The sequence below is a fragment of the Anastrepha obliqua genome, chromosome 1 (genome assembly GCF_027943255.1).
Source record: "Anastrepha obliqua isolate idAnaObli1 chromosome 1, idAnaObli1_1.0, whole genome shotgun sequence".
NCBI lineage: Eukaryota > Metazoa > Arthropoda > Insecta > Diptera > Tephritidae > Anastrepha > Anastrepha obliqua.
The window spans coordinates 124,860,989-124,982,884 of NC_072892.1; the positions used below are offsets into that span (position 1 = coordinate 124,860,989).

Here is a 121,896-nt window from a genome sequence, read left to right on the forward strand (position 1 = left end):
TAAAAAATTAGACTCTCGCAAAAAAATTAAGAGTAAAATCGTAAACAATTAACCCTCCGATGTTCGGTGCCTTATGATGCGGTAAGTGCATCATAAGGGTCTGGCCAGACCCATACAAATAATGTAAGCAATACGATTTTAAAAATAATTTTATTTATTTATTTGAATGGATTAGTGTTAATTACGAAGGGCAATTGGGTTTACAACTATATAGTTGCACTAGCAAACCCGGCCCCCTTCGCTGGGCACACTAAAATAGAATAGATATGGTTTAGAACAGAAAATATATGATTTTCATATTATTTATTTCTTTATTCTTTATTCAAGTGCTTTGGCATAAACAATATTTTTGTTTTTCTATTTGTTTTTGAGTAAATATAAAATATAAATTGAAAATCAGGAAAAAAGAAGATTGTTTTTAAATTTCAAATCAACGCATATGAATAACTAAGAAACAATCGTCTTTTTTCCTGATCATCCATGAATTTTGTCGTTTCAATTTATATGTTTTATTAAGCATTCAAGCTTTTTTAACCATTATCCATTTATATTTTTCAAAAAAAAAACGAAAAAAAAATGTTTTTCCACGAACACATAATTTTATTCGGATTTCACATTAAATTCTCAAATTTCGTAAAAAAATTATTCACTGTTCCAAAATCCACTCCAAAAAAATTCACAAACAATTTTTACATGTTGCACTTACGTTTTTTCCTTATGGCATCCAAATCAGAAAGAAATATTGACACATTGTAACTCACACTGTCAATTTGACAGTTCAGTTCCGCCCCAAGCGTTAAAAAAGTAAGCGACATTATGGCTGGTTAAAAAGAACGCTGTACCCGTTGCCAGTGCTCCGAATTACAACCAAACTTTACGAAACCCATTTTCAATACTTACTTAACAATGTGCGTAAGTTTGGTTTAATTCGGTGCAAAGACACGGCGGGCCCACGTTTTGGCATATATTTCGAGACCCTAGTCATCAATAGGTATGAAAATTACCCCGTATTAAAGCACTTATCAACAGCTTTCATTTGATATCCATATTGTACAAACACATTCTAGGGTCCACGTTTTGGTCTCTATCTCGAGACCCTAGTCACGGAGCGGATGGAAATACTCTGAACTAAAGCATTCACCAACAGCTTCCATTTGATACCCATATTGTACATACACATCCGAAGGTTACCCGGGTCCACGTTTTGACCTATATCTCGAGACCCTATCTACCAATAGGTATCCAAACTATACGGAAACCATCTTCAATACCTACTTAACAATGTGTGTAAGTTTGGTTTAATTCGGTGCAAAGACACGGCGGGTCCACGTTTTGGCATATATTTCCAGACCCTAGTCATCAATAGGTATGAAAATTACCCCGTATTAAAGCACTTATCAACAGCTTTCATTTGATACCCATACTGTACATACACAACCAAAGGTTACCCGGGTCTACGTTTTGACCTATATCTCGAGACCCCAGTCACGGAGCGGCATGAAAAATACTATGTACTAAAGCATTCACCAACAGCTTCAATTTGATATCCATATTGTACAAACACTTTCTAGGGTCCACGTTTTGGTCTCTATCTCGAGACCCTAGTCACGGAGCGGCATGAAAAATACTCTGGACTAAAGCATTCACCAACAGCTTCCGTTTGATACCCATATTACACATACACATCCGAAGGTTACCCGGGTCCACGTTTTGACCTATATCTCGAGCCCCATTTCCAAAATAAAATATAATCCATGTTACTCGTGGATGATGTAGCTTTCGAATGGTGAAAGAATTTTTAAAATCGGTCCAGTATTTTTTGAGCCTATTCATTACAACCAAACAAACAAAGTTTTCCTCTTTATAATATTAGTGTAGATGGAATGTTCATTAAGACATATGGGACGATTACATTTGCTGCAGTTATAACGAGTTTTACGTCGCTTTTTAGAAGAAGAAGCAGCACGATGGTAGCACGATGACCGTGTTGAAGCAACTTGAGCATATGATTGTTGCTGTGCCGCATCTGATGTAATAATTTATTTTAAATTAGTAAATATGAATACATGCATACACATATCTTTATACGCGGAGATATATGTAGGTGTGTATATAATTCATACTCACCTTGATATTGAAAAGATTCATTGCTTGTCTTATATGAGCAAACCTCCTACTAATGGGTTAGTCGCCCGTTTCGTCAAATGTGGGATAACTAGCTGCCGTGCCAATTCAATGATAAATGAGCGCCTCTTATCACTCTGCTTTGCCGGACTCAGCTCGTCATATATGATGAATGAAGCCAAACAGGCAATATCAAGCATATTATAAAACATTCCCAGTGGCCAACGGTTTGTCGAGCGTTTGCATGAATAGCCAGTCAACATTTGATCCATTGTATCTACCCCCGCTTTAAATTTATTGTAGTCCAAAATTTGATCTGGCTTGAATCCTTTCAATGGATCGGTGCTTTGACGATAATGGGCAGTGGATAACATAATTACTGGCTTTTTCGGCTTCGCCATATACGAGCACAGAGCGATATTATTATTGTGATAACAAAATAAAGTGCTTTTAACATCACGCTTCGGGTTAAGCAATTCATGCGGAATGAAGGTCTTATTTTTTCTTACGGTACCGACGAAAGCCACTCTACGATCCATCAACATTTCTGCCAAGTTGTATGTTGAAAAAAAATTGTCAGCATAAACAGTCCTACCGCTGTTCATATAATTTTCCATCAATTTCATGACGACCCGTTCACCTTGATTCGTTTCTCGCTGGCCACCTGGTGGTTTTCCGGTATAAATTATACCTTTCAAAGGGTAGTTTGAAACCGAGTCACAAATCCACCACACTTTCATGCCATATTTTGCCGGCTTACTCGGAATATATTGGGTGAATCGAGTGCGCCCACGATATGGAAATAACTGTTCATCGACGGTTACATGACAATCCGGAGTGTATGCTTTCTCTAAATTGGCCATCAGCATGAGCCATACATCGTCCAGGGCAGCAGATTTGCTTTGCTTCAACCTCTCAGCACGAGTACCACTGTAATCGAAACGGATGAAAGTAGTTAAGCTCTTGAACCGATTCAATGACATAGTGGCCTTATAAATTGGCATATTGTAACTGGCCCACAATTCTTTCGCTGGCTGAGAATTCGAGTGGAATACACCAGCAATAAGTAGCATCCCAAAAAAAGCATACATTTCGTCTTCGTTAGCCATTACCCAAGAACGCTGGTTATTACTGGGATGATTCTCATTCCATAGACGAAACGCTTCAACGGCTTTTCTGTTGGTTTCCCGCACAATGATACTTACGATTTCAGGAGACAGCAATAGTTTGAAAAGAGCTTTATGACTCGGTGACGCTCCTCGTAGTGGCCCTTTACGTGTAAAAGTTGTAACATTGTGACAACGAGGCCTCCCAGGTGGTGGAGGATTTAAATTCCACATCTTACCATCTTTCGACCTGCATATAAGGCCCTGGGTAATAGATGTGCTGCATGATTCCATTGTGGTTGAAGCCTGAAGGGCGATAGCTTCTCCATACAAATCCTAAATATCATTATGGTTTTCATCCAGAACAGCCTCTAACTCGATTTCCTGTTCTATATCTAATGCTTCACCGAAGTCATCTTCATCTGGAAAATATTCGTCATCTTCTACGTCGCCACTTGTTTCAAATGGATCGGACTCCTGTCCCATAATTTCTTCAATTTGTGCCTGAAGTCGCTGACGTTCTTCCGGACTCATATTTGCTGCACTTAGCTTACGAAGCAAACGCGTCATCACATCAAATTCATCCATATCTACTTGTTCCATTTTATTTAAAAAAAAACACTTCCCACTAATTAAAAAACACGTGTTCACTTTAATTTTCAAATGTCAACTAAAAAATTATCTCTGCCGCTGCCTCCGCTAACAGTTTAGTTGTTTACACCTAACGGTTAACCAATTTACATGAGAAGCTTATATGGGTCTGCACAGACCCATGTGAGCTTTATTAACGAAATTAGTTTAAAGTTATTATTTTTACAACAAATATAGCAAAAATTTTAATTTTGCTACTTCATTGTGTTTAGCACACTACATTTTAGGAAGTCAAGGACTAAGAAGCCTCAGATATTAAAAATAAAAGATCTACATACATTTAAAGATCGAATGGGTCTGGCCAGACCCATATGAACATCGGAGGGTTAAAAAAAACAGATCGAAAAAACAGATAGAAAATCAGTTACGTTTATAATGAAACAAGAGCTGCGCGTCCATTTATGAGAAAATTTGTACTTTGCAGAGTATTTTCTATGAAAAAAAAACCAAAATAATTTATATTGTATCCGTTTATTAAAGCGTTCGTCTATGGGAGCTTTCACTGTATAAATATCTACTACATGTATGTATGTATTTTCAAAACGAACTCCTATTATCATCAATGCAGATTTGAGCAGAGCAGAGCACTGGTATGCACACGCCCATGTACACGCCCATCCGCATCCGCACCCGCATTCGCACCACCATCACCACCACCATCATCATCATCAGCAATTGAGCGAAGATTTGGTAGTGTATACACCGCCAGTTATCTCGGCCACCACATCCGTTTCGGCGACGGCGTTAGCGTCGGCAAGTGCGACACCAATCGAGAAACTTGGAATCGATAGCTCCACCGATGGATACCTTAGTGCCCGCATACATGCAACAACAACAACAACATCGTCAGGCAAGTGCACTTGCAAACGTTAAAATATAGATAGAAATACACATATACATATGCATAGGTTATAGTATTTGTGTGCATATGAATGTGTACGATTGCTTATTTTTCGATAAAATTTAATAACGGATTAGTTTCAAATGTCCGTGTGTATGCACATTTAGTACATACTTATTTACTTATAAATCTTCACAATTCTAATATTATTATTAACTCGTCTTTTTATTAGCAAACATTTTGCCTAACACATACATATGAGCACTATGAGCACGAGTATCCTCTGTTTCTCTTTAATTTAGCTGTTTTGACTTTATGTGAGTGTGTGCGTAGCTTTTATTGATATTTACTGGTTCGCTTGTTTGCTACTCGTACATAAATATTTTTCCACCCTAAATAATTCTCTCGGTGCTTTACCAACACTGCTCCAAGCTATTTGATGGTTATGACTTTAAAATTAAATGAATTTTAAGGCAAACATAGATTTTGATGTGTGCGTGGGAAGGTAAAGAAGGACTGCTACGATAGATTTATTAAATGTTGCAAAATTGGCAAACAAAGAGGAATTATCAATTGAATGTATCTATGATATATCATGTATTATTAAGTATGGTAGGTAGGTAGGTAAGATGGCAAGAGTACCCCAGGTACGCTACAAGTAGCACTTACGTGCCGTTTTGATACCATAAAGTGGACCACTACCTGTGAAAGGATTAAGGGAGGAGATAAGCCCGTCTACAGCCATCCCGTGCTGTTGATGTAGCGGAGGAGAGAAAAGGGATCTAGGCTGGAGAATTTCATCAAGTCATCCCCAAAGGGGACGCTGAGGAATCTCAAGCGCCTAGCCGCCAAAGCCGGACATCTGCAGAGAAAGTGTTCCACAGTCTCTTTCTCTGTAGGATCCCCACAGCTTCTGCAATGGGGGTTGTACGGAATTCCAAGCTTCTCCGCGTGAGTGCCGATCACCCAGTGGCCAGTGATCACCGCGATGAGTTTGGAAATTGAATGGCGGGGGGTTCCCATCACCTTAAGCGTTCTGTTTATATCGTATTGAGGCCATAGTGCTTTTGAAATGGCACACGATGAGACAGACCTCCATCTGTCTTGCACTTTTCTTAGAAAGAAGTTGTGTAGTTTCCCTTTAACGACGGCCAAGGGGATACCGATGTCTGAGAAGAGGGCAGCTGGACTCGGTTCTGCCGCCCCCTTCCTGGCAAGCTCATCGGCAATTTCATTTCCCTCTATATTCCTGTGCCCAGGAACCCAGATGAGGGAGATGTTTCCTGCCCGTTCGAGGCGTTTAAGTTCCTCATTACAGGAGTTCACGAGAAGAGAGCTGCAATGCGGCGACGACAGTGCCTTGATTGCAGCTTGACTATCGGAAAAAATATTTATGTCTCTCTCCCAACAGCGATCCCGAAACATTTTGCAGGATCGCGAAGACCTCTGCTTGAAAGACGCTGCTTGTCTCCGGCAGTTTATAGGAGACCGAAATGTTGGCTGATTTGGAGTAGACCCGCTCCCACTCCAGACTCCATTTTGGATCCGTCAGTGAAAACAGAGGCCTTTATATCCGCAACAACTCTCCCCTCTTTCCAATCTTGCCTGCTCGGAAAGATAGCCCTAGCACAACCCTCAAAGCACAGTTTGCGGATGGAGAGGTCGGTGCGAATATCAGAGAAGGAAGGGGAGATCTGCTTTAAGATGCTGCTATGCCCAACAGGGAGTTGTCTCCAAAGGCCAAACTCCTTCAGTCTGATAGCACTCTGAGCAGCAATGGATTTAACCTGCAGATCCACAGGAATTAAGTGGAGTATAACGTTGAGCGCAGCGGTGGAACATGTTCTGCAGACACCAGTGATGCCCATACATGCAGTTCTCTGCACTCTCTCTAATTTAGTGAAGTTGTAGCCCTTCTGAAGAGCTAACCACCAAACTAGGCAACCGTATGTCAAAATTGGCAGAACCACTAAGTTGTACATCCAGAGTACGACACGTGGCTTGAGGCCCCATTTTTTGCCGAACATAGATTTACAGGCGTAGAAGGCTATATTAGCCTTCTTAACTCGATTTTCTATGTGCAGCTTCCAATGGAGCTTGGGGTCAAGTATTACACCAAGATATAATACTTGACTTCCGATGAAAGTGTAAGACACTGGTTGTTAAGTCTAGGAAGCTTAAACGGTATGTATGTTATTATATAATTTTTTACGGAAAAAAGGTAAAAGTAACTATAATTAACAATTTCGCAAGATATCGGAATGAAAAAAATGTAAAAAAAAAAAATTGCTTATAGCTTGTATTCGTTCAAGGAACTTACACGCCTATGCTAAACTATACTAAACTAAGCAGTTATACTACCAATTAACATATCGTCATTCTTCTTCTTAGCATCGCAGTCCTCTGTGAACCATTACTTCATTCACAACCTTTCGCCAGCCGTCTCTATCTAAGGCTACTTCCTTCCACGGCATCACTTCCTGGGGCGTCCACTTCCTCGTTCCTCTTCTCTTCTTGGGCATTCTAAACACGTACCCAAGTCATCTTATCCTCTGAGATTTTATAAATCTTATCACAGTTTCGTGTTTTGCTAAAAATTCCATGTATGCTCCTGATTATATCTTACTCCTGGAGTCTCATTGGTCTATACATTTTTCGTAAAATTTTTCTTTCGTCTAATGTCAATGGTTCTTAGCGTCCATCCTTCGCAACCATAGATAAACACAGGGCGGATCAAGGCTTTGTATATCCTAAATTTTGGTTGCGACATAATAACTTTGACTTAACCAGTTTCAAATTAGAGTAATAAGATTTATTTACTGCTAAAACTCTGTCATTTATTGTCAATGACATATTCTTATTGGCTGATATTTTGCTACCCAAATAGGTAAATTCTTGCACAATCTCGAATGCATAGTCTCCGATCAGCAGGTCATCATGCCTTAAACCGGAGCTGGACCGGACCATAAACTTCGTTTTTTTGTGTATTAATTCTTAACCTGCTTTTCGCCATGATAAGTATATTATCTGCGTATGCACAAAGCTGGAACGGCTTGTTGTATAAAGTCTCATTTGGATTTAGTTCGGTAATTGCTGCGTGCAGGACTATTGAATATAAATGTTAATAACCTGTTTAATTCCCAATATAATGGGAAATGATTCAGAACACACTCCTTGCTCAATGACCTTCGCCGTGGTATTTGAAAGCGTCATAATACAGGGTGGGCCAAATAAGACCTACTAATGTTAAGCACAAATAACTTTTTTATTTTTTGACATATTAATTTTTCTCTTTTTGTAGGTTATAATTGAATTGTTGGAAATTTATTATGGAACCCTACAGTACAACACAACGTGTTAAAATTATCGAGATTTTCTATTCTTGTCAACGATCAATTGTTTCAACGCAGCGTTAATATCAGCATATGTCGAATGAAGCGCATTTCCATTTAAATGGTTATGTCAACAAACAAAACTGTAGATTGTGGGGCTCTGAAAATCCAAGGGTAACACACCAACATCAGTTGCACCCATATAAATGTACTGTTTGGTGCGGCGTTACGGCCACTAGAGTTACCGGTCCATATTTCTTCGAAAATGAGGATGAAACGCCGGAATCAATTTCAGGAGCTTCTTACAGAACGTTGATTGAAAACTTTTTGCGACCAATGGCGGAGTAGTATCCTAATTTGTGGTTTCAACAAGATGGACTAACTGCGCATACTGCTAGGCAAACTAGGGACCTGTTGCGTAATAGTAGTAGGTCTTATTTGGCCCACCCTATAGAAAGCTCAATTAGTTTGCCTATTGACTGCAGCAAATATTTAAATAAGCAGTAGCCGTCAATGTCATATTTGAATTACTTCTCGAAACTTTTTGTCCCTATGAAACCTTGATCTATTGTAGACCTCTGAAACCTGCCTGGTACTCATCCAGAATTTGTTCGGAGTATTCGCGTACTTTTTCATGTAGCATGTGTGTAAATGTTTTATATGCAGCGTTTAATATCGAGATACCCCGATAAGTATAGCAGTTTACTTTATCCCCTTTTTGTGTATAGGAGTTATCAGGCTTGATAACCATTCAATAGGCATGCTATTATTTTGTAGTGTAGTTGTGTATGGAATTCTTCTCCGCCGTCTTTCAATAGTTCAGCAGCTATACAATCGGCCCCATTGCATTTATAATTTTTTAGTTGAGCAATTGCAGTTTTTGTTTCCGCAAAACTAGGGTAACTTATCTGTATTTCAACAGTTTGTAGTTCTTTATTCACGTTTTCTTCATTTTCCATGTTTATAAAATAAAATAAATAATTGGCGCGTACACTGCTGTTAGGTGTTTGGCCGAGCTCCTCCTCCTATTTGTGGTGTGCGTCTTGATGTTGATCCACAAATGGAGGGACCTACAGTTTCAAGCCGACTCCGAACGGCAGATATTTTTATGAGGAGCTTTTTCATGGCAGAAATACACTCGGAGGTTTGCCATTGCCTGCCGAGGGACGACCGCTATTAGAAAAATGTTTTTATTAATTTTGCTTTCACCGAGATTCGAACCAACGACCTCTCTGTGAATTCCGAATGGTAATCACGCACCAACCCATTCGGTTACGGCGGCCGCCATGTTTGCCATGTTTATAGTTTTTTCCAACGTTCAAAATGCCTTCTTTGTCGCTTATCATCTCTCCACTTTTGTCTTTGCTGTTATTAGTTCTTAAGGGGGTGGTTGGGTTTAGCGCTACAAAAAAAAAAAACATTTTTTTTTTGAATTTTTTACAGAAATATGGCTTAAGATACTTTAATAAAATCAGTTGCATGTTATTGTACATCTTTTCAATAAGTTTTTAAAAAATATTAATAATAAAATATTGACAAATAAGCCCATGACAGAGTTTTTTTGGAGATATGTTTTTCGAGAGGTGCTCTGCGGTGCCAATCGGCATTCGTCGTAGAATCATCTGAAACTAAAAAAGTCGAATTTTTCAGTTAAAGTATGACGTAAAAACAACCTTAAAAAAAAATAAAAAAAAACAGTGGGGGGGGAGGTATTTTTGATTTAGAAAACGTGTGCCAAATTTGAAAAGAATCGGTTGAATAGTTTCGGAGTTGTGATTGGCACCGACTTTTAAGAAGTCGTTTCGGGAAAAACGCGTTTGAAAAAATGACTGAAAAATTATCGATGCTCCGCATTCGAGGTAGAGTGCCTACAAAGGCTATAACTTTGAGAGTTCTGCTCCGATCCACTTAAAATTTTGACACAACATTCTTGAAATGATTTACTATAAGATGAGTGAAGAAAAAAAATTTCGATTTTGTGACCCTACCCCCCGCCCCCCCTTAAATAGAAAGTTTTCGTTTGTTGTTTGATGGCTTGGTACATTTTTCGCACATTTTTATTCTATAGTCTGTTTCTTGTTTGTTCAGGTGCTCTTTTTCATCTTTTTAATAATCATTTTTGCACTTTTTCTCGATACTCGAGTAAATTTTGACCAGTGCAGTAAGTTTTGAAATTTTCCTTTCAATCTTATGTAGAATCTGCTATTCATTTATTGGCGAGAACTCCATTGTGCTTTTTCTTGTTTTGTGGTCTACGCCAGTTCCCATAAAGTCCTGTTTTTAAGTGCCACTATAATATACAGAGTAAATTCTTTTTCTTATCTCGCCATAGTCATTTCATGGTATTTCCTGCAGGGCACATATGTATATTCAGTTTATACCGTGTAAGCTCATCTGCATTTCTGCCATTTTGCCGGATTATAACATTGTTCAAAAATTGCATTTACCTATTTTCATATCGTTGTCCTTTAAGCGTTGCGAGGGTCGGTGTCGTTGTTGGTCATTCCTTATCCGAGGGTGTGTTTGATTCGTGACAGATTTTTTATTGATATGACTGATATTAGGGTATCAACCTAAAGACCAGTCCCTTTTCGGAGGTTTTCTCCTTGTTGTTCTTTTGTTCCTAGTGCTTCCACCGAGGTTTACAACTTCTGGAAAGAGTTGCCTACTCGGTTTCCACATTTGGTTAACAGGATCTCCACGGTAAAGCGAACACAAGGAAGAGGTGGACGGTATCATTTCTTGAGATCCACCATTAGATTGCACTTTGAAGCCCTTTATGATGCCAAACATGTTGTCATCTTTGTCATAATTTTTCGTGTCCTTTGCAGGAATTCAGGCCAATTAGCCTATCCTCCTTTCTGCTAAAAACATTAGAAAGAATTTTAGAAGAGCATATTAAGGCTAACATCAGCCCTAATAAGCTCAGCATCTCACAACATGCGTACTGTAAAGGGAAATCAACTGAAACAGCACTTAACTCACTTGTTACAGAAATCGAGAAGTCAATGGATAATAAAGAATTCACACTGGAGGCCTTTCTAGATATCGAGGGCGCATTCAACAACATCCTACCGGATACCATAATAAAGGCACTGACGGATTTCGGGATCTCTAGCGCTCTGGTTGAGTTAATCAAAAACATGCTCTTGAGCAGATTTGTGATCGCAACCCTAGGGGCCTCAGAGATCAAGAAAAAAAGTTAGCAGAGGAACACCTCAAGGCGGTGTGCTGTCCCCTCTCCTATGGGTGCTGGCACTAAACTCATTGCTAAAGAGCCTAGATTAGAGAGGACAACACGTCGTAGCATATGCGGACGATGTTGCAATGGTAGTAAGAGGGAAATTCCCCAATACACTTAGAGAAGTCATGCAAGATTTACTAAACATGGTTGAAAATTGGTCAAAAGCAAATGGGCTAAGAGTCAATCCCAATAAAACTGAACTCATCCTATTTACCAGGAAGCATAAAATTCCAAATATAGCTCCTCCGACCCTAGGTGGAACGGCACTGTCATTTAGCGATGAGGCCCGCTACTTAGGTCTAATACTACACCGAAAGCTAACTTGGAAGGCAAATGTCGAAGATAGAGTAAAAAGGGCGACAATAGCACTATACTCTTGTAAACAGCTAATAGGACTAAGTTGGGGTCTCTCTCCATCTATCGTATACTGGCTTTACACGGCAATTGTCAGACCAATCCTAACATACGGCATACTAGTATGGTGGCCAGCTTTAGATAAATTGTACATCAAAAGAACCATGGCACACGTACAAAGAATGGCCAGTCTTTGCATCTGCGGGGCCCTCAGAACCACACCCACAGATGCACTAAATATTATGCTTAACATTTTACCAATAGAGCAGTACGGTAAGCAAACAGCTGCCAAAGCAACTCTCAGACTAAGAGAAATCGGCCTACTCAGAACGTACCAAAGAGGGCACTCCTCAATTTTAGAACAATTCCCCTGCATTCCCAGCACAACGGATTTCTGTAGGACCAAGGACATCAATTTCGATAAATCCTTTGTCACAGTATTTCCTTCCAAAGAGGAATGGGATAACGGGCTCATTGTTAAGATAAATGACTTAAACATCTACACAGATGGCTCAAAACTGGACAACCAAGTAGGTGGAGGAGTCTACTCCGACAAACTCGGAGTATGCCAATCATTTCGCTTACCTGATCATTGCAGTGTATTTCAGGCGGAAGTCACTGCCATAAAAGAGGGACTTAAAGAAATAAAAACGAGAGTATTATCCACAAATGAAGTCTTCATTTACTCGGACAGTCAAGCAGCAATAAAAGCGCTGGAATCAAAAACACACTCGTCAAAAACAGTTCTAGAATGTTTTAAACTACTAGATGACGTATCTAAGTGCTACAAGGTGCACCTTATCTGGGTACCAGGCCACAGGAACATTGCAGGAAATTGTAAGGCGGATGAACTTGCAAGAACCGGTACAACGCTCGATCTCGAACCGGATAAGGCGCTGATACCCATGCCCATAGCCACTTGTAAATTACTTATAGACAGGGAAACCATCAAAAAGGTAAATACAATCACAACATACGAACTAAGCAGACAGACATGGCCGAACTGGAACAGCGGTCGATCGAAGATTTTGCTAAGATTCAACAGAGAATCTATAAGAAAAATGATAGGTGTTTTAACTGGTCATTGTTTAATAGGCAGCCACGCTAGAAGGTTAGGACTCCCTTACTTCGATTTCTGTAGAAGCTGTCTTAATACAGAAGAAGAGGAAACAGTCAGACACCTTTTATGTGAGTGTGAAAGCCTCGCTATGAGAAGGCTGCGCACTCTCGATACAGCATTTCTAACCGATGTAGCGGACATAACCCATCTAAAACTAACGAAGCTCTGCTCGTTTATTAACCCTGCTACTATGTTAGAAAAAAAATACACATGTTATGTTCGGGTCTTATTTTGACCCCACTTTTTTTTTATTGAGAAAATTCAAATTTGTACAGTTCAAAAATATTTTTAAGGCTTGTGATCAATGCAGTATGTCGTCGTTAGAGTGGTTGTGTGTCGGTGTGACGGACAAACAGGTTTTTTGCAAGTTATGCACTCAGTAAAGGTCTTTTTTTTCCTTTTTCGACGGCCAAAATTTGCACCTTTTCCGTTCACTAGCAAATTTTCGTTTTGGAGAAGGCGAATTCATAGATGGTGATGCACTGTCTTCTTCTCGAATTCTTCGTACCAATGATGCAGAGGCTTCTGCGCGAGGAAGCCGACTACGCCTCTTGATATGTTCTTGAGCTAAAACTTCACCGAGTTGCTCTAAAAATAGGCGCCTTTTGTGCAATTTATTTTTTTTGCCATTCAGGATATATTTCGGTCCATATTATAAAAGCGGTTAGAGCAGAAATATCTAATAAATTAGAAAACAGGGCAACTGGCCGCCGATTGAATTTACTTTTGCACGAATATGTACGAACCATTTGGTCCAATGTGTCGACTCCACCTTTTGTCGAGTTGTAGTATTCAATTATTTCCGGAATTTTTTTTGGATGATCTTCCAAAATGTTGCTATTATGGTGAAGGGTGCTAAGCAAATAAATCATTCTATATTTTTTAGGCACATACAAAACTACAATTTCTTTTTCATGAAAAAAAAATTTACTTGAGTGTATTGGAAGCTTACACAATTCTTGTGATGTTGCATGAACCGGCAGAAAACGTTTGTTGTTCCTTACTGTGCCAACAATAGTAATTTTCTGCTTTAGCAGTTCTAATGCAAGGTTATGACTCGTAAAAAAAATATCGGTAGTCACATTTCGTCCACGGTATGAAGACACTAAGTCTAGAACAACCCGTTCGCCTTGATTCCTTTCAGCATTGTCACCTACTTTGCCCAAGTATATTTGGAACTGTAAACAAAATGCGGTGTCAGAATCCGCTGCTATCCACGCTTTCATGCCATATTTCCCAGGTTTACTTGGAATGTATACTTTGAAAGGACATCTACCTCGGAACGGAATAAGCTGTTCGTCAATCTTTATGTTAGCACTTGGAACGTAAAGCAGCTGCAAGTTTTGAGTCCATTGCTCATAAAATGTGCGAATAGGAGCAAGTTTATTTCCTCTTTGTTCTGATCTTCTTCTTTGCCTATCGTCAAATGCTAGTACACGAGAAATATTGCTAAATCGCTCCAAAGACATGATTGCTCTCAAAAACGGACGTCCATGAAACTCGTCCCACAGGGAGTTAAGACTTTCACCGTATGACCGGTAGACTCCTAAAATAATAATATGTCCGTTATACAATTATAATAGGAAAAATATATTGTAAATATCAATAAGTATAAGAAGTCCCAGGTAAGCATCGAAAACAGCACTTCCTTGCAAATTGCTGTAGTGAATTATATCCCTTTCCATAGCTTCTGTAAGGCATACATCAAAAGTATCACGAATTTTTGAAATACGATGAATAACATAAGAAGTCACTCCAGGTTTTCCGTGAAGAATATTTTCACTTGCTGCACGACTTAGACATTGCAAAGAAGGTATTGTTGTCCACTTTATTATCCGATCTTTATCAAAAACTTCTGTGCTATTAGTTACGGTCAATGCCACTGGAAATGGATTGTTCTGAAGATAAACATTCGTCTTCCTCAAGCACAAAATTAGCATCACAATCATCACTTGCATCGTCTTCAAGGTCACTCAAGAATGCACCAATGTTATGCTCAGTCATTTGTCCACGCTGACATTATGGCCAAGTAAATACAACAACGAATTTAACCGTATAAATACTAGTATGAATGTAGAAAAAAAATTTAGATTATATATACTTAAAGTACGTCTAGATTCCATGTTTTATCAAAATCTATCGTCTATAAACTTAGATTTACAATAGCAACTGATCACTACAATATTTAGCACAGAACTGAAAGTATTTGGTTTCGTTGTTATTGAATACAAAAATTATAACTGTAAATGCATTCAAGCATTCACAACAGAGAGGTTTTCCAGACGATGACTCTGCAACAGGCGATATTACATTATATATTTACTATTCGTTTTACATATATGATAGGGGTCATAAAATGACCCGAACATGATATGCGTAGGCACTTGCCATAAAAAATTTTCTAAGCCTAAAATGGTGATAAAACTAATTGAGTTCAATATATTTCAACAATTGATGCACTGAGTAGTAAGAACTTTCAAATATATTCCACCAGTTAGAAATACGGTGATGTTATATGCAATTTGGGTCATCAAAAGACCCTAACGTAGTAGCAGGGTTAAAGCAACCGGATGGTTTGAAAAGGAACACGTAGAGTAAGGATAAGCTCCAGTGGTATCACAATGGACCTGCCGAAGGTCTAAGTGTGTCTTACGACAACCACCCTACCTACCTACCTACCTTGCAGGAATTTGCCTGAGTAGTAGGTTTTACTTTCAAAAAGTCATAAAACTCTACACATGAATATGTCAAATTGCATTTAACCATAAGAATTGTTTTCAGCGTATCGACTTTTAATGGTTACTTTTATATTCTGTCCACAATTTGTTGACGCTTGAAAACACCGATTTCACTGAAGCGCTAATCCCCGGCAGACACAAAATATATTCGACTAAAATGGATATCTCAGTGCAGTAGGTTTCAGAGTTTGATACCAATTAAAGATGCCACTTTTCATCATATATAGCACGACAAAAAAATTAAAATATGCAATCAATGGTCAATAAATGCCATAGGACTAATTAAAATAGGGCAATCACTTGTCAAAAAGAAATGTCCGAAAAATAAATATAGTGCCGTCCAAAATATGCAAATTATGCAGTTCGCCTTCGTGTTTTTATACCAACGATAATGAAGCGTAAGCACGATGTAATTATTTCCCCTTTCCCCCTATTTCACACGAATAATCGAAGTTGAAATTAAAAAAGTATTCAATAATGTTGGAAAGCAACAGCAATTAATTTATTTAATAGGACTATGAATAAGTTCGTGCGGTTTTACAACAGATGGCGTAACTTGATTATTATTCCATCGATCCACATTTCCAAACATTCATTGGAGAGCTACTGTCGTAAGGCACAAACGTCAGTATAAGTTTTTTATTTGAAGCGTAAACAACAATATTTTTACCACACTTGAAAATGTCGAATTTCGTGCCAAATAATGTGTTTTTGCGGGGAATTCTTCTTCATTATTTTAATATGAAGAAAAAAGCAGCCGAAAGTCATCGTATCTTGGTGGAAGTTTATGGTGAGCATGCTCTAGCTGAGCGAACGTGCCAGAAGTGGTTTGCACGCTTTAAAAGTGGTGATTTTGGCTTGGAAGACGAAGAACGCGAGGGTGCGCCGCCAAAGTTCATGGATACCGAATTGGAGGAATTGCTCGATCAAGATCCGGCTCAAACGCAAGAAGAGGTTGCAAAAACTTTGGGAGTTGATCAATCAACCATTTCCAAACGTTTAAAAGCCATGGGAATGATCCGAAAGGTAGGCCATTGGGTGCCGTATGAATTGAAGCCAAGAGACGTTGAACGCCGTTTTATGGCATGCGAACAACTGCTTCAACGGCACAAAAGAAAGGGTTTTTTGCATCGAATTGTGACTGGCGATGAAAAGTGGGTCCATTACGACAATCCAAAACGTCGGGCAACGTATGGATACCCTGGCCATGCTTCAACATCGACGTCGGCGCAGAATATTCATGGCCTGAAGGTTATGCTGTGTATCTGGTGGGACCAGCTGGGTGTTGTGTATTATGAGCTACTGAAACCGAATGAAACGATTACGGGGGATGTCTACCGACGACAATTGATGCGTTTGAGCCGAGCACTGCGAGAAAAACGGCCGCAATACGCCGATAGACACGACAAAGTTATTTTGCAACATGACAATGCTCGGCCACATGTTGCACAAGTGGTCAAAACATACTTAGAAACGCTCAAATGGGATGTCCTACCCCACCCGCCGTATAGTCCAGACCTTGCGCCATCCGATTACTATCTCTTCCGATCGATGCAACATGGCCTGGCTGACCAGCACTTCCGTAATTATGATGAAGTCAAAAAATGGATCGATTCGTGGATTGCGGCAAAACCGACCGAATTTTTCACAAAGGGAATCCGTGAATTGCCAGAAAGATGGGAAAAAGTAGTAGTAAGCGATGGACAATACTTTGAATATTAAATTTGTAACCATTTTACGTTAATAAAGTTTCAAATTTCGAAAAAAAACCGCACGAACTTATTCATAGTCCATAGTCCAAAAAACACAAACTAGTTTTATTGCATTCACCTTTTTTCAGTTAATACTAACCTTAAAAAGACAGCTGTTAAAATTTCAAGATATTCTATTCATTTGTTCGTGAATTATTCTACTAAGAGTGATGCTACTTTTGTTGTTTTCACAAACTGGAATAGAAAGAATTTCGGGTTTTAATTTTACACTGCTTTTTGATGGGCAAAAATACCGTTCAAGCGAAGCAGTGGCTTAAAAAGTGTTATAGGGACACCGCTCCATCAGAAACAACAATAAAACGATGGTTTCAAACGTGGTCGTAGAGACACCGATGATGCACAACGCAGTGGACGCCCCTTTGAGGTGGTAACACCAGAGAAAAATTCACAAAATCGTTTTGAATGATCGAAAAGTGAAGTTGCGTGAGTTAGCTGACATCGTAGAGATATCAAAAAAAATGTTGGTTTTATATTGCATGAGCATTTGATTATAGAAAGCTCTGTTAAAAGTGGGTGCCGCGTTTGCTCACTGTTTTGTTTCATCAAGACAACGCACCGTCACACAAGTCAATCAAAACAATAGCAAAACTTCATATATTGCTTCCTGAGCCACCGTATTTATCAGATTTGGCTTCCAGCGATTACTACAGACCTAAAAAAATGCTAGCCGGTAAGAAATTTCGCTCAAGTGGTTATCACTAAAACTGAGACCTATTTTGAGGCAAAAGATAAATCATTCTACAAAAGTGGTATTGACATGTTAGAGCGGCGTTGGAGTGATTGCTTTGCTCTTGATGGAAATTACGTTAATGAATAAAGCTTATTTTGAATAAAAAAAAAGTATTTTCTTTGTTAGGCCCGGGACTTTTCAGCCCATGTCTTATACGCGTGTCCGATTGAAAGCAAAATCGGCAAAGTATTATATTATAATTTCTTTAAAGTCTTAAGAAACATACAAACAAAAACTATCAGATTTGATAAATTGGACTTCTCTAAATATTTCGACCGCAGCAAAATATTTTTTTCTTACTTGACTAATTTGTATATATTCTGCATTTGAACCAAATCGGACCATGAATACGATTTCTATAAAAATATCGACCCGGGTGCCACCTATCGGACCAATTTTTTTGCAAAGGGATTGAGTTTCATGTATACGAGTATACATATATTCTAGTTGCGAACCATATGGGTTCATAAATATTGTACTTTCGCGATCGGGTAAATGGCACAGGAGCACAAAACTGCAAAACTGCAAGCAAAAGCACTTTCAAATTTAAATATAAAAAATATATCTACAAGCAGTTACTTAAGTTTACAATTTGGGCTGAGATCTTCGAGCTCTATGAGCGCAGGGCATGTCAGAAATTTCATGCTCTCCTGAAATATGTTTTTTTTTGCTTTGTTTTTTTTGTTTTTTTTTTTTTTGTTTTGTCGGGGCAGACTAGCAAGTACAGCACGCAGACACAATTAAGTTCATTGTACTGCGCTCGGATTCCCTTGCTAATTTTCTTTAAACCTACTCGACCTCCGAAGAAATCTGAGTAGATCTTGTGGCGCCAAGGAGTTAAGGTGGCACATCAGTGCTAAAGGCCTCTAGCCTGATTCGAACAAATGCTGTTTTATTTCTTTGGATAGCTGGATTGTGACTCCTTTTAGCTTAGGCAGAACGAATCCATTAAGCTTCCTCCTTCTAGTGAAGAGGACAATGCACAGCACCAAGTGTCAATCATATCCAAAGTTTTCTGCACTTTCCTACAGATGTCCATAAGCGAAGAGCCTGTTACCAAACAGGCAGCGTCGACCGCATATGCTTGTGCGTATACTCCCCAGTCCTTCAAGGTGGTGAACAGAGGATCGATCCCCATACAGCATCGAACGAGTCCAAATCACTAGCACCCGGTCTACTCCGAGTCTACTAGATATTGTACCTGTCAGATTAAATTATACAGCTCTAGCTCTGTTCCGACACAATTTTCACATAATAGTATTGTTCACACACTTTATATCACGAATGGACATTTGAAAATATGTGGGCGGCAAATATTTTTATGACTTCATAGGCATGTGGCACAGCACCTCCATACATGACGTGTGTATGTGAAATTTTTGCAAATGCATAGCAATATCCCCCGTTGTGCATTAATTTTACTAAATTTTCTTTTACAAAGCCATGAATGACTGAATGCGTATTTGTTATCATTGAAGAGTTTTATTTTCATTCGTATACATTCATAGATATTTATATATATATATATATATATATATATATGTATACATATATACATACATAAGTGTATCTATAAAAGAATACGCAAAGAATTTCTCCAGCTACATATAGCTGTACCTGTTCACACAAGTACAGTGGGGTAATATAACTCTGTTCACACCACAATTTCTTGAAACCACACACACACACCAATTCCCATTTATTTATGTTATTTAAAGTTGCATTTCAAAAATCTAAAACTGCTACTAAAGAATTACTCACATTTAGTAGGAAGAATGATATCAAAGAAAAAGACTTATAAATAAATGACTAAATCTTTAAAACCACCTTAAATATACTTGCATATATTTGCACACATACTACACTTACTATATGTAACTACTATTGACATATGTAACAAATATTAATGAAATAGAACAAAAACCACGCCAACTCAAATGCAAAACAAGTAAGGAAGGTTAAACTGAGCCCAGACCGATTTTTACTGGCCAGTGGCAGAATTTTGAATTAAAAGCTAAAAGCTAGTGATATACGTTTTTTTTCAGTAACTATTACAAAGAAATCAAGGGCGGATTTTATTTTCAAAATTATTTCCTCTCAATGTTGACCATTGCGTCGGATACACTCTTGGAATCTGGCCTTAAATTTGTACAAGGAATATTATTATAATATTTACAATTTTGCACAGATTTAGATGAATGTACACAGAAATTCAAAATATTCTTTCATGTTCAGCAAAAATGATTTCAAATGCAATAAAACTTCCGAACGAAACACTTCCTTGCAAGACGAAATTGTAAGGCACTCTAAAGAGCCACACAATTTAAAAAAGAGGTCAACTTAAATGTTTTTGACATGACTGTACGTAGAAGAGTGCGCAAAGATGGATTAGCAACTCGCAGCCCTCGAAGAAAGCCACTCCAAGCACCAGAACATAAGGCAAAACGTTTGAGATTTGCAAGCAAACATGCTAGCTGCTCAGCTGAGATGTGGCGCAATATTTTATGGTATAAAATAGTTTTGTACGGCGATAATATGTCAGATGTCCACCTGGCACCGAAAATCAGCCACAACACACTCTAAAAACCATTAAACATAGGGGCTCAAAAATAATAGCATGGGGATATTTATCATACCACGGTGCGAGCCCTATACACAAAATTGATGGCAAAATGGGCACTAATATTTATGTGAAAATAACACAGAATGTTATGTTGCCGTATTACAAAGAGGAAAAGTCAATAAAAATAATTAATGCAATAAGCGGATAATTAAAATACTGAAAAACTAAGGACTTCGTGATAGTGTTAGTGCAAAATGCCAAACCTAAGTCTACTAGCAGGATAATGGTTCGTAACACACGAGTCGGAAGGACAAAGTTTGGTTTTGCAATAGAATAGAATTGAGGTTATGGAATGGCCAACTCAGACTCCCGACCACAATCTTGTAAAAAATCTAAGTCTACTAGCAGGATAATGGTTCGTAACACACGAGTCGGAAGGACAAAGTTTGGTTTTGCAATAGAATAGAATTGAGGTTATGGAATGGCCAACTCAGACTCCCGACCACAATCTTGTAAAAAATCTTTGGGGGAACTTAAAAGAGCTGTACACAATGCCAAACCGAGTAGCAATCAGCAACTTTAGGAAAATGTTAAAGATACGTGACTGGAGATTCCGAAGCAGCGATGGGAGCGATTGGTGTACTCAATACCCCGACCTTGTGCTGCCGCAATAAAAAATTTAGGAAATTCAATTGAATATTAGTTACAACTTTGTATTTGCAAACTTTTTCTATGCAGTTTTTCTTTAAAATTTTTTATGAACTTGGTCAGAATGCTTTACCTATACAGTCACTGCTATTTTAATGTTAACCCTGAATTTCTATTTTTTGTTACACAAATTTTTGTTTTTCTATATAGCTTTGACTTAAATATGTGTTCAACTAAGGAATAGAAAAATATTTCAATATAATATTTAATAAAAATATTGAAATATCCCCTCGGCAGGCAATGGCAAACCTCCGAGTGTATTTCTACCATTAAAAAAGCTCCTCATAAACATATCTGCCGTTCGGAGTCGGCTTAAAACTGTAGGTCCCTCCATTTGTGAAACAACATCAAGACGCACACCACAAATAGGAGGAGGAGCTCGGTCAAACGCACAAAAAGGGTGTACGCGCCAATTATATATCTAATTTTTTTTGTTCCTGCTATTTTCGTTTTCGCAACTGTACGTATGTCGCCTACCTCCGACCATTCATTCGTCCACACATGCAATCATCGAAGTAATAATTGATAATAATTCTTATGTGACAATTTTACTATGAATGTGACTTTGAATATGACATTTCACTAAAAACACGCACCAGGTATATAAAGATCGGTTTTGTCCGAAAACACTTCTTTATTTGTTTCATGTATGTACATATGTAGATGCGTTCTCTCTTTATCCCTGCAGTCAAACGTATTAGTTCTGAATTAGCTTACAACCAGTTTGTTCTGCATCTCAACTGTTCTTCTTCTGTTTTTTTAAAATGATAGCAGCTGGTATTTTTAATATAATGATGCCCTTGAAATATCATTTGCCAGCCAATGCAAAACCAATGCATGCATCAGAGTTATATAGAGAAGCTTTGAACTAATCATGGGAGACAAAACAAATTCTAGTTCAATACAAAATCTACTACGAAAATCACGAGCTTTGTTAAAAAAATAAATTAATATTGCTAAACTAATATCTCAAAAATATTTTTTTTCATAATAAGGAGAATCAGGTTAATTTGTTAAACAACTATTTTTAAACATATATAGTAGGGGATATATAGTACCAACTTATACGAGCATATATATATATATGTATAATTGGCGCGGACACCCTTTTTGGCTGAGCTCCTCCTCCTATTTGTGGTGTGCGTCTTGATGTTGTTCAACAAATGGAGGGACCTACAGTTTCAAGCCGACTCCGAACGCCAGATATTTTTATGAGGAGCTTTTTCATGGCTGCATACGAGCATAGAGAGATGAAATATGATTTAATAAAGAAGTAAAGTTTTTTAAATAAATGTTTACCCTATTCTCTGACCTTACATACTTTGTGCAATTCTACATATGGACAGCTGAGCTCCTCAGTTTTAAGCCGGCTTGGAATGGCAAATGGGTTTAATAAGGAGCTTTTTATATGTAGATTTGTTCATTGTGGACATTTAAATAATATTATTTCTTCACAAATAATTGTTAAGAGTCGTATTTTGAATAAAAATAGTGAAACCTGAAAGAGTCTAAATTTTTACAAGTTTTTTTTTTTTTTTGTTAAACAACAACTAGGCTCTCCCTTTACTTTTCAATAGCTTGCACCCGTTCAGTAAGAGTGAAACAATGCCTTATATATTAGATTATTTTGACGATTAACGACTTAATTCGGAATTATCTCAGGTATTAAGTGCAACTAATGCAAATTGACAACTAGACTTAATTATCATAATTTAAATGGGTTAAGGGGTTATATACCTTGTGTTTTTCAAAAAAACCAAAATAAATTTTATTTCTTTATCGTAAAGTACAATCCCTTGAGAACATTTTCCAAAAATTTCATAGAGATCTGAGCAATAGATCGAAAGTTACAGCGTTTTAAATTGTGCGTCGTCACGTCCTGAGCGTACGGCCTCATGCGGCGCTTGAAACTTTAAACGCGATTATCTCAAAAACGTGTTTTTCCAAAAATGCTTTTGCGGTGGACGCGATTGCAAAAAAAGTATTCAACCGATTTTTATCATTTTTTTTTTAAATTGTTCGTAATTGATGTCGCTTCTTAGTGAACGATCAACTTTTTATGTATAAATTTTTATTTTGCAGATATGAATTTTTTAATGCCAATTTTAGGACTGTAGAAGTGAGTTTTTTAAAAACATGTTCCTATTTTCACAAAAATCAAAATATTTAGTATATTGATCGTTCACTAAGAAGATATAACCCTATACTAATGAAATCTTTTCGATTTTTTGATTTCAGTTGACTTGGTGGACTTGAATCGCGTCCACCGCAAGCCTCTTCCAAAAAAAGGGTCTTGGGGGAAAACGCCATAACTCCGCCATTTTTAAATATTTTTACACAAACAAAGCCTTTTTTTTCTTTAAACATTGTAATATCCAATAATAAAAACTTTTATACAATAAAATTATTGCTACATATCTTTAAAAAAAACCCAACTTTCGCTAATTTCACCGGACCACAAGGTATATAACCCCTTAAGGGAATTTGTTAGGGCAACATTGCGGAAAAATTACAGTTAATATCTATTGTGAATGAAAAATAATGAAATTTTTTAAGAGCAGATCGAGAAATACTGGACGCAATTCTAGTTTGGACTATTTGTAAAATTTAACATTTTTTCAAAGTAAGTAATTCTTTATTAGTATCAAGGCAGCTAATATCCGTGTTTGTCACCTTAGATCCATTATTAGTGACAAAACTATTCAATAAACAAATCAGCTGTTCCCTAATCTGGAATCAAAAACACACTCGTCAAAAACAGTTCTAGAATGTTTTAAACTACTAGATGACGTATCTAAGTGCTACAAGGTGCACCTTATCTGGGTACCAGGCCACAGGAACATTGCAGGAAATTGTAAGGCGGATGAACTTGCAAGAACCGGTACAACGCTCGATCTCGAACCGGATAAGGCGCTGATACCCATGCCCATAGCCACTTGTAAATTACTTATAGACAGGGAAACCATCAAAAAGGTAAATACAATCACAACATACGAACTAAGCAGACAGACATGGCCGAACTGGAACAGCGGTCGATCGAAGATTTTGCTAAGATTCAACAGAGAATCTATAAGAAAAATGATAGGTGTTTTAACTGGTCATTGTTTAATAGGCAGCCACGCTAGAAGGTTAGGACTCCCTTACTTCGATTTCTGTAGAAGCTGTCTTAATACAGAAGAAGAGGAAACAGTCAGACACCTTTTATGTGAGTGTGAAAGCCTCGCTATGAGAAGGCTGCGCACTCTCGATACAGCATTTCTAACCGATGTAGCGGACATAACCCATCTAAAACTAACGAAGCTCTGCTCGTTTATTAACCCTGCTACTATGTTAGAAAAAAAATACACATGTTATGTTCGGGTCTTATTTTGACCCCACTTTTTTTTTATTGAGAAAATTCAAATTTGTACAGTTCAAAAATATTTTTAAGGCTTGTGATCAATGCAGTATGTCGTCGTTAGAGTGGTTGTGTGTCGGTGTGACGGACAAACAGGTTTTTTGCAAGTTATGCACTCAGTAAAGGTCTTTTTTTTCCTTTTTCGACGGCCAAAATTTGCACCTTTTCCGTTCACTAGCAAATTTTCGTTTTGGAGAAGGCGAATTCATAGATGGTGATGCACTGTCTTCTTCTCGAATTCTTCGTACCAATGATGCAGAGGCTTCTGCGCGAGGAAGCCGACTACGCCTCTTGATATGTTCTTGAGCTAAAACTTCACCGAGTTGCTCTAAAAATAGGCGCCTTTTGTGCAATTTATTTTTTTTGCCATTCAGGATATATTTCGGTCCATATTATAAAAGCGGTTAGAGCAGAAATATCTAATAAATTAGAAAACAGGGCAACTGGCCGCCGATTGAATTTACTTTTGCACGAATATGTACGAACCATTTGGTCCAATGTGTCGACTCCACCTTTTGTCGAGTTGTAGTATTCAATTATTTCCGGAATTTTTTTTGGATGATCTTCCAAAATGTTGCTATTATGGTGAAGGGTGCTAAGCAAATAAATCATTCTATATTTTTTAGGCACATACAAAACTACAATTTCTTTTTCATGAAAAAAAAATTTACTTGAGTGTATTGGAAGCTTACACAATTCTTGTGATGTTGCATGAACCGGCAGAAAACGTTTGTTGTTCCTTACTGTGCCAACAATAGTAATTTTCTGCTTTAGCAGTTCTAATGCAAGGTTATGACTCGTAAAAAAAATATCGGTAGTCACATTTCGTCCACGGTATGAAGACACTAAGTCTAGAACAACCCGTTCGCCTTGATTCCTTTCAGCATTGTCACCTACTTTGCCCAAGTATATTTGGAACTGTAAACAAAATGCGGTGTCAGAATCCGCTGCTATCCACGCTTTCATGCCATATTTCCCAGGTTTACTTGGAATGTATACTTTGAAAGGACATCTACCTCGGAACGGAATAAGCTGTTCGTCAATCTTTATGTTAGCACTTGGAACGTAAAGCAGCTGCAAGTTTTGAGTCCATTGCTCATAAAATGTGCGAATAGGAGCAAGTTTATTTCCTCTTTGTTCTGATCTTCTTCTTTGCCTATCGTCAAATGCTAGTACACGAGAAATATTGCTAAATCGCTCCAAAGACATGATTGCTCTCAAAAACGGACGTCCATGAAACTCGTCCCACAGGGAGTTAAGACTTTCACCGTATGACCGGTAGACTCCTAAAATAATAATATGTCCGTTATACAATTATAATAGGAAAAATATATTGTAAATAAATATCAATAAGTATAAGAAGTCCCAGGTAAGCATCGAAAACAGCACTTCCTTGCAAATTGCTGTAGTGAATTATATCCCTTTCCATAGCTTCTGTAAGGCATACATCAAAAGTATCACGAATTTTTGAAATACGATGAATAACATAAGAAGTCACTCCAGGTTTTCCGTGAAGAATATTTTCACTTGCTGCACGACTTAGACATTGCAAAGAAGGTATTGTTGTCCACTTTATTATCCGATCTTTATCAAAAACTTCTGTGCTATTAGTTACGGTCAATGCCACTGGAAATGGATTGTTCTGAAGATAAACATTCGTCTTCCTCAAGCACAAAATTAGCATCACAATCATCACTTGCATCGTCTTCAAGGTCACTCAAGAATGCACCAATGTTATGCTCAGTCATTTGTCCACGCTGACATTATGGCCAAGTAAATACAACAACGAATTTAACCGTATAAATACTAGTATGAATGTAGAAAAAAAATTTAGATTATATATACTTAAAGTACGTCTAGATTCCATGTTTTATCAAAATCTATCGTCTATAAACTTAGATTTACAATAGCAACTGATCACTACAATATTTAGCACAGAACTGAAAGTATTTGGTTTCGTTGTTATTGAATACAAAAATTATAACTGTAAATGCATTCAAGCATTCACAACAGAGAGGTTTTCCAGACGATGACTCTGCAACAGGCGATATTACATTATATATTTACTATTCGTTTTACATATATGATAGGGGTCATAAAATGACCCGAACATGATATGCGTAGGCACTTGCCATAAAAAATTTTCTAAGCCTAAAATGGTGATAAAACTAATTGAGTTCAATATATTTCAACAATTGATGCACTGAGTAGTAAGAACTTTCAAATATATTCCACCAGTTAGAAATACGGTGATGTTATATGCAATTTGGGTCATCAAAAGACCCTAACGTAGTAGCAGGGTTAAAGCAACCGGATGGTTTGAAAAGGAACACGTAGAGTAAGGATAAGCTCCAGTGGTATCACAATGGACCTGCCGAAGGTCTAAGTGTGTCTTACGACAACCACCCTACCTACCTACCTACCTTGCAGGAATTTGCCTGAGTAGTAGGTTTTACTTTCAAAAAGTCATAAAACTCTACACATGAATATGTCAAATTGCATTTAACCATAAGAATTGTTTTCAGCGTATCGACTTTTAATGGTTACTTTTATATTCTGTCCACAATTTGTTGACGCTTGAAAACACCGATTTCACTGAAGCGCTAATCCCCGGCAGACACAAAATATATTCGACTAAAATGGATATCTCAGTGCAGTAGGTTTCAGAGTTTGATACCAATTAAAGATGCCACTTTTCATCATATATAGCACGACAAAAAAATTAAAATATGCAATCAATGGTCAATAAATGCCATAGGACTAATTAAAATAGGGCAATCACTTGTCAAAAAGAAATGTCCGAAAAATAAATATAGTGCCGTCCAAAATATGCAAATTATGCAGTTCGCCTTCGTGTTTTTATACCAACGATAATGAAGCGTAAGCACGATGTAATTATTTCCCCTTTCCCCCTATTTCACACGAATAATCGAAGTTGAAATTAAAAAAGTATTCAATAATGTTGGAAAGCAACAGCAATTAATTTATTTAATAGGACTATGAATAAGTTCGTGCGGTTTTACAACAGATGGCGTAACTTGATTATTATTCCATCGATCCACATTTCCAAACATTCATTGGAGAGCTACTGTCGTAAGGCACAAACGTCAGTATAAGTTTTTTATTTGAAGCGTAAACAACAATATTTTTACCACACTTGAAAATGTCGAATTTCGTGCCAAATAATGTGTTTTTGCGGGGAATTCTTCTTCATTATTTTAATATGAAGAAAAAAGCAGCCGAAAGTCATCGTATCTTGGTGGAAGTTTATGGTGAGCATGCTCTAGCTGAGCGAACGTGCCAGAAGTGGTTTGCACGCTTTAAAAGTGGTGATTTTGGCTTGGAAGACGAAGAACGCGAGGGTGCGCCGCCAAAGTTCATGGATACCGAATTGGAGGAATTGCTCGATCAAGATCCGGCTCAAACGCAAGAAGAGGTTGCAAAAACTTTGGGAGTTGATCAATCAACCATTTCCAAACGTTTAAAAGCCATGGGAATGATCCGAAAGGTAGGCCATTGGGTGCCGTATGAATTGAAGCCAAGAGACGTTGAACGCCGTTTTATGGCATGCGAACAACTGCTTCAACGGCACAAAAGAAAGGGTTTTTTGCATCGAATTGTGACTGGCGATGAAAAGTGGGTCCATTACGACAATCCAAAACGTCGGGCAACGTATGGATACCCTGGCCATGCTTCAACATCGACGTCGGCGCAGAATATTCATGGCCTGAAGGTTATGCTGTGTATCTGGTGGGACCAGCTGGGTGTTGTGTATTATGAGCTACTGAAACCGAATGAAACGATTACGGGGGATGTCTACCGACGACAATTGATGCGTTTGAGCCGAGCACTGCGAGAAAAACGGCCGCAATACGCCGATAGACACGACAAAGTTATTTTGCAACATGACAATGCTCGGCCACATGTTGCACAAGTGGTCAAAACATACTTAGAAACGCTCAAATGGGATGTCCTACCCCACCCGCCGTATAGTCCAGACCTTGCGCCATCCGATTACTATCTCTTCCGATCGATGCAACATGGCCTGGCTGACCAGCACTTCCGTAATTATGATGAAGTCAAAAAATGGATCGATTCGTGGATTGCGGCAAAACCGACCGAATTTTTCACAAAGGGAATCCGTGAATTGCCAGAAAGATGGGAAAAAGTAGTAGTAAGCGATGGACAATACTTTGAATATTAAATTTGTAACCATTTTACGTTAATAAAGTTTCAAATTTCGAAAAAAAACCGCACGAACTTATTCATAGTCCATAGTCCAAAAAACACAAACTAGTTTTATTGCATTCACCTTTTTTCAGTTAATACTAACCTTAAAAAGACAGCTGTTAAAATTTCAAGATATTCTATTCATTTGTTCGTGAATTATTCTACTAAGAGTGATGCTACTTTTGTTGTTTTCACAAACTGGAATAGAAAGAATTTCGGGTTTTAATTTTACACTGCTTTTTGATGGGCAAAAATACCGTTCAAGCGAAGCAGTGGCTTAAAAAGTGTTATAGGGACACCGCTCCATCAGAAACAACAATAAAACGATGGTTTCAAACGTGGTCGTAGAGACACCGATGATGCACAACGCAGTGGACGCCCCTTTGAGGTGGTAACACCAGAGAAAAATTCACAAAATCGTTTTGAATGATCGAAAAGTGAAGTTGCGTGAGTTAGCTGACATCGTAGAGATATCAAAAAAAATGTTGGTTTTATATTGCATGAGCATTTGATTATAGAAAGCTCTGTTAAAAGTGGGTGCCGCGTTTGCTCACTGTTTTGTTTCATCAAGACAACGCACCGTCACACAAGTCAATCAAAACAATAGCAAAACTTCATATATTGCTTCCTGAGCCACCGTATTTATCAGATTTGGCTTCCAGCGATTACTACAGACCTAAAAAAATGCTAGCCGGTAAGAAATTTCGCTCAAGTGGTTATCACTAAAACTGAGACCTATTTTGAGGCAAAAGATAAATCATTCTACAAAAGTGGTATTGACATGTTAGAGCGGCGTTGGAGTGATTGCTTTGCTCTTGATGGAAATTACGTTAATGAATAAAGCTTATTTTGAATAAAAAAAAAGTATTTTCTTTGTTAGGCCCGGGACTTTTCAGCCCATGTCTTATACGCGTGTCCGATTGAAAGCAAAATCGGCAAAGTATTATATTATAATTTCTTTAAAGTCTTAAGAAACATACAAACAAAAACTATCAGATTTGATAAATTGGACTTCTCTAAATATTTCGACCGCAGCAAAATATTTTTTTCTTACTTGACTAATTTGTATATATTCTGCATTTGAACCAAATCGGACCATGAATACGATTTCTATAAAAATATCGACCCGGGTGCCACCTATCGGACCAATTTTTTTGCAAAGGGATTGAGTTTCATGTATACGAGTATACATATATTCTAGTTGCGAACCATATGGGTTCATAAATATTGTACTTTCGCGATCGGGTAAATGGCACAGGAGCACAAAACTGCAAAACTGCAAGCAAAAGCACTTTCAAATTTAAATATAAAAAATATATCTACAAGCAGTTACTTAAGTTTACAATTTGGGCTGAGATCTTCGAGCTCTATGAGCGCAGGGCATGTCAGAAATTTCATGCTCTCCTGAAATATGTTTTTTTTTGCTTTGTTTTTTTTGTTTTTTTTTTTTTTGTTTTGTCGGGGCAGACTAGCAAGTACAGCACGCAGACACAATTAAGTTCATTGTACTGCGCTCGGATTCCCTTGCTAATTTTCTTTAAACCTACTCGACCTCCGAAGAAATCTGAGTAGATCTTGTGGCGCCAAGGAGTTAAGGTGGCACATCAGTGCTAAAGGCCTCTAGCCTGATTCGAACAAATGCTGTTTTATTTCTTTGGATAGCTGGATTGTGACTCCTTTTAGCTTAGGCAGAACGAATCCATTAAGCTTCCTCCTTCTAGTGAAGAGGACAATGCACAGCACCAAGTGTCAATCATATCCAAAGTTTTCTGCACTTTCCTACAGATGTCCATAAGCGAAGAGCCTGTTACCAAACAGGCAGCGTCGACCGCATATGCTTGTGCGTATACTCCCCAGTCCTTCAAGGTGGTGAACAGAGGATCGATCCCCATACAGCATCGAACGAGTCCAAATCACTAGCACCCGGTCTACTCCGAGTCTACTAGATATTGTACCTGTCAGATTAAATTATACAGCTCTAGCTCTGTTCCGACACAATTTTCACATAATAGTATTGTTCACACACTTTATATCACGAATGGACATTTGAAAATATGTGGGCGGCAAATATTTTTATGACTTCATAGGCATGTGGCACAGCACCTCCATACATGACGTGTGTATGTGAAATTTTTGCAAATGCATAGCAATATCCCCCGTTGTGCATTAATTTTACTAAATTTTCTTTTACAAAGCCATGAATGACTGAATGCGTATTTGTTATCATTGAAGAGTTTTATTTTCATTCGTATACATTCATAGATATTTATATATATATATATATATATATATATATGTATACATATATACATACATAAGTGTATCTATAAAAGAATACGCAAAGAATTTCTCCAGCTACATATAGCTGTACCTGTTCACACAAGTACAGTGGGGTAATATAACTCTGTTCACACCACAATTTCTTGAAACCACACACACACACCAATTCCCATTTATTTATGTTATTTAAAGTTGCATTTCAAAAATCTAAAACTGCTACTAAAGAATTACTCACATTTAGTAGGAAGAATGATATCAAAGAAAAAGACTTATAAATAAATGACTAAATCTTTAAAACCACCTTAAATATACTTGCATATATTTGCACACATACTACACTTACTATATGTAACTACTATTGACATATGTAACAAATATTAATGAAATAGAACAAAAACCACGCCAACTCAAATGCAAAACAAGTAAGGAAGGTTAAACTGAGCCCAGACCGATTTTTACTGGCCAGTGGCAGAATTTTGAATTAAAAGCTAAAAGCTAGTGATATACGTTTTTTTTCAGTAACTATTACAAAGAAATCAAGGGCGGATTTTATTTTCAAAATTATTTCCTCTCAATGTTGACCATTGCGTCGGATACACTCTTGGAATCTGGCCTTAAATTTGTACAAGGAATATTATTATAATATTTACAATTTTGCACAGATTTAGATGAATGTACACAGAAATTCAAAATATTCTTTCATGTTCAGCAAAAATGATTTCAAATGCAATAAAACTTCCGAACGAAACACTTCCTTGCAAGACGAAATTGTAAGGCACTCTAAAGAGCCACACAATTTAAAAAAGAGGTCAACTTAAATGTTTTTGACATGACTGTACGTAGAAGAGTGCGCAAAGATGGATTAGCAACTCGCAGCCCTCGAAGAAAGCCACTCCAAGCACCAGAACATAAGGCAAAACGTTTGAGATTTGCAAGCAAACATGCTAGCTGCTCAGCTGAGATGTGGCGCAATATTTTATGGTATAAAATAGTTTTGTACGGCGATAATATGTCAGATGTCCACCTGGCACCGAAAATCAGCCACAACACACTCTAAAAACCATTAAACATAGGGGCTCAAAAATAATAGCATGGGGATATTTATCATACCACGGTGCGAGCCCTATACACAAAATTGATGGCAAAATGGGCACTAATATTTATGTGAAAATAACACAGAATGTTATGTTGCCGTATTACAAAGAGGAAAAGTCAATAAAAATAATTAATGCAATAAGCGGATAATTAAAATACTGAAAAACTAAGGACTTCGTGATAGTGTTAGTGCAAAATGCCAAACCTAAGTCTACTAGCAGGATAATGGTTCGTAACACACGAGTCGGAAGGACAAAGTTTGGTTTTGCAATAGAATAGAATTGAGGTTATGGAATGGCCAACTCAGACTCCCGACCACAATCTTGTAAAAAATCTAAGTCTACTAGCAGGATAATGGTTCGTAACACACGAGTCGGAAGGACAAAGTTTGGTTTTGCAATAGAATAGAATTGAGGTTATGGAATGGCCAACTCAGACTCCCGACCACAATCTTGTAAAAAATCTTTGGGGGAACTTAAAAGAGCTGTACACAATGCCAAACCGAGTAGCAATCAGCAACTTTAGGAAAATGTTAAAGATACGTGACTGGAGATTCCGAAGCAGCGATGGGAGCGATTGGTGTACTCAATACCCCGACCTTGTGCTGCCGCAATAAAAAATTTAGGAAATTCAATTGAATATTAGTTACAACTTTGTATTTGCAAACTTTTTCTATGCAGTTTTTCTTTAAAATTTTTTATGAACTTGGTCAGAATGCTTTACCTATACAGTCACTGCTATTTTAATGTTAACCCTGAATTTCTATTTTTTGTTACACAAATTTTTGTTTTTCTATATAGCTTTGACTTAAATATGTGTTCAACTAAGGAATAGAAAAATATTTCAATATAATATTTAATAAAAATATTGAAATATCCCCTCGGCAGGCAATGGCAAACCTCCGAGTGTATTTCTACCATTAAAAAAGCTCCTCATAAACATATCTGCCGTTCGGAGTCGGCTTAAAACTGTAGGTCCCTCCATTTGTGAAACAACATCAAGACGCACACCACAAATAGGAGGAGGAGCTCGGTCAAACGCACAAAAAGGGTGTACGCGCCAATTATATATCTAATTTTTTTTGTTCCTGCTATTTTCGTTTTCGCAACTGTACGTATGTCGCCTACCTCCGACCATTCATTCGTCCACACATGCAATCATCGAAGTAATAATTGATAATAATTCTTATGTGACAATTTTACTATGAATGTGACTTTGAATATGACATTTCACTAAAAACACGCACCAGGTATATAAAGATCGGTTTTGTCCGAAAACACTTCTTTATTTGTTTCATGTATGTACATATGTAGATGCGTTCTCTCTTTATCCCTGCAGTCAAACGTATTAGTTCTGAATTAGCTTACAACCAGTTTGTTCTGCATCTCAACTGTTCTTCTTCTGTTTTTTTAAAATGATAGCAGCTGGTATTTTTAATATAATGATGCCCTTGAAATATCATTTGCCAGCCAATGCAAAACCAATGCATGCATCAGAGTTATATAGAGAAGCTTTGAACTAATCATGGGAGACAAAACAAATTCTAGTTCAATACAAAATCTACTACGAAAATCACGAGCTTTGTTAAAAAAATAAATTAATATTGCTAAACTAATATCTCAAAAATATTTTTTTTCATAATAAGGAGAATCAGGTTAATTTGTTAAACAACTATTTTTAAACATATATAGTAGGGGATATATAGTACCAACTTATACGAGCATATATATATATATGTATAATTGGCGCGGACACCCTTTTTGGCTGAGCTCCTCCTCCTATTTGTGGTGTGCGTCTTGATGTTGTTCAACAAATGGAGGGACCTACAGTTTCAAGCCGACTCCGAACGCCAGATATTTTTATGAGGAGCTTTTTCATGGCTGCATACGAGCATAGAGAGATGAAATATGATTTAATAAAGAAGTAAAGTTTTTTAAATAAATGTTTACCCTATTCTCTGACCTTACATACTTTGTGCAATTCTACATATGGACAGCTGAGCTCCTCAGTTTTAAGCCGGCTTGGAATGGCAAATGGGTTTAATAAGGAGCTTTTTATATGTAGATTTGTTCATTGTGGACATTTAAATAATATTATTTCTTCACAAATAATTGTTAAGAGTCGTATTTTGAATAAAAATAGTGAAACCTGAAAGAGTCTAAATTTTTACAAGTTTTTTTTTTTTTTTGTTAAACAACAACTAGGCTCTCCCTTTACTTTTCAATAGCTTGCACCCGTTCAGTAAGAGTGAAACAATGCCTTATATATTAGATTATTTTGACGATTAACGACTTAATTCGGAATTATCTCAGGTATTAAGTGCAACTAATGCAAATTGACAACTAGACTTAATTATCATAATTTAAATGGGTTAAGGGGTTATATACCTTGTGTTTTTCAAAAAAACCAAAATAAATTTTATTTCTTTATCGTAAAGTACAATCCCTTGAGAACATTTTCCAAAAATTTCATAGAGATCTGAGCAATAGATCGAAAGTTACAGCGTTTTAAATTGTGCGTCGTCACGTCCTGAGCGTACGGCCTCATGCGGCGCTTGAAACTTTAAACGCGATTATCTCAAAAACGTGTTTTTCCAAAAATGCTTTTGCGGTGGACGCGATTGCAAAAAAAGTATTCAACCGATTTTTATCATTTTTTTTTTAAATTGTTCGTAATTGATGTCGCTTCTTAGTGAACGATCAACTTTTTATGTATAAATTTTTATTTTGCAGATATGAATTTTTTAATGCCAATTTTAGGACTGTAGAAGTGAGTTTTTTAAAAACATGTTCCTATTTTCACAAAAATCAAAATATTTAGTATATTGATCGTTCACTAAGAAGATATAACCCTATACTAATGAAATCTTTTCGATTTTTTGATTTCAGTTGACTTGGTGGACTTGAATCGCGTCCACCGCAAGCCTCTTCCAAAAAAAGGGTCTTGGGGGAAAACGCCATAACTCCGCCATTTTTAAATATTTTTACACAAACAAAGCCTTTTTTTTCTTTAAACATTGTAATATCCAATAATAAAAACTTTTATACAATAAAATTATTGCTACATATCTTTAAAAAAAACCCAACTTTCGCTAATTTCACCGGACCACAAGGTATATAACCCCTTAAGGGAATTTGTTAGGGCAACATTGCGGAAAAATTACAGTTAATATCTATTGTGAATGAAAAATAATGAAATTTTTTAAGAGCAGATCGAGAAATACTGGACGCAATTCTAGTTTGGACTATTTGTAAAATTTAACATTTTTTCAAAGTAAGTAATTCTTTATTAGTATCAAGGCAGCTAATATCCGTGTTTGTCACCTTAGATCCATTATTAGTGACAAAACTATTCAATAAACAAATCAGCTGTTCCCTAATCTGCGTAACAGTCGTCTGTCACACTACAATTTTAATCAGAATTAACTGCGCCGGTACTCCCGGCTATAACCCTATAGTTTCTCTTTTGCTTGATTGCTCGCACCGACTTAGAAGTTGTGATAAGTTAAAATTGCAAGATTCACTTCCCAGGTGAATTGACTCCATTCACATTTAACCTTCATTTATGACTGAAGTATTCCTATTCAATATAAAAATATATACTTCTTTTACAACTTACCAACAACTTTAACTGCCCAATTTGCAACTGGGATAATTTGAGTGACTATCGAACTAGTATGACTTCCCTCTGCAGAGTTTTTGTATAATCTACGTATGTGCAAACAGGCGTACTCAATGAAATGCCTACATAGGTTTATGCACATACATATACACATATTGCATAATCTTTCTTTCATTTCTTAATCTTTAATGTCTATTGCAGCAATCGCCAAAGGAGTGCGTCACGAAAGAACTTCCTCAACAGCTTTTTTCGACATTCCCGCTGTGACACATCCTTATTGCTACAGGTAAGCAAAGCCAGCAATGGAGTGAGTGTACATACAATTCATGAAAGCCTCACAAATAAAGCAGAAGTCAAATTAGAAAAAATACTTAGCTAAGTGTATATGTATGTTGTTATGTACATATGTACATACATGCAGTTTTAAGTAAGAACATACACAGATTGGTGAAAGTCGCTTAATTTCGAGTTTATCGAAAAAGATACCATCGATAGAAGATCAAAGAAACTTAGCACAGCAAGTAGTTCAATAAAATTAAGATCTTTTAAGCATCATTTAAAGCTGCCGCGAAAAATTGCAACAAACAGCATTTTTCTTACGCTTGAACGTCTTTCATGCATTTTTGTTGTGGTTTAAAATTTCACAATATTTTTAAATAATATAAATGTATATGTATTGTATCGTATTTTATTGAAAACGCTGCCACCCTTCAAGATTCCCATCAACACCGCCCGCAGGGATTCTTAAAAAGAACGACCAAGGTAAGAGACCAGCAAATAAATCGAATTTACATATACATCCTTAACATAACTACACCACATAAATATTATATAATAAACCAGAAAAGCGAAAAAGAGTGAGCAAATGCGTTTATAAAAGTAAACCGTCAGTAGACAGCTACACAGGTGGCATCTAACGAAGAGCTTCATTTATTTAAATTACACATTGTGGAGGCATCCAGCATCGGGATGCACCGCGGCTATCAGCTGCCTGTCAACAGGCTCATGCTTGCAACTTGTGCCGCAGATATTGTGGCGTGTGCGATTATAATTCAATTTGTTTTTATTTAATTTGCCTCTAATAAAAAATACGCGGCACGATTTACAAATTCAACAACAAACACAGCGCCTATTAAGGAGTTTGTGTGTTTGTATGTATGCGTGTGTAATATATTTATGCTGTAACAACAGCCGCATAATCGCTAATCCAATTGACAATCAATATTGTCGGCATATCAGAATATCAAAACGTAGGAGTGCTAGATATGGAGTCATAAAGTTAAGGATTTTAACTGAACTATTGTACATTTGTATAGTTTTTCAATACTGAGAGTCTTTTATGAAGTAGCACTGCAAAGTAGCCGATAAAGAGATGCTAAATAATTCTACAAGAAAAAGTTAGTTATTTTGTAACACATTTTTGTATAAATCATGAATTGAAGAAAAGTTATCTATACTAATATTATAAAGAGGAAAACTTTGTTTGTTTGTTTGTTTGTTTGTAACGAATAGGCTCAAAAACTACTGGACCAATTTTAAAAATTCTTTCACCATTCGAAAACTACATTATCCACGAGTAACATGGATTACATTTTATTTTGGAAAAAAATAGGGTTCCGTAAGATATTTGGATTTTTCGGACACAAACTGAAAAAAATCTTATATATAAAATAAAGTCAACTTTTTGTGTGTGTTCGCTAACCGGCCGTGTCTGCACCGAATTAAACCAAACTTACACACATTGTTAAGAAGGTATTGAAGATGGTTTCCGTATAGTTTGGATACCTATTGGTGGATAGGGCTCGAGATATAGGTCAAAACGTGGACCCGGATAACCTTCGGATGTGTATGTACAATATGGGTATCAAATGAAAGCTGTTGATAAGTGCTTTAATACGGGGTAATTTTCATACCTATTGATGACTAGGGTCTCGAAATATATGCCAAAACGTGGGCCCGCTGTGTTTTTGCACCGAATTAAACCAAACTTATGCACATTGTTAAGTAAGTATTGAAAATGGGTTTCGTAAAGTTTGGTTGTAATTCGGAGCAGTGGCAACGGGTACAGCGCTCTTTTGAGCCAGCCATAATGTCGCTTACTTTTTTAACGCTTGGGGCGGAACTGAACTGTCAAATTGACAGTGTGAGTTACAATGTGTCAATATTTCTTTCTGATTTGGATGCCATAAGGAAAAAACGTAAGTGCAACATGTAAAAATTGTTTGTGAATTTTTTTGGAGTGGATTTTGGAACAGTGAATAATTTCTTACGAAATTTGAGAATTTAATGTGAAATCCGAATGAAATTATGTGTTCGTGGAAAAAACAATTTTTTTCGTTTTTTTTTTTTTGAAAAATATAAATGGATAATGGTTAAAAAAGCTCCAATGCTTAATAAAACATATAAATTGAAACGAAAAATTCATGGATGATCAGGAAAAAAGACGATTGTTTCTTAGTTATTCATTTGCGTTGATTTGAAATTTAAAAACAATCTTCTTTTTTCCTGATTTTCAATTTATATTTTATATTTACTCAAAAACAAATAGAAAAACAAAAAATATTGTTTATGCCAAAGCGCTTGAATAAAGAAATAAATAATATGAAAACCATATATTTTCTGTTCTAAACCATATCTATTCTATTTTAGTGTGCCCAGCGAAGGGGGCCGGGTTTGCTAGTTTTAAATAAATACAGTAAAACCTGAACTAACAAGAATTAGGTGAGCAAGAAAACAGTTCAAATCAATACAATTTTTCGTTTTTTATGAAGCTAAACTTGCACGAACAAAAATTTGATACTCAAGAAAGCTCAAATATAATATAGGAAACATTATACAAGGTGAAGTCACCTTGTAATAACTAACTTAAAAGACAAAAACAATAAATAAAGCAAGCCCGCCCACAGCCGGATTGGAATCCGGCAGCCTAAGTTTAAGACAAACCTCCATAGAATATCCTTTACGGTCTTCATTAACGAGGACCCCGCTTGCCTGGAGAGAAAACTGAACACTTGGAATGATTAAAAATATAGACAAACAACTCAAACATGTGAAGAAAACCAAATACCTGCACCTACTGTTTGGCAAAGTAGAAACAGACCAACGACAATGTGACACACACAGTTATTGCGGCGTGGTTAAAGTGGCGAAGCCTGACAGGCGTCTTATGTGAGAGAAAAATGTTATTAAGGATTAAGGGAAAGATATACAAAACCTATGTGACACCAGTTATGCTGTACGGGTCGTAATGTTGAGCAACGCAAGCTAAGCACAACCAGAAGATGAACTACTAAGCTCAAAGTTAAGACGAAGCTCAAACACTAAAAATGGACCTCACGAGAGCTCAAGGAAAAATAATTGACGCTGAACTATTTGCAACAAAATCAAGAGGCACACCAAGATCAAATGGATTGACGAACTAGAAGGCGACATGAGGAAACTCAAGGTGAACAAGTGGAAGGAATCAGCCAAGGCCGAATGAGAATGATGACTTTTTACCAGTATTTATAAATATCCCGAAATCAGTTTAATGTTCAGTCGGACAAATTGGGTTTTTTAATAGTTTTGCTTTCCCTCTAATGGCACGAGGTGGCTTTTCAAGTCTCGCGGATAACATGCATTCGATTTTCGTTTTTTTAACATATTTTTAAAGTTTCCACTATATGACATATTTAGATTATTTTTGACAGATACAAAGATTATACGTGTTTTCAAGTGCTAGGTGATTTTTCGATATCAAAAAAAAGAACTGGTTCAAAACAAAAATACCTATGATAAGACGTAGATTTGCCACAATTGTCGAGATAAAGTCCACATCGCTGGAAGAGCTCAGGCTATATGAAAGAACTCTTCCAACAGAGGTGTTTCGAGGATCGGAAGGCGATTGCTTTGACGGGGCAAAATAGAGATTGTTTAATAAATAAACGTTTTTTATGAAAAAAAGTCATCTTCGTTCTTGAATGCACGTCACATACCTCTAACCTATTCACTGCTGCGAATTTTGCCATTCTTCTTGAAATGAAAGGATTTAAGGGGTAACACCACTGTAGAAATTTCAAAAAATTTATTTTTTTTTATAAGCTTAAACAATTCTTTGAACCTTTTAAAATACAGAACAAAAAGTTTTATACGTTACCGAAGTCTATTTCATAAATATTTTAAGCTTTTAACCAAGCGTTAGTGACTGCTACCTAACGACTTCTCCAAATTTCCAAACTTTAAACGCGTTTTTCTCAAAACACGTTTTCTGAAATTGGCACGCAGCATAACTCAAACAATTTTAAATATTTTTAATCAGGTTTTTCACTACGTCTGTATAATAACCTTCTTAAGAGAAGAGCGTAGGGGATTTTCGATAGATTAATTTAAACGATTGTTATAATTATTTAAGTGCCGTTTTTTTAGTCCAAACTAGAGTTTTTTCCTTCAAATGCTTGCTAATTCCACAAAAATAAATATTTTTTAAATCCCCTACATGTTTCTCTAGCTATTCTTATCTAGATTAAGAAAAAAATGTTTCTTTGTTCCAGATTAAAATTTGCACCCTCTGTGCTGCGTGACGCGGAGCTCCTTCAAGAGAAACCACATTACAAAAATGTCTCCAATCCCGCCATTTTGTAAAATTTTTCGATAAAACTTTGTAGTTTTGTATTTTAGTATATAAGTAATAACTTCCCAAATCAGAGTGATTGTTTCCCCTTTCCTTCTATACAAAAAAATTCTTTAAAAATCGTGTTTATTTTACGCGTGTACAATGGTGTTACCCCTTAAGTGATTAAAGTGATATCAGAAATGGATTCATATCCCTTCATGCCCCTCCATGTCCCTCCATATTCCTCTTCTGGCTAAAATGTGTCACCCTTCATTTACGTACTGAGTACTATGGATCCTCTTCTAATAAGGATTGTTGGGGCAGATAAGTCTCTGTGTAAAAAACCGCGTTAAAAATTAGATCAACTGTTACATTAAGTTCCGATGCTCAAATTAAGGAGATTTGCACAGACACGTGCATGCGAATTTTAAGGTTACCGCGAAGTCATCTAGTGCTAAAGTTGAGGTCTTGAGAGTGGTATGTAGATGTGCCTGCATTCTCCTTCAAAATTCCATTACGTATACTGAAGTTTGCATCATGACGAGTCTTAGAACCATATATCATACAATATGTACCTCCGTGAGAGAGTCCTTATTATAAATCCACGTTTCACTGTAAATGCACGCACATCGGCACATACATATGAAGTATGTATTTAAGCGTGCATAAATTTGAATATTGTTCCTTGCTTCACCATCCCATCATAACAAACCTCATCACCTTTAACATCAACATTAGCACCCGTTTTTTTTTTCCTTTTTCAATAAAAGCCCTCTTCAACCCCCTTACGGTGCAAACATAGTGAGGTGCATACTTCTCTACCTCAAGGGACTTGATGATGCTGCTCTTCCATTCCGAGAGTCTTAATGCTTTATATTGGCTTTTTGGTTTTGTTTACATGCACACTCCTGTCTCTTATTGTAAAAATGATTTTGCTTTTGCTGTACAAAATTACGTAGCTGATAGATTATGCACGGCGAGCCAAGGTATCCTTTGAATATTTAATAGACATCCGCAAGCCATTTCAAACGCATAAACTGTTGTTGCGATTAGCTGTTGTTTTGTTGGCCAATGCACATGAAGTTCGGTGTAAATTTGTAACATATTGAGCTTTTAAGTGAACATTCAATGAGAAATTAAATGAGTGAAGATACTCGTACTCGCAGTGGTGCTTAAAGGGTGGGAGACAATTAAGGTAAAAACTAGTCTACAAACTCACTTGAAGTGAAGGATATAATTACCACTGACGGTCATTGAACGTGAAACCTTTTTAAAACACTAATTTACTAGAGACTTATTAAAAAAAAAAACTAAAATTTAACATAATTATAAATGTACTAAACTGATATATTCAAAATTAAAAACAAAGAAACCTAAATTCATAAAATTTAGTTTTCTATAGCAAAATATCAATTTGTTATAGCTTTTCCAATTTCTTCGTACATACATATGTACCATACAAGTATACTTATCCTTGCTAACAAATCTGAAGAATCAGGCTGTGGAGAAGTTTAGGACTAAATTTTTAGAGATAATTATGGCTCTTTTTATAATAACACTTACTAAAACTTATTTTATGGAATGCTGTTGGAAGACAGTCCTTGAACGAATATAAATCCAGGTCTCTCCGATAGCGTAGATTCGGCTCTTGAGTGAGCCGTTTCTTATTGATAGCCAGGGAGAGTCGTAAGCCGACAATCGACAAGTTTACGCAAATTCTTCCAGAAAATGTCTCAAAATATAAGAATCCACCTCATTTCAATCCTTTATGTCAACTGCATAAAAATGAAGAAAAAGCGCATAAGCTGATTAGAAAGAATATCTTCCTCACTCATTTTTAAGAGAGGAGCGATTGGTTTTTTGCTGAAATGATAGTTACCATCTTGTCACAAGGATCAAAGTAATTCATTGAGGTTGAATTTGTTTTATATAGTAAAAAAAAGAGGTATAAAATACCATAATACTCGAAAGTGGATTTTAAGCTTAGGCTAGGTTACGGTAGTTACCACTTTCCACTCAGGTCTGGAGGACCACCAACTTAAGTTTATCCTGTAATTCCTAATGTGTTGATACCACTTCGTCTCTTTAATAAACGATGAAATATTGTGGATGGCTGGGGATTTATAGTCTACCAGACATCCAAAGTAAGTGGCAAGAACAAGAGAAGGGTTGAGGAACTGTACAACTCTATTCACCTCCTCCTTCTACTTGAAACTGAGACAGCAGACAGTAGAGGAAAACAACATACGTTTCCCATGCGTTCCTATTAAGCAGTGCATGGTGATGATAACGAGTACGGCACCAATGGAAGGCCGGTCTAGTTCTGCCTTCCTTCCTTCTATGACAGACCTATCTAGTTGCCTCACAAGTATGCTCAGTGGTCCATCTAATGTTTGATTGTGTGATGTAGACCGAATGGATTAAGAGCTTACTGGAGGATAAAGAGATGCTCACATACTGGGTAGAATTTACTGAATCAAGACCCAGGCAACGTTTATGATGTCCCTCTTAGCCAACTCATTTAGAGCAGCTCTACATTCGGTTGCTACTTTGGATGATGTATTTTAACCCTGTAGAGGTTTTATACCAGCTTGACTGTCGGAGCAGGTTGTGATCGGTTATGCTGCAACAGACCAGTCCCTGACCCACAATGCAAGCTCTTTTATATATATTAACTTAACTTGACAGACGTTGCAATAGTCAGTTAGCCATTGACTTAGGTTCAGCTACTGCACTTTTGAATGGATACCGCCGCCGCCCCTAATATTTATTCTTGTGCCGTCTCCTTTCCATATTCTCAAAATTGGAATCTTTCCAGGATAGGCTTGTATTCAGTCTGATAGTGTTACAATTATCCTGAAATTTGTCACAGATATCCATGAGGAGAAGGTCAAATATAGTCCCAAGAGCCAAGGTTGCCGTAGAGGGCAGCACTTCCGGATAAGCATGGATGCTGAACTTTGTACCCTTTTCATTTTGCTCTTGAATACCATCTTTTCTAGAAATACCGGGGCAGTGGTGAGAGCATTTGTGTGGCATAAAAATTGACTCCTGCCACGTGTTTCGTTTCTCCAACGGTATTAGCTGTAGGTTTGCTAACTCCTTCTTCCATTCTCTCTTTCTTTGATGCCCACACCTTTTTCATCTCAAAGACTAGTAAATCTATTAGCATTGAACCCTTATCACTTGTGCAGCTGGCCCTAATACTGTGCGGTACCGATGCTAGGAGCTTCTACAGATAATTTTAATTTAGCGCATTTGCCCGTATAAGAGAATGGAGAGCGTGGTAGCCATTATTATTTATCGTTTCCATTAAGCTGGTCCCCCCTGTGTTTGCCATCAATTTACTGAGTAGGGATGCTATCTTAGCGGCTTTCTCTGCCGCGTGGTTTATTCATATCTAGACAATATACAATGCAATAGAATTGGACAGAATCGGTGAAAAACTTATAAACTGTATCTTTTATTCATTGAGAGCGGCTGACGTCATTATATGTAGGTGTTAATAATTGTGCTATAATAGACAAAACATTTGCTACGAACTGTTTATTTAATGATTCGACTTGCTTCTTTCCCAAATTGGAGTGGGCTGGTAAAATCGCGCTCTTATTTCGTCAACTCCAGAAACGCACTCTGCCACAAAACTCACACAAAATATTAGAATCTTATCTTACAAATCGGGTATTTATATACATATAATTGGCGCATATACCCATTTTGGGTGTTTAGCCGAGCTCCTCCTCCTATTTGTAGTGTGCGTCTTGATGTTGTTCCACAAATGGGGCGACCTACAGCTTCAAGCCGACTCCGAACGGCAGATATTTTTTATGAGGAATTTTTTTATGGCAGAAATACACTCGGAGATTTGCCATTGCCTGCCGAGAGGCGACCACTATTAGAAAAAACTTTTTCTTTATTTTGATCTTCCACCGAGATTCGAACCTGTTCTTTCTGAATTCCGAATGGTAGTCACGCACCAACCCATTCCGCTACGACGGCAGCAGTCAGGTGTTTATGGTAAGATATAAAAACTACCTAACTGATGAAATCAAGAAGAAGAAGAAGAACTGATGAAGTCGATATTGAAGCCGGCGTACCACAATGCAGTGTACTCGGTCCGCTTTCATATGTAATATACACGGCTGACCTTCCAACAAGCCCGCAAATATTTATATCCACGTTTGCTGACGACACAGCAATCCTTTGCCGCTTCGAGTGCCCAATAAGATCGTCGGATGAACACAACAGTCATCTGAAACACATAGTAAAGTAGTTGACAGACTGGCGCATCAAAGTGAATGAGCAAAAGTGTAAGCATGTGACTTTCCCGCTAAATAGAAGCGACACTCATACTTCATTCTAAAGAAGTTACATACCTTGGTATTCGTATGGCCAGGCGCCTGACATGGAAAAGCCACGTTGAGGCCAAAAGTGGACAGATGAAGCAAAAACGAAAGATCTTCATTGGCTAATCAATTCCCGTTCCGGGCTTAGCCTTGATCACAGAATCCTTCTCTACAATACAATCATCAAGCCAATCTGGACGTATGCGTCACAACTGTGGAGTAATGCAAGTGCCAGCAATATTGCAATTACACAACGAAGACAATCTAAAATATCAGGTCCATAAGTTCGTGCGTATTTTACCCATAATCTCACTTTTGTATGATTTTTGCATACAAAAATTATTCGCGGAATATACGGAACTACATATTTATATTTTCTTTGATATATGTGCATTCAATAAGTGATTTTAATCGCGGATAGAAGCACGTGTTGTTAAAAAATAAAATGGAATCTTCGAACGCGTATAAGAGGCATATTTTGTATTTTTTTTTTTATAAAAGTGGTAAAAATGCAACAACTGCTGCTGCAGAAATAAACACTGTTCACGGAGAGGATACCGTGAGTGTAAGAACTGCGCAAAAGTGGTTTTCAAAATTCCGAAGTGGTAGCTGCGACGTGGACGATGCCCCACGCGCTGGTCGTCCTAAAGTCTTTAACTCCGACCCCTTGCTGAGCCAAATTCGACAGTCGATATGATAGGTCAGAGGTTAAATTCATCGCATGGAACAGTTCACAGGCACCTGGTTCAGTTGGGAAAGGTTTCAAAGCTGGGGAAATGGGTTCCGCAAAGACTTCCCGTCGCCAACCTGGTGATGAAAAATGGGTCCTTTACAATAATCCAGTTCGCAAACGCAAATGGTTAGATAAAGATGAAACACCAGAACCGACCCCTAGAGATGGCCTTCACCCCAAGAAGATTCGCCTGTCTATTTGGTGGGATATGGCCGGTATTGTTTATTATGAACTTCTGGAACCAAACCAGACCATAACTGCTGATTATTATCCCCATCAGCTATCAAACCTGGCGCACTTAACAAAAATCGACCGTCTTTAGTGAATAGCCGCAAAGTTTTGTTTCACCACGTCAATGCAAGACCTCACACCGCAAGGCAAACATTAGGTAAGCTGAACGAGCTCGGATGGGAGCTAATGTCGCATCCATCATACTCTCCGGATATTGCACCTTGTGATTATCACCTTTTCCGTGGACTTCAATCCCATATGAGTAACAAGAACTACTCCTCAAAAGAAGCTATAAAAAGAGATAACGAGCGTATTTTGGCTCCAAGGACAAACAATTTTTTGAGCAGGGAATTAAAAGAAGACATTGTATATATATATATATAATTGGCGCGTACGCTCTTATTGAGTTTTTGGCCGAGCTCCTCCTCCTATTTGTGGTGTGCGTGTTGATGTTGTTACACAAATGGAGGGACCTACAGTTACAAGCCGACTCCCAACGGCAGATATTTTTATAAGGAGCTTTTTCATGGCAGAAATACACTCGGAGGTTTGCCATTGCCTGCCTATTAGAAAAATGTTCTTAATTTTTGTGTTTCACCGAGATTCGAACCAAAATTCTCTTTGTGAATTCCGAATGGTAATCACGCACCAACCAATTCGGTTGCGGCGGCGACCATAAATACTTTAAACATTTTTTTTATTAATTTTTAAACCATGAACGCACGAACTTATGGGCTGACCTGATATTAAGAATGGTTACTGGAGCGCCGTGATACATAACCATTGAAAATATCCACCGAGACCTAAATGTTCCATTAGTGGCAACAGAAACAGCAGGAATCCAACAAAACTATGATACTACCAAAGGCTGTACCTCTCAAAAGAATTGACCTTCTAACCCTGTGACGCATATTTGAAGCCCTTATAACAACCTTGACCTTCTTCAAAAAGCTGTAGGTACTATAATTTAGGTTAAGAGTCGAAACCTTATTAAGATTAATTAATAGATTCAATAAATAATAATAACAGTAAAAAACTCCAAGAAAAAAAATTAAAATAGACAGAAATAGATTTACCGGGCTGAACAATTCAATTACTTAAAAGGTAAGTAGTTGGCACAGATAACAGAATGTTTCTGGAATGGTCACCTAACTTCCAGTCAGTAGGCATGCGTTTATCCGACCATCCTCTTCATACAAAAAAACAGGCCTGCAAAATGAATTAAGATTTATTAATGCATTTTTTTAAATTAGGGAATTAGAAAGAAGAGTGTTAGGAAGGGCTCTTTAAGAAACTGCTACACAGTAATCAAATAAATGAACAAATAGTATAGATCATGTTAATGCTATAAAAAATAAACATTTAAAATATAGTATGAAATATTTCTACATTTACACAGAATCAGCTCTAACGTTTTGCAGCAATCCGACATCAGCTGCGACAACAAATATGATTCCAATTGGTCACCACTACCACAGTACTAAGGTCGAGCATCCCGATTCGACTACGACACATTTGAATGGACATTCTCATCAGCCACTAACACATCATCCCACTCATATGCATTTACAGTCACATACACATACGCATCCCGCCACTCAACAGTCACTACCAACGCACACACATGCTCATACACCGAGCCACCCTCACATGTTGCATCAGCCGCATCCCAGTAGTCACTTATCCGCCCATACAACAGCCTACAAGTTCGGTCATGGAGCCATCATAACCACCGGCGCTACAAGCATGTATCATCAGCACCCTTACTGTACAACAAATAGCAACTCGTATAGCCTGCGTACCAACGGTTCATTATCACCCACCGCATCGTTATCCCTGCCATCGACAAGCTCAACAGAAGTTGATCTCAAATATGACAGTCCCTACAATTCAACCATATCATCAACTTACGCACTGCGGCCAGTCACTGTGGACTCGACTACTGTGTCATCAACCGATGGAGACATCAAATACGATGGTCTTTACAACAATGCGATTTCGACAAGCCAAACAGTAACGCAGCGGCGTGGATCGTTACAATTGTGGCAGTTTCTTGTGGCTCTACTGGACGAACCCACAACGAGGTAAGAAATATGCATTGGAGCCCAAATAAAATATTATATAAAATGTATGAACATAATTTTGAATAGCTCAAGTTGTATTGCCTGGACGGGTCGGGGCATGGAGTTTAAGCTCATCGAGCCAGAGGAGGTAGCGCGTCGTTGGGGTTTGCAGAAGAATCGACCAGCCATGAATTATGATAAATTATCGCGCAGTTTACGTTACTACTATGAAAAGGGCATCATGCAAAAGGTCAATGGAGAACGGTATGTGTATCGCTTTGTATGCGATCCAGAGGCGTTATTTAATATGGCTTACGGCCATCTGGCGAATGCGACAAACGCCGCCTCGACTGCAACGAAAAATGACCACCACACCCACATCTTGTCCACAGCAGCAGCAGCGGCGGCGGCGGCTGCAGCCGTAACACTGTCGTCGTCAAAAAATTTGTCTGAGTCGAACGGTAACGGTAACCTATTGAGCAGGAGTGAGTTAGCCATTAACGGGGATCACACGATGGAGCACAGCGTTGACGAAAGGGAAAGGAGCCTTGTGACACAGTTGAACGGTGCTAGCGCGAGATCGAGTAGTGATAGTATTTTCTACAGCAGTCCACTCCACAAATATTAAAATAAAATACAAATATCAAAATACTTATGCTGCAGCTATAATCTGTGTGTATAGATGTAATTTAGAAAAGTATATATTATAATAAAATTATGTGAAGCAGATCAAAATAAAATAAATAAAAGCAAATCTTTGCGGGAATGTCCCGAGTAGGATAATTTGATAGATTTTATTGACGTTTCTGAAATTTTTTACACTCAATTGTCATTTTTGTCGTTGATATGTTGCACATATACATACATTTATGTATACATGTACGGATATAAATATTTTTACAATTGCAAAAAAATCTGCACATACATTCATACTTTTCATCATGGCCGCTTACATCTCTATGTAAGTACAGAAATTTATTTTATGTACATTTTTATGTATGTATTTAATAAATATTGACAGACACTCATACATACATATTTATGTATATAAATATGGTATGCATATTTGAATTTTAACAAAATTACATAATCTCCTGCACGCACTATTCCATCTTCTTCTTCTTTTCTGGTGTCTCTCCATCATCACGATCATCATCGTCATCATCACTGTCATCTTCGTCAGAGCTGGAGTCTTCTTTTTGTGCAATCTTACGTTTCTCCGCCTTTTTCTTTGCATTCTTCTCCAAATATGCTTTCACTTTATCTGGCTGTGGACTGTAAGCCCAGTGTATAAGTTCCAGATGGATCTCTGTCGGTGCACCAGTCTCGGCATCAAACAATTTCGCTTCCTCAGCCTTTAGTTTTTCCAAAATTTTTGTAATATTTCGATTGCGTATAATATCCCATGACGTAGAGTCATCCTCTTCTGGATACATGGTGCGTAAATGCTTATAGTTGCCTTTGGCCTTGGCCCCACCATAGGCTTTAACAAATTCAGCTGCCAGCTCATCGTTCGCCTCGGGCAATTGTTCGATAATCGAGTATGCGAGGTATGCACGATTATTTTTTATTAAATTTTCTGTTTCAAACTTCTCCAAGAATTGCTCTAGTATCTTGACACCCTCCTGAATTGATTTTATTTTATCTTCATTCTTCGTGCCGGAGAGTACACGCTTCGAACTACCTATCAAGCCTTTGATGGCCAATTTTTGGTAGTCTGGATCACGATCTTTGAGAATCCTGAAAAAAAAAAAAATATAATATTTATATGCTTGTCAAACTGTTATAACGATTTTATTTATATTTATCTGTAATAATTTACATATTCATAAGATGAATAATATTTATGGCCATACAGTTGTCCACAAAATAATAGCATGGCATGAAAAATGTGTAAGAATGCATAACTTTTTTGTACCATATGCAAGTGACGTAGCACAAAATATCCACCAAAGTTAATCTGAATATAGAAAGTTACTGAGTCATCAACCAGGGTCATCCGCGTCGATCTTAGTTTGCCAGTTAGGGTCGAAACGCAGACGTTTGAGGCAACACAAATTATTCGCAAGAAGTTCACGAAAAGTACCGCTACTGACAAAGAAACAGATGAAAGCCCATATAAAGTTTGCGGTGCATGTGTCCTGGCTCCAGAAAGTATGTTCAGCGCCCACACAACACGGAATATAATCCCCATCCCCCGATTCACCACAAATACGGTCAAACATGGCGGCGCTAAAGTTATGGTATGGGGTAGATTTTCGTATAGCGGAGTAGGGCCAATTTATTTGATTCAAGGCATCATGGATCAAACCGCATATATGAAAATATTAGACGATTTAATGGTACCAGTTGTCAAATCGAAAGTGCCACTGAAATGGGATGGGCATATTAGCAGGATAATGATCCCAAACAGGCCGCAAAAGAATAGTTTAGGGTCAACGGGATTGAAGTTATGCGTTGGCCTGCTCAGTCTCCCGACTTCAACCCCATAGAAAACCTGTGAGCAACATAAAAAAGTGTTTAGATGATTAAATGAATGATTCCAATTCGACTTCCAGATTAATGGAAGGTAGTATAAGAGACATGGAAAGGAGTTCCATTAACATCTTGTCAGGATCGCATAGACTCTATGCAACGAAGATGTGATACAGTGCTGAAAACCGAGGATGTTTAACGAAATATTCGAGTTTTTTCGTTTTATAAAGCTTTTGAAGAATTTTATGCTAACTGTTAGAAATAATCTTGTATGATATTATGAAAATTACTTATATTTTTATTTGGAACTAATTTGTTTGCATACAACGAAATGGACGCCTACATGAAAAAGCGAGTGGAAACTAGGTGGACTAATCTTACCACATGCAAAACAGCAAAAGGCATGTGTAGAACAAAATACAAAAAACTGACCCGATTCGGGCTTACGCTCGCAGGAAAGGACTGCAGAGCTATTATAGGTATGCTGACAGAACATATTGTAATATATTTGCCGCACATGCTCCCAAAATAGGGATTGCTAAGACGGATAAATGCAAGAAATGCAGAGAAGAGGTTGAGGAAACTTTAGAACACCTTCTGTGCATTTGTCCGGCATTATTAAGAACGCGTTTAAAATGCCTGGGAGCCTCACTGTTTGAGGGTCTGGAAGACGTCTCAAAAGCGGATCTCCCAGCTCTGCTTAGATTCGCCAAAAGCGTTGACATTCTACATGATGTGTCTACTTTCAGTATTTATAGAGGTCGGTCTCCATCTGATATCGCTAGGGACCAAAAGGTCTATGCGTGGCTTAATGCCAACCAAGCTAACCTAACCTCATTTGTTTTACTTAAATTGAAATTTTAAATATAACCGTTCTTCCATTGAAAATTTAGCATTACATTCTTTCCGGCACTCCTATGTGTACATATGTACATACATGAATTTGTAATCCCTTATGAAGAAATCTTGTCGAAGATATTTTCATACATATAAATAAACATAAAAAGTATCGCAAAAATTGTAATTATTTTATGAATGTCGGTTATTTCTGTAAATAAAAAAATTATTTTGAGTGATGGAAATCTTTGTTTTGTCCTTTACGCTCTCCATGTTTGTATACTGCAGCTGTCTACAAGTGTCAAATATAATGCCATTTACAAAAATTAAAACTCTTCTGATAGAGTGATTAATTTTGTGCCACCTTATACAAGTAGGTGATTCTTCTTATTTTAGCAATGCATGACCATAGTTCCCCCAAAGCTTCGCTTCGATTGTATTTACTCATAAACCTAATTCTTAATCGGACATATTTTGCCGAACTCGAACAAGACTTTGCTGAACTTTGTATTCAAAATCGGCATTTAGGCATTGAAAGAAACGTGGTTTAGGGCGCTTATGACATATCGTGACGATTGCTAAATATTTATATGGCATGACATCATGCATTTTAGCCGCACTCGGCCTTCGTTATAAAGCGAAAACGATTTAGAAAACACATAAAACAATAATAAACAAATTAAAAAATCAAGAAATAAAAAATTAACCGTTAAAAGTAACGAGAATCTACATATGTATGTACATATGTACAGACGCATGCTTGTGCATGTGCTTCGGCAAATTTGCGTTCGCATATGAGTGTATGTGGATGTGTGCACTGTATTAAATGGTGACTGTGAGAACAAATGGTACAGTCGGTCTCTGCTTTTGGTCAAGTAATGCTGAGGTGAAATACACACATATGTATGTATGTATATATTTATGTACATACATATGTATGTATGTTATGACAAATAAGCAAATGTGTCAGATAGCATAATTTAAAACTATTATGACAAGTATAAAAATTTGGCAAAATGGTCGTAGTGGCAATCGCAGTCCAATTGTTTATAGGGCTTCTTCTACAAAATATCAGAAGGAAAAAATCGGAAAATGAAATGTCTATTCCGCTTGCAAGAGATGCTAGCCCATGACTATATCGTTAAAATGATCTAATTTAAAACTAATATAAGAGTGATGCATACAAACATACATATATGTAAGTATATCAGTAACGATGAGACATCCACTTCAATTTTAATATTTACGCTACTACATACATATGTACATATGTATGTGCATATGTAGATATGTTTGTACATACATACATGTTAATGTGTATTTATACACGGCATAGTGTAAGCATACATATTTTTTTAAATATCCAACAGCATAATCGTGACTTTATTTTTACGACTCACAAGAGTACAAGGTGGCGCAAATTTAATCACCCATAAAGAGACACACCATAATTAGGAGGAATAGCTCCATTATATTGAATGCGGCAAAAGGCGTGGAGTGGTTGTTTTTTGACTCGTCAGTGAATATACATTTCTATGTAGGGAAATTAGCCGTGGTAGTGATCAAAGTAGCAGCTTGTATTAGCATACATGCATATGTATATGCACATTCTAAGAAACACTTTTGTAGAATGCTAATGTAGTGGGCCCAATTTATCGAATATACTTCAGAGAGAGGTCATGCTCCCACAGCGTGAACCCCATTACCATTGGGATGTATATGTAATTACGAGTATTTTAGTAATATGTAATTACATTTAATACTAATTTACAAAATATATGTACAATTCTAAAATTGTATTTGGTAATGTGATTACACCACGGTTGTGATTAACGATTTCTATAGCATCTTATAGAGGTTTCCGGAAATGTGGATGTACGCCATTTTTTTAGAATTAGAATTCGATATTCAGTCATAAGAGACATACATTCATACATTTCGAATACGCAAGGTAAACTGCGAAACGCGTACATCAAAAAATTCCTAAGCTCGGATCCATACTAAGTACATGTTCGGGAGCCTTTTTTATGGAAGAAAACTCTCACGCAAAAAAATTGTCAAAAAATCAATGTAATTGTTAAGCGACTTTAAACTTGCATTTTATTATACGAAATTTAATGCGCTATAAAACTACACACCCAGAAATTTTCTTCTGATTGAAAAGATGAAAATTTTGATGACAATTTTTTAAATTTGTTAAATTTTTGTGAATTTTATACAAAGTTTGGAATTTTGATTTATAAGAATTTCTTACGCAATGAACTATATTTTTATAAAATTTTAACGAAAAAATGTAGCATGAAAAATATTCCGAATATTATAAGAAGATGAGTTGACTTGATTATGTGAGCACGAGTGTATGTATGTACGTTTGTAAATAATTTTCTCTAAGTTGCCTCAATATGTATGTATGTATGTATGTATTTGTTTTCACTTTTGTGTTTATAAATATGAAAGAGAAGGAAGAGAATTCTTCAACTACTCCACAAGAATGAGAAAATAGTTTTTCTACTAAACTTGGTTCTCCACTATCTATCCACGCTTCATTAAGTTATTTTTGCCGATATACACACGTGCACACATTAGTAGTAAATATGTGTGTATGAACATATGTTTTTGTTTCTGGTGCAAATGTCGAATACAAAGCTTAAAATACTCGCTGCCTCTCGGAAACACGTACACATTGTACATACTTATGTATGTGCTTGTATATGTAAGTGTGTTTGTGTTTTGGTTTAATGCAATAAGAAACCCTGCAGAGGATTCGTAACTCTAAACTAGTGAGAAACTTGCTAGATTGTAACTAGTATCGTGTAATTTAAAAATTTTAAAATTATATATGCTTATATCTACATAAATTGAATACATCCTTTGTTAGATGGTTGCGGTCGCCCATCGACAGGTAATGGCAAATCTCCGAGTTTATATCTGCCATGAAAAAGGTTCTCATAAAAAACCATCTGCAGCTTAAAACTGTAGATCCTTCATTTGTTGAAAAGCATAAAGATGTCGCCGCAAATAGGAGGAGGAGTTCGGCCAAACACCCAATAAAGGGTGTATATATTATGTATTATTCTTATGCAAATGATTCCAAACAGTTTTCTGACTAATCGTTATTTCCTGTGTAATGGATTAAGCGCTCACATAGCGGTCCGACTAGACAATTTTCATGATTTCACCGACATTTTCCACAACTGGAATCGTCGTTGGAATTACCTTTTTTCTAGTGCAATTGATACTGTATTAGGTTAATAAAAAGGACAATTTTTTTGATTGCCTGCCCTGACTTTTCAACCTTTCCTTTTCAATTTTGTTTTGGAACTTTGTAACACACATCTTCCTTCATTAAACACAATACCGTCAGCTTACTTTTTTTGAATTGCCTTTTAATATAACTCGATGCGATGTATATCGTGAGATTGGCGCACTAAACACATCTATCGGAAAGCATTCAGAACTTTTTACTTCACCTAATTTTATTATAATTTTTCTAGCAATCACACATTTTTGCTGCTTTCAATTTAAGTATGAATTGAAGATGTATTTAATGAATGTAAATACATACACATATATGAAAAAGATTACAAATATTTTTAGTTAAGAAAATTAATTAAAAATAACAGGTTAAACTGCAAGCCACAATGATCTTCAAGCTAATACATATTTACTATATAAAAGTATGATATTTAAAACAGTTGGGGGTTCTTGAGATATCATAGTACAAAATGTATAAATTGCTTGTATGTAAAAACAAGATTGGATATATTTTCCTGCTGGGTTTGTTCATATTTGTATTTTTTGTGATGATCTCAGTAAAAGTGACAGAACAGCAGGCCATCATCGTGTATTTGTAAATTTGTATGCATACACTTAATTGTTTTAATATACTCGTACACAAACAATTTACGCGCGTAGGTATGGTCCTACGTCGTTTTTGTACTACGTATGCATGAATGATGGATGTATTTTCCTCATCCGTGATACGTACATATGTATATACATATGTATGTATGAATGTATTTAGAAAGACATCATTTGATAAAAATGAACGCTTTGAACAAATTTGGGTCAATCATATGCGGGTAGGGATGAATTAATTTTCGTATGCTTCAAACCCTTGTTTTAGTTCATTCCTAACTGCCCCATGGCGTGCTTTTACATACACATGCAGGTACATACCTGTGCATGTACCATACTCTTATTGTAAAGACATTGATAATAGTCTCTTAGCAAAAAAAGAGCAAAGCGCTCTCAATTACCTCAGCGTTGCTTCCGCTGCTTCTTTGTCCTTAAATCCTAAGCCAGGTACTGTTTCCACTTTGTCTTCTTTGTCGGTTTTGGAATTTTTATTAGCAGCACCACCCCCATTCTCCTCTAGCCATTTCTCGAAAACTTCAATTGCTTCACCGATGTTTTTAACTTTTTCCTCAGCCTTCGTCACTGTGGTGAAAATGAGTGTAGATGTGACAAAAAACAAATACGAAATTAATTAATTAGATGACATTAACCGAATATTTTGTATATATTTTGCTTCTATACATACACACATAAATGTACATATGTATGCAATATGGACGTAAGGATATACTTACATACATACATATACACATACATACATACTTTGCGTAAAAGGTACTCACTGGTAAGGACACGCTTTGCCCGCCCGAGCAATCCCCGCACTGTCAACTTTCTGTATTGCATATCATGACTTTCGAGCAACTGTAATGTCTCCTCCGCCTTCTCTTTGTCCTTGAAGCCGTATTTCGACTCACCATTCGCTGCGTCCGACATTTTTATGCGATATGTGTTTTAAATATTCCCACAGATATGAAGGTAGGTAAATATTTTTGTAAGTATGCTCTATATGCAAAATACTAAATGACAAATAGGTATTCTATCTTTTGCATATAAATTTTAAACTTAAAAAATTTCAGCCCGTCTATTTTCAGACCGTTCCACACGATACGCAACACACAACTAATAACGAGCTAATGTCTAACGCATAAGTAGAACCTGAAAAGATTTGAAATTATCGAATTTTTTGTTTGTGCAAGCTTTTGTACAAATACATACATACATATATATGAGCGGTGGAAACGGGGTTGGTAAAGTAGCTCTTCCGAAGTGTGTGCATATGTACATAAGTATGTCGAGCACCTCGTCCAGTATGGGCTACAAAACAGCCCACAAGCATGCATATCTACAAACATACGAACGAACACATCGAAATTGTATGTTTTGTTTCTTATGTACATAGAAAATAAAAGAGAGTCAAATAATATTAGCTTCAGAAGCCGGTTCTTTCACAAAATTGTTGTTGGGGAGGCAGCGCATGTGAATGCATGTGTATTTCCATGAGTAGTCTGTAGCCATTGAGTGGACCGAAGGTAACAAAACTATTAGATAAGCATAGCAATATAGGCCATGATGTCATAGGAACGCGATATACAAACCTTGGCAAAGAAACTGAAGAATCAAAACAGAAAACCAAAGAACGCTTGAAGCAAAGAAGGCGTACACAAAGAATGTCTGGCCTCCGGCCCCATTCTCGTGTCTTACGCCCACAAATTTCATCGAACTTATTTCACCACGCAACAAACCAATTCGTTACAATTTGATTCCTTTATTTTCATATTTGAAACAGTTATGTAGTTATTCGTGTGGTCAAGTAAGATAGAATTTTGGTGAGCGACGGGAATGTTCCATGATGAGTTGACTTGAGTGAATTAACGCTTTTGCCTCATTCGACAGACTAATCCGCGAACAAAAGTTCTCTCTTATCTCCAAGAACGACATAATCCGGAATAAATTATTTTTGTATCAAAGTTTAAGGAAAATAAATTATTTTGGTAGTCGCTATAACATTATTTTTCATTAAAACAAACAGTAAGTCTTGCCAATACAAGGTATTTTGAGTACATCACGCATTTCGAACGATGGTGCAAAAGGGTTAATAAATAAGTTCGTTGAATCGCGATTGATTGCGTAGGCGTTCGGAACCCCGCTATTATTATTGTTGTAGCAGTTTACAAAATACTGCCCTGTGTGGTGAAGTCATCAGTCATTTATCTGTAACGGTAGACACACGAAATAGGCCCTTTCGACATGATGAGCCCAAAGGGAGAGAAGTGTTATTATGATGCTGGGTACCTTCAAATACCGAACATATATCGAGTATGTCTGGCTGCTATTGTGGCTCCTCCTCTTATTTTTGGACTGTCGTTCCACAAATGGAGAGACCTACAGATTTAAGCCGACTCCGAAGGCCAGATGGCAGAAATACACTTGGAGATTTGTCATTGGAAAAGAGTTTAACCTACTAAAACATCCAGAACGTAATTCGGTCAGAGTGACGTGGATCTTACAAAACAGCTAAAGATTTTCAGGGGACGAGAGTTCAGAAGGTGGTGAGGAACTCACGGTGAATGTCGTTTATGGCTTGCCTAAACACTGTAGGGACGTGTGGTTATTGTTCATATACCGAGATTTCGTCAGTCAATGAAACGAGATGTCTTTTGACCTACCTGTGAAATGATTCACCTTCCATCAATAAACTGTTAGATTGATTCATGCTGCTGAGAGATCTCCCGTCGCTATTCTGAGAGCAGTATTTTGGCAAGTTGTAGCTTCATCCATTAATTTATCCCTAACCGACCGTTATTTCACTTGCGATCACATTGCACGTTGTAGCCATCGCTGCTGGGCGACGATGAATTATAGACCTTGTTCGAGGCACGTAATAAAAGCGGAAGTATTGCAGGACTTATCAACGTTTGCAACCCTGTTGCTAATGCTAAGCTGGAACTTTTCGGATGTTCGGCACTTATTTTGCATAGATAAGTGAAGGTAAATAATAAAATAAATAATTGACGCGTACACTTCTGTTAGGTGTTTGGCCGAGCTCCTCCTCCTATTTGTGGTGTGCGTCTTGATGTTGTTCCACAAATGGAGGGACCTACAGTTTCAAGCCGACTCCGAGCGGCAGATATTTTTATGAGGAGCTTTTTCATGGCAGAAATACACTCGGAGGTTTTCCATTGCCTGCCGAGGGGCGACCGCTATTAGAAAAATGTTTAATTAATTAATTAATTAATTAATTTTGCTTTCACCGAGATTCGAACCAACGACCTCTCTGTGAATTTCGATTTCTTTGATAATTTCGATCATCATCATCATTGTTGGCTGGACAACCCTGGTTGGGTCTTCGCCTGCTGTAGCATATGCCTCCAATTGTTTCGGTTTCGTGCCTTCGGGTATGGAGGCCCGAAATCCCAATAAGCCTGCATCTTCTTCTACACTGTCAATCCATCTAAGCGGCGGGCGGCGCCTTCTTCTCTGTCTGTGGCATTTACCGAAGAGTATTTGCTGAGGTGGGTAATCCGTATTAAGCCGCAATATGTGACCTGCCCATGATCTTGATTGTGGTTATCACAGATGGGTGCGCATATAGTTTTCCGAGTTCATGATTGTAGCGTTTCCGTCACTCGCCTTTATCACATATCGCGCCAAAATTTTTTCGTAAAACTCTCCTCTCGAAAATCAGCAGCTTCTGTTTACCCGCATCTCTGATTGTCCACGTTTCTATACCGTATAGCAAGATGGAAATAATAATTGAGCTATACAGTGAAGTCTTTGTTTTTCTATTTAGGAGGCGACTCTTTAGGTGTTGACACAGCGAAGAATAGCAGCGTTTGGCCAAAGGATTCTGTGGCCGATTTCAGCGGGCATTAAAATTCCCTCACTACTTCAAAACCATAGTCAGTGATTTTTAGTATTTGACCCACATTGTGTCTGACAGATTTCCATGTAGTTGAAACTAGCGCTTTAGTTTCGACTTCGTTTATTCCTAAACCCATACATTTTGCTGCTCTTTCAATATCTGCGAAGGCTCAAACTCGGCAGCGAGGAAGCGATTATGTCTATGTCATCCGCGTAAGCCAGCAATTGAACCAATTTAAACAAAATAGTTCCCCTTGTGTTTACAGCGGAGTCCCTAATAACCTAATTTCGATACATATATATACAATACATACATATATAATATATAATTGGCGCTTACACCCTTTTTGGGTGTTTAGCCGAGCTCCTCCTTCTATTTGTGGCGTGTGTCTTGATGTTGCTCCACAAATGGAGCCGACTCCGAACGGCAAATATTTTTTATGAGGAGCTTTTTCATAGAAGAAATACAATATACTCGGAGGTTTGCCATTGCCTGCCGAGTGGCGACCGCGACTTTATTTTGGTGTTTCACCGAGATTCGAACCTACGTTATCCGAATGGTAGTCACGCACCAACCCATTCGGCTACGGCGGATAATTTTGATATTACGGTAATTTACTATTGAAAATGGCAAAGAAAGGAAATTTTGGATACGTATCCAGCCGAGACCGATAAGTATCAATATTCCATGCCGACTCATGTAACCGGCTATCTTACTCCAAAATCCGCTACAGTTAAACTAAAGAAGCTTAATACTTGAGATGATTATTCGTTCCATTCGTTCAGGTACAGGATTGGAATCAATGGAGTCCTAATCAGAAATGTTTGGAACAACCCAGCTGCATTTAGTTGATCCAACGACAAAGGATGAAATTCATCTTACTAAACAGGGCTAGTTTCCTGAGGGAGCAGCCCTTGTTTAGGAAAAACTCGTAACTCCGGTACGTAGAACCGACTGCTTGCGTCAAGGTGTTTCTGGCACGTCTAAGAAACGGATCAACTTAAATGACGGAGACGGTGTGTATCACAGTGACTGCGGCCGAGAATTTCTATTTTTTGTTCTTTATTTTTTAAAATAATAAGCGATTGAAAATTCGGACGTTTAGCATTCAATGTCTCTACCACCACATTATTACAGAAAAGAGAGGAATGGCCCCCCTTCTTTCTGCATGGCACATTTATTATATTAAATTGAGACACATAAAAGTATTACCAAAATAAAGATCTATAAAACCATATACACACGTACTTGTAGAATACTAATCGCATATTGTTATTTATTAGCGTCATATCGAAATACATTCATACAAACAATACATCAAAGTTGAATTAATGAAAATTGAAGGTCAGCTTTACTCTATACCGCCTATATACGTACATATTTATATATATGTACATGTACTCCAATATAAATATGGATTATATATATACGCGATAAAGAAAAAAACAATTTTAATATTATAGGTCCATATTACCTTATTCCTCATATATCGAATAGCTTTTGGTAAATGTGAAAAATTGTCAAAGTTCAATTTAGTATTCGAAAAAGAATACTGTAATTCCATTTGATGTCTACACTTTGTAGTATTTTTAAGTTACAAACTACATACATATAGAACGTATGCACATTTAACTGGTTAATGTTCAGATTAATTTCCATCCTCAAGAAACAGCGCAAAGCAAAAAAAAAAATGAGTAACGCAAACCAAAGGAGAGGTATCGAAATACAATGCCGAAAATAAGCGAATATAAGTTTGCACATTTAGAGACACTTAATAGGAGCTGCGATAAATTTGAAGTGCATCATTCATCATAAAATTGCGTAAATGGCAAAGGGCTGACACTACATCTTCGGCATTACTCTCAGCAAATTTGCCCAACCAATTAGTTGGTAAACCGGACTTGACAGCAACATTTGCTGGTGTAACCGTCTTCAGTGAATTTTTCCAGTTAGGCTTTTGCTGAGACTTTGAATTATTTTGTAAACTCTCAATATACTTAATATATGCTTCAGAATGCAGTACACGCTGAGGCCTTGGTGGTACTGTAACAAACATTGGCTCCGGTGGTGGTCCCAGTACTTGCATAGGGTATTGCGACACAGCACCATTCTCTGCATTACTAACGCTGCCACCTCGAGGCGACATAGTTGATTGAGCCCCTTGCGATTGTACATTTTGCTGCATAATTTGTGCATTTTTTTGGTTCTTCCGTGGCACAAAGTTTTTACTGCGTTCACTTGGGGGAATAACTTTTCCGCCCTTGCTTAAATGCACCTCCCGTACATGCTTGATGAGGCGCAACAGCGATGGAAACGCTTGCATATTCTTTTTAATGCGAATGCAGCCACGCCACAAGCATGTGAACTCGGTGTCGGTACCTTGCCAAACGGTACGTTGAATATGGCCTGTGCCATCTTGAATACAATGTTCCATACAATCAACGGCGTCTTCGAATTGATAATCACAATTGTCCCATAGACACTCAAATGTGTGACCATTCTGTTGGTCATTGGGACCCGGACTACCACTAGCGGTACCACCAGCGCAATTCAAGCTTTCATCTATTTCTCGGCGTGCGGCTGACTCCTCATTTAGTCGTGAAGCGCGATCTTCCCAACTCTGTTTGACACTAGCCGGCAAATTCTTCCATTCGGTGCCCACCATACGTGATATATCGCCAAATGAAGCATCTGGATTGCTCTGACTGATACCTATAATAGAGGAAAAATTTTAAATTTCAACCCAGTTTAATTGTGCTAATTGACATTCGGTACACTCACCTTTGCGCACTTCGCTCGAATAAAGGATATAACCCGTAAGACTCTTTTTAGTGCTTTTATTCTTTACTTTCGATGACATTGGTGTAGAAGACACCGAAGGTGCTGGAGATGATATTGCAGCTACATCCGAATTTACAGAAGGCGGATTTCCGTCCAATGAATCTTCGAGCATACCCAAATTCTCACTAGCTTCAGAGTTTCTAACTTCCTTGCTTGGTTTAATAGGGGTTTTAAAATGAAATATTTCATCCTGTGTCACTTCAGCACTGTGCTGAAATTTGCGCAAACCTCCTGGCGTGTTTAATTTCCGCAATGATTTTCTCAATTCATCGTAAACAGACTCGCAGATATAAACATCGCTCTCTGGGATCTCTGTCGGGCGACTATTTATATATTCAGCATATTCCAATACAGCACAACGTCCAACAATAGCTATTAGTGGACTAATGTCCTCAACGGTTGACAGCAATAGTTCCTGCCGATAAAACTGTTTGTTCAATGGAGACACTATTTCATTGGGTGTCAAAAGCCAAGGTCCTTTGAAATAAGATTTGTTTGCATTCTCCCATATTTGATGTATCTGCGCAATTGACTGTTTTCCACTTTGCGTAGCTACGTAAACAAAGTCACCGATTTTAACAGCACCACTACAAATAGTATTAAATTGCTGGTAGTAAACACTGTTCGACTCTCCATTTAAGGGTGGTGCATCGCATACCACATTGGGCTTCTCCTTTTCCACCAGTGCCTCCTGCAACTTAAGCTCTTCCAACTCACCCTTGTGCTTTTCAATGCGTTCTTTAAAAACCGACATTACTCTTTTCAGCTCTACTGGCTGATCTCGGGCTATAAAGCGAACAGGATCATTTTCACGAACAAAGGGCCAAATTTTAAATTTCTTAAAGCATCGCGCTCGCATATGATATCTCGATTCGCACACAAATACGTCTTTCTCAGCGAAACCTTCTGGCTTCATTTTGATATAATCTTTTATATGCATTATATAGCATTTACCAAGTACCTTATCCATTGGAATCGTCTGAGAAACACTGCTCTTGAATACTTCCATTTCGAGAAATTTTCGAGTTGTCACATGGTACGTTTCATGTGGACGTAAGAAAACTGCGCCGTGCATCCATTTCACATTATCTGAAGTGGTCCAAAGACGCTCAATATATGCAATACTAGGTATTTTGTTTTCCGGTAGTTGAAAGTATACAAAGTCTCCAGGCGAAAATACCTTTTGGTTAATAGTCATACTTTCGCCTTGCATTGCCGCGGTATCCAATTCGTCCTTGTCCTCCTGATCTTGATCTTCCTGTGCAAGCTTCTGTTGACGCATCACCTCTACCTCGGCATGTAAATTTCCAACTGTGTACATTAGTGCTGGTGAACTGAATGTATCTTTGCACAACTCATCACGTTTTTTAATGAAAAACATCTGTAGTTCAATAGAATCCTGGAACACGTCGGAATCAGTTCGCGATAAACGTCGAGCCCGTTCGAGGCATGAAAAAATATCTTCTTGGAAAACATCTAAACGCTTGTAGACAAGCTTGTCCAAACGCCGTTTGATTAAATCTAATGAGATTCCTCGTATTTTATTCACTTTGCCGTTTGTATCGGTTATTTCATCATACTCAGGAACTTCAGCTAAGGAGTCGGAATAACATCTTCCAGCTTCATCCTGATGGTTATAGAGCTGGGTAAATAAACCAAGAAACAATTCCTGTACAGCTAAAGCAACATCTGGAGTGGATGATTGTTCACTGCGCAAACTTTGTTTCAATTGTAAAGTCAATTGCTGTAGTACCAGTGCATCCTTGTATATCTGTGAGTCCGGTTCATTGTATTTGCAAGCATTTTCAAGCATCAACAAGAAATCAGCTCCCAATTCATCGACTGTCTCGTAGCTTCCTTGTTTTAATTTTTGCGCTATACGCTCCATATCAATTGGTTCCTTTATAATGTCATAGTAATCTGGGTACTCATTTTTCGAGGGAAGTTTGGTAAATATTAATGACAGTTGTCGTTTTCCTTTTGGTTCTTGGTATTCCCTTATTGTCTCGTAAAATTGCCATAGTTTATCAACCACTGCTGTCTTTTTACGGCCGCTAGGTTTCGCCAATTTCTGTAACGGTTTCTTTATATCCGCCAAACCAGGAAATTCTTTTAACTTTTCATTCAATGCCCTTTCTAAATTATTAGCATCTTCATATATGTTGGATCCTTCTTCATTATATTGTCTACAATTAGAAAACATAAGTCGATAGTCCGCCACGACATCTTCTACTGTAGCATATTTATCGCAACGTATATTATGATCAATCGTATTCATGTCAATCGGATTTTGAATAATGTCATAGTAGTCGGGATAAATTTTTCTTGGAGGTTTCTCCATGAACAACTCAATTGGCCTTCGATTACTTATTGTAAAGTCAACCAAGTACTTTTGTATACTTAAAATTTTCTTTTTTATTGCAGCGTTTATTGGAATCCGACTAGACTTCGGTGAATTACTATTGGGTGTATTTGGAGCGCTTGTGCTGTTAGAATTAATACGTGGGCGCCCTTTTTTCTTTTCACGTGGTGCATTGTTACTTATCAAAGTATCTTCCCCATCCCCGTCAACATCGCCATCGTCTTCCATATCGCTGGTTTCCGGTTCCAAAGATTCTTCGACTAATTTTGTATTCATAATTTTTAACATTTTTACAGCATCCTTATGAGTGCGATGTGTTGGAGGAAATGCTTTTTTTGCATTATCTAGCATAAGACACAGGTCAGCCGTAAGATCGCTTATATTTGCATAATCTCCTTTTTTAAGTTTAGTATGTATTTGGCACATAGAAATTGGGCGCTTAATAAGTTCAAAATACTCGGGATGAAAACGACGAACTGGCAATTTCCACAGTGAAGTACCCAGGGGAGGTCCTGTTGCGCCTGGGTGCTCGGAAGAACCGGGAGCAGTATATAAATGATCAAAGAGTGTCCACATGGGGCCTTCCCCTTTTTTACTCGTTTCTTCATCGTCAGAGCTGTCCACATCTTCTTTCATGGCTAAAAAAAAACAAGTATACTAAGTATTTACATAAAAATCTTTAAATACACATTCTAAACTCACCAGAAATTGCAGCACTTGAAAGAGTTTTTATGCGTCTTGAGGGCTTTACTTTACCATTCTCAATATCTACTCGTCGCTGTGTAAACAGTCGTTTAAGAGTTTTAGCATCTTTATATATTTGTGAACCAGGCTCATTGAATTGACAAGCATTTTTCGTCATTTGTAGGAGGTCTCTCTCCATTTCCACTAGGCTGGAATATGCATTCATCTGAATTTTAGTCGCAATTAATCTTAAATCTATGGGATGCTCAATAACGTCGTAGTAATCTGGATACATCTTCTTAGAAGGTAGTAGAAGGAACATACGATGAAGGGGTCGATCGTTCATGGTTGGGTCTACTGCTGTCATTACAGCAGCAAAAAGTTCTTCATATGGATTTAAATCATCGTCGGGGCGTGTAGATTCATTATCCACGTCGGCTCCACCATTGTTACCAGTTGACCCAGTCAAACGCCTTGGATTTCGAGAAAGACGTTTTGCCTTAGGCTCTTCCTCAACAATACCATTCGACTCTAATAATCTATGCTTATTAACAAGTATATGTTGCCAAAGCGCTTGAGCGTCCTGATGTTCAACAGTATCTGGCTTGTAAAACGCTTTAGCATTTTTTACCAACAGCTCGAAATCTTGCATCAATTCATCTACATCATCATATGAATCCGTTTTTAATTTTTGTTGAATTTTCAATAAATCTATAGGGTTTGCAACAACATCATAATATGAAGGCTCCTGACGCCGTTTTGGTGCACGTATAAAAGTATCGCATAGTGGAGCGCCATCTTCTTTTTTAATGCTTCGTATTGAATCGTACAGCTGCTGACACAATTCAGACGGGTCTGGCCGGCGTTTTTTTCGTGCTGAAGTTTGTAGTACTGGTGATTGCTCTGGAGTGGAATCATCCATTTGTAGAGGATCTTCATCCTGCTTACTTGAAATGGAACTTGCACGTCTTTTGCGACTCATCATTTTTATAAAAATTAGATAAAACACGAAAACACACCAAACAACATGAAATGAACAAGTAATTTATAAATGGCTTATGTGCTTTGCATTGTGTTGCCAGATCAAGGCGAATTTATTTTAAAGATTCGCCTTGCCATGATATATTTTGCATACCGCGTATTCGCCTTGCGCAAAAAGTGGCCTCTTTTGCTGCTAAGGCGAATTAAATCAGAAGTTGACGTTTTCCAAAAACAGTAACTTTATTTTTCGTGATTTTGATAAGACTGACGTCAGTTCCCTTTCCAATGCCAAACAAACAAAAGGAGGCGAAATTACCTGTTTATGAAAATTCAGTGAATGGCTTGGTAATATTGTGATTTATGAGACTTCAACTAAACAAACTAATCAAAACGAAGTACCGAGTGTGAAATTGTGAAAGCACAAATCAATGTAAAGCCTCCAAACACAGCCTTTTTGCATTTTCATACGGATTACGCCGTGGCAAAATTTGGGTAGTCACTGTCGATGTTCTCCATAACCAGCAAACATAACCCCCTTCCTCTAACCTTTCTTTCCAGCCCTTCTCTCTTTTATCTCAAGAGGCGAGATTTATGTTTTCCGTCAAAGTGGGCTTGAGCAATCATATAACCAGCCCAAACTATCTGCAAAGAATATTGGAATAAATAGAATAGTCTAAAGACTGGATGCTCGCGGTTCTTAATTAGTGTCCCAAAGAAAACAGGTTTGTAGACATAATTCTAATAAAATTTTTGTTAAATATTATTAATTATGCATTCATATTGCAGAAAAAATGTGTGTCCATAAACTATTTATCTTCTAATTACTTATTATAAAATGTAATATCGTATTTCGCATGTGTGTTGCTGCCATAATTTTTTGAAACCTCAGTAAACATCGTTTACCGGTTTCCTTCGACTGTTTATTACTAGCAGCCAGTTGCGCACTTAAATTAGTTATTCCTTCTCCTTCTCTTTTCTTCATATCGTGAATAATAATTATTCACTAAATATTCCACTAAAATAATTTCTATGAAGAAAAACCTTTCACAACAGTATTAACAGCTGATTGTCAATTTTTCAGGTAATCTGCCATATGTGATTTTGTTGATTTATTGCTAATTAATGCATATGTGAACGTACTTTTAGTGACAAAATTAAGCTGATGTAGAATTAAATAAATGTTGCCGGATTTCGGTAAGGTGACAGGTTGGAAAAGCTGTTCCTCGAAAGTTATGTTAAATATTTGCGTTTTTATATCGGTATCTTGCGATTTATTAATAAATTTGCGAGTATAAATTAATTAGTATTAATTAAGAAAATGGTTTATTGGGATGTTTTTTTGACTTTTCTATTACTTCTGCTTTGACATTTCTGTATTTTTATCTTCCGCTCATTACTTTTCATTTCTGTGTGTTTATATTAGTTCATAGCTCTATGCTTCTTTCTGCGGCATTTTTATAACTTAAAGTCTACTAATAAATAAATAAACAATTTTCAGGTCCAAACATATTTCCTTATTATCGAACATAATAATTATGTATGTGAGTTCGGTTGGATCTAAAAGAAACAAGCATGTGAAGATAACGGGGTAGTAATTGTTAGGCGTGGGGCTGAACTAATTTGATTTGGTTTGGTAGAGGACGGTCAAAAATACATTTATAAAGTGGTTGCAAACCACAAAGTTGTTAGTTGCGATTCATCTTAATTTAACATGTTTAATGATGTGCATCTTGCACGCGTTAGTAAAATTCAACGCAGTGCAGACGTGGCCAAAGGAAACACCGAGACAAATGCTGCCAGTCGACGTGCTATAACGCGTAACCCTAAGGAGGTGCATTTAGGAAATAACGCCTCTGAGGTAGCATCTTTTGTTTGCAGTCATGTCCCCAGAGCGGGAGATTTGGTCGTTGCCAGTGAAATCGACTCGCCTGACCACACTCAACGCGATAACAATGAAAGTGATAACAACATTAGCTCCTGTTCTACACTGGATATTGGAAAGGTAAATATGCACCATGCAATCATTATTTGCTGATAATTACAAGGAATGGGGGCTATGGTGGGTCAATAGGATGCCTGTTTTTGTTTTCTATTATTGACATATTACTGCGCAAGTGCGCTTATGAAAGGCCGCCTATTTGAACAAACTGCAAGGTCAGTGCGATAGGCAGAGTGTTTAGAAAAATAATTGAATGACGTACGTGTTACGGTATTTTTATTAATAAAAAAATTGAGATACCAACAACTTAAAAAATATTGGTTTCTTGTAAATATTAAACCGTAACATACTAATATGATCATGGAATATTGGCCACCACTTGCCAGAAGTTTCAGCTGTATGTGCTGCAGTGAAATGCAGCAACGTCGACAACAACAACAACAGCAAAATGGAAATATTCTACCAACAGAATGGGAGTATGCGATGATTTCACAGCCGCTACCAATGCGTAGCCTTAAAGTAGGAAGCCAAAACGCAATAATTAATGTTTAATTTTTTGCAGTTATTTTACACGCTTAATGTCACTTCGTGTATAAATAAAGTGTTTATCTCTTAGGTGGAAAACCTATCCCTTCAACAATTGGAAGTTCAGGTGCGAGACTTAATGCACCGCCTTCAGGACTCTGAGCAGCAACGTATGGACTTGCAGCGAAAACTGGAGGATTGCAATGGTGAAAAAGAATTGTGCCTACGACGTTTGGAAGTTGTCAGTACTGCACACGAATGTCGCATAACAGAAATGCACTGCGTTATAGCGGAATTAAGTAAGAAACTGCGAGCTAAACAGGAAACTGTTATTCTAGAAGAGCACGAACCGGAAGAGAGTGGTGAGTCGATTTTTTCGAATAAATACTGTTTTAAATTTAAGTTTAAGTCAAACCACTAAGTGAAATAATTTTTGATCATTTAATTCTTTCAGAGATAAGTTTTCAAGAAGACGTATCTGTATATAATTCCGAACTAAATTTGACAAACCCTGATGCGGAGTGTCAAACTGAATTTGTTGAGAGTGGAGCCGAACATTCGATCTATGAAGGCAACAGCACTGGGGATAATGTCCACTGTGTAGATTCAATAGACCAGCCAAGAATTATCGATGTCGTATGTAAAGGACAAGTGGAGGTACGAATTGAATTCAATTATATTTGGTTGTCGTTGTTTTTGTTGTTGTAACAACATAAACATAGTCCACAAATGTTTGGAAAAAGCTGCTGGATCGACATTCCTTGGCCGCATATACTATATGGTAAATCCGGATCGTTCCGGTAGCTTGAATCAGACTTTCGTGGGAACGAGTATATTAGGTATTTTAGGTTACTTATTCTAATTTTAATATTCCAACACAAGGCACTCCAAGAAGAGGTGCTTCGTTTAAAAGCGCAAATCGCTCTTCTGCAGTCAGAAATTGCCAATAACGAGACCACTCCTCGGGAGCAAAAACAATCTACAGAAATACTGAACCCAACGAATCCTAGTGAGGCAAAGAATAGTGAAATTGATCCCGAAAGAATGTCACATTTAGGTAAATTAGGTAAATTAGTAAATTTGAAACTTATTTGGCTGTAATATTATTATGTAATCGTTGTATAGATTTTGTGACGCCACTAAAGCAATACGAGCTACTTTCTACACCCCAAATAACACCACCTGTGGCGAAAATTGCGGAACGTATTAAATTGAAATGTAGAAGTCAGTCAATCAATAGCACACAGGAGTCGAAAACTGCGACAGGCATACTAAATACCGAGGTAAATAACAAATAACCGACAATGTTTTTAATGATAGTAAAATCTAAATCTTTACAACTTTCCATGAATAATGTTAGAATGACGGCATGGTTGAGCATCTGGTAATAGATTCTAAACAGAATGACAAAAGTTTGACGAGTAGCTTTTCTGAAGTATCCCAAATAAGTACGGAACTACAGCGTTTGCAACGTAAAATCGAAAAGTTAAAAATGCGAAATACAATTCTCTCCCTTACATTAGAGGAATGTAAAGAACATTGTGAGCATTTGTATTTACTTTGCGGTAAATATGAATCAAACGCAATTGCTTTGCAAACTGCGGTAAATTGTAGCGATCGGGCCATTGAAGCTTATGATGTTATGCTGGCACTTCTAGAGAGCAAGTATGAACTTTATTATATTATATTATATATGCAAGTCATCTATAATGGTAGTAAAAATTTAGATTAGCCTTGATGACGGAAAAATCCCTTGGCGCGGAAGAGAGTAGAAGAGCTGTGGAGACAGTTGCACAACACCTCCTAGATCGTCTGGAAAGTGAGAAAAATATTTGTGAAAATAGCTTGGGACCTTGGCAATCAACGTAAATTATTAAACCATTTAACTGACGACCTCAATTAATTCATTCAATATAAAATTACAGCTTCAGTATTCCCGACAAGGTTTACACACCATGGACTACCGATGATGACAACCTTTTGCGTTACCATGTTTCAAAATTGAAAGGTCGTCGCTCCACCGTACAAAATACAATTGTCAATCTGGAGTCGCCTTTTAGCGATTTGTACGAAAAATCCCGCAAAGCTATTGAGAGTGGTAACGGAATGGCTGAAAAAGAGAATAACGCACAATTTGATATCGAAATGGCAGTAATGATGCAAGAGTTATTAAACTTGCGCGAAGAAAATATCACTTTAAAATCAAAGGTTGAATCAGCTGAAGCAGAAAAACGTCTCGCTACTGAGCGCAATAGTTCTCTTGAAGAAGCATTGCAACAATTGCAGTTGCAGCTACAATTGCAACTACAAATTAGCATCGATGCCAGCAGTGCACTTTTCCATCGCGAGCAGATCGCAGAAAACCGGATTTCCTACTCCGAGTCCGAACATGTCGCACTCACAGAACAGCAATTAGTAGAAGCGCTAACACGAGAATCCGAACTCAAAAGCCGTATTCAAACATTAATAGCATCAGTGAGCGCTTCCCAACTTAACGCCGATGAACGACACGTCCAGCTACAGAATAATATTCAGGAATTGCAAAAATCAAATTTGTGAGTATTTTCATTTCGATAATTAATTAAAGCTCAAGTACATGGAACTTTTTTGTATGAAATTTATAGAAATTTAACACAACTTTTGGATCAAAACAAGCGCAGATATCAAGCACGAGTGCGCAGATTGGAACAGAAAATTGTAGAAATGTCATTTGGACTTGATCAGAAAGTTATTGGAGAAAAATGTAATGCCAATGATAACTGCTGTATTACTCGTACTAAAGACTGTGACCGCGTAGAGCAGCAGCCACAACGTATAAAATCAAAAAACTCAGAAGAACTATCACAGTCATATGAGTCGCAACTACAAATACATGAGATCGTGCCTGAGACTACTCTTTAGAATAGTACATAGCAGAACAATGTTTGCAACAAATAGATTACAATTAAGTTCAATTTCCTATTATTCTAGCCTATCATACGACAAATTGAATCTTAAATTTTATATTAATCTAATCCATTCAAGTGTGCCATTTATCGCATTAATTTATCGCTTGGCTTAGCTAATCGGGCATATTGTGCTAGAAAGCAATACATAACATAATACATAAAATGCATATAAATTTTCCCGCATCAATTTATAAAGTTTAGGTATCATATATAATTACGTGGATTCACAACATACCATATGCTTATACATACATATGTTTTTTGTAATTACACATTGCTTGTTAAACTATTATTAATGTACAAATCGCGCTGGAATAAATTACTCGAATTGAGAATAAACTTTTTTTCTCTTCAGTAAGTATGCACGCTTATTCAGTAATTTTGAAACAACGTGAAGATTTTTTATTATTTTTCTTAAAAAAATACCCATATCAGTAGAGCAGCAATTTTATTTTTGCTTTTTCTTAATTGGCCTCTAAACTGTCAATCTTTGGGGACCATTGTTATGTTTGCTGTACTGCTACCTGTTCCATGTACATTAGTTTTAACAGACCATGAACATTCGTTTAAAGCAGCGAAGTGATAGTTCTAGCTGCTTATAAATGAAAATCGTTATCGCATCGTATACTAGGATTTTTTCTATTTTTGCTGTTGCTTTAGATTACGAAAATTAGCTGTCACGACAAGTTTGAACAAAAGCAACATTATCCCGACAGTTGTACAGGTGGCGCAAAAGTAACCTTGCGATATTTTTTGGCTGTAATTTAAAAAAAAAATGAAAAACTTTGATTCTTCTTGTGGATTATTTTTATTTGGTCTTTTAATTTTTTTTACATCAAGTCGAGAATATGATGTCATGTACATACATAAATGGCCACCGCCACAGTTGATTGCCATTTGAGCCCTTTTTATGGCATTTTCCATTACTTTGGCCAAAACTTCCGGCGATAGGCTCTCACATTCTTGACGGATATTGTCTTTAAGAGCTGCAAGAAACTGAGGCTTGTTGACATAAGCCCGCGACTTCAAAAAGCCCCACAAAAAGAAGTCTGGAGCGGTCAAATCAGGCGATCTTGCTGGCCAGTGCAAATCGCCAAAACGGGAGATTAGGCGCCCGGTAAATGCATCCTTCAGCATATCGGTTGTGGCACGTGCAGTGTGTGCCGTTGCACCGTCCTGTTGGAATCACATGTTTTCCAATCCCAATTCATCAAGTTGCGACAAAAAGAACTCGTTGATCATTGCTCTGTAGCGCTCACCATTCACAGTAACCGTTTGGCCCGCGACTTCTTCGAAGAAAAAAGGTCCGATGACTCCTCCAGCGAAAACAGCACACCATACAATGACTTTGAGCGGATGTAATGGCTCTTCGTGGGTTATACGCGGATTTTCAGTGCCCCAGAAGCGTAAATTTTGCTTATTTACGTACCCGCTAAGATGGAAATGGGCCTCACCACTCATGATTATTTCTGATGAAGAATCATCTTTCTCTTGGTGGTGATTAAGGATGGCTTGAGCGTTTGTTAGACGCGATTGGCGGTCAGCAGCTAACAGCTGATGCATCGTCTGGACTTTGTACGGAAACATCTTCAAATCTTGTACCAAAATTCGCTGTAAAGACCGTCGACTGATACCCATTTGCGTGGCACGTCGTCTGGTTGTTGTTGTTGTTGTAGCAGTATCTTCGCCCTGTCAGTGTAGTGTAATTACCGGTCGTCTTCGTCTAGCTCATCTAACGGTAGGACCAGGAAACTGGCTGTTTCGACGGGTTGGGTCCAGAGGGAGAGGGGTGTTAGATGAGTGGGTTTGTTGGGGCATGTGAAAGGTGGTTAGTGTCGTGCGGGGTGCCTTCACATGCCGGACATATGTTTAGTATGTCGGGGTCGATTCTGGATAGGTAGGAGTTTAACCTGCTACAATATCCAGAACGTAATGGGGTCAAGATTACGTGGGACTCTCGGGGAAGCTGGAGCTCTTCATCTGCGATGGGTGGTGGTTGGACTCCGATAACGGCATTCGGGGGTCGGGAGCTTAAGAAGGTGGTAACGGTCTCCCGATGGATGTCGTTAATGGCCTGTCTGTATACTGTCTGATCCTGGAGTGGTCTGTCTGTTTTGTCCAGGATCTCGTCCACGTAGTTGAGGAAGTGTCTCCTGATATGCCTGGGAGGTGGCTCGGGCTCGAGCAGGTGTCTGCATGGGTGAGGCCTGCGGTGACACCCTAGCAGAAACTGTTTGCCGAGCATTTTGTTGTGCTCCTTAACAGGGAGCATGTTAGCCTCATCGTGTAAGTGTTGAATTGGGGACATCAGGAGATATCCTGTCGCGGTCCTTATGGCAGTATTCTGGCAGGTCTGTAGCTTCGTCCACTGCGTATCACTGGTTCCAGGCGACCAGACAGGCGCGGCATAGTTCAGATCCGGTGGTCCTATTGCCTTGAAAGTCGACAGCAACATTTCTTTGTCTTTGCCCCAAGTGCTGCCGGCGAGCGACTTGAGGACCTTGTTGCGATTCTGTACTCTCGTTGCAATAGCGGTTGTGTGCGCTGAGAAGGAGAGCAAGCTGTCAAAGGTGACTCCCAAAATTCTGGGGTTATTAACTGTCGGTATTGGGGTATCATCGACGTGCACCTGAAGTTGCAGCTTGACCTCCTTTGTCCAGGTAGTAAAAAGGGTCGCCGTGGATTTAGTGGGAGAAAGTTTTAAGTTTCTCGCAGTGAAGAAGCGAGAAAGGCGGGCGAGGTAGTCGTTTACCTTAGAGCATAGGCCATCAATGTCATTGCCCGACGCCATTATCGTGCAGTCGTCGGCGGATTAGACCAGTGAGACTCCCTCTGGTGGCTGGGGCAGTTTCGAAATACATATAGAAATTAAAGAGCAAGGGTGAAAGGACACTACCCTGCGGTACTCCTTGCTTTATTTTTCTCTGTTTGGAGGTTTGGTCTCGAAATATCACCGACGAGTGACGACCACTCAGGTAGTTCGCGCTCCACCTCTTCGACTGTAAAATGTCATCTAGTAGCGTGGCGTGGCTGACTGTATCGAAAGCCTTTTGTAAGTCCAACGCTACTAGGACAGTCCTCTCGCAGGGGTGGTTTTGGTTTAGTCCGCGATTTACCTGGGTGTTTATGACGGTGAGTGCCGTGGTGGTGCTGTGCACTCTACGGAAACCATGCTGGTGTGGGGCTGGAGTCAGGTGTTCAGTGAGGAGTGGGAGTAGAAGGGCTTCAAGTGTCTTCACTACTGGGGAAAAGAGAGTTATCGGACGATAAGACTCCCCTTGGTTGGCGGGTTTCCCAGGCTTCAGTAGTGGGACCACTCTTCCTAATTTCCACTTATCAGGAATGATGAGAGTGGCCATGGACAGATTGAAGACCTTAGTGAGATATTCTACTCCCAATGGACCCAGTTTTTTCAACATCAGCATGTTTAGTCCGTCGGGGCCGATGGCTTTTGATGGTTTCATTAGTTTGATGGCCCCCTGAACCTCGTCGCTGGTGAAAGTAAGCGGTGCACTGTTGTAGGGCAGTTTGTGCAACTGTCTGGTGGCACAACGTTTGGATCTGTCGACCGGAGGATGCAATATAAATTGCGGGCTAAAATAGCTCGCGCATCTCTTCGGGTCCCACGAAGTACGACCGTTGAAGGTGATATCCACCTTGTCGTTGTGCTTCGTCGGGTTCGACAGGGACCTTACGGTGGACCAGAGCTTGCTCACACCAGAGGTGAAGTTACAGGACTTCAGATGCTCTACCCATTTGGTCCGCTTATGTTGGGTGACCAGTTGCCGGATCTCCGAATTGAGATCCTTTATTCGAGGATCCCCGGGATCGGCCTGGCGTAGACGGTCACGCTCGTTTGCCATAACGGCTGCTTCGGCTGGGAAATTGGGACGTAATTCCCGGATCCGTCCAGCGGGTATGAAGCGAGCCGCGGCGGCTGTGATCGCCTTGCGGAATGCGCGTTCGCCTGCGCGCACATCGGTGGGAGTGGGTAGGCGGCTGGTCTCTCAATCAAGACGATAATGGGCAAGTGGTCTGATGCAAGCGATAGCATAGGTCGCCAGGTTATGCTATTTATCAGACCTGTGCTAGCAATTGTTATGTCAGACGAGCTGCTGCAATTGCCCACTACCCTGGTGGGGGCGTCGTCGTTTTTTTACGTCGTCTGGTCGATGTCGACGGCACTTCCATGACATCCTCGGCTACAGCAGCAATATTCTCTTCAGAACGGCTACTCCGGGGTCTGCCACGCCTGCCAGCATCTCGTGTTGTGCCAGTCTCTTCGAGGCGAGCGGCTAAACGTCGCAGTGTTTCACCAGTAGGCGTTAGACGGCGAGGAAATCTGCGACGAAATTCACGTTGTGCCAAAGTCACCGACCGATTATTGGTCAAATAAATAGTCAGCAATATTCCGCGTTCTGGAGCAGTGTAGCGTAACATTGTTTATTTGTTGTATTTCGTATGTGTTCCCTACACAAATGTCAAAACAGAACTGACATTAGGGGCCAATTGCAAAATGTATAGCATTTTCTGATAGGAGGATTACTTTAGCGCCACCTGTTATTAACAAACGATTCTATATTTAAATAAAATTATGGCTGTGTTCACGGCAATCAATAGTTACATAAATATTGCGACCCTGCTCGTTGCTGATATTCAGCTGATTAGCTGTTGCAATATTGAAGAAGCTATTTTGCGCCGAATGTGTTGTTTGTTTGAAAATATGGAAATAGGGACCAATGAGTTCGTTTTATTTGAACTTAATTTTCAAAACAATAAATAAGCAATATTAAACTTCAAAGTAATATTTATTAAATAAAAACTTACTTTTCCCCTTCCATTTCTACTCCACAGTGAAAATTTTTATGCATCAGATAGTCAACATTTTATTGAGAGAACGTTGGTATTGTTGCAGAAATCATGTGGTAGTACCAGTCCTATCTCATAAAAGGTGACGCTGCCGCAATTATTACAGCGCAAAACACCTTATATTTATCACTGTTGAGCTCTCGGCAGAATAGTTCTTGTTTTCAAGCAAAGAAGCTGTGCTCACTATTGTTTGTCGGTCCTAATTCCGTTGGATATAGAGATTATTCGAAATACTAATAATACATTACTACAAAAGTCAAACACAGGGTTTGCAGATTTGTGTTTGAGGGAATCGTCAACAATTTGATGGAAGTTGTGTTTAAACTGTAATACTTTTTATTTATTATCGTGTATGTGTAGGTATGTATATCTAAATTTTAGTATTTTTCAATTTGGCAAGAAAGGATACAGTTATTTTTATTTTAAATGCTTGTGTGTGAAAAAATATGATTAATAAATTTTAATTGTTTTTGTATAAAACTTGCAATTACTTGCTAATACTTTTTTAATTGTTGGACTCTACAAGAAAAGTGTTCGACTGTGCTCATAGCTTACTAAAAATCTATAATAAAAACATTTTGTATTTAAGAGAGCAATTCATTTTAAAAAATGCGCCAATTGTTTTTCGACGTTTACAATAGAGTGTGTTTTAATTACGCACCGCACAATTATTTAAATTTTTTACATTTCGATCCGATTTTTAATAAAATTGAAGTAACAAATTAACTAACTTCACATCTAGATGGCACTAAGTGTCGTAAACTTTATTGAAACTGTGTAAGTGTTTTATATGCAGTAGAGCCATCTATAAGTTCGAATGAGCACAATTTCTCCGCCATCTTGCGCTTCCGTTCAAATGCTGTCTTTTTCTTTCCCCTTTTGGTTGGTGGAAGACGTTTTCTGCTTTTGAGGCAGTATTTTATGCGATATTCCAAATAATTGAAGTGGAAAATGGTGAGTTCATGTTCATAAATGATTAGTGCATCAATCTGAACATAAAAGTGATAATAGTTTCGACAGAAATCGTTACCAATAGTAAATAACGTGGTACACGTGTTAAGATTTGTCAATTTTGCGACGCAGCACGTTTGTCATTTGAGTACTTAGTAATTATAAATTTGTATGTTTCTTATTTTTTACGTGTAGAGTTTGGCCAACGCAAGACCTTTGGTCTCTGTCTATTCGGACAAAAATGAGCAAGTCGAGGATAAAAATATCGCCTTGCCCACAGTTTTCAAAGCCCCCATTCGCCCGGATATTGTGAATGAAGTGCACCAACTTATCCGCCGTAACAACCGTCAGCCGTACGCCGTTAGTGAACAAGCAGGTGTGTGGATAAATAATATATTATTGTGAAATTCCTACAATAGTTTTTTTAATTAATTATAATAGGTCATCAGACGTCTGCTGAATCATGGGGTACTGGTCGTGCCGTTGCCCGTATTCCTCGTGTTCGTGGTGGTGGTACTCATCGTTCTGGCCAGGGTGCTTTCGGTAATATGTGTCGTGGTGGACGCATGTTTGCCCCTACCAAGACCTTCCGTCGCTGGCACCGCAAGGTTAATGTCAACCAACGCCGTTACGCCCTTGTATCGGCTATTGCTGCGTCCGGAGTTCCAGCCCTTGTACAATCTAAAGGTCACATCATTGATGGTGTTTCGGAATTCCCTTTGGTGGTGTCTGATGAAGTTCAGAAATTACAAAAAACCAAGCAGGCTGTAGTGTTTCTGAGACGCATGAAAATCTGGGCTGACATCCAAAAGGTAATTTGAAATATATTGGAACTTAATATTGCAGTATTCCGTGCAAATGCGAATGAAGCTACATGTTTTGTGTTCGCTGGACTTTATAAGAAGAAAAATACTGCTAGAATAAATACTTTTCATAGGCGTTCCGCTGCTAAGCAGTTAATGCTTTTTAGTTGGGGTATTTGAAAAGTACATTTATGAACAAAATCAAGAAATCAATTTTCCTTTTGCACCGCGAAGTAGATAATTGCGGCAAATAAATTTTATTTTTTCACCAATGACTGACAAAAGTGATGTATTCTTTTTATCATAGGTATACAAGTCGCAGCGTTTCCGTGCTGGCCGTGGTACAATGCGTGATCGCCGACGTATAGCTCGTCGTGGTCCCTTGATTGTTTTCTACAAGGATGAGGGTTTGCGTCGTGCTTTCCGTAACATCCCCGGCATTGAGACAATGAATGTGGATAAGATGAATTTGTTGAAATTGGCTCCAGGTGGTCATGTTGGCCGTTTCGTTATTTGGACTGAATCGGCATTCGCACGTCTAAACGAATTGTTTGGTTCATGGACGAAGCCATCAACCTTGAAGAAAGGTTACAATTTGCCACAACCCAAGATGGCCAATACTGATTTGTCCCGTCTGTTGAAATCGGAAGAAATCCGCAAAGTATTGCGTGATCCACGTAAGAAGGTGTTCCGTCGTGTGCGTCGTCTGAATCCATTGTCCAATGTTCGCCAGTTGATCAAATTGAACCCATATGCCGAGATTTTGAGACGCCGCGCTGCGCTAGCAGCCGAAAAGCGCACTATTGCCAAAAAATTGGCCGTTGCTAAGAAGAAGAATGTGGAACTGGCGAAATCACACTTTGCTGCTGTCGCTTCTAAGGCACAAGCCAACCGCACTAAAATGTTGCAAAAGGTTTTGGCTGAACGTAAGAAGAAGGCAAGTGCCAAGAAAGTCGCTAAAAAGGCAGCCCCCGCTAAGAAGTAAAATGGATGGAATACAGTCGTTATGCTTTTCTTTATTTGTAATGGAAGAGTAATTACAAAAGTTCTATTCATAATATAAAATACTTTATAAAAAAATGCGACTAAATTTATTATTTAAGATATTTTATAAAAAAAATCACACTTTTTTAGTGACGAAACTAATATTGCTTTCGTATTCATGTAAAGAAGTTAGTTTTTTACATAGTATAAATATATGGGCCATTACAACATAATTGTACTATGAGTCAGTGATTTCCTCTCCGTTGTTCAATGATAAGATTTCAAGTTTGCAAGGACATAATTGCTAATTTGCTTGCGCATAAAGTGAATATTACATAGAATACACACGGTGACCCAATATCCGCAACAGGCGCAAATGTATCTATCAAGATATGCAACACAAATTTGAAATATTCTTTGTAGAATATTAGTTCCAATATGCAAATTGATTCGGCTATTCGGCCTGTTGTTGTTGTAGCAGCATAAACATTCCCCGTGCACATCAAGGAATGCTGCTGAACTGACGGTCCTTGGCCGGATATAAATCCGGGTCGTTCCGGTTACGTAGAACGGACTGTCGTGACTTCGGCCTATTTCGATCTTTTATAGAAATTTTCAAACTGCCTGAGAGTAAAGCATACATTTAGGCAAAAAATATGTTTTGACATGGCTTTCTTATGCATGTTATGTAAACCCCACAATAAATGGAATTTATTTAATATTCAACATATGTATATTCGTAAACGACCTAAGGTTTGTGTGGTAGCCACAGTAGCTGTTCATACTTTTGCATGAAATGTGGATATGCGGCATCTTAAATACAGTGTTTCTTCTTTGCTGGCACCAAAAAGCACGCAAAAACCATTTGTTCGGAATATGTAAAAAGTTACAGAGTTCCGCACAGATTAGATTTATTGGAGGTTCGCACTTCGTCGTCATGGTATTTTGTGCCATCTACTCATCACAGTACCTCATCCAGACCCAGTTCTCTTATTAAACATCACAGATTGGAGGAGAAACTGACTATTCCATGCAAAGTCCTATGCACTACTTTATTATTACCACACGGCATGCAGCAATTCTGCAAATCGTGTTTATGCGGAAAGCCTACTACTATTTCGGTCCTGCAATAAAAAACTGTATTATTGTTGTATCACTTTTAAAAGCTTCCCAAAATAATTGGGAATGCTCTCGGTGTAGTAGATATTCCGGTTATGTTGAACAATTCAGCTTTCAAGTGAACCAAAACTAAGTGTGTCTTAAAAATAATTGCAAGACGCTAAATTCCTGTTGAATGTTCGGCTTGTTATAGCATAAATATGGCATATACGGCGAATGCTGCTGAGGTAACAGTCCTTGGATGGATATAAATCCGGGTCGTTCCAGTTACGTAGAACCGACCGTCTTGGGAACATGCGCCTTGCTAAGCTCTAACAGAAAGCAGACAACGGAGTTGGTCGAGAGGGAGAGAAGTGTTGATGAGCATTTCTCCTTGTTCTGAAGATATTGCGTAAAATAGCTTCCCAAAGCAAAATCGTTTTGAAATCCCATATATTAAAATGCCCATATATATTAAATCAGAAACCAAACAGATTAACGAAACCAACGCAAGAAAAGTCCTGTCGAGGCTCTATGCTCCCAAGAGGAGTGAACAAGGAAAGAAAACAATAAATAAGTAAAAATTAACAGCGATCTTGAGCATTCTTCAAAAAGATCTATATATTTACATATTTAAATTTCCATACGTACAAACTAAACCGCCCTAATTTGCTTACACAAATTTTGCATAAATTAATTTAAATTATTCGGACCTAGGGCATAGGCCCATTGTTTGTTATCAGAGTGCGATTCTCTTCGCAGCTCTCCCGTTTTTTCAGCTACCATTTAGCACTGAGTGCAGAGTTTGTTTGCTCTCACCACCGACCGAGGAAAGGTCGGCGCTTCGCCAATTGAGATTTAATTAAAATACTGAAAATCGAGCGACAGTTTCACCACCATAACAGTCGTCAACACTTCTCCGTTGTGAATAGTTGCAGAATTAATAGCCTTTTTGTGCGTAGCATTCTACAGTTTGTATTTAGTTGTTGCTTATAATGCATAGTTAATTTTATCACTTCGTATTGTTAGTATGGCGGCATCATTAAGTGGAATATCAACATAATCGAAAAAGATACATGAATTTTAATAGAGAAGAATAAATGCACAAGCGATTGCCTGGCTAACTGATGAATTGCCAGTTAATATAATTTACACGTGTGTGTGTATGCGAATACTTAGCACTAGTGAATCCTCTACTAACTCAGTTGTGGCAATCGAATTTGTCTCGTATGATATTTTTCCAGCTGTAACGTCACAGATCATACGTCGCCCGCCTCAGCATCAGCCGTTCTGCTTATCATTGAAATAGACTATAGCGGCGCAATTACTAAAAAAACATTCAATTGTTGAATATGAACGATTTTTGCATATACATAAGTAAGTAAACATGCATGTCGGCAATTAGAGCGATCGTGTGATTCTACTATTTAAAAAGTGCAATACTAAGAAGAATCAAAAGAAAAACAAGCACATACAAACATATGTATGCACTGAAGAAATATATAAAAACATAAAAAACTAAAAACTTAAACCTACAGTTAAGGCACTAAAATGCTGGCTTCAGTGCTTAACTTTGTGCAAGGTGCTGTGGAAATGTCCACCATCGGTTGTGTCGAGGTAGCTTCTGTGGTTCTCGTCGTCTACTATATCTACGCCAAAACAAGGTAATTCAGTCAACTTGAGCGCTGTGTCACGCCAAGTTCAATATCGTATTTTGTTTATAATCAACCGTTGCAGTCGTCAGTAGTTTGGGCAGTTGATGAATTCGTAAATTTGTATGAGTATTGAATATATATTTATAGCTAAGTATGCAAATAGACTGAATTTAATTTGGTTAAGTATTTTTTTTTTAACTTGCCATTGTCTTTTATCTTTTTTATGTATTTCCTTCGGACTTAAGTATCTTATGTTTATTCAAGTAAAATAGAATATCTATACATACGTATACATATACATATGTATATACGTATGTACTAAAGTAAAAGGTTCGGGACGAAATATGCGATCGCATTTTATCGTTTTGAAGTAGCTTCGCGTGTCTCGTCCACGTCACATACTCCAAAGTTTTCTTAAAAAAATGTAAGGATCAACTCTCATAATCCATGATTTAAACTTGGATTCGTTTGGCATTTACATATATTTTATATGCATTGCTGTCACCCCACACTACCCGACCAATTTATAACTTTCTCGTAAAAAAGTGCATCCAATTATATAGCAACATTGCGAAAATATTGTCATACGCCTTGCTTATAAAACTGAACGATTTACTTCAATTATATTATAACAATTAAAGTTAATATCAAATGAACAATGGTCACTCTCACTTGTTGTAGAGGGTAGATAATGACACATATCTGCCTAGCCAGAGTTCAATAGTTCGAAAAAAAAGAACACGCAAGAAAAGATGAAATTAAAAAAGATTTTAATTTTGAAAAAAAAATTTCTCTTTTAAAGTTGTAATTCATTTTGTTAGTTTGAGAAAGAACACTCATTATTACTGGAAAATGAAGCAATTGTAAAAAATTTAAATTTTAGAAAAAAAATTTCTGTTTTTAAAGTTTTAATTAATTTTGATCGTTTGCAAAAAAACAATCATTATTACTGTGAAAGGAAGCAAGTGGAAAAAATTTAAATATGACAAAAAAAATTCTGTTTTTTAAATTTGACAAAAAATTTTTGATAGTTTGACAAAAAAAAAACACTCATTATTACCGGAAAATGAAGCAATTTGGAAAAATTTTAATTGAAATTAAATTGAAAAAAATTTCTGATTTTATAGTTTTAATTAATTTTGATAGAATTAGATAGATTTTGAGGAAAAAACACGCATTATTACTGGAAAAGGAAGCAATTGGGAAATATTTGTGATTTTAAAGTTTTAATTACTTTTGATAGTTTGGGAAAAACCATGCATTATTACTGCAAAAGAAAACAATTGGAAACAATTGACATTTTACAAAATTTAAATTTTCTGTTTATAAATTTTTAGTTTCATTCATTTGCGAGTATTTCCTCATACAATCACTGTTCCCATTGAAATAGCAGGCATTTTTTGGGCAGTACTGTTAGATTGACAATTCTTCACCGGATGTACATATTTGAAACAGAGGTTTACTGGTAGCATATCCGTTACTATAGTGGAAATAAACGTTATTGTCCAAATAAATGATGCCTCTGAACATAAAACAAATAAAAAAAAACAAATTTCTGAAGAGTACGGTTTTACTCTCATTATCCCTGTGGCTGTTTCGGCACAATTTTCCAACATTTCTATACCTGTTGCTAGCTCATATGACAAGAGTCATATTTATCTCAAGACCTCACATACAAACAACGGCCAACGTGCTAAAACGCGGGTCTCAGTCGGCCAACGTTAGAATACTTTAAACATTTCTTTGAGATACGCTACTGAGATGTCAGCTGTTGACATCTTTAAATAGTCATTGTTATTATGTGTAAAGGGGTTTCCAATAAGAGGTGTTATTTTGATATTCAAAGAAAAATGCTATTTTTTTTAATATAAATGATCGGATGTTTATTTCATTATAAAGAGGAAGGTATGCCGGTAATAGTGGAAATAACATCAGGCAAATGACCACCACGACCACGCTTACAGGACAATATCCATTTCAGGAAATTTCCCATAACCGAATTGCAAAGTGACTGCCCTATGTCCTCGATAGCCTCACATATTCCAGCTTTGAGGTCTTGAATCGGCCCTGGGCTGTTGGCGTAGACTTTGTCTTTCACGTGGCCCTAAAGAAAAAAGTCACAAGGTGTTAAATCACAAGATCTCGGTGGCCAATTGTGATCACCTCTTTGAGAGATAACACGGTGCGGAAACTTTCCCCGTAAAAGATCAATGATTTCGTTGCTTCTGTGGCACGTAGCGCCATCTTGTTAAAAATAAACGTTGTCCAGATCAATACCATCTGATTCCGGCCATAAAAAATCGTTAATCATGTCTCGATAACAATAGATAACACCTGTTATAGGAAAGCGCCTTATATAATTCGCCTTTATATTGTGCATATCGACTACGTTATTGTAAAAGTTTTTTTATTAGCGATCGCCCCTCGCCAGGCAATGACTTACCTCTAGGTATTTTTCTCATCAAGATGCATACCAAAAATTAGAGGAGGAGCTCCGCCTACAAGGGTATATTGATATTGCTTTATTAAGTCGGTTGCTTACCCAATTTTTGCCAACACCAATTTATACCGCTCGTTAGCTTAACTTTATGATATTTTTCGCGAACAAATTTCCAATGATCTTTCGATATTTACACGATAGGTGAACTTAATAGGTTAAAACGAGTTTTTTTTCAATAAATTATTTTTGCTTATTTTTTATTCGTTGCCCAAACGAATATTTATTCACTTTTTATTCTAAATTTACGTGAGACAAAGATTAAGTACGAAGAATGCTAATGCTTCTATATTGCAGCGTCCTACCCTTTCGAAATGATATTTTATTATAAATCGAATCTATTAACCTCTGCCACTTTAATTGGAGCAACTCAGAGGCAACTAATATATTATATCACACATCTGTATATATACTACATGAATACAAACAATACGTATTTAAAGCCCACTATTTCCGAATTATTAAGTTCAGTATCAGCATATCCTTTATCGACAGGACTAGAAAAATAAGCAAAATTGTGGTATAGCTTGCATTGACGTAGCATTTAGCAGCAAAAAAAGTTTTAAATCTCTAAATTTATTATATTTCTCAGACGCGAATATAAATATTTAAACTGCGCAAAAAGGTTATATAAATATTTTTTTATTAATAGTTCGGTCATAGTCTAGAAAAACTTAAAATAGAACTAATTAAAGCATATCAAGTAAAAGTGGCAAATACTCTTGAAAAATGGAAATTATATGCAAAAATAAGAAATATAAAATGGAAATAAATAACACAAACAACAAACATATAAAAAATAGTATAATAAATACATAGGGAATAAAAATACAAATAAATTTAATTACTATTTTATACAAACCATAGAAGACCTTAATACGTCAAATTGTAAATTACATTAAAGATATCAAAAGCGTATTTAAATATCGAGAGATTACATTAGTAGAACTTTATAATATATGTAAAACCCTGAAAACTAAACCAGATTTCTTAGGAATAAGCAAGGGAATGACTACAGATTACTGGAGCAAAATAGTGGTTTGCAAAAAATTTATTTCGAAATTCACTGAAAAAGTCAATAACACGGTGCAACACTGAAAATACACCTGATAAATTACACACTGTAGGTTGTTTATATGGTCGAATAATGCATAAAAATATTTTTGTTATATATTTTGTACCCTCCAATTTTTATTTATTTATAAAAAACCGTTTTTTTCAGACTTTGCTCGGTAATATACGGATATCTCAGTCATTTTTTCACCGATTTTCAATATTTTATATGTTTTGAAAATGATATTGTCAGACCTTTCAAATGATGTACAACAAGTAATTATTCAAACTAGTTAGTTGTGATTTTTATTTAACCTGGAAAAAGTGTTTTTTTTTTAATTTTTTTAACTTTAACAATTTTTTATTGCATAATTTTACAACAAAATTAAAGATGTTTGTTAATATTCTTTGAGTGCATTTATTAGCGAAGAAATTAATGTATTACTTTCAATAATCGGATAAAAATTGCGTAAACTACGCTAGTTTTTCGTTAATAGAAAATATGGGCCATCATGTGTATTGCAGTGTGTACAATGTATTGGTCATACATTTTTTGTCAACTTTGAAAATTGGGATGAAGTTGTTCTGACTTGGAGTAAAAAGAACAATCATACTGTTTTTTATATAAATTTTTTTGTTGATTTTACATACCTAACTTTTTCTAAAAATGTTTACCCGACCTTCGTCGTTTTAAAGAAGAATCGCTCGTCTCGCGGTTGAGCGACCAACAGTAATCCGCCAACATATGTATTTTGCTTTTTCCGAGGAAACGTTTTTCAATTGACGCAATTTCTTGATGACACCTTTCCCCTTGTTCATCGCTGAATTATCACCCTAAGGATATTTGCCAAAGTTTCGTATGTCTCTTTCATATCAGTAGCATATGCCAAAGGCACGGATGGCAACTCGTTGTCGTTGTGTAATAACACAGCTTTTAAACCTGACAAAAAGCATACATCAAATTTCAGGACTTATGTTTACAGAGAAATCTTTCTTTTTTAAAGCGTAAAATCGATGAAATACTCACTTTTGCACGATCCATCGATGAATAATCGCCAATTTTTCGATTGATGTTCCGTGTTAAAGCATTGAAACAATTTTACAACATCTTTACAATAAGCAAGGTTTTGGTCATCGCCATCAATTTCAAAATTGTTATTGAAAATAGTCCGCTCAGAGTTTTTCCTTGTTAATGTTATTTTGAAATCATTTTCTACAAGATTCCATTGTTTTAATCGTGATGCCAAAACCTCAGCATGTCTGTATGAGAGTTCTAGATCACGTACTAAATCGTTCATATCTGAATTCGAAACCAAATGCCGCTCTTTTGATACTAACGCAGCTGTGATAAAAGGTCCATCACTATGTGAACTAGATGAACTGTTATCACCGCTTCGTGAATCATCTACTTTTTTTACTTCAGTTAGCTTGTTTTCATTTTCTCTTAAATATGGTTTCGTAGCAGTTAGCACTTCGGGATACTTTATACTGTTACGTGTTTTGAAACGCTGACCTTGGAGGTTGGTTTGGCGAAAGTAGCAGTCTTCTGGTCTGTGAATGACTTGATTGTGCCAAGTGAAGATTGTATGCTTCAACTACGATAGTATTTGTTCTTAATTCACGGCGATGTTGTTTATCAACAAATAAACCGCAAACGTAGCAGAAATTATTGCGTTTGTCACACATCTTTAACTAACTTATAAACAATTTTAACAAAAAAACACACTTGAGAAAAACGCGATTTTGGAAGAAGGAGATAAAAAGGCACTGCCAACCAAAGACTGGTCTAATAGCTGTTTGAGACTAAGGTGCGTTTCATAACTATAGGACACATAACATGAATATTTAATCTTTACTCCAAAAATATGTAGGTACTCTGTAAAAATAAATGAATATATGGAAAAATACCGTTATTCTTCTTAGTATCAATAAACAAAAACTTTTCATCGTGGTGTTTTTGTGTTTGTTTGTACCGTTACTTTGAGCACGAGTCAGAGCAATTCGTTACTACTTTTGCCGTTTCATAACTATAGAACGCATTAGGAATTGAAGCTTTAAAGTGCATTTATGTGTTCGCTGAGTACAACTTTTAATTTAAATCGTTTTTTAAGTAAATAAATATCAATATGCCACGCGGTTCAAAACTTACTGAATTAGAGAGAGGTAAAATTACTGCGTGGGAGGAGGAGGGTCTCTGCGCCTCAGAAATCGCGGGAAAATTATGTCGCAAAATTATGTAGAAATACGTAAACCTTTCATTTGTAATTTATGATAAATTGTCATTGTCAAACATTTATTGTCAATACATAAAGAATGCAGTGATTTTTCCAAGTAAATAATCATTAAAGACAAAAACTATGGTTCTACAAATGGATAGATATTCAAGGCATTTTTTTCTATTCACGGAAAACTAGCGTAGTTTACGCAATTTTTATCCGATTATTGAAAGTAATACATTAATTTCTTCGCTAATAAATGCACTCAAAGAATATTAACAAACATCTTTAATTTTGTTGTAAAATTATGCAATAAAAAATTGTTAAAGTTAAAAAAATTATAAAAAAAAACACTTTCTCCAAGTTTAATCAAATAAAAATCACCACTAACTAGTTTGAATAACTACTTGTTGTACATCATTTGAAAGGTCTGAAAACTTCAAAATTTTCAAAACATATAAAATATTGAAAATCGGTGAAAAAATGACTGAGATATCCGTAGATTACCGAGCAAAGTCTGAAAAAACGGTTATTTATAAATAAATAAAAATTGGAGGGTACAAAAAATATAACAAAAATATTTTTATGCATCATTCGACCATATAAACAACCTACAGTAGTCAGGTGTATTTCGTTTTTTTTTTTTTTTGTAGCACAGTGTAATAACTCCGGTGCAGAAAGTAAAAAAAGCAAACAGAGGTAAAGAAATCAGGTCTATTGATACATTAAAAACTATTGATATGGTTTTTTTCTGGAAATTCCCATGGGTATTTCGTAAATGTGGTTTCGAAACATGGAACTAGAATATTTTAAGTTATACTTAGAAGATAGACACCAAATAACGCAAATATCTTCTACTCAAATATGAACGAGACGGTATCAATAAAACAGTCCGTGGATGACATATGGCAAAAATAAGTTTTTTGTTTTTTGGTAGGACTGTTATAAGGTTACATGGCAAATTTCAGCGTGATATGTCACATAGTTTGTTTTCTGTGCTACTGTAAACAAGTCAAGCTCGAGTGTGTTCTTCGAATTTAACGATGGAAATTCAAGTTGAACAAAGAATTTGTTTGAAACGCTGTTCAACAAATCCACGATGACAGTTTGCCACAACTCGCGCGCGATCTGTAAAAAAATCGCAAATGAAAAAAACTCCTCTTAATTGATCACCCGTTATTTCTTTGACTGGCGAATCCCCGTAGTTAAGCGCCATAGGATCACATAGGGTTTATAATTTGTTTATATATAGATCTTTTGTTATATATAGATAGTTTTTATCTTCGTCCAATTAGCCATTTCATTTTTATTATCTTCAAATGGATTTCATGCCGTTTAAGTTTTATATGCTGCTTCCATCGAAGCTTAGAAATGTAAAGGAAATGTAAAATAGTTGTTGTTGTTTTTGTCATACATATACGGGGAATGCTACTGAAATGGCAGTCCTTGGTCGGATATAAATCCGCGTCGTTCCGGTTACGTAGAACCGACTGTCGTGGGAACGAATGTAAAATAGTAAATGTTAAAATGTTTAGTTTTACTCCAGAAAATCATATGCACCCAGGAACCCAGATACTTTAAAGATGGACTTATGTTTTCAAAGTCTTGACGTTCGTTAAACTTAGCCCCGATGAAATACAGTTGTTTGGTGACTGAACGTCAATACTTTATGTTCTCGGTCCGTCTTTGGAATACCTTACCTTGTAAATTAAACGTATAAAAGAAAGCTCGTGCTTCAAACATATGTAAATTGCTTCGCTACCTTGCCGAAAAATGCTGAATGTACTCAAATGATTTCTCATTATTTCAATATATTCCAATTAATCCCTACTACTATTTTTACCTTATTTTCATTTTTTAATACCTTCACCAACTTTAACGTCTTTGCCATTATCCTGGGTTGGGTTGCTTGGTTAAAGTGGTGATTCTTCCAGAATCTAACTAGCGCTTCCTCACCATTTTGTTGCCACATCTTCGTTACCAATTTGTTTAACGGTTATTTACAGCATTACTATATCCAGTCTGTGGGGCTTAAGAACCTTATTAGGTTGTTGACGTCACAGCAAAACAGTTGTTGGAGCCTCTCGAACAGTGGTTTGCCCAGGATTGAAATTCTCTCTTTCCATAAGACACCATAACACAGGGCATTCACAGAGGAAATGGAAAATCGTTTGCCTTTTCTCTGGTTTTTTACAACTGTGACAGTGTGTGTTGTGAGGAGTTCCCATTTTGACTGCTTGGTCTCCGATAAACCAAAAGCCAGTTATGACTGCCGTTAGTCTCCAGGCGTTCCGTCGTTTCATGTTTATCAATGTTGAGGTTGTAGGTGGTCCATAACGTTCTGGAAATTTTGCATTTCGTCTGGTATTTCCATCTACAATCCGCGATTCGGAGGTATTTTAGGGAAATTATATTATTGACTGCAACTAATGGTGTAAATACCGATTTAAGGATCCTATTCAATAAATATGCAATAATATTAACAAAAAAAAACAATATATACTGCCATGATAACATACACATACATACATGCATGCTGCAATCAAACACAAGTGGAAAGATTGTTAAAATTGCGAAATAAGGGCATGCGACATACATACATACATACATATGTATATTGAAAGGTATAAGATCTACTACTTAGTACAGTACATACATCAATTAAGTCAATGTCTGAGTCTTTAAAGTGGTTTAATATAAAAGAAAGATTTGAACTAAGCACCCTTATGGCAGTCCACAAAATAAAGAATAAAAATGCACCAGTGTATTTAGCAAATAGGATTGAATGCGTAAAAGTACAAAGACATGAGTTACGAAAAAATGATGATTTTAGAATTGGGTATAGACAAAACCATAAAGCACAAAATTCAGTGTTTTATATTGGTATGAAATTGTATAATACATTACCAATGGACACAAAAAACAAGACAAGATATATAGCATTTAAACAAAAATGTGTAGAAATCATTAGAAATAATAGAAATAACGCAATATATACAACGTAGAGTATTGTTAGTACTAATAAAATAAATAATAACAATTAAATATAAAATGATCTTTGGAAAACACTGCTTTTGACATGTCATTGACAAAGTCATTTACATTCAGTAACTTATTTCTGGTACGGTAGTATGCAGAGTTAAGGGGGTGGTAGGGTTTAGCGCTAAAAAAAAACACTTTTTTTTGAATTTTTTACAGAAATATGGCTTAAGATACTTTAATAAAATCAGCTGCATGTTATTGTACATCTTTTCAATAAGTTTTTAAAAAATATTAATAATAAAATATTGACAAATAAGCCCATGACAGAGTTTTTTTGGAGATATGTTTTTCGAGAGGTGCTCTGCGGTGCCAATCGGCATTCGTCGTAGAATCATCTGAAACCAAAAAAGTCGAATTTTTCAGTTAAAGTATGACGTATGACGCGTTTGAAAAAATGACTCTGAAAAATTATCTATGCTCCGCATTCGAGGTAGAGTGCCTACAAAGGCTATAACTTTGAGAGTTCTGCTCCGATCCACTTAAAATTTTGACACAACATTCTTGAAATGATTTACTATAAGATGAGTGAAGAAAAAAAATTTCGATTTTGTGACCCTACCCCCCCCTTAACGGCAGTACTGTAATGAGAAAGGGGAATTTATAACCTTACATTCTGGTTAAAAAGTAGTCAACAGCGAAATTATACTCAAATACGTATAAGGAATGTTACAACAAACACAACAACAATTGGGGTAATACCATCGCTACTGCTGAACCATAATTTTGTTATAAGATCGATTTTTCTTTGTAGACTTTATTTAAAACATACTTGGATTTTTACAACATGTATATGAGTTTAAATTTTTGCTTTTATAAATCTTCTATACTATAAAAGTGAATGTCTGTACGTTGTCCGCGCATCACTACGAAACGACAACAACAAATGACGTAAAAATGTTTATACATTCATATTTTCACCCAATGAACGTTATAGGCATGTTTTTATGATGGAACTCCCTTCCCACAGCCCCCAGGCCGCGCCACCTCTCTCATTCGTCACTAATAATCGAATATTTGCTTAAATTTAATCTAAAAAATCTTAGTTTTTCCTATTTTCCACTATTTATAGCACACTCTAGACTTCATAATCCGCATAAGCTGTTCAACTATGACCCAAATGCAAAGTTCAAAAACGGTTTGAGATAGAAAATGAATAAATATAATTTTGCTTGATATTTTTCTGATTGGTTGTTTTGATTTTATTCAACGAGGCATAGCAGCGGATGCCGGGTATTGTAATATTATGGTTATTAATAAAAAATTATTTTCTATGAAATTATTGTTTGTAATTCTTTTATATATCTACATACATATCCTAAATCCCTCAAAACTACTCCTACGCGAGCGGGGCCGCGGGTTAAAGCTAGTATAATATAATAAAGACATGAAGTGTATCTAAAATAATATTTATATTCACAGTTAAACAGTTATTTGTTATTTATAATGAATGATACATATATACATATGTATATTGATAGTGAATGCATTAGAAAATTTTGCCTACTTACAATTTCAATACAAAATAAATAAAAAAATCAAATAAACCTACAATTTCACGCCACCCCCGAACGAAACACATGCATACATACGTACATATATGCAAACGCACATATTTTCCATTCATATACTCGTATACTCGTATGTGTATGCATAACTTAGGAACGACAACTAGCATCACTTCGCCATGCGCAGAAATCATTGATAGCGAAACCGTGGCGTGCGGACTTTGAATTAATAACAAGCTTATCCTGGTTTCTCCACTTACATATGTATGTATGTATTTGAACTCTCCCATAGTGTACTCTGAGTTCTAATTATTAAACACTCAACAGGGGCAATTAAAGTCTCATATACAGCTTTAAACTAATATAAGCTAAACATAATCTACACACCTACCTAATTTAAAGATAATCAAGTTATAACTCGATTATGATTATGCGGTAGTAAATATCTTTTTCATCTTTAACAATAACTTAAACAGCTAACCACTTTTTTGTAAGTCTGAATGAATATATGGTACATACATAAGTGCATTTGTATTTTTCCGATTTCGAATTTGAACCTAGTACTGCTGTCCCCGTTTGTACGGTTTCACAAATTTATTGATAACTTCAAGAGTTGTTAGTTTTATTGTAATAGTTGATACAATGTAATACTACTTGTATGTATATAATATGGTATATGTCAACATACGCACATTATGTTTTATATATATATGTACCTACTTATGCTATTTTACTGCGTATGCACACATGCATATGTAAACATGTACTTTGAACCCGCAATTTAGAACCAGCAGACGTAATCAACTCGCGAGGCTGTTGCCGTCCTGTGTAAGTGAAGTGATTTTTGGCTTTACCTTTCGGCTTCCACACATCACCATTGACAGTGGCGGCAACCAAGATTTATATGTGCATAAGTATGTATAATATGTATATGAAGGCCCTAAGTATTCTTTGAGAAGATTCAACCATTTTTATGCTGTAGGGTATAGTTTGAAATATGCAAGTATATTTAGGCTTCTTTACGCTTCCACACGTTTTTATTAACTCTTTGTTTATTATTAATTATCATACATATCGCTTGTTTGCTGAAAGCGATAACTCAAAAATAAAAACGTCTTCAAAATTACCAATATACTATGCCTGCCTAAGTAAAAGTAAATACACATTTTCATCTACATATGTAATGATATGATACTAATAGATATCGGCAAGAATTTTTCACAGCACAAAATAAGAGGTGGTGGTAATTTCTGCATACCTAAACAAAATTTGTTTTTGGATTATGCTACTCTTGCAGGAAGTGAGTGATATGCACCTGTGGTATATTTTACAATATAAGTGAATAAACCTTTGTTTCATTCATAGCGTTGATATATTGTTGTTTGTTTTTGTTTTTGTTTTTCAGAGCTCTTGATATCTTAGCCAATCTGTTTCCTTTTTTGAAATTGAATATTGATTATCGGCCATCGATGGTAAAGTTGAATTCTATGGGTAATGAACTCCTAACAACGCTGCGTAGCAATGTCAAAGAGGTAAGTGATGTATATTAAATGATTACAAACGGATTAAAACGATTTCTTATCATTTCTGCCTGTATGTACATACATATATACACACATCTGTACATACATATGTTCATATGCATGTGTGTGTACATATGTGTATATTTATTTTAATTACAAATTTCTTTTGTTTCTTACTAAATATCACTTCCTGCTATTATGGAATTCTTTATTGCAATATTCCGCTTGTTTTTTGTTTTGCTAGTAAATTAGTTGTTTTTCTTACTAATATTGCACCTTTTCTTTAACATTTTTCTATTCAAACGTATACTTACTTTAAAGTACAAGATAAACAATCAAGCCAAATCATTATCATATCGAAATATATTAAAAAGGTATTTCAGATCGGGATCATTTTTATCATGATTCGTTGTAATTAATAATGTAATGCACATAACGGCAATGCGGCATTCACTAAGCCATCTTTGATTGTGCGAAATTCAATAATTTTTCTTATTTAGCAGCAGATGCTGTTCGACAACACTGATTTACAAATAATTAATCATTTTTTTATCCAAGAAACAGATTACCTAATTCCCCTGTAAAATCAGTCGTTGAGTCCGTAAATCCACATAATTTCTTTTCTGTCATGTAGTTTTCACGATATCGCCAACTAACTAACACAAAAATTTCTCATATCTGAAGAATCCGTTAACTAATCAAAACTTAAATTTGCTATATTTTTGTAGCATTTTTCATTAAAATTAAACGTCTCTAGATATTTACAAATTAATAAAAAAAGTTTTTTGTATTGCAAAAATTTAAAATTTTCTATTCATATTAGTTTGGGGAACAAACCCCATTATTTTCTCGGTAGATGGTTGTAGTGATCGATATCTCGTAAAGTATCGATCATACAATTTAAAGTGTATGCACCTTGTCAAGGTGATATTCTACACTAAAAGAAATCTTTTGCTGTTTTTTGTTTGTTCCATTCAGTTGTGAGTTATAGATTACAGTTAAGAATAGAAGTCAACAAAGAGAAAGCTCGGTATGGTGCCGATACAGTAACTGCTAATTACGTGCAATTTTGGTTTCGTCAATGCCATTCAGGCATTTTTGATGTTAAAGAAAATGTCGATAAAATCACAGAAATAATCAAAGTTGACCGGCATATTGGTAGTCGTAGCATCGCCCAGGAGTTAAAGATCGACCTTAAAACAGTTTTAAATCATTTGCTCAAGAATTGTACGCAAAAATAATGTATTTCTTTTTCCCCAAACTAATATTGTAAGAAGTATATAAGAAAACGATTTTCGAAAAAATTTTTACTCATCCCTTAAACCTAACATATCTAGGAATACTTTCAGATATAAATGAAAACAAAAAATTCTTAAATAAAAGATATAAATATTGTTCGCATGAAAATAAAAATACTAATTTTGCATTGACTACACGTAAGTAAAGTTTAACAAGTGGTCAAGACAGAATCAATTTTTGTGAAGTCATTTGTTGATTTTTCTAGAAGTAGTATTATTTTAGGCTATAAATTTGAGCTATGAAACTAAATATTAATAGCATATTTACAATATCTTTTTAAAGAACATGAATGCAGATATCAAACTTGAAATTTAAAACAGTAATTTAAAGAACTAATTTAGCAAATTCCAAATTTCAAATTTACAGTCAGATTAAAATTGACAAATAAAATTCATTATTATTGAAAGTATGTACGTATGCAAATATTTTTGCTTAATAGAATAAGCGAATCATTGCGGAGGGCTGAGAGGAATGATGTGCACGCAATTAAATTGACACAAACATATATTTTTCAATGCTTCATGTTTTTAATATTTGTACGACCAGATGAATTGATAGTGGAGACATAAAATCTGTTAGCCATAGACAGAGCGTGTGCCATTATAATCACTTGCATGACTTCTACAAAATAGAGGTCGTTTTTATTTTTACTCAGCAAAAATGGAAACATTTCAAATGGTGATGCGATCGAATGCCCCTTGTTAAAAAAGTAATTTTATTCATAAATTCGGTAAAGCATTTTATTTCCAATATTTAATTGATTCAAATGTTAACCTTTTGATATTTCAAAGGAAGCGAATAATCTCGTGTTCAATAACACAAAAATGTGTAATATTTATTTCTCATTTTTGCAACTAGGCCTTCGTTAACGCCAAAAAAACATCCATCTCTCTAAATTTGAAAGAAAAAAGAGGATGTCTGTAAAGTCGGTTTACTGACGATAGTTTAACGTGATAACGTCATAAGAAAATACTGATTGAATGGTTGCACTTTTCAAAAGAAAATTTTAATTTTATTTGTTTGATAGATATTTTGTATGGATATAGAGAATGAGTTAACATTAACATAACATAATATACTTTAACATAACATAACATAACAAAACATAACATAACAAAACATAACATAACATAACATAACATAACATAACATAACATAACATAACATAACATAACATAACATAGCATAACATAACATATCATAACATAACATAACATGCTGTTCAAGCAAGGTAACGACGCATGAGCAAGATAACGACGCATTTTTTAAACAACATTAAAACAACAGGTATTATTAACAAACTTGGTTTTATTTTAAATTCTTCAAGTAAATCAAATTAATAATAATCAATAAGAAGGCATATGCAAATACAAATACGTGAATTTATATATGTACATATGCACATATACATCACATATACGCTCACTTAAGTAGGAGAGAGCAAGATGTCGAACGTTGCCGTTCGTTTGCTTTGTTTGCTTTGTCGTTCGTTCCGTTCATTCAAGGTAACGGCAATGAGCAAGGTAACGACACATGAGCAAGGTAACGGCAATGAGCAAGGTAACACTAATGAGCAAGGTAACGACACATTTTTTCGTGCGTGCAGCCTGTTAAATCGAATTATAAGACGTTATCACGTCAAAAAGTGACACTTCCATGCTAGAGAGACACACATTTTGTGCACTTACATATTTGCAAAAATTAGGGAAAGTGCGCCACCTACTTGAGTGGTCTTAACATTGTTAGGGAACTAAACATCTAGAGCCCAATAGTTTTAGACTATTTGACGAATGCTGGATAAAGAAAAAACTTATTGCTATAAAATTTTGAAACCGAACGGTTACTGATAATGAAGAATGGATCACGCACACATGCCCGAAACGTTCTCAAACTCTGTCACATGCGCACATCAGGTAATGCTGCATGTTTTGTGGAAATAACCAAGTGTTTGATTCTGATACGTATTGTCATCAAATGAAGTAAGCCGCCCAATTGAAGCGGTTAGAATTGAAAGTATGGCGTGTCCATTGCAATGTCAGTTCACACACATATGTATGTATGTACTCGTGTATGAATGTACAGGAATGGCAACGCACTATTTGCAGTAACGATGTCGAAAAAATTGCCTTGTTTATGGCACTTTGATGGTTTCCGTCAAAATTGTACCGGCCTTTCTGCGGTCTGCTCATTGTTACAGTCCAGTACAAGTAGAAGACTCGGCCTGATGTAAAGCCCACAGAAAGAAAGCGGATACGGATGCCTTTGAACATCTCAGCCATTATAACCACCTGGGGCACATTGAGATCCCACGGGACTGCCGCTGCAGGAATACCCTGTTGTTAGGTATCGCTGTAAGAGTCAATGAATTTGCCCGTAACCTCTAGGAGCTGGGTTTGCTTTCGATTGTGCCTGTTTCCATTTTAGTGCCGATCAGCAGCGGGTGCAGTAACAGGTTAAATGTCCCTCTGCTCTCGCTCTTTGTCCCTCTGCTCTCGCTTAGGTTGTGCGCTGGTTGCCCAATTGAAAAGCTGCTTCTGAAGTTTTACTCTCCTCCATATAACGCAGGTACCATTTTACGCTCGCCACTCAACCCAGCCCTTCTGATATCGTCCAGCCCACCAGGACATCCGAGTGGCGTCAAAGTTGGGGGTTTGTCCCATTTTCTGCTCTTCTCCCTGCCGTTGACGGGCGACCCCTCGGACTCAGTGTGCCGGAGGGTATGCGGTTACTGCCAGCTGTAGTTAGCGGAAGCTCTTTCTAACGAGTGTTGAATGTGTTCGACCAGTATCAACCGCTAAGGTCCTTAGTGCTGTATGGCCTCTACCTAGTTGTAATAGCGATCGCGATTCAGAGCTGCTGGGTCGGTGACTAGCCCGACGAATAGCAGCAGCTATTCCTCTTTGGAGGTTTTCTCATTCTTTCTTAATCAATTTTCACTCCGTGCCAAGGCGAATTTATTACAGGTGACAGCAAACACATATAAGTAAAACCCTACATGTATTTGTTGTTGCGTTTGGTCCAACCATCACGTCAAAATCAGCAAGCAAATCTAAACATACGAATGTAAACATACCAATACATACAAACAAAGCATATCATTTTGACGTAAGCCATACCTACGGTGAAAAATTCAGCTGGGTGAATGCTGTCATCTTAATAAATCCACCTTGCTCCGTGCTGATCTCAAAATAGTCTAAATAACCAGTATAGTAAAGGAAATAAACAAGCTAAAGAAAGAGGAAGAACAAGCAAAAGTAAGCGGAAAGTCAAGAATATAAAGGATTTTCCAATAACAGGAGTTATTTTGAATAGCCCGCTATTTCGGTAGATGTCACTTTTAAAGCTGTCATTTTTTGATATTTGACAAGTAGAAACTACGCCATTAATAAAAATGGAACGATACACGCTTAAGCAACGCGTTGAAATTATTAAAATTCACTATAAAAATGATGAAAATGTGGCAGAGACGGTTCGTAAAACTCGAACATTTTTGGGTCATCGTGAAGAACCTTGTCGGACCGCAATACAGAAATTGGTGAAAAAATTCGAGCTGTTGGGACAAGTTAGTGATGTGAAGAACAAAACCCGTGCACGTCGCTCAAGAACAGCCGAAAATATCTTCCATTTCCATTTCCACCCCGGTGGCTTCGTTAACAAGCAAAATTGTCGGATCTGGGTCGGATTTTTTATGGCCGGAATTGGATGGTATCGATCTGAACAACGTTTATTTTCAACAAGATGGCGCTACGCGCCACACAAGTAACGAAACCATTGATCCTTTAAAAAACAGCATAAAAACAAAAAATATGTCAAAAGTTAGTTTTCTTACGAATATTTCATGCCTATATTTTTTTTATTTTATATTTTGGCTTCTTAAAAACTACTACATACAAATAAAAAACTCAAAATTTAGTTTACAAGTGTTAAGTCTGGCAACTACAATTGTTTGACAATTGTTTTTGCATTGCATATTTGTGTCTGGTGCTCCATGCAGCGGGCTCAGTGTATTATTACAGTTGTATCGCGTATAAATTTTTGTGTGTAGTGCATTTTTTTTGCCAGATTGGTGAAGGGTCTACTAACAATATTTTATTAGAACTCTGTAATTGGTGCAACATTCCAATTGTTGTGAACATATTGGATTTAGGTGTACGATGTCGGACGATGAATTCCGCGCGCGTGGTTGGTTTGAGGTCAGTCATTATGGCCGGCATTAGCTATACATAATTAGTCAAATAAGATTGCAATTGTCATTTGTTACGTCACAAATAGGTATAAAGTCACTTTGTGTATTTACAGGAAACAAAGCAACCAAATGCGTTAACACACGCTCAGGGTACAAACAACTTGCTGGAGTTGACTCCACATGCCGGCCGGAAACCGTACCATTCAATGTTTGACTGGGGTGTTTACTTTCCGTTTGTTGCACAATGCTTGCGCATAAAACGTTTTGAATATCCACAGGTGGGTGCATATGAACATATTATCTATATGTAAAATAAAAATATAAAATCATGTTTTGGTTCAGGTTTCCGGTGCTGTTCAAGATGATGCAATGCTACAGCGTGCGATTAAGCAAGCTGCTGAACAAATTGTGCGTGAACAGAGGATTGAGTCTCATAAAACCTTTAATTTAAATGGTGAAACAACAAGCGATGTAGAGGAAGAGGCTAAGAATTACCAAGAAATCCTGCTAAGCCAGGAGCACCGTGCCAAAAAAATATTAACGAACATGCGATCTACGCTTAACCACTACCTTATAATGCTAACTTCATGGCTGCTCTACAAACTACTTCCATGCTTTCTATCTGGCGTCGTTACACACACAAGGCAAATAGAAACATTGAAAAAGGCATCAGAACGCGCACCCGGCATCCCATTGATATTTCTACCATTGCATCGTAGTCATCTTGATTACATAATGGTTACATTTATTCTAACAAATAATGATATACGTAGCCCTTTAGTAGCCGCCGGAGACAACTTGCAAATTCCCGTATTTGGCGGGCTTTTACGTGGGCTTGGAGCTTTCTTCATCAAACGAAAAATTGATCCTGTTGTCGGGAAAAAAGACATTCTCTATCGCGCAATTTTACAACAGTATCTGCAACATGCACTAAAAATGTCCCACAATGTGGAGTTCTTTATCGAGGGTGGACGCACACGAACTGGCAAACCTTGTATGCCTAAAGGAGGTATATTATCGGTGATTGTGAACGCCTTTATGGACCGGAGTATTCCAGATGCACTGTTGGTACCTGTGTCCGTTAACTATGAACGTCTTGTAGATGGAAATTTTGTGCGGGAGCAAAAAGGAGAAAAAAAAGTACCCGAGTCTTTCTGGAAAGCAATGGCAGGAATTTGGAAGGTTTGTTTGCATCCTAGTAGTACCAAAGTTCATTGTTAATTTAAACCACTTTCAGACTCTACACTCGAAATACGGTCTTATGCGCATCGATTTCAACGAACCCTACTCTATTAAGGAACTCGTTCAATCTTATAACAAAATTGCCACAGACAATAACCATTTCAAAGTGTACAACCCCTCTGAACGGTACATTTCAAATTCTTTCCACTTAAACATGCAAATATACTAACAATAGTGAATATGATTTTCTCCCACAGGACTTTACAGCATAATCAGTCAACATCATCATTGTATGGAACTGATGTGGTTTGCGAAGAACACCGTACACTAATCGAGAGCATTTCACGAGAAGTTGTGTTCGATTGCGCTGCGGCTACATCGGTCATGTCAACGAATGCACTGGCATTTTTAATGCTAACTCGTTTTCGTACCGGCGCACAAGTAACCGATATTGCGCAAGCCTTAGATTCACTCCGTGATCGTTTAAAAGGCCGTAAAGACATGGCTTTCGCTGGAGATTCCCTGCATATAGTCAAGTATTCATGTGATTTATTGGGTGAAGGTATGAGCATCTAAAATTTCAAAATTTGTATTTAGCTATCAAATAATGGTGTTGATTATTTAGCGTTAATAACGCGTACGCAGGATGAACGCGGACAAATTTACTTTCAACCTGTACAAAGTATCGAGAGTCTAATTGAGTTGTCTTACTATTCAAATATGCTGACACCATATTTTGCCCTGCAATCTGTACTAATGATAACCTTTCATGAATTATTGCCGAAGCCAGTGGACGGAAAGTCAAATGGAAATGTAATGTTCTAGGTGTTGGTATATTTAAATATATCTTAATTTACTTTTTTCATATAATAGGACCACGACCAAGCTAATATGCCGGGAGTTTCAAGGAAAAATGTCATAGATGCTGCTTTAGCAAACTGTGATGTACTGCGTTACGAATTCATTTTGCATAAACCAACTCAAGTGTTAAGCAACCTTTTAGAGGTCTCATTAGATGAACTGATTGTGAATGGGTTGATAAAATTGCCTGATGTTAGTATTGCCACATTGATTGTTTAAATTATACTTAACGAACTGTACCCTTAGATAAAAGAAGAACCTGATAGTAATGTCGAAAGTCGTAAAATAGCTCGCAATATTGCTGCTTACTTAGACGACACAGATGACTCAGAATATGGGACGGACGAGGTTTACAATGAAAGTGAACAGCCTGATATATTTTTGACGCACGATACACTGACTGAACAGAAAGCGCTTTGTGAAGTTTTGGCGCCGTTTAGTCACACATACCTCTCGACGGCTCAATCACTTAGTATTCTGTACAAAAATCCTATGCTCGAATCTGAATTTATCAAATTTGTTATTAATGACATTTCGAATAAAGTAAAAAGTGGCGCTTGTCCTTATGGTAAGTGTAGTTATTCAGTAATCGAAATTTTTACAATATGTATGAAAAATATATTTCTTACAGCTGAAAGCGTTTCAACCGACTCGGTGCGAAATTGTTTAAAATTGCTGGAGAAGTGGTCGGTTTTGGAGATTTGTAATGACCACGGTTTGCGACTTTTGACACTCGGGACGTTGTATGATACATCGAAGGAATCCATTAAGACAATCGTTGGAAGAATAGCTAAAATTGTTCCATCGAAAACAGGATACTTGCCGTTTTAAATAACAAACCAAGAAATTGCCAAAGAAAATGTGGCCCACTTTTAGAATTGTAGTTGCCCTTTTCTTCTGCTTAACAACAACGAATCTCCATATACTCATACATAGTTGTTGGCAGTTTAAATGAAATAATTCAACGCAACGTAATCCAAAAACTAACAACAAAATAAATGAATTTATTGACTGAATAGCTTAGCTTAGAAGAAAACAATGTAATAAAGTGACTATTCGAAATAGTTTGAAATATAACAAAAAAAAAAAAAAACCATGTCACATGGATCATTAAACGGTAATTTTAGATACTTTAAACTAAAAAATGTACAAATTGAGATTAGTTAAGCCGTGGTTCTTAACATTTCTAGTGACATTATTCATAAAAATGGCCTTGTGGCAAACTAAATTTTTTTAATAAAACAACTTTAGATGCGTAAGGTTCTGTAAAAAATAAGAGTGAAAATAAAACAATTTTTTACGAAAGCATTTCTACAGAACTTAATATATTGTATTATTTACCCATATATAGTATAACTACTGTGGCATATCGTGTGAGCTTGGATCGGATTTGAAGTGATTTTCGGTAATTTTTATTTTACATTCTGAAAGTTATTCACATCATCTTTGAATATTTTCAATTAAAATTCCCCTTAATTGCTTGTAAAATGTATAAAACTCGAATCCTTTTAGGCATTATTTTCTCACAACAACAACGAAAAAAGTAAGGAAAATGAAATAAGCAGATTTTTAAGTTGTATTCGAAAAACGACTTATAGGAGAAAACTATTGTTTTGAAACTTTTCGAAATGACTTATCGAAGAAAATGATTAAGGGGGAACACCACTGTGATTTTTCAAAAAACTCAATTTTTTTTATTGCATTTTCTTGAAGTAATATACAGAAATATGTAAAACAAATTTAACTTAAAATCTTGAAAATTGACGAAGTTATACCCAATACAATAAGTGCAGATAGTTAGTACCAATGAAAACTTTAAACGCGTTTTTCTCACAAGGACTTTTCTGAACACGGTGGCCTCGATTTCTCGAAGACTTATGAACCGATTCTATTTTTTTTTTTTTTTAATTTTTGTACATGTATTGGCTACAGTCGTACATAGCCGTTTTTAAAAATTCCAAAAATTAATATTTTTTCAAGCCTTTCGAAAACAAACAAAAGAGTAAAAACACAAACTCATTTTTCAAACCTACACCATTTTCTCAAAAAAAAAAAAAAAAAAAAAAACAAAAATAAAAAAAAAAATCGCCACGTACGACGATATCTATTGATGTATAGATTACGAATTTTTTCGGTTTTTTGCTTTCAGATGATTTTTCACCGCCGTATCGTAGCCACCAGGGTGCATCAGTTTTTTATGACGTCATTGCATTAATATCAATTACAATTGTAATCTTTAATATTTTTTAATAAAAATTTGTGTCAGTATAGTTGAATATATGTTAAATAAATTATAATTTGTCCGATCCATAAATAATCATCCCTACTTATAAAAAAAAATTCATGAAAATTACTTAATTTTCCCGCGTGCACAGTGGTATTCCCGCTTAAACCTGAAACTATTATTTTGAAATTTTTTGAAAACCACATCACATCGAAGGACTAAGAACTATTTTTGTTTTATTTTATAGTGTATATCACTTAACTTTCACTAAAAACATTTACTTTTTCTTATTTTCATTCATAATACAAAATTTTGCGATTTTTAACATTATTTTGTAGTTCAATTCAACATTTCTAAATGAAATTGAATCGATTGTCTTTACATGTTCTTTGCTACTTAGCGCTGCCGAATTTTAAAAACGCCTAATGGGAGATTACAAAAATTTGCAAAATTAGAAGAGGTCAAACGAGCGGAATCGAACTTATAAATATCTTATACATTAACAATATTCAACAAGATTCAGAATAAATAAAGAAGAAACACAGCTAATAACAATTTAAATCAGCTAGATTTCTTTAAAGGTGGAGGGTAAAAATTGTTCTTTCTTTGCTTGCAAAATTGTATACAATATTTACAGTTTTTAAAAATAGAATTTTTACTCACGTTATAAACAGAATTTTGTTATATTATCTCTATACATGAAACGATTTGCGAATGGAAAATATTTATATCAAGATATATTTGTACGATTGTCATTTTCTTCGTCATGGGCAGTGATATCGTTGGCGTTAATACCTTGCGGCGATGAAGAACTTACAACTTCGATTTTTTGCTTATCTGCCAATTCATTGCCTGTATGAGGTTCAATCTTCACAGTAACATTCGTTCGCTTTTTGCTTGCTTTTTCCCCATTACCTCCCCGAGCACGATTCTGCAACTTTTTCAATGGCTTTCTCTTGCGTGTAGTACCAGACTTGGTCTTATTGACCTCCATTGCAGGACTCTGCTGCTAAAAAGGGAGAAATATTATGTTTACAACTGTAATATAATCTCATTAAAGGAAAATAAGGAATTACTTTGAGGAATTTTTCTTCTTTGTTTTTGCCGCCAATTACTCCTACACATTTGGCTGCGCCACACAAGCAAATTTTTTTCTCATTTCCTAACAAATCATCCCAGTGATAGTTGAAAGTAAGCTCTGTGTTCTAAGCAATGAAGATTGAATTTACATATGCGCCAATTCCTTTGAGTAAATTATTGTAAAAAAAAAACTTCTTACCGCTGGTATATCTTTGATAGCAAAAAGTGCTATGCGATTCAAACCGTTCACTGACCATTTCTGTGTCTCACAATTCGGATCGCATGAATGATTCATGAAACGAGCCAAATTTCCCTTTGGCCCCGCGTCGATAATATAATCCTTCTCCACAGATAGAAAATAAAAGTTCTCATCACGATCCAAAGACTTCTGTGACATTCTTTGCCGAAACTCATTGTCATCGATAATTTCACCAACATATTCGATGATAAAATCCCCTGCACTTATTGGTTGCCGACACACCAAACCGAAACCACGTTCTTTCAGATAAACAACGTCAAGACGTGGTGACAATCTAGATTCGAGCATTTGATTTTGGCAACGCTCGCCCGCAGGACACACCTTTGGATTGCACTCATGATAGAGAACGCGGTTCAAGCAGTTTGAATTTGGTCCACAGGGATCTTCGTCGTCCATTTTGCATTCGCATTTGCTCACCTTTTCCAAGTCAATATGCAGCTTAACGGGATAGACGGCGCGATTGACCTTTATTCGCACATACGGCTGTGGGTGTAACTTTTCTTTGCTCTCATTGGTTAAACGTTGTGCGAGCTTCTTGGATTTTATAATTTCGTAAATTCGTTTCGCCTCTTCTACACCTCTATTATAGCTCTGGTCTAAACCTGATAACGAAGTAAAAGAATTTAAATAAAATTTTCTATTTTGGAAAGAAAAAGGTCTAACTTGATTTTGTTTTAGGTGGTTCCGAACTGTCGCCTTCCAAATAAAGATAGACCCGCCGTCTAGAGATCCACCCATGATCATGTGTACCAAAGAAACGAACGACGAAATCATGCGGATTATGCGACTTCCGTCTAATATTTTGTGGTATTTCCGTGGGTGGTAAAATGATTGCCGGCCACCATCGAAACGAAGTGAACTTGGCCCACACCATTTCTCCGTACAATGGCAGACGACCTGACTCACACTCCTCGCAAATGTATCCTTCACTTGGGTCTAGCGTGATATTTAAACACTTTGCATGCACAGCAGTGGGACATGTTTCACAACAAATAACTTGCCCGCCACCCACGCAAATGAAACACCAACTGACATTCACGTGCCCGTCGGTTTTACCGGATTTGCTGTGGCGGGGACAAATGATATGTGCTGCAGTTAGTATCTGTGAGCCTGCCGGTATGCACGTAGAGTCCACATGATAACTGGCAGGACATTTTACGCATTTTGTAAGTTTCGAATTTCGTAAATGTTGAAACTTGCCCTTGGGATCGTCTGACACACAAGTATGACAAACGTGAGATGGGCAGCGAAACGATTCAATCTTATTTTTTGATTTGGTCAATTTCGCTTGTGGCCAATACCTGCAACAGGCGGGATGGAATACTTTGGAGCATTGGGACATATTGCAAACAACAAGTTCCTCTCTGCTTGGATCAGACGAATTGTCGTGTTTACATACAGCGCAGGCGGGTGGTTTACCTAGGGCACAGGAGTCGCAAGTAATTTCTGCTATTTTTTCATCAGTCTCGGCGTCGGCAGTAACATGGTAGGAAGCTAGTGACGATGAACTTGCAGTTCGTTCTTCACCAATGATTGATTGAGTACTTTGCTTTTCAAGTGACATTTTTGTATCAACGGACCATTTCGACGAATTCCGCCTTGAATTGCTACTTTCTGATTTACTGCGCCCATTTCTTTTTTCAATATTTCCCTTAATTGAAGTTTTTCGAACACAATCGGCATGCAACCATGATTGACAACCTTTGGCACACCTGACCAAAGAATCACCCGGACGAAGACAGTACTTACAAACGGGATCATGAGCTAATCCCCGAAATAAGTACTTGTTATCTAAGTTGAATATATCATCGATAACTTCTTCTATGGGTCGATTCAATTGTCGCTTCGGCTTGTTATCAATTTGTCGGGCTTCTTGATCATCACGTTGCTTTTTTTCCAATGTTTCTGTGTATGGGGAGTCATTAATTTTAGCTGGTAAACTATGTCGGTACCTCATAGTTTTCAATCTGTTGGAAAGACGCTTAACAGTACCTTTACCACTACCACTTTCAACAAGACTAGAACCCAACTCTTGCTCATTATTGCTTGACAATAATTTCCGCTGCATTTGTTGTTGATTAATCTGCCTAAGGGCCCAAATGTTTCGAGCTGCAACAATCAAACTTCTTTCCAAAATATCGTCTTTATTATCTTGCAATACAAATTCTTTCATTGCATTGTAGAAATTTCTGTAATCATCACTGCTGCTTAGCTCTTCTGCGTGCAAGGATGTAAACGAGCTGGACGAATTTACTTCTTCATTCTCTTTTTGAGCGGGACCTTCATGTTTACAACTTTCAAGAGCTTCGGTGTTATCTCCACACAAGCTTTCCGACGCCTGCAATTCTCCAGATGATGTTTCACTTAATTTACGTCGTTTGATTTCAGACACTTGTTTTAGAGGCGAAAAAGCCGGGCTATAGGGCGAAGTTGAACGGGCACGTTTCCTTGTAGCCAAGGGATTCTTCACTATACGACTCTCCATCGAGTCGTGTCGAAATCTACTGGTACTGCTACCGTTGTCTGCGCTTAAATTTCTTTGTCTTTGTTGCCTTCGTTGTTGCTTCTTTAAGGCTCTAAATATGGAACGGTTTATACAGATATAAATATAAAAAACCAAAAAGCGGGAATATATATAATGTTTGTATAACGATTTTAAAAATGTGTGCGTCAATAATAGAAAGAATACAATACTGTTGCTATGTCTTATAAATTTGACTTACTTCTTCTGCTCGTACATTTCAAATAATTTCTTTAATCTGTCCTCATGCAAGATTTCGGCTACCTTATTTGCTTCTTTAATTGCTTCTCGCCAAATCAGTACTTTGTCGGATTTCGGTAAAAGTAACTTGTATTGTTGACTATCCTTGCCATACTTCCTACGTATTTCGCGCATTTGTTGCTTGTAATTTTCTAGATCAGTGTAGGGAATAAGATTGTCACGTTTCACCCAATTTCTTCGTCCACTATCGGCAAAGAAGCGTACATGCACTAATACAAACTCCTCGTCAGTACGTTCGTTGCGATCAGTAGTTATCGTCTTACCATCAGGGTCCGGGCAAACGATGCAAGGCCAGTAACAAAAGGCGAATATTTGCCCCCAGAAGAGATCTCCTGTTGTAAATGACATCCAATCCATTCCTGTGACTACGGATGACCCTTTTGCGCTATCTAAACTAAAGGCGGAAGGGGAGTTGGCGCTCAAGCCGACTGCTTCGCGTAATAACAACGAAACGCCACTATCCCCACTTTCCCCGTCATATTGCAGATTTGCCTCCCCGCTGCCATTGGGATTTTCGAGGCTTTCTGAATTGCCCTCCGCAGTATTTTCGATACTATCAATTTCAATTTTAACTGCTACAAGTGGATTTACAACAAAATTTTCACCAGAATGTTCTTGTTCATCGGGAATTTTTGAATATCCTTCTTTTTCTTTACTACTAATTTCCTTTGTTTGGGCGGCAGCTGTTGTCCCTACTTCATTCTGTACATCATAGACTATTTCACTTTTTACATCGCTAACCAGTTGAGATGTTTCCTTTACTGGAGATTCCTTGTTCTGCTCAGTCCCTAAAACTATTGTTTGACAAATGTTTCGGTTTTCCTCCACATCTGTCAAATTATTGGCTCTGAAAATCCCACACTGAAATTCATCGAATTCTTCTTTTGTTTCAAGTTCACATTCATTTTTCACGGTTGTTAATTTGGACTTTAGGCTCTCATCCAAATTTTTCACTATTTTTTCTTTGCTAATATCATCCACCACCACTGAACCATTTCGTGCAAGCAATTTATCAATGGGACTTTCAAACTTTTTACGCGCTGATGAACTATTTGGGGAAGGTGTTAGTGCTTCGTTATGTGCACGTCTCACACAACCTAGTAAAGCTGTGGAGGTGTCGGCTAAAACTTCGCTATCACTATCTACTAATTCGGGACTAGCAGTAGATACTTGCAATTTGCGACGGCGGGCACTTCTCGTTTGTAAGCTACCGTCGCTTTCACTGCCATTGCCAACCATAGTAGAGCATGATGGAGGGGTCCTAAATCCGATATATTTTGGGCTCAAATCAGAGTGCAAATTTGCTAACAAATCACGTTTTCCTAAAAAAAAAACAAATATAATATTACAAAAGTAAAACGATCTACAATATATTTGAAACTTACTCCGTGGCGTAGACGATGATGATTTACTGCTCGATCCAATGTTAGTCGACGTTTTGTTTCGTCCTCTCTCCTTTTGAGACGATACATGAGGCGTCACCAATCGCGGCTCACTATTCTTGCGTTTAATAACAAACTTGCGAATTACACTACTCATTCTTTTAGTTTTTTGGCTAGAGTTGTGTTTGATAGAATCAATTCCAACTGGACTGCCAAAAGATGCATCAGATTCTCCAGCAATACGGCTACGTTTTTTCCTATCCACAGCGGTGGTTTGCTTTTGGTTCGAACGCATCTTCCCTGCTTTACTCAACAGCTAATTTAAATCTAACACTTTATACTTAACAGAAAAGCACAGCTTTATTGACTCGCATTGATTTATATAAAAACAAATAACTTATATTAAAATTGCAGAACATCAGACTCTGAAGTCACAAAGCAAATTCGACATACGCGCCAAAATGTTGCAGCTGTTTATAAGAGTGCTGCCACATTTTAATTTAAATTTCCACGATGTAGATAAAAATAAGAAAATACAACATTGTGCCTTCCTGAGTACCGTTATATCAGTACAGAAAATAAACAAACAAAAAGAAGAGAAAGAATAAGCAAAAAGTGAAAAGCCAAAAATATAAAAAAATTATGCACACATACACATGTATACATTTGGATCCAATTGTCAAATACACAAAATATAAAGTAGTATGATGCGCCATCCGCAAACCGTTACTTTTTTCTTGGTACAAAAAATATTTATTATTCTTGTGAAATTTTTATACCTTTTCTATCACTGCCCCTGAGAGAAATAAATATAAGGAGTTTATAGGGAGCTTTCATATATATCCGGCATGTGCGCTGTAATTCGTTTTTGCCTGAAACTGTGGTTCAAATAAGCAAATAAGCAAACAAGCACCGCTTCTCTAAAATAAAACTAAAATGTTGTTAAAAGGGCACTTTTTTGTTAATTATATATGTATATGTATACATACATGTATATTTATAATATATCTATAATTGGCGCTTACACGCTTTATTGGGTGTTTGGCCGAGCTACTCTTCCTCTTTGCGATGCGCGTCTTGATTTTTTCGCAAACTGTAGGTTCCAGTTTTAATCCGCCTCCGAACGAGAGATGGTTTTTTATGCAGATTTTTTCATAGCACAAATATTCTCGGAGCAGCAGTCGAGGAGCGACCGCTATTAGACACTATTTTTTTTTTTATCACAATTAGAGCGGTATTAAAATTTTTATGGGCTAACTAAATATAGAAGATATATAAAATGCGTAAAATTGGCTATTGAACTTTAATACAAACATAAGTATTGGAGGAATTGTTTTCTTGCTAATTGGAAAGAATATTTTACTTCTGCATATTTATTTAGCATTGAACATTTTTGAAGCACTTCTGATTTTAGATCTTCCTCTGAATGTGCCTGTTGAGCGATTAGGTCCACATGACATTTTACACATTTTGGGTACAAAAAATAATAGTATTTCTGTAAACAACAGGTTTTTTTTATCAATTTCAGTAAGTAGGTAATTAAATAAGGAAAACATTTATCAGTGCAACGTTTACTAGGTTGAATACATCAAATTAACGATAAATCACTTCAAACAACTACCAATGTTCTTCTGGCAAGAAACAGCAAATAGCCAGTTGAGCAGCAAATAGCATCTTTTGCTTCCCAGTTTAAAATTTAAAATTTACAGGCGACCGCTGTAGCCGAATGATTGGTGCGTGACTACCATTCGGAATTCATAGAGAACGTAGGTTCAAATCGAAGAAAGACCAAAATGAAGAACAAGTTTTTTTCTAATAGCGGTCGCCCTCGGCAGGCAATAGCAAACCTCTGAGTGTATTTCTTCAATGAAAAAGCTCATCATAAAAAAATGTTTGCCGTTCGGAGTCCGCTTGAAACTGTAGGTTCCTCCATTTGTGGAACAACATCAAGACGCATACCACAAAAAGGAGGAGGAGCTCGGCCAAACACCCAAAAGGGGTGTACGCGCCAATTACATATCTATATATATATTAAAGTTTAACTTTTTCTGATTATTATTCAACGTTTGTTAATTTTGTTTTGGTTTGACAGCTAATTTCGATAAATTTCCGATAACAATTTGAGAAGGCAACGGTGTGTTCGTAATTCGCAAGGCAATTCAGATTGAATTAATTCTAGTAATAACTTCACAGCCGTGAAGTTATGCCAGCAACATGCATTTGGCTTGCCGTGAAATGTTCCTAGATCTTTGACTGTCAAACGTGATAAAATGGCAACTTTATGAGCCTCGATCCAGAAGTAATTGGCAAATTTTATTAACATACATAATCGTCTTTTGAGACCGCTGTTAGGAATTTGGTCGATAAATTTTGTGTCGCATGGCTTGATAGCTAATTTGGCAATACCAACTCGTGTTCGACCGAGTCGTTCCAGGTGCTAGTCCAACTGAAGTTTCTTTTACTGGATTTTTGCTCACTTTGTTATATGTGAACCTATTACAACACATCAAATTCTGTTACTTTTTATAAAAACATTGGAAACGACTGGATACAACTGTGCCGCTATTATTAGTGACCTTGACAGTGCAAATACTTAGCGAGTTGGGAGCCGATACGTAATTACTTTTAATGATACGCTGCTCACACGGTCAACTTGTCTGATCACAATATATTAATAGAAATTATTTTGGTGGAATATTTCGGGGTTTTTGGTTTCTGGAATTATTATTAACGATATGAAGAAAATACAAGGAGAAGGAATAGCTAATTTAATTGCGCAATTAATTGGCTGCTAATAAACCGTATACGACCTTTACTGAGGTTGCAGCAATGCGCATGGGATATTTAATATTTAATATTAAATTTTATAATAAGTAATAAGAGGACAAAACGTTTATGGACGCAAGTTTTGTTCTGTAAAATGAATCCATAAATAACACAACAAACATTTTATTAGAATTATATTTACAGACCTGTTTTCTTTGCCGGCATCCATTTCATTTAGTTTTTATTTTGATGTTTATTCTTACATTCGTAATAATAATGATCGATAGCACAGAAAAGCACAGGGTTGTATGTCGAAAAGTATCGTTATTATTAGGGTTATTTTATAATCTCAGATTTTAGGAGAGAAATTTTGAATGGGGAATCGCGCTTTTTAATTACGGATTTGGAGTTAAGCGCGAAAAAGTAGATCATCTATATATATGTGAACGTATTATATGACTAAGTTCCAAGGTGGATTTATTAAGGTGACAGCATCCACCCAGCTGAATTTTTCACCGTAGGTATGGCTTACGTCAAAATGATATGCTTTGTTTGTATGTATTGGTATGTTTACATTCGTATGTTTACATTTGCTTGCTGATTTTGACGTGAAGGTTGGACCAAACGCAACAACAAATACATATAGGGTTTTACTTATATGTGTTTGCTGTCACCTGTAATAAATTCGCCTAAGTTCATAAAATTTTTTAAGTGATGACAACCGTACTTACATCGAGTATCGATAATCTTTTTTCGATAACACTATCAACTTAATACTCGTTTAATTTTCTGCTATAATCGATGAATGGTAGCTGCTATCGATACTATCAGAAATTCCTTAACATAGCTATTATGATTCCGATGTGTGATTTGTGTTGCGTTTCCCGATTTTTGTTAAAAATCTAAATTTATTATTATTCGCGCGGTTGCGTCCGGCGGTAGTAATAAATAAACGCAATGGGAAAACGTTCGCCGAGCACCCAAAGTAAGTATTGTTGAGGGATATTGTGCATGCAACCTGGGGTATGTTCAACAATGCAGAGTGAGCAGTGCGTTCAAAAATGCAAATAAGGCAGTACTGCAAATGCAACGCGTTCTTAATAGTCATTTTTGTATCAAAAGTCGTGCATTATTTGCACGATTGCAAAAATTTTCACACTGCTAATAAATACGCTAGTACAATGTCTGATGAAAAGTGGGTATTTAATTATTTATTTTAGCTTTTAATACAAAATATGATGAAAAATACGATATTTAAACTTTATTTTATTATACTTTTCTTGGTTTTAGTGATTACTTTAGTACATCGGAGATAAAATTACTGCTCAGAGTCCGACTGAGCATGGAGAACGAGTTCACGTCGGAAAGGAGGAAAAAGAGCATGCTCTGGGCTAAGGTCGTAGATGAAGTAAAAAAAGTTAATAAAGATTTAAAAATAGATAGAAACATGACCAAACTTAGTAACAATTCCATTTTACTGCACAGCGCGTTCATAAATGCAACAAATCTATTTGCAATTTTTCAATAAATCTATCAGTTGCATGAATTGTCACATTGACAGTGCTGCCAGCGCTGCAAGTACTGCGCATTATAATGCGTTTCTGAACATAGCCCTGTTGGCAATTTTTTTGCATATAAGTATGTATGTATGTTCCTTCCAGGCGGTGGCAACAATGAAGCGTGGTTTATAAGTAACAGCTATTCGTAACATCAAAACTTCCTCCCATTCCCACGACAGTCGGTTTTATGTTACCGGAATGACCCGGATTTATATCTGGCCGAGTATATGTAAATGTCGAGTTTGCAGGAAAAAATATGTAACAAGTGAAAATACTTTAAATCTTTCCGACCACATAAAGCGAGATAGTGGCACTACCGCTTATGAAAACTTTCGACTTACACATAGATGGGCGTTTTTCAAAACTCGCATCAATACTGTATAAATACTGTATCTACTCGTATACATTGCATCAGTAAAATATTGATTTTTTTTTTTTTTTTTTTTTTTTTTTTTTTTGTCGGGACAACTAGCAAGTGCAGCACTCAGACATTAATTGAGTCCATTGTACTACACTTGGATTCCCTTTTAATTTTCTTTAAATCTACCCGATCTCCGAAGAAATCTGAGTAGATCTTGTGGTGCCAAGGAGCCAAAATGGTCGCTTCTTAACACATCAGTGCCAAAGACCTCAAACCTGATTCGGGCGAAGGCGGGGCAGACACACAGGAAGTGGTCCGCCGTCTCATCCTCCTCTTCACAAGCTGGGCAGAGTACACTGTCGAGATGCCCAACCTTTCCATGTGCTTTGCCCACAGAAAGTGGCCCGTCATTAGTCCAACCAGCCGTCTGCACTCCCCTCTGCTTAATGACAGAAGGGTTTGCGACAGTCGATCGGACATGACAGGTAACATCAGTTTTGTCCATCTGCAGCCTCTCTCAGCCTGCCAAGCTCGCTTGTGGGTAGTAGTTACCCATTTGCTAACCGTGGCCGTGATGGCCGCAGAGGGGAGTGGCAAAGCGGGCTCTGGGCCAAAGAAGTTGGCTTCAGAGCCCATCTTAGCTAAGGAGTCAGAGGTCTCGTTACCCGCGATACCCACGTGTCCCGGGACCCATGTTAGCATCAGGCTATTATGTCTGCCGACATAGTTCAGCCTGGATTTACAGGACTTCACTACCCCTGATGTGGTTTGAGGGCTGTCTAAGGCCATAAGCGCTGCTTGGCTGTCGCTGCAGACACATATGGATCTGCCTCTCTATCGTTTTTCCACAACAAAGTTCATCGCTTCTTGAACTGCATACACCTCCGCTTGAAACACAGATGCATGCATTCCAAGAGCAAAGTGCAGTTTTGTCCCGCTGGATTCCACGTAGACCCCAGAGCCGGAGCCATGCTCGGTCCTGGAGCCATCCGTAAAAATGCGAAAACAGTGTTTGCCGGGCTCATTTTCTGAGTCTCCCCATAACTGAGCCTCTGGTAGCACTACACTGTATCTCTTTTCAAGTACGACTCTTGATGGCATTGAGTCAAAGGGCATGGAGAGAATCGTTGGATCGATGTCCATGCCTTCTCTGTGTTCCAATGCCGGACAAGGGTCGTACCAGTTCCCACTGTGTTTCAGTCTGCAGATGGCCTTCAAGGCCTCTGCTTGGATAAAAGTGGTGGTAAACCAGTCAGAGCATCTAGTGCCGGGCCTGAAGTAGTCGGAAAAGCTCCGGTGCAACAGATGGCCACAGTGCGTTGTAGTCTCGATAAGGTCCTCCTGACTCCCACTAGGGATAGTCTACTCATCCAGACCACTGATGCATAGGTGATAATGGGTCTTATCATAGCCGTGTAGATCCATAGGACCTTGCTAGGAGAGAGACCCCACGTTTTCCCAAAGACACCTTTGCACTGCCAGAAAGCTGTCAGCGCTTTGGATGCCTTTGTCTCAACGTGTGATTTCCATAGGAGCTTACTATCGAGGATTACTCCTAGATATTTAATTTCCTTGGATAGCTGGATTGTAACTCCTTTTAGCCTTGGCAGAACGAGTCCGTCAAGCTTCCTCCTTCTGGTAAAGAGGACAATACCAGTCTTGGCGGGATTTGCCGACAGCCCGTTCGCACAGCACCAAGTGTCAATCCGATCCAGAGTTTTCTGCACTTTCCTGCAGATGTTCATAAGCGAAGAGCCTGTTACCAAACAAGCAACATCGTCCGCATATGCTTGTGCGTAGACTCCCGAATCGTTTAAGGTGGTGAGCAGAGGATCGATTACCATGCACCAGAGCAATGGAGACAGCACACCGCCTTAGGGGCAGCCTCTGTTAACCCCAGATGACACTAGCAGATCTTCCTCTGCTCGCACCGAAACGATTATTTGGGCCAGCATCGAACGAATCCAATTTACTAGCACCCGGTCTACGCCGTGCCTACTAGCAGAGTTACACATACTATCAAAAGTGGCATTATCAAACGCCCCCTCTATGTCTAAAAAGATACCCATAGCGTAGTCCCTCCTGTCGATGGCCAGCTCTACCCTAGCAACAAGGTTTTGCAGTGCCGACTCGCAGGATTTTCCACTCTGATAGGCATGCTGAAATAGAGACAGAGGGTGAGCCTTCAGCGACTTCTGACGTATGCGCAGTTCCACCAGTCGTTCGAGACTTTTCAGCATGAAAGAGGTCATGCTGATTGGTCTAAAGCTTTTGGGGCTGGTGTAGTCGTCTTTTCCAACCTTTGGGATGAAAGCGACCCTCACCATCCTCCAAGAGCGTGGTATGTAAGCCAGTGCCAGGCATGCCGAGAAGATTTTCTTCCGGGCTGCTGTCACGAACTCTGCACCCTCCTTCAGCATGGCAGGAAATATGCCATCTGGTCCGGGCGACTTGTGGTCGCCAAAAGATTTGATGGCAAATCGAATGGCGGCCTCATTCACCACAGATCTGGCAACGAACCAGTCATGCCGAGAAGGTGTAGCAGCTCTGACAACTGCCTCTATCAATAAGGGCTGTTGCCGGCTGATGCTTATCTGATTACCAGGAAAGTGAGACTCCATCAGCAAGCTGAGTGTCTCACTTTTCCGCTCCGTGAAGGAGCCATCAGATTTCCTGAGTGACCCCAGCTTTGCCAGCTATTGATACTTTGTAAAGTTATGCCCTATTGACATTTTGGAATATTATTAGAATATTAAAAATTAAATATTAAATACAATTATCTTATTATGTTAAAAAATTTCATTAACACTTACCTTTCTTCGTTCACTGTCATTTTTTCCTTTGTACATGTACACATATTACATCAGTATTTTTAGTGAAACGCAGCAACAGACGTTTTGGAGAACGCCCGATATGAGAACGCGTATTTCTAAGTTTATCGAAAGTTGAAATTCTGAAGGATCTTAAATACTTGTTTTTGCCATTCAACATTTCAATCGTGCAGTTGTCCTCAAATATTTCTGTAACTGTATCATCAATAGTACCTCTGGTAAATGGACTCCCTTGTTTTAATTGAAGTACAAAAGGTGATGCATGCAAATAGAACTCTCAATCTCGGCTCATGAGAGAATACAAGAAGGCATAGAGCAGACACCATAGTATTTTGCGTCAATACTTCTAAATATTAAATGCACCAGGTGAAAGTGGTACTTTGGAGTATTGTAAGTAAAAACTAAAGTAAAATTATAAAATATATTTATAATGTATCCACTTATGTATTTTTTCTTTGCAGTTATTTCAATGATTTGGAAACACACTGTGCTGCCGCTTTGGTTATGATATTTCTAAAATGGAAACTTTTTGATGAAACTTCATATAAATGCTTTGTTGAAATTTTTTTATGATATTGGACATCATGAAGCAATAATTAAAGGTGATGTAAGTAGCCTAATTTTCACCCTGTGTTAGCCATCTTGAAGCTACTTAATAAATCCGTGTTGTCCTCTTGGAAAAGCTACTTTTTATTTCAGAGCAAATTCTAAAGAAAAAGTACTCAAAAGCGTAGAAATTAAAATTTTTGCTGAAAAAGGCTGCAGGCAATATTGTTTTGCCTATTCCATTTTGCTTAGACTTTCGCATCTTTCAATTCTATTGAAAGTTCTGTGAAAATTACATTGATTAATAGCTGCTACATAGCCACATTTAGGTAAGTCTTTTGTTGCAGATTATCAATCTGATTTTTTGTTAATAACTGATTAAAATTTATATACACAGGTTTGAAAAAATTTGTACACAACGCAAAATTAATACTTCGTTGCTCTAACTTTTTGCTTTTCAACAGCTTGGAGCCGGCTTCTCATGGATTCCACTAACTTTTTGCAAACATCAAGGCTTATTTTATTCCATTCTTCCTGCAGAGCAATTTTCAAGAGTTGAATTGATGTACACTGCCTTTCCTGCATCCGGCAACCTAATTCATCCCACAAATGCTCAATGGCATTGAGGTCGGGACTTTGTGCAGGGGTTTTTATTACCTTTGGACAGTTATATAACAACCAGCTCTTGACGTCATATGAGGAATGTTTGGGATCGTTGTCCTGGTACAATTGAAAATTACTTTCGATGCCTAGTTTTCTCACGCTTTCTTTCAAATTTTGTTTCAAAATTGTTAAATAAACGTGTTTATTCATTATTCCATCAATGAAATGTAATTTTCCAACTCCTGACGCCGCCATGCATCCCCCCCACTTTCCCCCCACTTACAGTGCTCCAAAAATCGAAATCCTTAGTCATATATTGGCGAGCAAAAACAAGCCGGTCATTTTGGTTTTTCTTGCTTATTAGGGGCTTCTTCCGCGCAACTCGGCCGTGAAAATCATTTTTTCGAAGAAGTCTTCTTATTGTTTCGGGATTTACCTACATCCCAGAAACTTCTTTAACCATCGCAGTTAATTTTGGAGCAGAAATGAATGGATTTTTCTTCACTTCCCTTAGCACCATGCTCTCATCTTTGGAGGAAAGCTTCTTTGGACGGGTTCCACGATGCTTATTTGCAATGAAACCATTTTCATTGTATCTAGCAATAATATCGTGCACTGTTGACTTGCTTTTCTTTATCAATTTCGATATTGCTCGCTCAGATTTTCCGTCTAAGTGCAGTTGAATTACTATTTTGCGTTCCTCCAATGTAGACTGTTTACCATTACGCGGCATTTTGCAAAATACTTTTATAAACTCACCCAATGATTGACAAGGCAACAATGAACAATAACTTTTAATACAAGTATAGAAAATTTAGAAATAACGGTATGCATATTTGCAAAACATGGTTTGCCCGACTTTAAATGTGAGACAGAGAAGTGGCCTTTTTCAGTTTTTTATACATTAACATTTTATAAAGCAACTTGGAATATATTTTTTTTTGTTGTTTTTAAATAAAACAATTTTTGTGAAAAAACAGAAAAAGGTAGAACGTGTTTTCTTTCATCAAAACATAGATATTATGTCTAGAAGTTTTCGTATGCATCTGCCTGACTTTGAATGTGAGTGACTGTATATAAATTTATCTTTTTTTAACACAGATTTTATACTTCTAACTTTGCAGGTAATCTCGTTAAAAAATCAAATGTATGATTAGCGGACGTGACGAAATAAAAGTGGTTTTTCCTCGTTAAGAGTTTCCACTATTCTCAAGTTGTTTTATTTATTACTTCAGTGTAGGTTTACAAATGGCACATATAGATTCCAATCCGATGCATGGTCAAAATACATACATATATGACACAAATCCATGGGAATAGTTAAGTTAAAAATATAAATAATTAGGTACCACTTATAAAATAACATAAAATTATTCTATGGCTTACAACGACCTTTTAAATTTTTTACTACATTTTCAGAAAGGGGATAAACTTATGCCCTTTTTTCCCTTGCTTCCAAATTGCATCAATGGATTAAGTAGCATCCGAAATCAGTTGTCAAACTTTACTTAACCTTGTATAATTGAATCATGATTGGACATTTTCTTTTTCACTGAAGCGGCAATTTTTACTGTGAATAGTGTCGTATATGTTGGAAGTATCGTAAATTTTGTACCCAATGGTTGGTAGAAGAGAATGACAATTAAGGGACGAACGTTTTTTGATCTTACAAATATTAAGACTCGACATAAATTGGAGAAATACAAAAGGTGACACGTTTCCAATACCTCTAGTTTATTTTCCGAGATTTGAGCAACCGGATGACGCAAACGGTGCGAATATACAAAAAAAAGGAAGATAACTTACTTGCTGGTGAATATTCAGTGAATGGCTGGCCGAAGGTGCTTTGCCACTTTCCTTTAAACGGTTACATGGGTTTCGTTGGTTAAAAAAATCTATTTTTTTTTTTTTGGCTTATTAATTTCTACAACATCTCAGGAATATTATCCTAAATTTTCAAGTCGATCCGAATAATAAATTCGGAGATACAGCCTTTGGAATGTGTGCGCTCCAAGCCACTTTTATTGTTACTTAAAACTTTAAACGCGTTTTTCTCGAAATCGTGTTTTCAAAGTCGGTTGTCAAATGTTCTCGAAAACTACTCAACAGATCGTGATGAAATTTTACACAGGTGTTCAAAATACAATTTTTTCGTGCTTGAACAAAGGATTTTGTTTTTTTTTTTTCAAATACAACTGTTTAAAAAAAAAGGCAAGCAAATTTGACCGAAACTTTCATTTTTTTGGAAAAACGTCTGCCAAAATTCCAATTTTTACTTTTTTTTCTTTCCTTCGTTCAAGCACGAGTTTATGGTCTTAACTAAAACACTTATTTTTGTTTTTTCATTTTTGATGAGCCTGTCAGGAGTTATGCTGACAACGCGGACGCACCTTTTTTTCGAGGGGTAACCGGAAATGATGTCACAATGGAGGAGTTTTAACTTTTTTTTTTTTGAAAATTTCAGAAATTATTCTTTAAATATGTATCTATAAGACAGAAAAAAGTTTGAATTAAAAAAATAATTTTTATCATAGAAAAAAAAATATTGAAAATAGGCCTTTTTTACTCGACGAAATCCATGTAACCCCTTAATATATCGATCACGAAGTGATCTTCAGTGTCTTTGACACTGTTCAACTACATTTTTCAAGAAATATTATATAAAAAGTGTTTTATTAGCCACTTATCGCTTGCAATTGTGGCGGTCACCACATTATTCCAAAAATTCACCTTCGCGAGCCTGTTTTTATACTCTTTCGAGATTTTGTCGAAATGGCATGGCTGCATTTTAATTGACTCAATTAATTTAAGTTTCATTTATTTCTTGTACTTAATTTGACATAATAAAAAAACACCACCGATAAAAATTTGCCCTATACAAAATTGTTCTTATTTAAATAATAGGCGTTTGCGTCAGACCTGTCGTATGTTAAAAGTAGAAAGTTGCCAAGTTTTGTGCGTTCCGTCCTGACGTACGGCGGCATGTATATGACGTTTTCTAGTTAATTCTAGGCAAATTCGTAGCCGCAACGGACTTAATGCGTCGAGGCTATTGGATCGGGGTTATGAGAGACCTATAGATTGCAACACGATGTAGAGAATACAAAAGGTGATACTCTCTGGAAACCACTACTCTATTTTTCACGTTTTGGAGAAATGGATAACGTCAACGCTGCGAATATACGAACAAAAGGAATATAACCTACTTGTTTGTGAGTACTCAGGGATTGGATTGGTAATATTGTGATTTTTTAATTAAATAAACTGAAAGCACGAATTACAACCACACCTCCAAATGCATTTTTTGCGTTTTTCGCCGATGTTGTCGAAAAAGTCTTTATAGTACATTTTGTGATCAATGGTGTATTTGCGTAAAGATTCATCTTAGCGTTGAATAGTAGTTTTGGCAGTAGTTTGTTAATATTGGCTATACGTATCTTAATGATGATAATATGTTGTAATGATAAACTATAAATAATAAAATAGGAATAAGTAATTTTTTTCCTTTTTTTAACAACATATCGCCCTCACTGGTTCCTGAGCCAGGTATAAAAAGCTTTCACATTACATTTCACATTATAATTTCACATTATAATAAAAATTAGTCTAAGCTGACTTTTTGAGCCAGGTATAAAAAGCTTTCACATTACATTTCACATTATAATTTCACATTATAATAAAAATTAGTCTAAGCTGACTTTTTGACTTTCATAAGAACTGTCAAATGTTATTTTAGAGTAATTTAAGCCAAATCGTCTCTGTGGGAAGTTCAAGAAGTACTCTCTGATGAGCCTTATATAACGTTTCCAAGCTTGCTTTTGGGTTTGCAGCCGCTTAACACTTGACCATCAAAACACTTGTCAGATTCCATGCAAACATCATAACCCAAACCCATTTTAATCACTTCTTTCACAGCGTGCTTGTGTTGGGCTTTTGTGCATTTTAAAATTAAATGTGGCAATAGTGTTCATGATTTTTTCTCTTTTGTTATTGAATTTTTGTTGGGAAACGGCAACGATGTTTCGAGACAATTTAATTAAAAAATTTATGCATGTATGTATGCATATACATAAAGGTATTTATTTTCCCGTATTTTTTGTTGTTGTTTTTTAATGATATGTTGACACCATTCTATCTAATATTTAATTTAATTTTTAATAAAATAAAATCACAAAATCAACATAATCAACATAATAATTTTAATTTTGCGTACCATTTTTGAATTGTAGCAATTCGCACTTTACGAAAAAACAAAAAAAAAAAAAAAATAAACCAAACCAATTACAGTGTAAACACAACTTCCATCGGAAGCGCAGGGGAAGCAGTTGTCAACAAGAATGATCCTGTACATTGTGGGCGAGGGACGCCCCAGCATCTTCACATTATTTGTATACGCATATCTACCAAGTATGTGGGACTTTTTTGAGCAATTTCAATTTAAGTTGTTAGCTTAAAAGTCTAATTTTAATTTGATTTAATATGTTTTATATTTTTTTGGGTCTTTTAATATTATTTAGGTTGCCGGAAACCGATTAGCGAATACACATGGAAACAAGTTTCCGATATTTTATAATTAATAAGGTCGCATAATTTCGAG

The 121,896-nt window shown here is 37.0% G+C and overlaps 7 protein-coding genes across 10 annotated transcripts; 4 read left to right on the forward strand and 3 right to left on the reverse strand.

Moving 5' to 3' along the window:
• Positions 1-4,406: 4,406 nt before the first annotated feature.
• LOC129237125 (ETV5-related protein Ets96B) lies at positions 4,407-48,498 on the forward strand. The gene is made up of 7 exons (XM_054871600.1): positions 4,407-4,610; positions 4,656-4,698; positions 4,790-4,801; positions 36,108-36,192; positions 36,622-36,668; positions 47,207-47,891; positions 47,958-48,498. The coding sequence occupies exons 1-7, from the start codon at positions 4,407-4,409 to the stop codon at positions 48,496-48,498; spliced, it is 1,617 nt and encodes a 538-aa protein (XP_054727575.1).
• Positions 48,499-48,626: 128 nt separating this feature from the next.
• LOC129235995 (uncharacterized protein DDB_G0283697) lies at positions 48,627-56,172 on the reverse strand. Its single transcript, XM_054870117.1, has 3 exons — positions 55,823-56,172; positions 55,442-55,622; positions 48,627-49,610 (listed from the first exon to the last, which is right to left on the reverse strand). The coding sequence occupies exons 1-3, from the start codon at positions 55,971-55,973 to the stop codon at positions 48,974-48,976; spliced, it is 969 nt and encodes a 322-aa protein (XP_054726092.1). The 5' UTR covers positions 55,974-56,172; the 3' UTR covers positions 48,627-48,973.
• A 3,975-nt stretch (positions 56,173-60,147) lies between these two features.
• On the reverse strand, positions 60,148-65,839 carry LOC129235996 (protein polybromo-1). The gene is made up of 3 exons (XM_054870118.1): positions 64,808-65,839; positions 61,684-64,743; positions 60,148-61,614 (listed from the first exon to the last, which is right to left on the reverse strand). The coding sequence occupies exons 1-3, from the start codon at positions 65,772-65,774 to the stop codon at positions 60,674-60,676; spliced, it is 4,968 nt and encodes a 1,655-aa protein (XP_054726093.1). The 5' UTR covers positions 65,775-65,839; the 3' UTR covers positions 60,148-60,673.
• Positions 65,840-67,175: 1,336 nt separating this feature from the next.
• LOC129235997 (colorectal mutant cancer protein) lies at positions 67,176-71,540 on the forward strand. The gene is made up of 9 exons (XM_054870119.1): positions 67,176-67,772; positions 68,326-68,596; positions 68,689-68,891; positions 69,117-69,291; positions 69,360-69,517; positions 69,595-69,899; positions 69,962-70,099; positions 70,160-70,789; positions 70,859-71,540. The coding sequence occupies exons 1-9, from the start codon at positions 67,482-67,484 to the stop codon at positions 71,133-71,135; spliced, it is 2,448 nt and encodes an 815-aa protein (XP_054726094.1). The 5' UTR covers positions 67,176-67,481; the 3' UTR covers positions 71,136-71,540.
• A 5,330-nt stretch (positions 71,541-76,870) lies between these two features.
• Positions 76,871-79,022, forward strand: LOC129236000 (60S ribosomal protein L4). The gene is made up of 4 exons (XM_054870121.1): positions 76,871-77,005; positions 77,198-77,378; positions 77,444-77,814; positions 78,113-79,022. Exons 1-4 carry the CDS (start codon positions 77,003-77,005, stop codon positions 78,788-78,790), a joined length of 1,233 nt encoding a protein of 410 aa, XP_054726096.1. The 5' UTR covers positions 76,871-77,002; the 3' UTR covers positions 78,791-79,022.
• A 1,772-nt stretch (positions 79,023-80,794) lies between these two features.
• Positions 80,795-102,225, forward strand: LOC129236002 (glycerol-3-phosphate acyltransferase 1, mitochondrial). 2 transcript variants are annotated; one of them, XM_054870126.1, is made up of 10 exons: positions 80,795-81,551; positions 93,261-93,387; positions 98,977-99,141; positions 99,206-100,045; positions 100,101-100,231; positions 100,303-100,607; positions 100,671-100,858; positions 100,919-101,098; positions 101,153-101,474; positions 101,538-102,225. In XM_054870126.1, exons 1-10 carry the CDS (start codon positions 81,439-81,441, stop codon positions 101,735-101,737), a joined length of 2,571 nt encoding a protein of 856 aa, XP_054726101.1. In that variant the 5' UTR covers positions 80,795-81,438; the 3' UTR covers positions 101,738-102,225. The 2 variants fall into 2 exon arrangements, with proteins under 2 accessions (XP_054726101.1, XP_054726102.1); XM_054870127.1 differs by lacking the exons at positions 80,795-81,551; positions 93,261-93,387 and adding an exon at positions 98,648-98,870.
• A 1,535-nt stretch (positions 102,226-103,760) lies between these two features.
• Positions 103,761-109,191, reverse strand: LOC129236001 (nuclear receptor binding SET domain protein). Of its 3 annotated transcripts, XM_054870125.1 has the most exons (7): positions 108,637-109,191; positions 107,515-108,573; positions 107,193-107,460; positions 105,133-107,045; positions 104,410-105,071; positions 104,207-104,335; positions 103,761-104,139 (listed from the first exon to the last, which is right to left on the reverse strand). In XM_054870125.1, exons 1-7 carry the CDS (start codon positions 108,926-108,928, stop codon positions 103,861-103,863), a joined length of 4,602 nt encoding a protein of 1,533 aa, XP_054726100.1. In that variant the 5' UTR covers positions 108,929-109,191; the 3' UTR covers positions 103,761-103,860. The 3 variants fall into 3 exon arrangements, with proteins under 3 accessions (XP_054726100.1, XP_054726099.1, XP_054726098.1); XM_054870124.1 differs by having other exon boundaries at positions 103,761-104,136; positions 107,193-108,573; XM_054870123.1 differs by having other exon boundaries at positions 107,193-108,573; positions 108,637-109,190.
• Between the last annotated feature and the right edge of the window lie 12,705 nt (positions 109,192-121,896).

Coding starts and splice junctions, on each gene's coding strand:
- LOC129236000 (XM_054870121.1), top strand. Junction 77,379..77,443: donor CGCCGTTAGTGAACAAGCAG/GTGTGTGGATAA, acceptor TAATTATAATAG/GTCATCAGACGTCTGCTGAA. Junction 77,815..78,112: donor TCTGGGCTGACATCCAAAAG/GTAATTTGAAAT, acceptor TTTTTATCATAG/GTATACAAGTCGCAGCGTTT.
- LOC129235997 (XM_054870119.1), top strand. CDS start 67,482: ATGTTTAATGATGTGCATCTTGCACGCGTTAGTAAAATTCAACGCAGT. Junction 69,518..69,594: donor CAGGCATACTAAATACCGAG/GTAAATAACAAA, acceptor GAATAATGTTAG/AATGACGGCATGGTTGAGCA. Junction 69,900..69,961: donor CTGGCACTTCTAGAGAGCAA/GTATGAACTTTA, acceptor GTAAAAATTTAG/ATTAGCCTTGATGACGGAAA.
- LOC129237125 (XM_054871600.1), top strand. CDS start 4,407: ATGTATGTATTTTCAAAACGAACTCCTATTATCATCAATGCAGATTTG. Junction 36,669..47,206: donor TCTTAAAAAGAACGACCAAG/GTAAGAGACCAG, acceptor ACATTTACACAG/AATCAGCTCTAACGTTTTGC. Junction 47,892..47,957: donor CTGGACGAACCCACAACGAG/GTAAGAAATATG, acceptor AATTTTGAATAG/CTCAAGTTGTATTGCCTGGA.
- LOC129235996 (XM_054870118.1), bottom strand. CDS start 65,774: ATGATGAGTCGCAAAAGACGTGCAAGTTCCATTTCAAGTAAGCAGGAT. Junction 64,744..64,807: donor TTCAAGTGCTGCAATTTCTG/GTGAGTTTAGAA, acceptor GTTTTTTTTTAG/CCATGAAAGAAGATGTGGAC. Junction 61,615..61,683: donor TTCGAGCGAAGTGCGCAAAG/GTGAGTGTACCG, acceptor CCTCTATTATAG/GTATCAGTCAGAGCAATCCA.
- LOC129236002 (XM_054870126.1), top strand. CDS start 81,439: ATGCTGGCTTCAGTGCTTAACTTTGTGCAAGGTGCTGTGGAAATGTCC. Junction 100,232..100,302: donor GTGTACAACCCCTCTGAACG/GTACATTTCAAA, acceptor TTTCTCCCACAG/GACTTTACAGCATAATCAGT. Junction 101,099..101,152: donor GGTTGATAAAATTGCCTGAT/GTTAGTATTGCC, acceptor CTGTACCCTTAG/ATAAAAGAAGAACCTGATAG.
- LOC129235995 (XM_054870117.1), bottom strand. CDS start 55,973: ATGTCGGACGCAGCGAATGGTGAGTCGAAATACGGCTTCAAGGACAAA. Junction 55,623..55,822: donor GGCAAAGCGTGTCCTTACCA/GTGAGTACCTTT, acceptor TTTTCACCACAG/TGACGAAGGCTGAGGAAAAA. Junction 49,611..55,441: donor GCAGCGGAAGCAACGCTGAG/GTAATTGAGAGC, acceptor TTTTTTTTTCAG/GATTCTCAAAGATCGTGATC.
- LOC129236001 (XM_054870123.1), bottom strand. CDS start 108,928: ATGCGTTCGAACCAAAAGCAAACCACCGCTGTGGATAGGAAAAAACGT. Junction 107,046..107,192: donor GAAATGTACGAGCAGAAGAA/GTAAGTCAAATT, acceptor TTCCATATTTAG/AGCCTTAAAGAAGCAACAAC. Junction 104,336..104,409: donor CTATCAAAGATATACCAGCG/GTAAGAAGTTTT, acceptor TTCATTGCTTAG/AACACAGAGCTTACTTTCAA.